This window comes from Diceros bicornis, chromosome 20 (genome assembly GCF_020826845.1).
Source record: "Diceros bicornis minor isolate mBicDic1 chromosome 20, mDicBic1.mat.cur, whole genome shotgun sequence".
NCBI classification, from domain to species: Eukaryota; Metazoa; Chordata; class Mammalia; order Perissodactyla; family Rhinocerotidae; genus Diceros; species Diceros bicornis.
The window spans coordinates 53,786,693-53,930,871 of record NC_080759.1 but is presented as its reverse complement, the minus strand read 5'-3'; the positions used below and the strand labels follow the sequence as shown (position 1 = coordinate 53,930,871).

Here is a 144,179-nt window from a genome sequence, read left to right as displayed (position 1 = left end):
CATCACATGGCCAACCCTAGATGCAAAGGATGCTGGGAGATCAAATATTTTTGAGGTGAATATATTGCCAACTCAAACAAAATTTGAGTTTTTTTAGTAAAGAAAGGAGAGTGGTTATACCCCAGCATGGTGGCCACGGGTCTATTGTCAGGTACCTAACAGATTTGGTTGCTCTTTTGAACGGGATCATTTTTTTCTATTGCAATTTCTAACTAGTTATTTCTAACCGAAGAAAAATTATTGGTCTTCATATGTTCAACTTACATTCAGCACTCTGCGAAACTAATTTGTTGATTCCAATTGTTCATCAGGTGAGTCCTTTGGTTTTTCAAATTGAACAATTATAATATCTAAATATAACAACAGTTTTGTTTCTTCCTTTCCAATTTTTATTTCTTTTCTTGAATTTTGGCTGAGACATATAATACAAGAGCAGTGACCTAACTCTAATTTTGTTGCCTAATTAAGTACAATGGTTCCTACAGTTTTCTGGTATATATTCTTTATTAGTTCAGGCAGCTCCCTTCTATTTAGTTTTCTGGGAGTTTCCATGGTGAATGAACATTTGTGGGAGGAGCAGCATATATTGTCAAAATCATGGAGTGTTTTTCATTTAATTTATCAAGGCAGTTAACCACACTGATAAATATTCTTTGCTGAACCAACTCTACTGGCTCAAGATGTATCCTATTAATAAACCATAGGCTTCATCTTGCTAACATTTTCTTTATGGTTTTTGCATGTACATTCATAAGTGTACTGAGCCTTTGGTTTTTTTTCTTATTCTTTCCTTGCATGGTTTTGATAATAGGGTTTACGCAAACTTCATAAAATGGGTTGGCTAGCTTTCCAGCTACTTCTCTACTCTAGAATGGTTTCACCGGATATAGGTTATCTGCTCCTTGAATATTTCACAGAACTCATCTGTTAAATTATCAGGACTTGGTGCCTCTTGCTTATTGATCTGTGTCTATCATTCCCATTTATTTTATGACTGTTTCTCTATTCAAGTTTTCTACTTGTTCTTGGTCAATCTTGATTTTCTTAGGAAGTTTTCAACATCAGCTACTTTCTTAATGTATTAGTATAAAGATATCCAATTCTTTTATAAATATTAAAGATCAAATATATCCATGGTTATAGATCCTTTTTAGTTTCCTTATGATATTTATCTATGCTTTCTTCCTTTTTTATTGATTATACCTGCCAAAAGCTTGTCAATTTTATTAATCATTTTGAAGAACATGTTTTTGTTTCTGTTGATTAACTGCACTGGACTTTCTGGCTTTCTAGTTCACTAATTTCTGCTCTTATTTTCTTCCTTCTACTTTCTTTGGATTTGTTCTGTTGTTGTTTTTTATAGGTTCTTAAGTTGAAGGCTTAGCTAATTTCTTTTCAATCTCTCTTGTTTTCTAATAAATGCACTTCTGGCTCTAAATTCCCCTGTGAGCACCACTTTGGCTTTATCTCATAGCTTCATACATAGAACTCTTACTGTCATTTGGTTTTAAGTACTGTAATCTCCATTTTGATTTTCTCATTAAAACATGAATTATTTAGAAGGTATTTTTTAATCTCCTGATGTATGTGGAGAATATTCTGCCTATTTTTTGTTGGTAGTTACTATTTTTATTACATTGCCCCCAAAGAATAAGGACTCAATGACTTCAACCTTGGGGAATTGCAAATTTTTTGTTGTTGCTTACGACATGGTTCATTTTATAAATTTTCCTATGTATTTAAAAAGAATGAGTATCCTTAGTTGTATATAGAGTTAATTAAATTCTTCAAATCCTTTATATTCTTATTAATTATTCTTCTACTTGATTCGTCCATTTTTGAGAGTTGTATTTGTTTTGTGTGGTTGCCATAACAAACTACCACAAACTTAGTGGCTTAAAATGACAAAAATTTATCTCACAGTTCTGGAGGGTGGAAGTCCAAAATCAAGGTGTCAGCAGGGCCACACTCTCTCCTGAGACCCTGGGAGAATCCATTCTGTCTATGCCTCTTCTAGCTGCTGGTGGCTGCCCACATTCCTTGGCTTGATCCCGCATCACTCCAATGTCTTCCATCCATCATCACATCACATTCTCCTCTGTGTGAATCTAATCTCCCTCTGCTTCTCTCTCATAAGGACACTTGTGACGGCATTTAGGGCCCACCTGGATAATCCAGGATGATCTCATTTCGTGATTCCTAACTAAATTACATCTGCAGAGACTCTTTTTCCAAATAAGGTAATACTTAGAGGTTCCAGGGATTAGGACATGAACATATCTTCAGGGCCACTACTCAGCCCACTACAAGAGGAGCACGTTAAAATTGCTTCAGTTCTAGGTCTGTCAATTTCTCCTTATAATTCAAAGAAGTTTTGCTGTAAATATTTTAAATATGTGTTATTAGGTACATACAATGTCAAAACTACTATATCTCCTAGGTGCAATTTCACTTTCATTAATGTGAAATATTGATATGAAACAGAGACTGCTTCTCTGTCTTAATACTTTTCCTCAAGAATTCTAATGTATCTGTATGAATATTGCTACATTATTTTTTAGAATTAATTTTAAACTTTCAGAGTCACTTTGTTTCAGCCTGATTTTACTTCATTTTCACATCATCACAACTGATAAACCTGGGCTTATCTCTTCCATTACAACATATTTTTTCTCTGCCTCCTGCTTTCTCTAGTTCCTTTTGACCTTATCTTCCCTAAATCTGACTTCTATTTACTCCTCTGCACAGCTGAAACCACAGCCTCGGGTGTTTCAAGCTCAATTACAATTTCCCGGGCAGGTTTAGATTATATGAAGAACGCTGTAACTCTCTCCAAAGTGCACACATCACGCTTCTTTCAAGCACCAGCTCTGAGAGCTATGTGAGTGACCAGCTACACTTCCATTTTGCCAGGACCACCATTATTTTCACAGCCCCAGCAACGAAGCCTCCTGCTCGATAAGACATTTCAAGTGAATTCACTATTTTAAAATGTATCTACTCACACTGTTCTTTTGTTAAAAAATAGTAATAATAAGTTTCAAAGTATCCTGTGGACACAGCCAAAGAACACAGGTTGGGAGTAAGCGGTGAATAGTGCTCAGATTTAAGGGCAGCAAATGAAAGCCAAACAAACCCTGTCATTTGAAATTGTTTTGTCATCCAATGACTTTTTTTTTTTTAACCAATCTGTGGCAGAGTTAATTCTGAAAAGGACACGACATAAGGGGACCAGTGTGCTTGGAGAGAGCGGGACCACGGAGGCAAAGTGAGTGCATTTCTTCGCCACCCAGAGCAAGGATTCTTGGCTCAATTCAACTGCAGCTGCTGAGCTAGTAAAATCCGAGAAAAGAAGGAACACAGTGAATAAAGAAGACAGAAATGAAAGAAGAGTGCGCAGCCAAGAGAATCTGCAGATAAGGCAGAGGCATTAGAGAGAAAAGGAATTTATAACCCAGAGAATACACTTAGCTGGGCTTTCTCACATTTCTACTCTCTGTGTTAAAATCATCTGGGTTCAAATAAAAGAACTCTCTGTCCCAGTCATTATTCATGTTTCTGTTAAGGGCACAAATTCCAGCATAGGCAATTTCAGGGGGAACTGAACTATTTATTTACCAGAGTCTTGCTTATGACGGTTGTATCCAAGGCAAGCAGAGAAAGATCCAGCACACACAGAAAGCAGGGCTGGCTTCCTCTCTTCTATGACTCCAGAGGGGGTTCTGCCTGACCCAAAATGAGCACTGGTTATAAAATCTCGGCAAGGCTAAGGGCAGAGGCAGCGTTGCTGGGCGAGGGAAGCCATAAACCAGACAGGAAGACATCCTTGCCCTGCACTTTCCCAGAACATACCCTCAGGTCTGGGCTTTAAATCACTCTGTGAACCAGTTTCCACATCTGTACACAGGTGACTGAGCATCCACGAATTCAGGACTGCTGGGAGGAAAAACTTGAAGGTGATTAGACAAACCAGCTGCTGGAAGTGTGGGGTAGGAACACAGTGTCCCTCACCCAAGGACTGGACACACCTGCACCTCTGCTGAGCTGGGATGAGTAAGGGCTGCAGGGAAGAGGACGAGTCTGGGACAGCAGAGGGAGGGCAAGGGTCTGGCCCCTGCCTGTCACCCCAGCTCCCTGAATGGCCTGGGCAGGACATTTCCCAGGACCAGTATCCACAACTGTGAGACCAAGGGCAAGCCCACATGTGTCTACGCACCGGGGAGCAGAGCAGGTGCTTCTTGCAATGGACCATCTGTCTGACCCCAGCAACTCTTGGCAAGGAACAGAAGAGGAAGTGGGTAAGGGCTGCTAGCTGCCTCTGTCTTGAACAGGAGCACTGAGCTAAGCCACACTGGGCACTGCTCCCTCCAGCGTGCTCCATGTAGTTCCTTCCAGCACATTCTCCAAACTTCTGTGGGAGATAAGGCTGTCCTGGTGTCTTCTATTCTTTCTACATGTCCACACCCTCCCCCACCACCCAGGAAATCAAGACCTAGGTATTGTCTCCTGCTGTCCCAAGTCTCCTTGCTGGTGTCCCTCAGGCTCCGCCTTGCCAGGGAAGCCATCCTCCCACCCTAGACTTTACTATCCACCTCTTTCCAGGGGGACCTATTGTCCTGGACCCCTGCAATGGACATTTGTCATTTGGACCAGCTCAGCATCATTCCCCTTTCTAAAAGAACCCAGGTCTCCTTCTGAGGAATCACCTCCCCCACCCTCCACCTCATCATGTGCAGTCATGGTGGGACGTGAGTAAACACAGGTGCTGGTGGGCCCCTGGTGCCCCCTCTCAAGAGAGCACTCCTCCAGAGCTCTGGGGAAGCCAAGGATGGCAAGGGGCCTAGTTCCCACCAACCACATGGGAGGTAAGGAACCCATCTTCATCCCTCTTGCCCCCCTGCCCCCCATCAGGATGCAGAGGCAGCCATGGCCCTGGACTCCACGAAGGAAAGAGCCTGGGTCCCTGAATCACCACATGGACCTTGCCCACCAGCCTGGGGCACCCTCACTGGACTTTGTTGTGAGCAAGAAAGCAACTTCCATTGGGTCCAGCCACTGAAATGTGGAGTTTTATTTGATACATGAGATAAAGCTGCCCTAAGAATCTAAGGGAAAGAACAAGGACATGAAATAGATCACACACAGGACAAGAGATAACACATGCTGGAGAGGACGTGGAGATAAGGGAACCATTGTGCACTGTTGGTGGGACTGTAAACTGGTACAGCCACTATGGAGGATCCTCAAAAAACTAAAAGTAGAACTACCATATGATCCAGCAATCCCACTTCTGAGAATACATCCAAAAGAAACCAAAACATTAATTCAAAAAGATATCTGCATCCCCTTGTTCATTGCAGCATTATTTACAATAGCTAAGACACGGAAGTAACCTAAGTGTCCATCGATGGATGAACGGATAAAGAAGTTGTGGTATATATATAAATGGGATATAATTCAGCCATAAAAAAAAAAAAATCAAGGAAATCCTACTTGTAACAACATGGATGGATCTTGAAGGCTTTATGCTAAGTGAAATAAGTCAGACAGAGAAAGACAAATACTGTATGATCTCATTTATGTGTGGGATCTAAAAAAAACCAAACTCACAGAAAAAGAGAGCAGATTTGTGGTTACCAGAGGTGGAAAGTGAGGGGATGGGGAATTGGAGGAAGGTGTTCAAAGGCATAAACTTCCAGTTATAAGATAAAGAAGGCCTAGGGATATAATGTACACCATGATGACTACAGCTAAGTGCTGTATGATGTACAGGAAAGTTGTTAGGAGAGTCAATCCTAAGAGTTCTTATCACAAGGGAAAAGTATGATTTCCTTTTTTTCTTTCTTTCCTTTTTATTGTATCTATATGAGAAGATGGATGGTAGCGGAACCTTTCACAATACATGTAAATCAAACCATCATGCTGTATGCCTTAACCTTAAACAGTAATGTATGTCAATGATTTCTCAAAAAAACTGGAAGGAAAAGAAAAAAAGGTCATACACAGAAGGGTGGATGGTTCCAAAAGAGAGGACTTGTCCAACTTCATGTTCGGTTTTTGCTCCGCGTGTTCCACAGTGATCACCTTCCAGGTCTGGCGGGATCTCCGTCCAGTCCCCCCGCCCCTAACCTGACACCCCACCCTGGTTTTATCTGGAGTTACAAACCCATGACTGTGCCCTGCAGTCCTGGGCTGTGGCATCCGGATTCATCCCCAACCCTTGGGCTCCTGGTGAGGAGGGCACCTTCCTGCTGGCTCTCATCCGGCCTCGCCCCCTGGCTTCAGACTTCATGACGCCTGCACTGACAGCTTCTCAAATGGGCCTGACAGGGGTGGAAGACCCTGGAGTAGTGCTGGGAGGCACTCCTATGGGAAGGAGAGGGAGGAAGGTGAGGAGCCCTGGCAGCTGTGTAGACTGCTCCAACGCAGGGAATCAAGGGCAGAAGCAGTCATCCAACTGCCCCCAGAGCAAGCAGGACGATTGTCTCCTTCCCTCCAGGTTTCATGACTCAGGCCCCCTTCTCTGTGAACATTTGCTCTGCCTGAAGTGTGTGCATTCACCAGCAGATGATGAGAGTTGGTGTTACCCTTCAGCTAAGCTGAGTCTCTATCCTAGTCCCTTCAGAGGACCACACAGCATAGCTGCCCCAGACCACCCGGCCCATGTGAATACTACTCCTTTCCCTCCTGCACCCTGTTTTCAGCTGGCCCTGGGTCCCTGTCTTCTCTCTGAGAGGTGTCTCCAGTCCCAAACCTGTGCAGACCAAAGATGATGGATGTGTGGTGCTTCCAGAACCTGAAGACCTTCCCTGCTCACGTGGCAGATCTGCCCAGTCCTGCCACACCTCCCGAGGCCCAAAGTTCTCAGTGCACCCGCCCTCCACGCTCACAGGACCTGAGATCCTAAACACGAGCAGAGGACACGTCATTTGAAAGGAAAAGGTCTGTTTGTCCAGTCGTCATTCAGTAAACATTTATTGAGCACCTGCTGTGAGCCAGGCAGAGCAGGGGCCCCAGCCTCAAGGATGGTGAAGGCACACATGGACTCTGCCCTTGGGGGCCGCTGTTGCTGGCGGAGACCGTTACTGCACAAGGCAGCATGAGTGTCAAGGGAGCCTCGCACAGAGTGGAAGAGGGCTGGGACGAGGTGAGTGGAGCAGGAGGGAACCCAAGTCTCCCACACACACAGCCAGTCCCCACCTTGAGTTCAAGGGGCCCTGGGCTGGCTGGCTGATGGTCAACCCTCTGTCCTGCTCTGCCTGGTGGATTCAGACAAACAATATACCTCCTTGATGTGACATGACTGTTTATTTGGCCAGGGTCAGTGGAGGAGACCTCTATGTCCAGCGCAAACTCAGCCACCATGCATCCCCAGGGTGGAGGCACCGCTGAGAATGGCCTTTCCATCGCCTCGTTTTTCAAGCTCCCTGTGGGTAAGCTATGCCTTCGTACATAGGATAGTGTCTTGCACAGACCAAAGCTTCCCAAACCATCTGTGGTCAAATACCAGGTTTTTATTTCTAACCTGCCACATAGGGATACTTGCTTAGAAAAGTGAAAGGAAAAGAAAGATGCACAAAATGTGCACCCCAATTTTTTATTATTAGTCTCAGAACAGACATAAAATTAGTCTATCAAATTGCCATAAAAGTTTCTGAACGCTCTCCGTTCTGTACTTATCTCACTGCAGAAATTAACAAACAGTTCTGCCTGGCAAACAACCCTCAGAATAAGAGTCAGACCACGACCAAGGGCCAGCCAAATCCATCGTCCCATCGTGTACGTATTGTCTGTGGTGTTTTCATGCTCCCAAAGCAGAGCTGAGTCCTTGAGACAAGCATCTCCTATCTGGCCCTTTACAGAAAAGTGTTTGCTGACACTGCCCCAGACTATTTCAGGGGACACTGTCCGTCCATCTCAGCACCTCTGGTCTCCAAGCTACGGCTGCTCATCTCCTTCTCCAACAGCAGTGAGAAAGTTACATCAATAATAACAATGAGATAATATTTACTGAGTATCTTAGTCTCCAAGGGCTGCTGTAACTAATTACCACAAACTGGGTGACTTAAAACAACAGGAATTTATTCTCTCACAGTTCTGGGAGCAAGAAGTTGGAAATCAAGGTGTCCGCAGGGCCGCGCTCCCTCCAAAGGCTCCAGGAGAGGACCCTTCCCCGCTTCTTCCAGCTTCTGGGTGCTCCAGGTGTCCCTTGGCTCCTGGCTGCATCACTCCCATCTCCGCCTCCATCTTCTCCCGGCCTTCCTCTCTCTGTGTCTATCTTTTCCTCTTCTGTCTCTTACAAGGGTAATTGTCATTGGATTTAGGGCCCATCCAGGTAATCCAGGATGACCTCATCTAGAGATCTTCAACTTGACTACATCCACAATGACCTTTTTCCAAATAAGGTCACATTCACAGGTTTGGGGGTTACAACATGGACATATCTTTTGGGGGCCACCATTCAGCCCACTACCCCAAGTGTTTACTCTGTGCCGGGCGCTGTTCTCATTCTTTAATCCCATCCTCACAACACCTCTATGAGGGAGGAACTGTTGTTGTCCCAGAGTTAACCAGGGAAAAATGAAGGCGCCTCCACAGGCTGGTCAGTAGAGACAGCGGTCAGGTGTAGCCCAAGGCACTACCAGCCCATATGGACTTTTCTGAAAGTTATTAAAAGGTACTCCTTCTTCAAGACTTCCTTCTATCAGAAAATCATCATAATAGACGGATCTTTGTTAGAACAAGACCGTTTACTGCCATCTGCTGGAAAACTGTAGGAAAATGTACAAATCTGCAACATCTGTGATATGAGTGGCACCCCCTGGGAATGGGCACCCTTGTGTAATGCACAACCTGCACAACTGTACAAAGCAGCTCAGTGTGATGATGAAACTGGATGAGCAGCAGAGGCCAGGCCAATCAGGAAAGCGGAGTCCACGGGTGTGAGGGGACTGAATGGCGCTGGTATCAGCCCCGGTGTTTTAACTGCTGGTGGAGAAAAGACATGGAGAGTGAAGCAGAGACACAGTCTTCTTTACAGACCGTGTGGTCCAAAAGGCTCTGCTCAGGGAGACTGTGTGGGGTGTTATACCTTCCCCTGAACCGTCCTCTAGCTGCGGCTGGAGCAGGGTGCGCCTGCAGAGCGCATGCAGGAGCCCCGTCCAAGTCTCAGAAGCAAGTGCAAATGAGCCATAAAGACAGCAGAAACTTCAAGGTTATCTGTCTGCTGACAAGCCCAGAATGTGAGCTGCCTGAGGGCAGGGGACATTATACCCTTGTCCCCACTGTGTCCTGAATATAACTACCAGCACCACCCATAGACACAGACAAGTGAGGCCGTGTCCCAAGCCCCAGGCCTCAGGGGCCCACGCTTTGGAGCACCTTCCTCACTATATTCTGTTCCCCTCCGGTGGCTGAGCCTGGCCGAGACTGACAGTGCCATCCGGCACCAGAGCCTAGACCCACGTGTGCCCTGGTGAGCATTTCTCCTCTCGCTCCCCATTTTTCTGACCATCTGCCTTCACGTGGGGTCGACAAGATGCCCCAAGGAGCTCTCAGACTCATGCCTATGGAGTTATCTTGGGCCCTCACTGGGCTCTGGTTCTAGCCTGGCCAGCAGATCACACCGACCTGGTGGTACCATACTGATTTCAAGGGTTTGTGTGACACCAGGCTGCCAGAATGGTGCTAACATGCTGATTTTGGAGATTCTCACTCACGTCAGACATAGGACAAGTTCAGGCTCTGAGCTCCCGAAGGGTCCCTCTGACCCTTGGCCTTGAGCCGAGTGTGTGGGTCTGTGGGCTGACTCCTGCCCATCTGTGTTGCAACCACAGTGCTTCCTCTGGTCCATAGCACCCAGCGCAGCCGGGGTTGTGGCCAGTCACCTTTACCCTGGCATGCAGGCGGGTCACCCCACCTCCTCTGCAGGCCCCCTGCCACATGTCAGGCGGTCCTAAGAGGTGGCTGCTGTCATCTCCTAGGGCTTTCCAGACCACTGTCCTATAGCAGCATGGGGCTTTTTAGATGTCCTCTTCCACCCCCAATCAACGTGGTGACATCACACTCTTCCAGATCAGTCTTTTTTTTTTTTTTTTTCGTTTTTTTCCCCCCCATTAAATAGATTTTTTTTTGGAGCAGTTTTAGGTTCACAAGAAAACACCCTGCCCTCACACATGCACAGCCTCCCCCACAATCAAGATCTCCTTTTAAAATTTTTGTCTTTTATTATATTTTTTCACAAAGGAAAAATTAAATCAACATCAAGATAACACAGCACAAACAGGTGCAGAAAATTATGAGAGCAACCAAGCACTTAGAATAACTCACAGATATGCACATGCACAGTGGCTGGGACACACAGCATGCTATTTTCAGAAACCATTAGGTTCTTGGACAATTCGGGATTTGTTGAGGTTACCAGTTATCTGAGAATACCTAGTGGATTGCCTCCAGGATAACTCAAGGTAGCGGTCTGCTGTCTGACATTGTTTCAGAAGTAACAGTAAATACAGTGGGAATCCTCCATAGCTGTACTTTCCTAGGTCAGTAGGGTGAGGGATGGATCCTGCATCTGTGGACCACTCTTCTCACCCCACCTCTGGGTTGTGGAGTGTCAAGGTGTGAGCAACACTTCGAGAGATCACATCCTGAGGATACGGTGATGGGTGCCTAAGACATGGTTGGAAGACGTGATATTCTACCCTTATGCTATAAAATGAGTGCATTTAACATGACCAGAAGCAAATTATCATTCACGTTTTACTGCATTCTCTGGGTAAGACCTGCATTTGTGGTCGTCATCAACAAAACACAGTCACCACCTTTGAGAGAGTCCCTGGAAGCCAGTGTTCCCAGAGGGCACCATCAATGATACAGCGTCACGAGGATGGTGTAGCCAGCTTTCGGTAAATGGACTGGGGAGCTGCAGATGCAAGATGAGCTGTATTGTTTCAACACAAACAGGTTCCAAAGAGTCATGTGTTGTGAGTGACAACCAGGTGGGAGATGCGGAGTTACCAAGGAATGGTGACTTTGGCAATGAAGACAACGAAGAGATTGCTCCTAGGCCTGAACACGAAGAGATGGTGCCTGGAGAGAAGGCATAACTTTCACAAGCATTGATTGGAGAATAAATAGGTACATAAGTATCTCTTCTTTACCCATTATTCTAAATTTTTTTGGTGAATCAATACACCTCAATGGGCCCATACATTTTATAATACATTTTTCAATCCAATTGTTAATATGGACAGGGGCCCCACAAAGGAATATTTGCCCTATTTTTTGTTGGTAGTTACTATTTTTATTACATTGCCCCCAAAGAATAAGGACTCAATGACTTCAACCTTGGGGAATTGCAAATTTTTCTTTGTTGCCTACGACATGGTTCATTTTTATAAATTTTCCTATGTATTTAAAAAGAATGAGTATCCTTAGTTGTCTATAGAGTTAATTAAATTCTAATTAATTAAAAATGTAGGGGAGGCCCTGGTAAGTACCACAGTAAATACTGCTTGAGGGGTACAAGGAAAAGAAATGAATGGACTCCAACATGAGAGCTAGAAGAAGCCAAGAGTATACATTGGAAGGAAAAAGGAGAATGAGATAATAGAAATGAGAGTCAAAAAAATAAAGAATTGATGGTATGCTTTGCATTTAAGAATAGTTATGTTGTCCCTACGTCTTATATTTTAGAAAGGAGAGAAGTAAATCAGCTGTATACCTTATCAGGAAAAAAAATACACGGATATTTAGAAAGTATCCACATGGCTGGGACATTTTCCTTTCCAATAATATACCACTAACCTAGCCAACATAACCAATAGAGACATTAATATAGATTTAAACAAGTGTATCTCCTAGGCAGATCCTTAAATTCCTTTAATTTTACATTAGGATATAAAGTTGCTCATTATAATGGGTTAGTAAATGCATAGTCCTTCAGAAGCCCCATTGACAAAACACCATATAGGCAGAGGGAAATATACTGTTATTTCTGCTCTGGCTGTATTTCCATTTCCTAATAACAATAATGAACTTGAAGCATCGTATTTGCATACAGATAGGTCTAGATTTCTGCTTTGCTGTGGCTGTACGGTTAAGCATGTCACTGACGTGCACTTCCCTGCCTCAAAACACAATTTAAAGACCACTTTATGGAGAGTCAAATTACAGCAATGTGCTTACGCATTGGGGCTGTGGCTTTTCCAAAAACTGTGGGCAACAGGGCAAAGTTCTATGGTACATAAAAGTCGATCACAAAGTTCTGAGCTGTCACAGCTCATTGATTGTGATTGTTCTTTAAATGTCTTAATGTCCTATCTATGGTATACTGCTACCCATTCCATTTCCCAAGCCTTGACTCTGTTCCTTCCTTCTGTCCCCACTCCTTGATCACATGTTTATGGATGACTACAGGGCCATGCACAGCGCTGAGCATCAGTGCAAATACAGAGATGCACAGGCCCTACCGTCCAACAGCACTGAGCCCACTTAGGCAACTTGAAGACAAACCAGTGCCATACAAGGTCAATATTGGTGCATTCCAATCGCCATGAAAACAAAGAGAAAGGATCATGTGACACCCATTTCAAAGGAGGCTTTGTGAACATGAGTTAACAAGCAGACAACAGGATGGGGTGCGAGAAATAGCATCCCCTCAGGTAGAAAAGCACAGAGGTGCATTTAAAAACAAAACAAACACACAAATGCACAACTTTCTCAGGAAATAGGGCAGGGTGGCAGGCGGTGAGGCCTAACTGTACAACGGGGAAGGGACAGGCAAGTTAAGGCAGATGATAAGCATCCTTTAACACTGAGCCGGGAGTTCATCCCACAGGCAAGTGAAGTGTGATGGGTTTGTTGCCTGGTTGGTTGTTGCTGTTGTTGTTGATTCTTTGCACAAGAGGAAGAGATGACAAGAAGTGTATTTTACAGAGCAGCACGTGGAGGATGATTGTGATGGGGGTAGAAAAGAGAGCGAACAGAGGCAAGGAGACCAGCTGAAAGGCTATCGCTGCACTTGGGCACAAACCCCAAGTTCGGCGCGGAGGCAAAGGCAGGGAGGATAGAGATCAGTGGCCGGCTTCAAGTGATGTTTAAGAAGAGGATTCACCAAGGGGCTTGGTGTCCAAATGGATGTGAGGAAGAAAAAGAGAGTGACAAATGGTCACAAGGTTTCTACCTGAGTACATAGACAAAAGCTCATGCCATTTTTAAAAATTCAGGAATGTCAAAGAGCAAGCAGATTTGGGGGGGTTGGAATAATTCCGACTTTGGACAGGACTTTTGGACACCCATGTGGAGACTTCCAAAGGTCAAACTGAGGCAAACTAGGCTGCAGGTGTAGAATTTGCATGGGTCCCAGGGAACGGGTGGGGGAACACAATACTGGGGCAGTGGTCTTGACAAAAGAAGCCAAAGCTGAGACCCCCAAAAGGAGAGACTGGTTAAAGGCCTTAAGGAATGCCTAGAGGTAAAGCCCACGAAAGCCAAGTGCTGTGGGCCAAGGGCTGAACCCAGGAGAAAACCTCAGGGTTATGGGTCTTGACAGAATTGGGCTTTCCCCGTAGGGGATAAAAACAAGGTCACAAGTGAAGAGAGGAGGTGCTGGGGCCAGTCATGTGGGGATGAAGGACCTGAGGTTGGCTTTATTGAATGGGGTGATGGGATGAGCTCAACTGAAGATGCATCAGCAAGATGGTCATGTAAAGAGCAAGTGGAAACACAAGTCTGGAATTCAGGAAAGAAGTCAGAGAAGCAGGGATGACCACAGTGGTTTGCACAGTAATTGAAGAAAAGGCACGCTGGACACAATGGGGGATCACCAAGAGAAGGCCAGCTTGGCCATCAGGAAAGCCATAGTGGCATTTACCTTGGTGAATTCTCAGTGGTCTGGGGCTGGTCTCTGACTGGGCAGGCCAGAAGCCTAATCTGTGCAGTGTGAGAGGGTATGGAGCTGGGATGCTGACTCATGCTAACAAAGCAACGATGTATAAAACTAGACCCAGACTTACCAATTCACGATGAGAAATACAATTGTCCGGTGGCATAAACCCCCCATTTAGCGTGGCCATTGCTTTCTCCATGAGTAAACTGGGGAGAAAAGTTTATGAGGAGGTTACCTGGTGAGCAGGGAGTCAGCTCCCACGAGCCACGTGGTCTCCTGTGTAGTAGGAACAGCTGACAGTCCAGTACCCACAGCCTCCAGATCACCCCCATCCTGCCCTCCCCCCAGGCATGCTGACGAGGCAGGGGGAACATTTGTCTTGCTAACTCCTTTCCCTTTGTTCCCCTCCTGATGAGGTCTCTGTTCTCGCTTCATCAAATCTCTCCATAAACCTTACCCTATCACTCTCAGCCTCAAGAATTTTCCATACTCCCTAACGCCAACAAAATGGAGCCAAACGCTTTCTTGAGGCTATCTGGGATCTGGCCACATCTTGCCTTTGCAGACTGGCGCCCTTCTGCATTATCGCACACATTTGATTCACACAGAAGGCAGTTGTTGCATCTTTGTCTCCTGCTCACTCCGTAATCCCCGAGTCCTCGTTTCTTGGCACTAGTCATGATGGTTCACATCAGTTGAGCACCTTCTCTGTTCCAGGCACCGGGCTAAGGTCTGGATACCTATTTGTCCATCTAAGCCTCACCTAGTGTATCTGGTCCTCAACCCTAGGAAGTTGGTTCCATCATCAGACCCATTTTACAGATGGAGAAACGGAGGCTTGCGGAATAAAGAAACTTGCCCAAGGCCAAATAGCTATGCAGCAGGGGTGCAAGCCTTTGAACCCAGCCCTGAGCCTGGAGTCCACACTCCCAAAGCTTCCACCAGATGAAACTGTCTTCCCAAGGCACCTACATGGTCTGCACTGCATGTTGTTTAACCAAAAAGTGAAGAGTTTACATTTGTACTGTGAAAAAACGTGGATTAGAATCATGAAAGCGAGACCTTAAAATAAAATACTTTATTATTTTAAAGAACAGACATTTTCCTTTACAGTCGAATGAGATCTTCAAGGCTGCTGTCCTAACTTTAAAACCCTCATTTAATTAATTCACTCTATGCCCATCTCCTTGGATGTGTAAGATTGTATTTCTTTTCAAACATTTTGTCATTCAGACTGCTCCTCCCTCAAGTCCCCAGATTAGTCTGAAGTGATGAGGTTTTACTATGAAGCAGTCTTCAGCTGTCGTGTACCATTGTGTAGGAGGTTAAGTGTCTCGACTCCAGAGTTTGTCTTCTTGAGTGTAGAAGTTAGCTCTACCACAAAATTGCTGGGTGATCTTAGGCAAGTTAATTTACCTCTCTGCCCCACATTTCTGCATCTATCAAATGGGGGTGATAGTCATGGCCCATCCATCCTTCGTTGGTGAGGTACACGGATGATACGGGTCTGGGATGGCACAGAGTTAACACTCAATAAATACCAGCTATTATTATTCTACATCACGTCCTAAAGAAATTGTTAGAATATTTTATTTATATTTAAAAATGAGATGTAAAGCTGTCTTTGCTCAATTCTATTCAAGAAACTTTTGGGAAAATTGTAAAAAAACAAAATAAAATAAAAACTCATGCTTGCTTTGGATAGATGGCCAATCTTTTTGTTTTCTCCTTTGTGGCTCTCTAGGAAGAATGGCTATTGTCCATCCGTGCCATAATCAGCAGCATTGACTCATTGCTAAAAGAGAAGAAAGGACAGAACGCTAAATTCTGAATCTTTCAGACAGTCCCACCATTTTCCAAACATTGCACCAACATCATGAAATACTTTAAAATCAATAAAAATGGATTTGGCAGCAGAAGGCAATTATTCATACATTATCTGAAAACAATAAAGTAAAATATACTTTCCATTCAACTTTCAGGATTATATGTATTACAGGTGAGCATTTATTTTGATCTAACTTTCCCCCTCTTTCTCTCCTTTTGCTCCAGTTCTTGGTTTCAGAGGGTCAGAGAGAGTTCAGTTGTATAGAGAAAGTACTAACTGCTGAATGGCTCTGTCAGGCTCCTGTATTTAAGGAGACAGAACTGCATATTACGACAAAATGATTGTTCAGCTACCTTTTCATTAACAATTTGTCTAAAAGGAGACAGACTTAACTGCTTCTGTTGAAGTTGAGAAGCAACAAATTGAATGTGTTCCATAAGGATTATGTCATACTTTAAACATATGGTGGGCTACAAACACCAAGATATCGCGTTTGGAAATAGTGGTGGGGCCCCTGTTGTTTGGTGGCTGTTTAATTGAACAGCCATAAATACGACTCTAAAAAAAAAGGAACTTATCATTATCTGTACAATCTCAAGTGAAATATTGGAATGATTTTCTTTTATATATATTTTTGGTTCCTGACACAGCAAACAAAAATTTCTTTTGGGGACCTATTCTGAGGGTTATTAAACATCAGCTACAAAATGCATCCCAGGTCAGGTCCTGTAGTGGGTTTCCATGTTAGAGCACAGAGAAGACTCCAGAGGTGAGGCAGGGAAAACTTCTGAATGAGCCTAGGTTCATGCAAAAGGGGCTTCACCAAGTGCACCCTGAGACTGAGGTCCTGGGGCCACAGGTGAACCGTGCTTGCTTCTACATCAGTCAACAGAAGAGAAAGTCCAGTCACCTCCCATCCTCACCCTATAATATTCTAAATGGATTCCTCTACCTTTTTAATACACCAAATGGTAACATTAACTTGCATTGTCATAACTTCAATGGCCAACAATCTACAACAGTAGAACTCCAGAACTCCAACCATGGCTTCCAAGAGTCCAGATTATTCTGTTGTGTCTCTGAGACATGTGTCCACCAGGAAATCCACTCTTGCTCAGTCACAGACATATTATTCATTAACGCTCAACGTATGCAAAGTTCGCATACTCAGTGCCAAAAGAGCTATTCTGTTCTCCTACTTAAAAGAAAGAGATTGCTAATTATTGTAGAGGGGAAAAAAATACTGAAAAATACCTAATTCTGCACAGAACAAAAGAAAGCCACGGAGGCCACACAGGGAAAGTGTCAGCTATGGGAGAAACAGAGCATTGCCAGAGAGAAAGAAGGGAAAGGTTGTTCTCTAATGAATGTTTAAAGATCGTATGCTGACACGACTGTTGTTAATATCATGAAGAAAGACACTGGAACAGTTGTTCTCAATCCCTTTTGATAATAAATATTTTATAACTACCCCTTCACTATCTTGAAATAGAATTCATATAAAATATATAACAACACAGAATGGCTACTATCAAAAAACAAAATAACAAGTGTTGGTGAGGATATGGAGAAATTGGAACCCTTGGCACTGTTTGTGGGAATGTAAAATGGTGCAGCCACTATGGAAAACAGTATGGAATTTCCTCAAAAAATTAAAAATATGATACAGCAATCTCACTTCTGGATATATATCCAAAGGAATTGAAAGCAAGGTCTCGAAGAGATATTTGTACACTCATGTTCACAGCAGCATTAATCACAATAGCCAACAAGTGGAATCAACCTAAGTGTCCATTGATGGATAAATGAATAAAGAAAATGCGGTATATACATGCAATGGAATATTATTTCACCTTAAGAAGGAAAGAAATTCTGTCACATGCTACAACATGGATGATCCTTGAGGACATTATGCTAAGTGAAATAAACCACTCAGAGAAAGACAAATTCTATATGATTCCATTTGTACGAGGTATCTAAAGTAGTCAAATTCGTAGAAACAGAAAGTAGAATGGTGGTTGCCAGGGACTGGGGAAGGGAAGAATGCGAAGGTGTTGTTTAATGGGGACAGAGTTTTAGATGTGCAAGATGAAAAAGTGCTGGAGATCTGTTTCACAATAATGTGAATATACTTAACACTACTGAACTGTACACTTAAAAATGGTTAAATAGTAAAAAAAGCATATATATACTATATATATATACATATGTATATATAAACTAACATAAGCATAATTTAAAAATAATCAACACAATGCCCTAACTGTAATAAAAGGGGGAAAATAAATTTGTAATAAAATGTACATATATTTCAACACAGAAATGCTCAGAGAACACAACACCAGAGGATGTAATGCAGTAGTCAGATACTTGCTGCTGTTCGTAGAATCTTTAAGAACATGAAAGCCATGGAGACAGATGGACAAAGGTGGGCTACACTGGTAAGTCAACCACCACAATTGACTTTCCAACTCCTGGTAAAGTTCCAAGCAAAATGATTTACGCAGTGGTTGCTTTCCTGGCAAATTTAGGGTACATCACACCTGTGCATATGGAAAACAGAGTCAGAGTATTTTCACCCATGTGAAAGTCCCATGGGACATCTGAAAGTCTGGCAGGACACAAGGCAATTCAATGGGCAGTACCGTCCTGCAGGATTGCAGGATGCATAGTGCTCCAGCCACGCTTACTAAATGCTAGCAGAGCTCCTCGATCATTGTCCCAACCAAAAATGCCTCCTCCAATTTCCATAATGTAGCACCCCTAGAGGAAGCAGTGAGCATTGCCCAACTAAACTATGAGACCCAGGGAGAAAAACGAAGGATAGGGCCTTTTATGTAGAGTTCTGACTCCTGCCAATCAAACATTTCAGGCCCCACGCCCCAGGCCCTTGCCCAGGGGAGATTTCCACATGTCTCAGAACACAAGCAAAGGTTCCTTTTGGCAAAGCCACCTTAGGACAAAATTTAGATTTTGTGTTTTAATTTCTTTGACACTCAATTTATGCCTTCCCCACACACATGGCCCTGTCATGGAGTTTTATTTTACTCAGGACTCCTGAAAATAAAAGACTTTAGCCTCATAGGATTGAAGCACTGTTGGTGAAACTGATGTGCTATTAGACGAGTAAGGGAACCATCTTTGGTCTTCCTGATGATCCCCAAATAATCCCATGCCCAGAGCTACCCATTCTGCCAACATTTGGCATTGATCCTGGATTGAATGCTAATGTCCAGGCATTTTCACTTTGTGATTGGCATCTCTCTTCCTGCTCTGCTGAATTGTGCAGCTGCCTGGAGGCTGAACAGAACTGCCATAGCTCCCATGGCACAACCAGCCTCTCCAGGTTCCTCTAGCCCACAGCATTTACTAGTGTTTAAAGGAAACAAAGGACCTAATGAGGAGTTACGTCAAGGAGAAAATAATACTCAACTCAAAACACCAGTCAGACACTAGTTAACATCTTAACCACATGCCCTACACATAAGGAGAGAGGCAAGGGGCTCCCTTCCAGGGCTAAGGCCACATAAGAAGGATCTTTAGAGGTTCTTACGTCAGCTAGTTCTCATGGCACTCATGCATTCAACATACATTTATTGAGCACCCACTGTGTGCTGCTACTAAGGCTAAACACTTACTACAAAGATGAAACCCAGTTCCTACGCCCAGGAAGTTCCAATTCAGGGTGCTGACTGCTGTAACAGAGTAAATGCAGCATCTTTGAGAAGACTGAGGGTAGGACAGGGATAGGAGTTGACAGCAGGCAGTGAAAACTTCCCCCAAAATAAAATGCCTGAGATCCTGAAATGATTGGGGCAAACAGGTTTCATATGCCTGAATGACCCAGAACATTAAAGACTGCAAGCAAGTTTTGTGTCTAGACAGAGCCGAGTCTAGGAAGCGTTATTTGATGTGCAATTTTCTACTTAGCAGAGCAGGTACACAGAATTCAACTTGGGGGTGATCTGTATTCTAGTCAGTTTCCACAATAGCATTCAAATGCAGGCAGGGACAGAGGAGTTTATCTTCCTGCAAATTCACTCCCTAGGGGTCCGCTGGCTCACAGCAGCTTTCAGTGCTAGCTAGGTGGGCGGCAGAACACACAACAGCAAGAAATTACAGCCACAAATCGCCCTGCGGGAGCCTCAGTGCTAGAGCCACTCGCTTCTGCCTGCTCCTGTGATTGCAGGCCCAAAACCACTGCTGGAAAAAGGATAATTAACCTAAAAAAAAATGCCTCTCCAGCTACCCAAGGAGCTGGTCTTGCTCTAGTCTAGAACAGAAAATCTTCTTTTCTAACATATTTCTTTGAGCTAAAACATTTCACCATTTCCTCACATTTTATCATTTCTGAAATTTGGATGGATTTTGCTGTCAAATTGCATATTTTAAATGACAGTTTTTCATTATCCTCCTCACACACACACAAAAATACGGTTATTAAATTGATAATGTGGTTTACAATCAGTAAGATCTCAGAATCTAGGAAATCCAGTAACTGTCATGATTTGAAATGTATTCTCTAGAACCAGAAACACGAAGCTAAGACAAGAGGCTAAGCATTGCTTCCTACACACATCCATGTCATCAAATGTCTTTTGTTCCCGTCCCAGAGACCCAGGGGATCAATGTTTGGAATCCCCAGGGAGATAGCCTTCCCATTACACCTACTTTACACCTAAGCCCCTCCAAGGTAGATCTCCTGGCCGAGCTCCCCGGATGGGAGCAGCCTCTCATTAGCCTTTGGGTACCCTCAGAAACCAAGCCGAGACAGAGGGGTGAGTCGAACCACCGGGCTCAGCTGGTTTCCAGTCTTCCATTGTAAGAAAAGTATGGCCCCGGCCACTGCTGACTTCTGCTTCTGATGGGGCCCGTGGGGGTAGTGAGGTAGATCTGCAAGGGCCAGTGGTTGTCCCAGAGTCCCTCCAGTGCTGAGAAGCTGAGCGGCAGCGTCTCATCCAGCATCCTCATTCAGCAGCCAAGCTTTGTGAATGCCCAGGGAAATTGGCATATTTCTTGGAAGCAGGTGACTGACAGTGTTAGTCTTGGAGGGGAGGTATCTGGAGAATGAGGATGAGGATGACCTGGTCCTGGGATGGAGCTAATTGGCGGGAATCGCTCGCTATGTGGGGGGGTTACCTTCCACCTTTCATCCTCGTGTTCACTCATCCTTCATGCCTTTAAATCTCAGGCCCCTCATCTTGGGCCCCAAATTGGCTTGCTAAGAAAGAATTGATAATGATGACCTATAGGCATTTGTTTTTAAAGTCTTCATCCTAGAACCAGGTAGAATTTTTTTTTCCTAACCAATCTAGGATTTTTGTAAGAAGCAGCTAAATGTGGAACGATGTTCAGAGAGCTTTATGAAGTGCTAGAAACATCATCACCTGTGGCCAATAAACTTGAAACGGCCAGTGGTGACTTGAGAGCCGAGCATCCATTTAAGGAACTGTTAATAGCCTGAGCAGGAACACGGGAGAGCCAAGAAATATCCACTCTCCACGGGAGTCTGTTTGAGGTAGACATCTGTTACAACACCTACAGAAGCAAATTCTCAAGGTGGGAAATGAGAAGGGGAGCAATGCAAAAAAACAGACATGGTCAGGAAGTACAGTTCTACTGAAAAAAAGCTAAAGGAAAATATAAGGCCAACATTTGAGAGTGTGAAAAATTCATTGCTTCTCTGTTATTTATTTGAAGTAAAAAATTGGGAGACAGAAAAATCTGATATTGTTTTACAATCTTTGTTTTTAAAATGCAGTTAGTGGCATAGTGTACCAAGACAATACAAAAATACAAAAATCGCTGCATGCGAGCGCATCTCTGGCACAGTACATTCATGGGAAAAGGTGGGATTCCGGAATAACAAAAAGGCGTGAGTTTGGGTAGAAGCCAACTGGATGCTAAGCACTCAAGTCCCGGACAACAGCAAAAGCACAAGACGAAGGATCCTGGGGACAAAAGCCACCCACCAACTAGGACCCCCCCAGTTGGTCTGTCCCATGAGTAAGAAACAAATGTCCATGTGTTGAGCCCTGAAATTTAGAGATTTGCTTGTTCAGCAACTAGTGTGACCCAGACAAACATGCAGCTCTACCCCTGTTGATGCAGGATCTTATTGAAGTTTCCCAAGTTTTCTGAGCCTCAGTGTCCACATCTGTAAAATGAAAATATTAGTAATAGCCCTTTACAGGTTTGTTGTGTTAAGTTGGGAAGGAGATGGGAATATGAACCTGGAACACTATAAGTCTTTGATAAATGTTTGGATTTGTTTCCTTTTTTCCAAGGAATAGAGACTAAGAATGACCAGGAACTGCAAAGAGGTAAATAAAATTTAACAGCATCACTAATAATAATAAATACCTTACTAGAAACAGATATAAGGGGGAAATAAAATTTTAGATATGGTTTTGTTCTATCTAACAGGAAGCATTGTGTTTCCATCTTAGAATTCCTTTTCTTTGAGCAGGTCTTAGTGTTGGGACAATTTGGAGCTGTAAAGTGCTAGATGAGAGGCAGAAAAACTAATCCTCCTCTGCCTTTGGTTCACATGCCAATCTTCCCCATCAAACTGGGGGTGAACTGAGAGGGCAGAAATGAACTTTCTGGAAGCAAGGAATGTGGGGAGAAGTGATGAGTGCCACTTCCAGACTGGGTTCATGAAACCTTGCATGCTTCCCCCCACATTCTTCTCCCCCTTCCTGCTGGCTGGAGTGCCAAGGATCAGAGTGACTTTAAAGCCACATGTTGAAAATTGCAGAACCACTGTCAGCCGAAGACCTTGAATGACCTCACGGAGCAGAGCCACTCACCAACCTAAGGCCAACCCTTAGAATGACTATAAATCGCTGATATATGAAGCTTCTCTATTTTGAGGTCTCTTTGTTACAGCAGCTAGTGTTACCCTAACTGTTAACCACAGACTTACCCATCCTTGTATCCCCAGTGCCTACAACAGAGAGTGGCTCTGTTATTAATTAAATAACCCAAATGCAACATCAACATCTGTGAGGCAGAGCTACCCGGAATCACTCCTAGTTCTAGGAAAAACAAGATAAAACTTATACTTCCCGTTATGAAGGAAAAGGTCATAAAGAAATAAAAACACTGAAGTCTGCAAACATCTTATCCAGCCGTCTGGAGAGTACATACGATCTAGAAAATATCAATGTATGAAATAGACATCCGCTATTTCTTCCCCCAGCATGATATCCCTTTATTCAAGGTCCAAAATCCCAAAAATCTTTAGAAACCTCCCCTCCACACTCGGCTCTGTGGTTGAGAGAAACTGACTCCACCCTCCCCACCCCACCCCCATTCAAGGTTTGTGCCTGACTAGCTGAAGTCAAATGGATTATTCCATCCCCTAGCCGTGGAGATTGATTTAGGCATGGTTTGGGGAGCTAGGCCAGACCCCAAAGTCTAGCCAGGGTATTAAGACTGACTAGAACTGAAAGCATGAATCAGTCCACTTCAGCATCCTACTGAGACAGCAAACAGGGCAAAAGATATTCCTGAGATAAGGTTACATGTACAAGAACAAAACACCCTGCGGCTTTCCGATGTGCTCGAAGAGTCAGGTCCAAAATTTCATAGTCAGTGCAGCCTTCATGGAGTGGGCAATCCACCAGGTCAGAGAAGCTAAGAGCCCGTAATTCATCATGAGGTTGAGGGGCTACAGCAACTGCCATATAAGGAGACTACAACTTCAGTTACACGCTCCATGTCCCGTGTCCTACAAGCCATTGAGCCTGCAGTAGGCCTGGCCGTGGCCCACCACATCCACCCCTCTGTGAGGATATAGATGCCCCACTATGTCTAGTCACTCCCAATGACATAACAAGTGTTTCTAAGACACAGCAGTAAAAAATGATAATAACCCCAAACTAAATTAGCACATTATATGAGCTATAGTGTAAACCTCTGCTTTGAGCAGGCAAGTTATACCCACCCACCAGTGAGTATTTCTACTCCTGAGCCCACTGGAGTGTGTGAACTTCACTTATAAGGTTACAGTCATGTGGCTTTCCCTGTAAGACACTTCTTCCAGTTTTCCTAGTCGGACTTTTCTCACCAGAACCCACTTTCAAAAGTGCATTCTTGGGACCATCAGTCACACATGGAGGCCACTGCACTTCTAAGAAGATGATGCCACAAGATCAGCAATCCATGCCAGGAGCAGTAGGCCTGAGTGCAGTTTGGCTAGGCCAGCCCCAACGTCATCTGTTTTCTCAGGAAATAGCTGGTGGACATCGCTAGAGTCATACCCATTACAGTAAGTATACCATGAGGACTCTACTTCATGATCCTTGCCCTCTCTCTGCCATCTAGGATGTAGTAGGTTGAATAGTGTCCCCCCAAAAATTTATGTCCACCTCAAAATTCAGAATGTGACCTTAATTGGAAACAGAGTCTTTGCAGATGTAGTTAGTTAAGGATCTCAAGATCAGATCACCCTGGATTTGGGGCAATCCCTAAATCCAATGACTGATGTCCTTACAAGAAGAGGACAGGACACAGAGAGACACACAGGAGAAGGCCACGTGAAGACGGAGGCAGACATTGGAGTGAAGCAGCCACAAGCCAAGGAACTCCTGGGGCCACCAGATGCTGGAAGAAGCAGGGATCCTCCCCTAGAGCCTTCAGAGGAAGTGAGGCCCTGTTTCAGACACCTTGATTTCAGACATCTAGCCTCCAGAACTTTGAGGGAATAAATTTCTGTTGCTTTAAGCCCCCCAGTTTGTAGTATGTTGTTATGGCAACTGTAGAAAACTAACACACAGTCCATATTCCCAGAGGACCTTCTCAGACTGTGTCTGCTCCCCAGCCAGCACTGCTTTGGCCAGTTCCATACATGGTCCCCCCAAACCCACTTCACTGGGTCAGGCCTCTGGGTTTCCTCCCTCTTTGTCTTTTGCCCAAAGAAAAGCAGCAGTACCAACCAGGTGACTTTATCCTGTGCCACCCAAAGAGCACATCCCACATTCTGTAACCACACCACCTAATCCCGATGGTCCGCATGGACCCCATCCCCCTCAAAGGTGCCAGGTAACTGGACAGCATGTGTCGAACCACCTGGAGGGAAAGCGAATGCAGTGAAGTCTGCCCGGAGTCCGCTCTTCTCCCAGGACCTGACAGCAAGGTCCCACCTGAAGCCTCATGGTGGTGGCTACTGGAACGCCAAAAAGTGGTGGTACAGCCCACGGTCGCTTCATGCCTACCTCTTCACTTTGGAGAACATCTTTGCCAACAGTTCTTACCAATCACTCAGCAGGCTTGACTTCCTCTGCCCAAATGGGCCATAACCAGGTTTATGTCAACCATCGCGGAGCCGAAGCTCTTGGATCTTGACTTGTGGCTTTCCCAGGAGGGAGCTGCATGTGGGGGAAAGGAAGGGATGGGCTGCAGCCCTTACCTCCCAAGGCAGGCTTGGGTGTGGTCCTTTTCACGCTGCCCACACTCCTGCCACATCTATCTGCTTCCCTCTTAGGCTGAGTCCTGAGATTTGCCGCCATCCAAGGAGGAACATGGCCACTGCCCACTGTCTCCTGGGTTAATACACATGCACCTTCAGCAGACAGGCCTATAGGCCCCAGTCAGCACCTGCAGACACCTATACTGGAGCCTGCAGTGTGAATCAGCCTGGCGCATGCCCAGCACCCCAGCAACCTCATATAGAGCAGGTAAGAGTGCAGAATAAGGACAGCATGCTGTGAGCACAGAGCTGTCCCCAATCCCCAATCCCCATCTCACAGCCCCGTGGGCTTTGTGCTCAGGCAGTGGCCACTGGTGCGGCCTTGTTTCTGACAGACCCAGCTGTAATCCTAGTGCAGGGGCTGAGCTTGTTGCTCCCCATGGGCACAGCAATTTCACCTTTCCCTACTCTGACTGCCTTAGATTTCTTTTCTAAGTCTACCATCCGCACCTGCTGCACCTGGAGAAGGCCCTTGCCAACTCCCAGGCTGTTGATGATTAGCCAGATGGACAAGCGGACTATGAACAGCACCCAAAGGCAACATCAATAAACCCTTGATGGAGGGAGGGGCCAGCACCTCAAGTCTAGGCTCCCCCATGGCACCCAAGAAGCAGTGGGGTTTCCCTGGTCCTCAGTCATCCACAGCAGCTGATGAAGGCTAAGCAGGGGGTTCCACGTAGAACAGCACCTTGTGGTCAGGCCTGGGAGAAGACCCACCTCTCAGGCTCTCAGCATTACAGGTGGGCTCACTCACAAGAAGTACCTGGATTGTGCCCATGACTGCAAAGTTAGGTGCCCACTGAGCTAGAGGTCAGGTAACCCTCAGGTTTCACCTCCAGAATGCCTTCTGAGATCAGCCACTCCTACCGCTAGTGATGGCCCAAGGGAAGACAGGCTGGGCGCCCAGGTGGCTCTTCCACCTTGGCAGACCACTGACCACCGCATGCGCTAATGCCTCAACAGAGGACCCCCACAGGGCCTGCAGCTCAGGGCCGCCAAATGCAATGGGCTCCAGTCAGGCCATCCTGGTTAACAGAGCTCTTAACTTTATTTCCCTCCTTCCTCTTTTGCCAATTAAACTTGAAGTCATTCTTTTCAACCTTGTTAACTATGCCAAAACCTAGTCCTGACCACACCATCTAGCCTGGGTTTGAACTCTGGCAAAAATAAGGACGGGGTCTCATGTAAGATGGCTTTCATTTTGGTTTATCACCAAGCCAGCCAGTGAGCAGTGTTAGGGCATGCATGAGATAAGGACCCAAAGGGAGTTGAGAGGCCCCCATGGCCTCCCAATTTATCACGGAGGTGTTGCCTAAATGCCACAGTCAACATCTCCTACCTGGAGTGAGCTTCTTCCAGGCCACAGAGCTCAGAGCCTTGGGCTCGCTTGTTTTAAACCATGAGGCCAGGAGAGGGGCCAAGTCAATACCCAAGGATTTACCTGCCACTGTAAAGGAGTGATTGTGACACCAACGTTTCCTCTTCCATGGTCTAGTTCTCCCACCACAGGCTTGAATGACCTCCCACCATACATAATAAAAGTAATAGCTAAGACTCATTAAATGCTAGGTGCACACATGTATTAATGTATTTAATCTTCACAACAATCATTATTGTCCCACTTTTCCATATGAGGAAACTGAGGCACAGAGAAGTTAAGTACCTTGCCTATTCCAGCTCTCCTTAGGCATGGGGAAGGGGGACAGGTGAGTCCTCCAGCCTCTTCCTCGTTGGTCTGGGGCACCATGCAAGTATCCTGTCTTAGAAATCTCCTGATCCAAGGACAGTGTTCCTTCCTAATTTTTCAGAAGTGTCCCTAAATTTCAAGAAGTTACGTCCAATGTTCTCTCCCTCCTTGGAGTACAAGCAGAGCTGTTTAGTTCCACAAACTGCTCTCTCCCCAAAAGGAAGACAAACTTTGCTTCTCCCTAGATTGCTTTGATGTCCCTTCCCAGAGGGACGTCAGAGAGGAGGACAATTTGGTCCTTCTGGTTTCCTCCACCATCATCATCTTCCCTGGCAAGGTCTCCACAGAGTACCCCCATCAGAGATGGGCAAGAGGTAGCTACACGGTCCAGCAAGCTGTCCAAATTCTCAAATGATTGCACGAGTAAGATGATGCACTGGGGTCCAGAGCGGGTGAAGCCTCCTCCCTGTACCTCTCACCAAATGGTGTCATAAACAAGGTTAGCTCTGTCTGGGCTTGTGCTGACTCACTCGAGCGATAAAATAGCGCCAGTAGTGATGGTGAAGGGGAAGGAGGGAGACAAGGATGCCTATGTTGAAACACGCCCAGGTGATTTTGACAGCAACCCACCCCTATGTAAGCTCCAGGGATAAAAAGTGAAATCTCACCTCGCTCATCTGTGCTTTATATTTTTAATTTCTTTCTGATGATAGGAAATAATACATGCTCATTATAAATTTTAAAAATTAAATAAAAAGTGAGTGAAGTAGAAAGTGAAAAGCCTCCAAAATCTGCCCCTCCCAAAAAACCCCTCAAGTAATAGGCAGATGTATATCCTATAGAGCTTTCTGTACTATATGAATATATGTGACCTTTCTAATCAACACTTAGCCAAGTTTTCATTGTGTCTTAATGTTCCAGCAGCAATATGGGCTTATAATACACTGAAAATGCAAATTAATTATTACTATACATTTAAGGGTGAGTCGATTTTTTATAATAATGTTCTGGCTTCTGATATTTTCCCCACAGTTTCATCTTTCTTACCTACCTCCATGTGAAGCAAAATTTTCCCTATTCCCTCAACTCCATGCATAAAGGTAATATGTTTGGATGAAGTAGTGAGATGATACACATTACGCTGGGCCAATCACGCCTGGAAGGACAGAAGTGTCTTCTGAACGCTGAGATGTTATTCACCTGGGTGCTTGCCTTAGCAAGATGACAGCCACAGTACCTTCTGGTTGACGACGGCTGATGATGCTCCTGGCTCCAGAGAAGAGGTCTAGCTGTCTGGGGGTGAGGGCAGGTCCTCAAATCCACAAGTTCTAGGCAGTCTCTTCTTCCCCTGTTAAAAGAGTGCCAAAGCCATGGGAGCATGCACTGCAATGCCCAGGGTCCAGCTTGGTCTTGAGAATCAAGAGCCTGCAGCGGATATTGGAAATCTGATCAGTTGGCTTAGGGAGACACCACAATGCCCCAGGCAAGTAGGGTGCTCACTCATTAAGCCTCACACCCTCCCCTTTGCTGAAACAGCTGCAATTCCCAGTTGGATGCCCAACTCTGGTCACCATTAACTGACCAAGTGAATATAAACTCTCTTCTAAAAAATACACCCTACACATTTTTTCATTTAAAATTTCATGCCACATTAAACTGAGCCTAGAGCCAGTCTCTGTTGGAGAGGTGAGAATATTGAATGCCTGGATTCCAGTACCAACTCCATCACTTATTAGGTGTAACTTTGGTCAAATTGCCTAACATCTGTTCTGAGGTTTCCTCACCCATAAAATGGGAATAAAAATATTTCTCTCAGAGTCTTTACTAGAATAAAAGCTGGCATAATAATTTTTTTAAAGCAGGCAGAAAAAAATAGAATAGAACCGCATGTCAAGTTGAGGAGGAACTCTGAAAATGGCAGCTGCTTCCAAGATGAAAGCATTTCCGGGGAAGACAAGCATAGGACTCAGGAGTAGGAATGTAGAGCGATGGGCCAAAGATTCTGCAGAAGAGGCAGCCACTCAAGAAGGGGATGCCTAGTGGTGTGCCTGAGGTGAGGGTGGCCTCCAGAGCAGGCCAGCCCCAGGTTCGAGTCCCAGCCCTACATTCAACCACTCACGAGCTATGCAGCCATCAGCAAGCAGCTGAGCCTCTCCAAGCCTTGGTAGCCTCATCTGTAAAAGGAAGATCAAAGTATGTACCCCTCAGGGTAGTTATGACAACTCCGTCAGGCCGTGCATTTCAATGGCTAATGACAGTTAGCAAAATATTGGTTATTGTTGAAGCTGGGTGATAAGTACACAGAGAATCATTCTACTGCTCTCCCTACTTCATGGACATTTGAAATTATCCATAATGATTTTTTAACCAAGTGCTTAAAACACTCATTGCACATAATAATACACATTATTATTAATAACGTGCTCAAGACACATTAGCACTTCTATAATAGTCAAAGAAAGAAGATGCTACATGACATTCTTGGCATTGGAAGATCATGGATCCCTTTGAGAATGGGATAAAAGATGTGGACCCACTTCCCATAAATACACACACTACCTATGCCCCACTGTACACAAAACCCAGACTCCCAGGGACCCCAGGGATGCCAGGTTAAGAACCGCTGCCCTTCAGTTACAGAGAAGGGGCAGAGCTGCAGTAATTCTCTGCCATCTCACACATAGTTTCCTAGCTTCACTTGGGTTACAGTGTACTGTGGGGCATCACTGAAGGGAGAGGGACTAAAATGATGGAACAGCTTGCACTAGAACTCCCAATCTAACACGTCTAACAAGCAAGACTCGTTTCATCTATATGGTTGGTATTTATTTTTCTACCTCAGGTCATTTATCTGAACATATTTTCCTTTTCATTTCCAGTCAGCATATGAAAGAAGTTTTAGTTTCATAATTTTAGATGTTTGAAAATTTGGTATAACTCTATTAGCCATCATATTCTTGTGCTGAATCTTCTCCACAGCAATAAATCTCAGAAAAAAATAAAAGTAAGATGATGCAGTATATCATTTCTGATTCCAATACTACTCCTGGCTTAACATATGACTTTTATGTCCTTCTTAACATCTTTATCTAGCTTTGTGCAAAGATGAAAAAATATTTAACGTGGTACAAAATATAACTGTGAAATAAAAACTCTAGGTAAAGCCATAAGTAGGAATAATCAGCTACAAAAATAACCCTCAAGTTGAATAAAATAGTTAAAGTTTTAGCTGAACTATCAATTTTGAATACAATTACAGCCCAGTAGTTAGCAGATCATTCAGAAACAGATATTTTAGTGTTCTACTTTTCAAATTACAATGTGGAACTTTCAGCAATAAAGGGCAGTTTAAAGAAGTGAACAGTCATAAAATGGGAAATGTAATACATCTAGCATGAGCAAGGAGGGAAGGGAAGTGTGTGGAGCATTAAATGGGACTGGTGTCACTGTGAGATTCCAGGACTAGCAATGCCTCTGATCTGAAAGTCCCGAGAGAGTGTGTAATAAGGGATGGCTGGATGCGTTAAGTTTAAAGAAAAAGAATAGAGTAAGCACTCTGAAAGGAATATTGAGGAGAAAAATATAGACAAGGTCTGCTAAAATTAAAATCAGTGTTGTTAAATGGGAATTGTCAATAGCAAATTGCTATTACAACTGCAACTTCAGTTACATTACCACATAAAAGTGATTAATACTCAAGAAAAGTTCATAAGGGATTATCTACTTAATTTTGGTAAACTTCCTGTCTAAATGGTACTCTCTCTGTTTCATGCCAAAAAAGACAAAGCTGGGCTCAAAACATCTCCCACCATGAACGGGAAAAAATATCTCAGTACATTGAGGAGCGCTAAGACCCTGTGGGAGATGCTATCCCTAACTTCCAAGCCTCTAAGCAAACCTACCACTTGCTCCAGAAGGAGAGACCATCTCTATATTCTACAAACATCCCTAAAAGATAGTCCAGAACAAAGGCTGTCAGTGCCTCGTTTGCAAGACATTCAGAAACACAAATGATACTTACAGTGACACAGACTTCTCTTCAATGGCAATAGGTGTCAGAAGACAATGGAATAATATCATTAAGTGATGAAAAAACTAGCCTAGAATTTTATCCCCCTAAGAGTAAGGGCAAAATAAAAATATAATCAGATACCTGTAACCAGTATGACAAATTACCTAAATTCTGGGACTTAATCATAAAGCAACTGAAACTTATTAACATCCACTTTCATCTCATTTTTCCTTTAAAACTGCTAGTGGATAAGTTCTTATTCTACTCCTAGATAAAAATTCAGCCCCGTAAATTTTCTGGTCACTGTTAGATTAAAATATTTAAAATGACCTAAATCACAAAAGATCAATTCTACATTTTAAGTATCCATTCCCGTGTAAGCATCAAATGCAAACCTTGATTCCAAGCTGAGCCTTCTCTACTTCCCCCAGGTTGGACTATTGCAGGTAAAAAAACTTGCAGTTGGGAGAGGAGCTGCCATAGCCTCTTCTCTCTTCCCCAGCTTGTGCTTCTGCTCCTCCTTGCTAAACACAGCTTCTGACCCCTCCAGGTCAAATAAGAAGGAAGAAGAGGCAAGGAGAACAGGGAACTCTTACTGACTAGTCTGGGATGTGAGCTAGCATCAGTGCTCTTGAGGTTCAGCAAGTGTTTACATCTGACTCTTTATCTCATGGTGTATTATGAATTCAATGCTTGCGTCACCCCAAAATTCATATGCTGAAATCCTAACCCCCAATGTGATAGTATTAGGAGGTGGGGCCTTTGGGAGCTGATTTGGTCATGAGGATAGAGCCCTTATGAATAGGATTGGTGCCATTATAAGAAGAGACACAGAGCTTTCTCTCCCTCTCCTTGTGAGGATACAATAAGAAGACATCTATCAGATTGCTGGAAGTAAGGCTCATAAACTCCAGGAAAAGGACAAGGGCATCCCAGGAAAAGTGGTGGCACAATAGCACGATCTGCAGACACTGACACTGGAGGGCTCCCAATGAGACGGCTACACCCCGCACATTCACCATACAGTCAACAAGCTCTATCAGTGCATACAGAGTCCTGATCACCTCTCTAGTGCTCCATCCTCAAAAATGAGCCACCAGCCAAGGATCTCTAGACGTATGAAGAAAGCCTTTTTTACTATTCAGCTATTGTTACAATCATCCTGCATGACAAATAACCACAAAATCTCAAGAATGACGGTTAGGCAAGAAAAAGAAACAAAAGGCAGCCAAACCAGAAAGGAAGAAGTAAAATCGCCTCTGTTTGCAGATGAGATGATCTTATATATAGATAATCCTAAAGACTCCACCAAAAAACTGTTAGAATTAATAAACAAATTCAGTAAGATTGCAGGATACAAAATCAACATAAAGAAATCAGTTGCATTTCTATACATTAACAACAGAATATCTGAAAAAGAATAAACAAAACAATCACATTTACAATAGCATCAAAAAAAAAAAAAAACTTAGGAATAAACTTAACCAAGGAGGTGAAGATCTGTTCACTGAAAACTATAAGACTTTGATGAAAGAAATTGAAGAAGACACAAATAAATGGAAAGATATCCCATGTTCATGGATTGGAAGAATTAATATTGCTAAAATATCCATACTATCCAAAGCGATCCACAGATTCAATGCAATCCCTATCAAAATTCCAATGACATTTTTCACAAAAATAGAAAAAAAAAACCTAAAATTTGTATGGAACCACAAAAGACTCTGAATAGCCAAAGCAATCTTGAGAAAGAACAAAGCCAGAAGTATCACATTTCCTGATTTCAAACTTTATTATAAAGCTATAATAATCAAAACAGTATGGTATTGACATAAAAATATACACAGAGACCAATGGAACAGAATCAAGATCCCAGAAATAAACCCAAAGGTACACAGTCAAGTAATATTTGACAAGGGAGCTAAGAACACTTGATGGGGAAAGGGTAGTCTCTTTAATAAATGGTGTTGGGAAAACTGGATAATCCGATGCAGAAGAATGAAATTGAAGCCCTACTCACACCACTCACAAAAATTAACTCAAAATGTATTAAAGATTTAAACATAAGAACTGAAACTATAAAACTCCTAGAAGAAAACATAGGGAAAAAAATTCTTTGACATTGGTCTTGGCAATGATTTTTGGATTTGACACCAATAGCACAAGCAACAAAAGCAAAATAAGTGGAACTACATCAAACTAAAAAACTCCTTCACAGCAAAAGAAAAAATCAGCAAAATGAAAAGATAACCTATGGAATGGGAGAAAATATTTACAAACTATCTATCTGATAAGAGGTTAATATCCAAAATATATAAGGAACTCAGATGAGTCATTATCAAAAAAATAACAAACAATCCAATTTAAAAATGGGCAGAGGATTTGAATAGATATTTTTCCAAAGAAGATATACAAATGGCCAACAGGTACATGAAAAGATGCTCAACATCACTAATCATCAGGAAGAGCAAATCAAAACCATGAGATATCACCTCACACCTGCTAGGATGCCTATCATCAAAAAGACAAGAGATAAATTTTGGCGAGGGTATGGAGGAAATGCAGCCCTTGTGCACTGCTAGTGGGAATGCAAATTGGTACAGCCATTATACAAAACAGTATGGAGGTTCCTCAAAAATTTTAAAATAGAACTAACAAATGATCCAGCAATCCCACTTCTGGGTATATATCCAAAGGACATGAAAATGAAATCAGTATCTTGAAGAGATATCTGCACCTCAATGTTCACTGCAGCATTATTCACAATAGCCAAGATATGGAAGTGTCCATCCACAGATGAATGGATAAAAAATATGTGAGAGATATATATATATGTGTGTGTGTATGTTTGTGTATATATATGCACAAACACATATGTATATATGTACATATATGGTTAGCATATATATGTATAAACATATATATATGTTTATAACATATTATATATATAATAGAGTATTATTCAGCCATTAGAAAAGGAAATCTTGCCATTTTCAACAACTTGGATGGATGGGTGGATGGGTGGGTAGATGGGTGGGTGGGTGGATGGATGGATGGATGGATGGACCTTGAGGGCATTATGCTAAGTGAAATAAGTCAGACAAAGAATGACAAATACTGTATGATCTCACTTATATGTGAAATCTAAAAAAGCTAAACTCATAGAAACAGAGAGCAGAATGGTAGTTGCCAGGGGCTGAGGATGGGGGAAACAGGGAGATGTTGGTCAAAGGATACAAACTTTCAGTTATAAGATGAGTAAGTTCTGGGGAGCTAATGTACAGAATGGTGACTATAGTCAATGATAGTTGATATTATATACTTGATAGTTGATAAGAGAACAAATCTTAAACATTCTCACAACAAAAGAAAATGGTAATTAAGTGAAGTTATGGAGGTATTAACTAACCCTACGGTGGTAATCATTTTGCAACATATAAGTGAATCAAATCATCACATTGTACACCTTAAACTTACACAATGTTATATGTCAATCATATCTCAATAAAACTGGGGGAGAAAACACAAAAGCTCAGTAGCTTACCAAAACAAACATCTGAGAGGTCTGACCTTGTGGAAAGTTGGAATAAAAGTTGGAAAAAACGAGCTGCTTGAGAGTGTGGAAAGATAATGCCAGAGAAATAAAGAAAGACAAAAAGGGGAGAAGAACAAAACAATTACCAATGGAAGGAACCAAAAAATGCACAGGAAAGGAAATAAAGTCACTAAAATATGATTTGGCTCATCTGTAAACAAGATTCAGAGAGCTAAACTAATGAAAACACTGAATATATAAACCTCTCTATCCCTGAATATGGGGAAGGGGGAATTACACACACACACACACACACACACTATATATGTTCAGTCAGCCTTTTAAGGGGGAGATGTGAGGAAGGGAAATATGTATGTATAAGGATTACATAATAGTGGAATACAGCTAAATCCTTTTTTCGTAATACAAATTCAACAGTAATAAAACTGTAATCTAAAACTGAAAGTCAAGAAATAGTAGTATAGGCATTATATTTAGAATTATGGAGGGAAATACATGAGAAAACAACAAAAACAGGTGGAAAGTGTTTGCTTATGAGAGTGAGGAAGGATGGGGAAGGGCTGCAATTTTCACTATAGATTGTGATGGTTGATTTTATATGTCAACTTGACTGGGCTAAGGATGCCCAGAGAGCAGGTAAAACATTACTTCTGATGTGTCTGTGAGGGTGTCTCCAGAAGAGAGTAGACTTGAATTGGTAGACTGAGTAAAGAAGATCGCCCTCACCAATGCAGGTGGGCATCATCCAATCAGTTGAGATCCTGAATAGAACAAAAAGGTGGAGGAAACCTGAATCACTCTGCTTGAGCTGGGACGTCCATCTTCTCCTGCCCTGGGACAATGGCACTCCTTGTTCTTGGGCTTTCAGTCTCAGGCTAGGACTTACACCGTCACATCCCCCGCCACAATCTCAGGCCTTCAGACTCAAACCTAACTACACCATTGGCTTTCCTGGTCTCCAGCTTGCAGAGGCAGACGGTGGACTTCTCAGCCTCCATAACCGTGTGAGCCAATTCCTATAATAAATAATTAATAAATAAATCCTCTTATATATCTCTCTATATATATCCTATTGGTTCTATTTCTCTGGAGAAGCCTGACTAATATAGCAAGCAAAACACATTCAAGTCTCTGCTGACCTCATGTTTTCTACATCCCATTGATCAAAACAAGTCATATGGCCAAGCCCAGCTTCAGAGTGGGAGGAGTTTAAAAAGCTACAGGGAGCAGGGCCACTCATTGGGCTGTTCATGTGATCAACCTGCCCCACTGCCCTGCTGTATGGGGTTGCTGCAAGAACTGAAGGAAGCAATACAATGACAAGATTGAAAAAGCAGATACTCAAGAAGAATTGAGGAATCTATAATGGATATCTAAGCTGAAATATTCAAAGGACACAGCTAGCCTGCTCTGGCCTTGTCTGTTTCCTTTGTTCAACTGAAAAGTGGCTTTGAACTACTGTAATATTCTGTAGTACTTTTTTTTTTTGAGGAAGATCAGCCCTGAGCTAACATCCATGCCAATCCTCCTCTTTTTGCTGAGGAAGACCGGCTCTGAGCTAACATCTATTGCCAATCCTCCTCTTTTCGCCCCCCCCAAAAGCCCCAGTAGATAGTTGTATGTCATAGCTGCACATCCTTCTAGTGGCTGTATGCGGGACGCAGCCTCAGCATGGCCGGTGAAGTGGTGCGTCGGTGTGCCCCCGGGATCCGAACCTGGGCCACCAGTAGTGGAGCGTGCGCACTTAACCTATGCACTTAACCGCTAAGCCTTGGGGCCGGCCCTGCAGTACTTTTTATCACAGAGAATTCTGCACACTCTTCTTGTAATTTTTGTAACTGTTCTGAGCTGGAATGCTTCAGATTTAAGTAAGCTTAGATTTTGACAAACACTGGGAGGACCATACAAGGATCTAAGCCAGGAGTTTTTACACTTTGCTCTATAGGACCCTAGAAGTAGAAGGGAAGGTGGGTAAGAAGGAGGGAATGCAGCAACTGAGACACCTCTGCTTCAACAAGCACAGGTTTATTTTACGTTTTATCTCCTGGACATTTACTCCCGTAAATGATCTGCTACGAGCCAAGTTCAAAACCCCCTCATCTAAGTAATACCTTTGGTGCCAGGCTGTCAGGAGATACAGGATCCACTTGGGGACTTACCAATGTTAATACACAGGAGCCGTGTGTTACAAGATACCAAGAGCCCCAAGGAGACAGGCTCACAGAATCTCGGAAGACAAGCAACTGCGAATTTGGAGCAAAGGTCCTAGTTGCAAGCTTGGTTCTCCCATTTCTCTCAATAACAGCTCTGCTGCTTTAATTATGGGTAGTGGGTGGTTAGAGCAAGGAAGAGAGCAGAGAGGTTAGAGAGGTGCCTGTAGAAAGATGGAGGGTGGCAACCTGTATAATACCTTATCCAAATTTGCTGCTTGCGTCTGGGATTCGAAGTTTCCTACCTACCCTTAAGATGCAGGCGTGCAACTGGAGGTCAATAAAGTATTCTATCCCGAGTTTCTACACATACGCCCTGCCACATTATTCTAGGCAGGAATAACTACATAATTTGCGGGACCCAGTGCAAAATGAAAATGCAAGTGTCCTTGTTCAAAAACTATGAAGAATTTTAAGACAGCCACAGCAGAGCATTAAACCAAGCACAGAGCCCTTCTAAGCGTGGGAGTCTGTTCAACTGCCCGGGTGGCATGCCCATGTGGTCAGCCCTGATTTCCAGACACAGGAGGACCACTGCTAGTGACGGGGGAGGAGGAGCCTGCTGAGAAAGCGCTTAGAGACTGTCAGCTCCCTCCCTTTCACATAAACATGGCCAATCCTGTAACTTTGGTTTTCTTATCAAATAATTGCACAAAACAGCAAGTGAATGTGAAAAATAAGCATTTCTAAAAGAAGTCACCTTTTCTCCTCCTGTATTCCACAAAAAATAATCAAATATCTGTTTCACATGCACTGTAGAGAACATGAAGGGCAAAGAGGAACAAACAGTGGCCCCAGCCTTTAGTGTTAACCCTTACTGTGGTGAAAGCCTTTGTCTCCCTCAAGGCCCGCCAGGCATCTGTGAGAAGCTGGGGGAGGTATTTTGGGAGGCAGGGAGTGTTTTCCCCAAAGAAGTTCCTAAAATTTTTCTATGTAGGCAGTTACCTGCTCAGACTAGAATGTATGCCAACAATTCAGAATTACTTTTTTGTAGATCCCAGTGTCCAGGCACATTTTTAACTACAATTGAACCATTTATATATGTACATAAATCTTTGCCCTTTGCTCACGACCAATAGCAAAGAAGAACTGTTACCGACTCTGAGTCCCAGGGGGGCAACTTCAGAGAGGTAACAGCTCCAGTTCTAAAGTCAGACTCCTCAAGCCCAGCTCCGCCATTTTCAATCCCCGTGACCTTACGTGAGTTAGCCAATGTCGGTAAGTCTCAGTTTCCTAATCTGTAAAAAGGGATGAGGATTAAACGAACTGATACATGTAAAACCCACCTACAGCCTGATGCATCGTAAACTCCTCCACAAATGTTGAGTCTCATCATTGAGCCACGGATGCCTCAGGAGCAGACTCAGAACACCAGCTCTCCAGGCCCCCAGGGATGCTCCGTTCTGACTCCAGGGATGCTACTGAGAGTCTTGGTTTGAAACTTGCCCCTAGTCTGTCAGCAGCTCCTATGCCTCAGCTGCCCACCCAGCCCTGATAGAGGGGCCCTGAGCTGGGCCCAGCCTGGGACTGTGACAGTGTCTTCTGCTCAGGCTCCCTACTCTGGCATCTGCCCTCTCCAGTCCACTACCAGACCAAACTTCCCAAAACACAGTGACCACAGTTCTCTGCTCAAAACCCTGTTCCTTCTCACCTTGGCCTGATAGTGAGGGGCTTCCATATAGTGTGACTCCCCCTACTGAATGGATCTTGTTCTTTCCTCCGCTCCACATCATCGGCCTCTCCTTGGCAGGCTAGTCTTACTCCCTGTTGTGAATATGCCAAGCCCACTTCTGCCTCCAGCACTGCCCCATCCTGAAAAGTCTTTCCCAGTCCTCTGCCTGCCCAACATCACCTGGGTTTGCCAGAACCTGTAGGTGGGATATCTGGAATTTGTAACTTCTAGAAAGCATTAGAAAGAATACAATTTAATCTAGAACCCTCTCCTTTCCTTTAATTCATGTGGAGAATATTAAGTTGGATACCTACCACACTCGTCATACCAAAATAAATTACAATTGGGTCAAAGATTTAAATTTTTAAAAATCCATAAATATTGTTGAGGAAAACATGGGTGAATTCCCTTATGTTCTCAAAGTAGAAAAGGCCTTTTTATGCATACCAAAAATTCAAAAGCTATAAATAAATGTTTTAAATCTGAGTAAAAAACATTAAAATTTCCTGCATGGCAAAAAAAAATACCAGTACCAGTATATGTTCACAGCACTATGACAAAAGGCTCCTGTAAATCAGTAAGAAAAAGTGCAGCAACATAATGGAAAATGGGCAAAGGATATGAACAAACAGCTCACAAGAAATAAAAAGGCTTTTAAAACTATAAAAAATGCTCAATCTCATCATTTAAAAATACAAATTAAAAACTAGAGTAAAAAATAAAAATAAAAAATAGAATATTATTTTCCATTATCAGCTGAGCAAAGATAAAATTTTTGTATACTCCATTGTGTTGGCAAGAGTGTAAGGGAAGAGGCATTCTTATAAATACTCTCTTACACTCAGCTGGAGATGAAAATTTGTACAACCTCCCTGAGCAGCAATTAGGCAGTAGCAATTAAAATTTAAGGTTCACATTACCCATCAACCCAGCACTTCTCTACCCATTGCTTGCACTGGTTTGTCTGTTGTCAACCCTTCATCACCACCACCTTCTTCTAAAGTCTCCACATCACCAAAGAAGTGATGGTGATGCACAGGTGAGATTGGGCAGGCAGAGGACTGGGAAAGACTTTCCAGGTTGGGGCAATGCTGGAGGCAGAAGTGGGCTTGGTATATTCACAGCAGAGAGTAGGACTAGCCTGCCAAGGAGAGGCTGATGATGGGGAGTAGAGGAAGAAATAAGATCAGTTCAGTAGGAGGAGTCATGCTATATGGAAGCCCCTCAACATTCCCGGGGTGGTTCTGAGTTAGTCCTCAAAGGAGAAGCCCCTGCAGATGGGAAACAGGAGAGGAGCCACCATGATTTTCCACACACAGGTGGAGGCAGACACATTAGAAGATGAGAGACTGCTTCTCCTGGCAAGCTCTTGAGAGCCACCCACATTGCACTGCACACTGACGTCCTTGGTGAGAGCTTTGAGAGCTTCCTGGGAACTACAGCAGTTTCCCAGTAAGCTTGTAAGAACCACCCACTCAGTGCTTCTGGCTGAGACTGCCACTTGCATTTTCCCTAACCTTCGCTGCACCAGATCTGCCAAGGATGTGTAAGCCCTCACTCCCTTTAGTAAAGCCTTTAACAGCAGAACTACATACACTGGCTTCTGTTTTCCTGACTGACCCCTGTCTGACTCATTTATCTTTGGAGAATTTATCCTACAGGTATACTCACACATGTATGAAATCATGTATTTACAAAAAAAATTCATTGTTTCTAAGAGCAAAAGATTATAAACACCTAAAAGTATATCAATGGTGGACGATTAAGAATATCATGATACATCTGTATGATAGAGTGCCATTTACCATTAAAAAAGCATAGTCCTTCATGTATCCATGTGGACTAATCTTCAAGGTGAAAAAAAATTCAAATTAGCTTATAGTGTATGCTACCATTTGTATAATAAATACAAAGAATATCGCCAGGCACACACAGAGGAAACCAGTGACCATGGGTACGTTTGAGGAAAAATTAGGGAATCAGGAGTGGGAGTTAGAGCTATGTTACCCCCTCTACCCTTTTTACTCTTGAATATTCTATCATATGCATATATTTCAAAAAAGAAACTACTAATTAGTTAATAAGATTTCATAATCATTATGAAACACCTGTGAGGCATTGACAAACAAGACACCATCTTTCTTCTCTTTTCCTTTCTTACTGTCTGTTTTATATTTCTTCCTGAAATTTAAAACAAATTGGAAATAGAGAACTTGACCTTCTGGTTAGAGTACTTTGGAATAATGTCTATTCACCTTTTTGAAGATTAATTTCCTACATCCATTTACACTATTTAATGCTCTCTCCTTAAACCCCGAAGATGAGGTAGAAACTGGACTGAGATTAAATGCCTCCTTGTCTTATTCAAATATAGGATTACTTACATTTCAAATCCATGCACTTGATCTCACTGAGCTGAAGTGCCTACTGTCTTGGTTGATAAATTCTAGAGGTTGATTTGACTGTTCTCATATCTTCTCTCTAGTTAAAAAAGAATAAACAAAAAGGGGGTAGCCCGACTGCTTGAGAATAAAATCCACATTCCTTAAGTTTTTCCATCATTCTCATGCATGTCTAGAAACTGGAAGTCTGAATGGATGCCCTCCATTGAACGGTGACTATTTGAATTCCAGTAACACTACTGAAACTGGGGTTCAACATCATAAGCCCCAGAAATTCCAGCTTCAAGTCACTATTCACAACTCTAGACCTGTGATAAATATCTAATGTGATTCCTCAGACAAATATAACTGATATTTTAGCTCCTCCATGAAACCTTTTCTAACTAACCCAGCAGAAAGTCCTTTCTTCCTTCTTTAGACCCCTGTAATATTTTATATAACTTACGTAATTATTTTAGTGTCATATCAGTTTAAAAATTGGCCATTCACCAATACAGTCAAATATATTTGGGCGCCTGGGGTTTTTTTAATAATATTACTGCTATCATTAATTTCTAGACCGTGATAATGAGAAATTTCCTGGCTCTGTCTGACATTTCCACACTAAGACCAAGGGTTATGTTTTATTCTGCTTCATACATAATATCTCCTGTCTTCTCAGTTCCATGCGTCAGTAATCCCACCTCACTCTTTCTACTTAAGCAGTTTTGAGCTAGATTTCTCTCTCTCCAAAGGCAAGGGTCCCAAAAGCTCTAATAGTATATATAGTATATACAGTGTATGCAGCCACACACACCTCTCCTTTGAGCCATTCTGCTAACTCAGATCCTAAGCAAATATTACCTCCCAACACTGATTAATCCTCTAGGACTCACTTCAGTGTTCCTTCCCTCACACTCACTCTGCCTGCAGGCCCTCAAGTTCTGCCTCAGGTGCCCTCCCTGCTTATCCAAGAGAAACTGCCAGAGACAGAATCACTTCCAAGACGCTTAAGGAAAAAGATATATTATAAGGTGTTATGGGTTGAATTACGTCCCCCTGAAAGATGTGTTCAAATCCTAACCCCAGCACCTGTAAATGTGACCTTCAGAAATAGGGTCTTTGCAGATATGATCAAGTTAAGATGATGTCATTCAGGTGAGCCCTAATCCAATATGACTGGTGCCCTTATAAAAAGAGGAGAAGACAGACTGGCCCAGTGGTATAGTGGTTAGGTTCACGCACTCCGCTTCAGTGGCCCAGGATCATGGGTTCAGATCCTGGGTGTGGACCTACGCACTACTCATCAGGCCATGCTGTGGCAGGTCCCACCTACAAAATAGAGGAAGATTGGCAACAGATGTCAGCTCAGGGCCAATCTTCCTCACCAAAAATAAAAAAAGAGGAGAAGAGACGTAGAGACAGATACACACACAGATAAGACAATGTGAGGAGACATGGGGAGAATGCCATGTAACACTGGAGGCAGAAACTGAAGTTATGCATCTCCAAATCAAGGAGTTCCAAGAATTGCCAACCATGACCAGAAGCAAGGAGAGAGGCATGGAACAGATTCCCTCCCTCAGAGCCCTCAGAGGGAACCAATCCTGCCAACACCTTGATCCTGGACTTCCAGCTTCCAGAACTTTGAGAGAATAAATTTCTGTTGTTTCAAGCCACCTAGTTTGTGGTGCTTTGTTATGGCAGCCCCAGGAAACTAATACACAAGGATGCTGGATGGTCTTGTGACACTCAAGGACAGGACCAAAGGAAGCAGGCCCTTGAATGCTGCCAGGCCGCTTTCTTTGTCTCTGTCCATCCCCCTCTACACCTGCTTTATTCTTCCCTCTCTCACCGCAGACTTTCCAGAGGGGCAAGACCACTCTGTCAACAACTCCGAGCTTTGTCTCTTACAAGTTCTGCCACTAGAGAGAGACTGGCTCAACTCTCTAGGCCCTCGGTCAAAAATCCTAGGGAAGGGCCCCGTTGGGGTCAAGAGCCCCTTGGGCAATCAGTTGTGGGCAGGAGAGGAAGGCCCACACTGCACAAAATGACTGTGTAAGCAAATGTGGCACAAGACAGCATCCAGAAGAGAGGGACAAAACTTTGATTTAGACTAAAATTCCACCTGCTCCCTCATATACAATCCTCCCAAGAATTCTCTCTTCAAGATTCCAATCTTTCTCTCTCTCTCTTTCTCTCACACACACACATACACATACCCTTGAGGTTCTCTGCTTTCTGAAGTATTATTAGAAGACAAACCTCCAACCATACAACAGACAGTGATGCATTCCAGTCTATAGGGTGTTTTAAGCTAGTCTTAACTCCCTATTATAACAATGTACCAGACTACATTCTTAGAGTTTTATCAATGACTTACTGGAATTGTATGTGGTAAAAGTTCCCTGTAAATCTCATTATTCAAAGAGGTATACAACAGGTATTCCTCAGGTCACTATATCTTGATTTTACAAACGTGTATAATCTGTAGGTTGCCATTCCTTGTTCCTCGTTTGTGGTTCAGGTTTAAGCTAAACATGATCAGAAGATTCACCAATGGCTCTGCCTTCTTGCTGTCAACTGTTCATGCCAATATGTTGCAGCACAAAGTGAATGGAATTGACATTGTGGGTTTGAGGCCCAGGCTGGTTCTGATCAATGAATACATATAACCCTTGCCTTACTAGAGGCAGCTGAGTGGAGAAGAGTTAATGGTTTTAAGAGAATCCATTACCACTACTGACAAATTAACTCAGAACATGTTCTTCCAACAGTGATTCAATAGCATCACCTTTGACAGGACAGCTCAGTGATTGATGGGCAACCTCCGACATCAGCTCTATTTCTTTAACTAATGAAGGACAGACTACAATATATTGAATTAATCATAATTACACAATCAAATTCTATGGGAATTTTGGAAATTTTTCCTACTCTCCTTATTGATTAGATCAGTCGAAATAGACTAGTTAATACCACAATAATCAACAGTCCCAAAAATCTCAATGGGATGTAAACATTATTTCTTACCCATCCTCGTGACTATTGCAGATTGGCTAGGACTCTGCTCCGTGTCATCTGCATCCAGGGACACAGGTTGACAGACACTCTACCATCTGGAACATCACAGACGCTGTGGCAGAGGGAAGAGGAGATGGCAAATTGTGCATTAGCTCTTAAGGGATTCTGCCTAGATGAAACACCTGTCACTTTGTCACTTCTTCTCACATTCCACTAGCCAAGTGAGCCACATGACCATGCCTATCTTCAAGGGGTCATAGAAGTACAATCCTAATAGCTGAGGAGTCCCAATGATAAGTGCAATCTACCTCTCTAGTCACCAAATAGCTCAGTTTTCTTCCCTTCAACAAAATTCACTTATTCCCTCCCCAAGCGAGACAACTCAAAAGTCCCATCCAGTCACGGACCAAGTATCTCTGGGTGATGCACCGTAGTCTCTTCATCAGGAGGTGAATTAGTCTGCTTGGGCTGCCATAACAAAATACCACACACTGGGTGGCTTGAAAAACAGAAGTTTATTTCACACAGTTCTGCAAGCTGGAAGTCCAAGATCAAGGTGTTGGCAGGATTGGTTTCTCCTGAGGCCTATTCTATTGGATTAAGGCCCCACACTTATGACCTCACTTAATCTTTTTTTTTTTTTAATAATTTTATTTATTTATTTTTCCCCCAAAGCCCCAGTAGATAGTTGTATGTCACAGTTGCACATCCTTCCAGTTGCTGTATGTGGGACGTGGCCCCAGCATGGCCGGAGAAGTGGTGCGTCAGTGCACGCCCGGGATCCGAACCCGGGCCACCAGCAGCGGAGCGCGCGCACTTAACTGCTAAGCCACGGGGCCGGCCCCGACCTCACTTAATCTTAGTCACGTCTTTAAAGTTCCTATCTCCAAGTATCATCTCATTGGGAGTTAAGGCTTCAACATTTGATTTGTGGGGACACAATTTAGTCCATAGCAGGAGGTAATACACAGTGACTAAAGTGGGCTTGGATGTGGCTTTTCTTGTTCTGGAGACTTATGAAATAAAACGACAAGTTATCTACCCCACAGAAAACCAATTTACAAAGATGAAACAGGGAACAGACAATTCCAACAAACATTCCTGTTTGGAAAGAGGGAATATAGGAGATATCCAGCAAACACTGGTTTTAGCAAATCTGAAATCCCCTTGACAAATACTATGAGGTCTACCCTGGGTATGGTGGATATTAGTCCCTAAACATACTCTTTATGAGACGCCTCATTATCCATAATCTCCCATGGCCCTGGCTTCCTTCTGCATTATGCTCGTTGACACTTCTCAAGCAGGCATCAGGGAATATGCTCTGCTTGAGGGCTGCACAGCTTTCTCAGCCCACTCTCTGACCTAAATGCTTGGGGCCCAAAGGTCATTTTAAGTCTTCAATGGTTTCAGACTCTTTTAGTTCAACCGGGTGATTCTTTTAGAAGTATACCTTTTGCAACAACTTAATCAGCCTTTTATCTATTTGATTCCAGAAAACTCCATCTGCCAACAGTCACACCCACAGTTACCTTCAAGACATATCTTATTTGGATCTTTGCTCTGATACACCTTAGTCCTTGCAAAGCTTTTAATAATGGTGTGATAGTCAAGGAAATATAATCAATTGAATGGTTTTTAACAGTAGGCAAAGAGGTCATGCCCTTTGTTGCAAGACTCAGATTTAACATTTTTTTATTACCAAAAGGCTCTCTCAATTTTATCTTCTGCTGTTTGGAACTAAAAGTCAGTCAGCCTTTCCAACATTGCAAAGCCTCAAATTTCCCGTTAAATCCTGATTAGAATCCAGCTCATTCTTCTCTGACCTTGTCTCTTATAATACCTTGTCAAATGCAGACAACAGAAACCAACACACATTACTAATATTCTGTTTTCCTGCCTCTGTCTTTAGAGCTACAAATTCATTAGGCATATAATCTGCCTTCCAAGTTACTGTGGGCAACAGTTCAACCAAATTTTTTGCCATGGCATAACGTGGATTGTCATCTTTTTAGACTTTATAACAGCTTCTTCACTTCCTACATCCTGTTGTTCAAGCCAATGACAAATTATAATTTTCTTACTGTTAGTACCCCACTCCTGGTAGCAATGTCTGTGTCAGTCAGAATAAGCTAAATTATGCTACTGTAAGAAACAACCCCACAATTTCCATGGGTAGAAAAAATAAATAATTATTTCTGTCTCATGTTATATGTCCATTATGCATCAGCTGGTGGGGGGCAAGGAACAGGCTCTGCTCCCTGTCATCTTCACTAAGGGATACAGTCTGACAAAGACTTCACCATCTGGAATTATTATGACAGGAAGAAATGAGGGAAGTAATTGGTGCACTAGATCTTCAAGACTTCTGCCCACATCTTATTGACCAAGTCAAGTCACATGGCCATGCCTAACTTCAAGAGATTGAGGAAGTCCAATCATACCTTGTGCCTGGAAAGCAGAGTACCAAAATCATAGTAAATTGTCCTTATGATTACCACACTCATTTTTCTCAGATAGAGATATCTAAGAATAAGCTCCACCAAACTTTCCAACAGACTACACCCCAAAAAGAAGACACCAGTCTTCATCTGTGTTTCTATATGTATGAGAACTCCTTAGGCCATTTCCCAGACTGACCTTCAAACTAGAAGCTCCACTGGATTTTACGAGATGCTGTATGGAAAAAAAAAAAATTGTGAGTTCCAATAAAGTTGAAAAAAGATGGATAAAAAGTTAAACAGGTTTCTTCGCTGCAGAACTTCTCACAAGCATCTCAAGGAACTAGTGTACCTTAAAATATATTTGGGGGGAAAATGGCTTTTGTTTCTAAAAATCTGATTTAGTTAGTGAATTTCTTCTGTATTGTGTCTAAATTTTTGTTTCTCAGGTGCATTAACTCTAGGCTTGGCTATTTTAGAGGATATGAATTAGGGAGTCCAAAGAATTCCCTGTAACTAGAGAAGGGTATCTCTGTGTTACGGATCCAACTCTAGTGTGCCAGTTTCATATTCTACACTTCTGCCACTCAGAGAGGCATCTGCCAGCTAGTAAGAAAAGACTTGATGTTTCCTATAGATAATTCTCCTATCACAGATTCTCCCCGCTGTCTACTTCTGACCATTAATCAAGCAACAGTATGGAGTTGGTCCTCTTCTCTTCTACACAATACTCAGGTTGCCCTTTTAGGAATTGCTTTCCCATTAAGACTATCTTGTCATTCATATTAATGCGATTTTACTCATTTAATGATAGAAGAAAGCTACACCTAGATTCCATAACCTCCATGGGCCTGACCCAAACTGACCTGTGCAACCTCATTGATTCCAACCTATTCCACATATATTCCCAGCTATTACTCGAGACTTCTTTGCTTTTGGCCACAGTGTAATTTCCATGCCCTGGTTTTCTCTTTGAAGTACAAGGAGGCTATGTACCTGTTTATATCTAGTTACTATTGTGTTTATGACTTTAGAAATGCAAGACTGATTTATCTCCCTATACTAAATTGCATTACCAACAATTTAATGTTTGACACGCTCTCAAAAATGAATTTCCTCGTTTTCTGTTCTCTTGCCTTATTTACTTCAAGAACATTGGGAGCCTATTCAAGAAGGCTAATGCTCCGTGGTTATGTCTTCTCTGGGAGTTGCAAACAAGACTCCATCAGCCTGCCAAGCATATGCACGGGTATTCCAATGTGAAAGAGAAGCTTCACTGATCAGTGAACAGAACAAACCACAGCTGCTAGTTTAGTCTTGGCTCAAAACAGAAGTTGTGACTTATGCCATCTCCAAAGGGCTGGTTAAAGTTCTGATTCATGCACGAACTACCCAGTCCATATGGGGTGGGCAACTCAGCTTGAGCTGGAACTTTCTATTAGAATTTTATAGAGCTCAGGAAAATTCTGATACCAATTCATTGCCATTTTCTGATGATTAGTTGAATAGCATCATTTAAAGCCACACACTTTTAATCTCTGAAGATACAATCTGACTTGCTCATAGGTAAAATTTGTGAAGAACTGCTAAAAGTTATCCTCCCAAGCAAACTGCCATCTCCATCTCTTTAAATGAAGGCATTAGTCTCTGAAAGTCCCCCTTCCTTGAATTAATATGCTCTCAGGAATAATTCATTAAGCGTATGCTTCTCAAACTTCTCCAGTAAGGTACCCCTTACAGAGGACAATTAACGTGTCCAGAAGACAATGCAGGAGGTATTGCTGAAGAGTTGTGAAATTCCTTTGAAGAAGCTCCTGTTTTGTCTTTTAAGTGGAGATAAATTTTTCATTCTACTCCATAGATATTTATGATTATTTTAATATAATAGTAAATACTGATTGAAGTACATGTATCATTCAGGGTCTGGTTAGGAAACAGAAACCATGTCCACTATATTAACCGAGAACTTAACCTAAAAAATTGATAACCAAGCATTGGTGACCTAAAGAATGCAAATAGGGGACAGGGAGGTTCACAGAGATCGTAATGCAGAAAGCAACTAACACCCTAGGACTGGGGAACAAAGGGAAGAGGGTGGGATCCTCAAACCCTAGAAGCAGAGAGGAGGAGCTCCATAGGGGACTGAGGTCTCTGAGGAGGGGACATGAGTGGCCGGTGCAGATGTTTCTAAGGAGACCAATGAGACCGGTTCTGGGCATGTGGGAAAAACTGCCAACTGAAAACCCACTGCTGCTGGAACGTCTGATCCAGTAAGGTAAGAAACTGTCACTGGGTGGTCAGTAACAGGAAACAAACAAGAAGCAGGTCCCTCCTTCCTCCTCCAGCCTTGCAGCCATCCTCAGGCTTGGCAGAGCCCAAAAGGAAACAGCTGGCAAAGCAGAAATATGTTTTCAGAGTCTCAGCCCAACACCACCACACTGAACATGGGAGGGGGGCTGAGAGACAATAGCTTAGTCAGTACAGCACTTCATTTTTTTCCAATAATAGTTCTAGCTGAATTGATGCTCCAAGAGGACATATCATATTGATTCATCCAATCGCTTTATACACCTCCACAAAATATTTTAGAGCCTTGACAACACACTGGCTATTACCGGTGTGAATTAACTTATCAGGCATTTAGCAAGGTCCAAAGACACCAGAGTTCCCATTCCAGTCCAGCCACTTTTTGTATGACCTGGGGCACATCACTTTCTCAGTTACCTCTCATCTAACATGGGGAGTTGGATTAAATTTTCTTAAAGTCCATTCCAATTTTATAACTACCAGAGATTATTATGGGAGAGCTCACCTTTTATAAGCATGATTTTTGTGAAGAGAGAAGTCCAAAACAATGAGATTTCTAAGACTTTGTTGGACTTCCAGAAGTAACTCAAGGGTACTGGGAGGAGTAGAGCCCTGAAGAAAGAGAATGAGGGAGAAGGAAACAAAACAGGAATGGAGGGGTGCTGAAGAGGAATCTGCAAGCGATGTTAAGACGAGAGCAGGCATGCGGAGTAGGCCAGAGCACCTGGCATTGCTGTGATTCTGATTACTTGAATTTTGTTCGATGGCTCGTCTTTTGCTTTCTGGTGGTTGTGAAATGTAAGCTTTGTGTGCTCTATAATCCTAGCGTGGAAACAAGATAGAATGGGCACAAGTCCATTCAGGGGAAATCCAGTCTTTCTTCTATAGTAAGGAATTAGAGTCCAAGGCTGAACACTTAATCCTCTCTTCCTTTCAGGACTGTAAAAACGGACGGTGGGAGACCTGTACATACTGCTATCTGCCACAAAGCATTTCTTGACATCAAACTCCCTTCATATAGATGAAATACTTTGTGCTTCTTGGCAGAATGGTGTTATTTCAATGCAACATACACGTAACTCACTGCCTTGCAGAGGAAATGATTGCTTCTCACTGGAACACAGAAAAGAGAGGTGAGTACAAAGGATAGACAATGTTTGTGGCTAGACTTTGTGTGTGTAGTGTTGATGTCAAGATGCTTACAATTCCCCCTATAAGTTTCCCATGAATCTGGTTACAAATCACTCGGTAATTAAATACCCTCTTCAAGAAATCATGGCTGATTTAATGAGGACCAAAACCCATCATAACAGATTGTTAATCTGAGCTGGTGAGGTTTTTTTCCTTGGTTTCATTTTCAAAGATTTTTATTATGGTAAGATATTTGGTAATATTCTTTATTAGGCTGATAAGTTTTGAATTGCTTTTCATTTTATTATCACATTAGTTCCTTCTTAATGGTTTTACTAGAACTCAGAAGTCTCCCAAGTTTTAATAACCTCTCTTTTTTCAGTACTTATAGTTATGGAATTAATTGTATAAAATTATGATCCTTCACTGAATGTGTCACCGGGCCAAAAGAAGAAAATTCAACAGGAAGAATTAGACCTTGAAGAGTGATTGACGATTCATCTCACTACAGATTTTTCACTTTGAGACTTTCATTTGCTTTGCAGTAGCACAATTTCCTTTCCTTTCACCTCTAAGAATATCCTCCAGACTGAGGAATACTTTGGAATTCTCTGACGTGGAAGTTATTAAAATTAAACCTTTTAGAGATTAGTTGACTTTTTTAAAGTATATGAAATGACATGTTTTTATTCACCTAAGAATACTATCTTTATAGCTGGTTTTGTTTAAAGGAGAGACAACAATAAGGTGAGTATAGGAAATTATCAAATGAGCAATTAGCAAGTTTTCTTTGGATCTTATTTTCATGTTCATCTTTCTTGATCCATGGTGGTAGCAATTTTCTGAAAAATAAATGTCTATTGAGCCAGCCCCGGGGGCCTAGTGGTTAAGTTCAGCACGCTCCACCTCGGTGGCTCGAGTTCGGTTCCCAGGCACAGACCTACACCACTCGTCTGTCAGTGGCCATGCTGTTGTGGTGGCTCACACACAAAAAGAGGAAGACTGGCAACAGATGTTAGCTCAGGGCAAATCTTCCTCAGCAAAAAAAAAAAAAACTCTATTAATCAAAGTCCTGAGTTCAAATCACTTTTGTTAAATCTAAATTAATTAATATAAATTAATATTAAAAGAACAAAATATGAGATATAACAGGCTCAGAAAGAACAGAAATTTTAAATAATCTTTACTTTAGATTTAGCAAACAATGAGACTATCAAGTGGAAATCAGTGGCCACGTTTTCAAAAAGTAATAAATATGGGGCCGGCCCGGTGGTGCAAGCAGTTAAGTGTGCGCACTCCGCTGTGGCGGCCCAGGGTTCGCCAGTTGGGATCCCGGGTGCACACTGATGCACCGCTTGTCAAGCCATCCTGTGGCGGCGTCCCACATAAAGTGGAGGAAGATGGGCATGGATGTTAGCCCAGGGCCAGTCTTCCTCAGCAAAAAGAGGAGAATTGGCAGATGTTAGCTCTGGGCTGGTCTTCCTCACAAAAAGAAAAAAAAGTAATAAATAATGAAATGCCCAATGACAAGATTAAGAGTGGGCAAATTAAAATCACAGTTAAAAAATTCATTATCAAATGAACAATTATTTTGAGTGATCAGAAACTTCCACTTTTACCAGTGTACAACTGATTATGTACATTACAACTGAAGTCTCTCCAGCAGCAGCAAATTAGAACATTATCCTCATGTCAAAATTTCTCTCCTAAATCCAATACATAATAGATGTGCAATAAATGTCTACTAAATAAATGGATTTGTTCAATTAATGGTTTTAATCAGTTAACAGAGAACTGAGTTCATCAAACATAACTCTCTGGTCTGACTAAGCTATAAATTTGCAACTAGTCAATTATTGATGGATCTGATTTTTTAACAATTTATTTGGAGAGATGGATATTTAAATAAGCAAACTATTAAGGTGATAACTAAACTATGACACAAACCGTTAATACATTGGTCCTTGATGTATGTAAAACTAAATACAGATTTGTTTCTTCAAAAGCATCAGGTCACCAGGTGGCTTCACTGGTGAATTCTACCAAATGTTAAAGAAGAATTAACATCAACCCTTCACAAACTCTACCAAAAAATAGAAGAGGCAGTAACGTTTTCCCAACTCATTCTATGAGTCCAGTATTGTCCTGATATCATAACCAGACAGAGATATCACAAGAAAAGAAAATTACAGACCAATATCCCTTACGACTATAGGCACTAAAATCTTCAACAAAATACTAGCAAATCGAATCCAGTAACATATGAAAAAAAGTATTCATCATAACCAAGTGGGATTTATCGCAGGAATGCAAGGTTGATTTAATATATTAAAATCAATCAATGTAATGCACCATACTAATAGAATTAAAAACAAAGACCACATGATCATCTCAATGGATATAGAAAAAGCATTGGACAAAATCTACCACATTTTCATCATAACAACACTCAATAAACTAGGAATAGAAGGAAACTTTCTCATTCTGATAAAGAAAGGATATCTATAAAAAATCCCACAGATAACGTTATACTTAATGCTAAAAGACTGAAAGCTTTCCCCCTAAAATCAGGAACAAGACAAGGACGTCCACTCTTACTTCTATTCAACGTTGTACTGGAGGTTTTAGCCAGGGCAATTAGACAAAAAAAAGAAATAAAACTATCCAGATTAGATGATATGATTTTGTGCAAAGGAAATCCTGAGATCCACAAATACACTATTAGAGCTAATAGACGAGCTCAGAAGGTTGCAAGATACAAGATCAGATATACAAGAAGCAATTGCATTTCTATACACTAGCAATGAACAATCTGAAACGAAATTAAGGAAACACTTCCATTTACAATAGCATAGAAAAGAATAAAATACTTAAAAATACATTTAACAAAAGAAGCACAAGTTTTTGTTTGTTTGTTTGTTTTGCAAGGAAGATCAGCCCTGAGCTAACATCCATGCCAATCCTCCTCTTGTTTTGCTGAGGAAGACTGGCCCTGGGCTAACACCCGTGCCCATCTTCCTCCACTTTATATAGGATGTTGCCACAGCATGGCCTGACGAGCAGCACATCGTTGCGCGCTCGGGATCCGAACCCGGGTCGCCAGCAGCGGAGTGAACGCACATAACCGCTATGCCAGAGGGCTGGTCCAAGAAGCACAAGATTTGAATGCAGAAAACCACAAAATATTGTTGAAAGAAATTAAAGATCTAAATCAATGGAATGACATCCCATTTGCATGGAGGAGAACTTAATATTGTTAAGATGGCAATATTCCACAAACTGGTCTTCAGATTCAAGGCAATATATGTCAAAATCCCAGCTGACTTTTTTTTACAAAAATTGACACACTGATCCTAAAATTCAAATAGAAATTCAAGGGACCCTGATTAGCCAAGACAGTCTTGAAAAAGAAGAAAGTTGAAGGATTCTCACTTCTTGATTTCAGAACTTCCTATAAAAAGCTACAGCAATAAATACTGTGTGGTACTGGCATAAGAACAGACTTACAGATCAATAAAATAGAATTGAGAGTCCTGAAATGAAACCATACATTTACGGTCAATTGAGTTTTGACAAGGATGCATGACAATTCAAAGGGGAAAGGATAGTCCACAGATGCTGCTGAGACAACTGGATATCCATATACGAAAGAATGAAGTTGCAACTCTACCTCACATCATATACAAAAATTAACTCCAAATGGATCAAAGACCCAAATGTCAGAGCTAAAACTATTAAACTCTTAGAAGAAAACATAGGAGTAAATATTCTTGACCATGAATTAGGCATGGTTTCTTAGATATGACACCAAAAGTACAAGCAAGGAAAGATAACTTGGACTTCATCAAAACTAAAAACTTTTGTGCTTCAAAGGACACTGTCAAGGGGCCAGCCTCGTGGTGTAGCGGTTAAGTGCACGCGCTCCACTGCTGGCGGCCCGGGTTCAGAACGCACCGCTTGTCAGGCCATGCTGTGGCAGCGTCCCATATAAAGTGGAGGAAGATGGGCACAGATGTTAGCCCAGGGCCCGTCTTCCTCAGCAAAAACAAGGAGGATTGGCATGGATGTTAGCTCAGGGCTGATCTTCCTCACAAAAAAAAAAAAAGGACACTCAAGAAAGTGAAAAGACAACTCTCAGAATGGGAGAAAATATTCACAAATCATATACCTGATAAAAGGCTATTATCCAGAATATTTAAAGAATTCTTACAACTCAACAATAAAAAGATAAATAACCCAATTTATTAAATGGGCAAAGGATTTGAATAGATATTTCTCCAAAGACTGTATATAAGTGGCCAATAAGCACATGAAAAGATATTCAACATCATTCAGTATTAGAGAAATGCAAATCAAAGTCACAATGTGATACCGCTTCGTACCCAGTAGGATGGCTGTAATCAAAAAGATGGAAAATAACAAGTGTTGGTGAGGATGTAGAGAAATTGGAACACTGATACATCAGTTGTAAGAATGTAAAATGGTACAGCCACTTTGGAATACAGTTTGACAGCTCTTCAAAAAGTTAAGCATAGAATTACCATGTGACCCAGTAAGAGAATTGAAAACATATGTTCTCACAAAAACTTGTACACGAATGTCCATAGCAGCATTATTAATAATAGTCAAAAAGAGGAAACAACCCAAATGTCCATCAACTGACTAATGGATAACAAAATTTGGCATATCCATACAGTGGAATATTATTCCGCCATAAAAAGGAATGAAATTCTGATATATGCTACAACATGGATGAAGCTTGAAGACATTATGCTGAGTGAAAGAAGCCAGGCAGAAAAGGCCACATATTGTCTGATTCCATTTAGATGAAATTTCCAGAGTAGACAAATCCATAGAGACACAGAATAGATTAGTGGTTTCCAATGGCTGGGGAAGCAGAGGGTGGAGGTTACTGCTAGTGGGTACAGGGTTTATTTCTGGGGTGTAGCAAATGTTCTGACATTAGATACTGGTAATTAAACAACTTTGTGAATACACTAAAAACTACTGAATTGTACACTTAAATTTTTTTAAAAAAAGAATCAACGCTCTAACAATAAAGTACAAGTTCCTTTAAAAAAGCATCAGATAAAATACTAAGATATATGAAAATCTGATTATGTCCAAAATTATATTAAAATTTATAGCAATTAAGATGAAAACACTAAAAATCATATTTTGCTCTGTCACATCTATCTTCCTTAAATAGAGAAATAACTTTTCTCGTTACTTTTCTATATCATATAGTGTTGTAAAAATATGTCACATCAGGGGCTGGTGCAGTGGCATAGCAGTTAAGTTCGCGCACTCCACTTTGGCGGCCCAGGGTTTGCAGGTTCAGATCCTGGGTGCAGACCAAAACACCGCTTGTCAAGCCATACTGTGGTGGCCTCCCATATAAAGTAGAGGAAGATGGGCACAGATGTTAGCCCAGGGCCAATCTTCCTCAGCAAAAAGAGGAGGATTGGCAACGGATGTTAGCTCAGGGCCAATCTTCCTCACAAAAAAAAAATATATATATATATATATGTCACATCAAAGTTACATTTCTATAGGGTAATAGCTAAGAAAATAAGCAAACTTTACTGCCTTCCTTTTTATTGGGATAATTATAATAAAATACTCTGCAATGATTATTTTTCAGTAGGAGGTAAATCACGTGCACTCATTGATTATGCTCCACTCTCTCCCTTTCCTCAACATCTTTTACCATTTTACAAAATATTTGATGAGTGAAGTTTAAATAATGTACCAGCCACAGATAAGACTTGTATTTCCAACTATTGAGGTCTATTCTTCGGTTTCTGCACCTTGCATCTACTATTCGTTGATTCATCAAAAATTTCACCATCATCCTTTTCCAAACACTGTGCGTATGTGTGTGGTTAATATTGGAAAAATAATGGCAATCAGGCCAAGGAAATCACTAATTTTCATTAAAACAAGGATCAACCTTAAAAGATAGTTATAAAAATACGACTTAATTATCTCATAACCTCAGATAACATAAATTGACCTACAAATCTAAAGATCGATCTGTGATTCTTTATAAAATGGCAATAAAAAAGACTAGAGAGGCTCCTGAAGGTTTAAAACACTGGAGGATAAAATTTCCATTATGTTTAACATCATTCTAGCATAGACACTGTGGATATATAACAGATTTTAGAGGGCACTGATCATATTGGATTTGAATTATAATTATCAAATCTATTAACTGCTATTGTAATAGATTTCTTAATTAAAATATATTACAACTATAATGGTTATAACACCTTTCTTATAAGAAGGCTGCTTTTCAGAATTCTTTCACTAATCTATTAAAAATGAGGGAGAAATCAGATACTAATACCTTTATTTCATATTTTTAATAAGAGAAAATGAGAAATGAAATGCCTTGCGCAATGTCACCTAACATTACAAACATTTTTAAGACACCAAATGAGAGGGAAAACAAGTATAGCAAACCAATTAGGCCATTTGGCCCCTATTATTTAGGAACTAAAAATTCCTACGTTAAATCAAAGATTTTCCAAACAGGTTGAATGTAAACATAACAGTATTGAAAGTGATACAAGTAGCTTTGAATTGGAATCACATTTATACATGACTAATTCATAGAGGATTAAAAAAAACAACTGGGTCGGCCAGCCTGGTGGCATAGTGGTTGGGTTCATGCACTCCACTTCGGCAGCCCCGGAATCGCAAGTTCAGATCCTGGGCACGGACAGACACACTGCTTGTCAAGCCACGCTGTGGCGGCGTCTCATATAAATTTAGAGGAAGATGGGCATGGATGTTAGCCCAGGGCCAATCTTCCTTACCAAAAAAAAAAAAAAACTGGGAAATGCTCTCTTTGAAACTGTACCAATTAAAAAAAACAGTAGTTCCTACAAAATTTAAGAAGAAAAGTTGTTCATAAAGATTTTAAATTGTCAACAGGAGAAGATTTATTGAAGATAATGGAAGTAAAGAAAAAATATTTAGAGCTAGCACATGCCTGTCTTCTCACCCTCCCATCATCTAGTGCAGAGTCAAAGAGAACTTTTTTCTACAAATGGAAAATTTTGCATGAATATAGGCTTAGAACTCAACGATGTTACGACTTCCGCACTTTTTAAATTTCTTTTGGTATTGATAAAGGATGATACTATATATTTGTTCTAGTGGTTATCTTTATATATATATATATACACCTTTCATAGTGCCTTTACTCTCCTTTTTTCTTACTTAACATTTTACTGTCTTTTTTTTTTTTTTTTTTTTGCAGGGAACGATTCACCCTTAGCTAACATTGGAAGTTGCCAATCTTCCTCTTTTTTTTTTCCTTCTCCCCAAAGCCCCAGTGCACGGTTGTATATTCTAGTTGTAAGTCCTTCTAGTTCTTCTATGTGAGCCGCAGCCACAGCATGGCAACTGACAAATGGTTGATGTGATTCCACAACTGGGAAATGAACCCAGGCTGCTGAACCAGTGAGAGTGCCGAACTTTAACCACTAGACCATCAGGGCTGGCTCAATATTTTACTATCTTGTTTTCCCTTTTTCAATGGTGTCCTTTGGCTCTTACTTATTAACTATACAACAATCAATGATCTACACCATTTTCTCCCTTTCTCTCTCTTCTTTCCTATTTGTTAGCAATATTGTTTTTCAACTTTGTCAGAACATATGACTTTTACATATTTTTTCTGCCCACATTCCCACTCTTGAAATATATCAAATTGCCACCATCATTCCTTTTGCCAAATTTCCCCAGTTTTTTGTTGGTCTGATAAAGCTTCTCTTTAGTAGGACTTCAGGAAAGTTTCCTGAGTAGAATATTCCCTCAGTTCTTGCACATTTAGAACTATTTTTGTACAGCCTTGATTCTTACAGAACAGCTCCACTGGATGCAAAATTCTTGGTTTGTACTTTCTTTCCTTGCGTTTCTTAAAAATGTTGCTTCACTGTTAACTTCGCTTCCTATGTCACTCTTGAGAAGTCCGATGCCAGCCTAATTTTCTTAATAAGCAATCTTGTCTTTTTGCCTGGTGACCTTGAGGAATTTTTTTCTTTGTCTTTAAAACCTAATAGTTTTACTAAAATATTATAGCCCAGAGTTGATTATTCCAGGCCATTGTCCCAGGCATACTCTGACCATTTCAGTATTTAGGTTTAGGTTTACTCTTATTTCCAGAAATTTTTCTTAGAATGTAGTTTTAAGTACAGTTCTTTTCCATTGTCTTGTTTTTCTTCGTCTTGGAATATATTTTCATTTATTCTTCTTTCTTGAAATATAGTTTTAATATTACTTCTGGTACGCTGGTATTAATGGGTCTTCTCCTCCTCCCCTTCTCCCTCCCCCTCCTTCCTCTTCTTCTTCGCTGTCATCTTCTTCTTTTCCTCATCCTCTGCTTCAAGGACGCATACGTTGGATCTGTTTATCCTCCCTTCCAATTGAACCACTTTCTATCTGAATTCTTTTACTTCCGTCTTTATCTCATTTTCACATTCTTTGCTGTTTTCCTGCCTTTATTCAATTCTCTTATTAAATTTTCCAGGTACAAACGGCTTTACCGAATTCTAGTGAAATTGGTGAATTCTAGTAACCATTTAAAGAAGGAATAATACCACTTGTGTGTTAAATTCTATACAAATTCTACAAGAAAAGACAAGATAAGTGAACACTTCCAAACTCATTTTATGAGGCCAGCATTACCCTGATAGCAAAACCAGACAAAGACATTACAAGAAAAGAAACCAAAGATCAATATGCCTTATGAATATAGGACACAAAGATCATCATCAAAATATTAGCAAATTGAATAAAACAATTTATAAGAAGGATAATACATCGTGACCAAGTGTCATTTATCTTGGGAATACAGGCTACTTCAATATTCAAAAATCAATTAATAGAATTCATTATATCAATAGACTAAAAAAGAAAACAACATATGATCATTTTAACAGATGTAGAAAAAGCATTTGACAAAACTCGACATCAATTCATTATTTTAAAAATCTCAGGGGCCGGCCCCGTGGCTTAGTGGTTAAGTGGCGCCCTCTGCTGCTGGCAGCCCAGGGTTCAGATCCTGGGCGCGCACCAACGCACCGCTTGTCCGGCCATGCTGAGGCCGCGTCCCACATACAGCAACTAGAAGGATGTGCAGCTATGACATACAACTATCTACTGGGGCTTTGGGGGGAAAAATAAAATAAAATAAATAAAATTTAAAAATCTCAGCAAACTATAAATATAAGAGAACTTCCTCAAGCTGATAAAGATCATGCTCAAAAAAGCTGTAGCTAACAATGCTTAATGGTGGAAGATTGAATGCTTTCTCCCTAATACATAAAAAAGGCAAGGATGCCTTCTTTCACCACTTCTATCTAACATCATAGTAGAGGTCTTAGCCTTTGCAGTAAGGCAAAAAAATGAATAAAAGGCATACAAATTAGAAAAGAAACAAAACTATCCTTATTTGCAAACAACAAGATTGTGTACATTAAAAATCCCAAAGAATCTACAAAGGAGCTACCAGAACTACATAGTAAGTGAGTGTAGCAAGGTCATGGTCAATATATAAAAATCAATTGTAGGGGCCGGCCCGATGGTGTAGTGGTTAAGTTCATGTGCTTCACTTCGGCGGTCCAGGGTTAACGGATTCGGATACAGGGCGTGGACAAGCCATGCTGTGGCGGCGTCCCATATATACAGTAGAGGAAGATTGGCACAGATGTTAGCTCAGCAACAACCTTCCACAAGAAAAAAGAGGAAGATTGGCAACAGATGTTAGCTCTGGGCCATCATTCTCACCAAAAAAAAAAAAAGAAAAGAAAAATCTCTGTGACCTTGGCAAAGATTTCTTAGATATGACACGAAAGTACAACTCATTAAAGAAAAGATTGATTAAATTAGACTTCATCAAAATTTAAAACTTCTGCTTTGCAAAAGACATTGTCAAGTGAATGAGAAAGAAAAGCCACAGACTGGGAGAAACTATTGGCAAAACACATGTAGGATAAAGTATTTATATCCCAAATACATAAAGAACTATCAAAACTTAATAGTAAGTAAACAAACAACCCAATTTTTAAAACGGGCAAACGATTTGAACAGAAATTTCACCAAAGGAGACATATGGGTAGTAAATGTGATTATTAAATGATGCTCCACATGATATACTTTATTAGGAAAATGAAAAATGATACACGAATAAGAAACCAGCACAAACCCATTAGAATAGAGGAGGGAACCAAGAGCTGATGAGGATGCAGAGCAACTGGAAGTCTCATCACTGCTGGGGGAATGCCAGTGGTGCAGACAGTCTGGTATTTCTTATAAATATTAGAAAATATTAAAAATTTTTTAGAAATAGATAATAGAATATTAATAATATATAATATATTATATATATAATATAAATAATATTAAATATTATTTAATATTTAATAATAGAAATATTAAAAATTTCTTAACATCCAAGCCAGCAATCCCACTCCTAGGTATTTACCCAACTTCAACAAAAATTTATGCTCACAAAAGCCTGTAGGCAAGTGTTTATAGTGACTTTATTCATAATCACGAAAAACTGAAAAAATCCAAATGTTTTTCTAGTGATGAATGATAAAGTCAGGTATACCCATACAGTAGAGCCCTGCTCAGTAATGAAAAATGATAACAGACAACAACACAGATGAATCTCAAATGCACTACGCTAAGTGAAAGAAGTCAGACTCAAAGGGTTACATTCTGCATGATTCCATCTATATGATATTGTGGAAAAGGCAAAACCATAGGGACATGAAACAAATCAGTGGTTGCCAGGGAATAGGAGTTGGGAGAGGGGCTGACCACAAGGAGGCACAGGGGAATTTTGTGGGTATTGGGATTATTCTAGATCTTGATTGTGTGGAAGTTAAGTGACTGTGTGCATTTGTCAAAACTCACAGCCCTGTAAACTAAAAAGGAAGAATTTTTCTGTATTTAAATGACACCTCAATGTTTTTAGGTATATAGCTTTCATACTTTACCATTAACACTTTAAAACATTAGGTTAAAACATTTTTACGTGGTACTTACATATGTTATCATTATCTGCCTACACGTGAAAGATAGTTCTGTTTGATTAGGTCAGAATATGGGTTTTTCTGAACCAAGTGTTGAAAACTGAAAGAAAAATATATCAAATCCACTTTAAAACTTTGGAACTTTCTCCTGCTGTGGGGAAAAAGATTGTAAATAGCAAATCACTGTCCTTACTCATTTTCCTCTACATACGAACTGAGCAATAAAATGCTCTTTCTTGTTTTAATTTCAGCAATAGTTTATTTGCTTCTGGGAAAGAATTCATCATAATCAATCTGAATTACTTTCATATTTCCTAGTAGTTTGCAGGATTTGACCAACAGTCATGTGGATCATTTGAAATATTTGTTCATATCAATCTAAACATAATCCATTGTGATCTGTAACAGAGTAATTCTTTATGCTTGAGAAAAAAATGAGAACCTTCTGTTGTAATGGAAACTCTCTTTTTATAGGATCAAAATTCATGTCTTAAAAGGCATCGAGCAAAAACTTGAACAAATAATCACCAAACAACTGAAGACACAAAATGCCGACAAGCGAACCAAGCTGCGAAGCAGAATAAAATGCAAATCCATCACATACTTATCTCATTTCAGAGAACTGCTGAGCACTCAAGCTTTTTTTTCTTCCCTTTGCCTAACTACTAAGTGGGTGGAAATGTTTTCCTTTCATTTACTGGAAACAGAAGTGATGCTGCATCAGCAGAGATGCTACGAAATAAAAGATAAACAAGATGACGCCTAGTTAAATGTGAACAAAACAAAAAGACAAGCGGCTTCATTAGGGCATGAATTTTGCAATCAAAAATTGTACTCGGAAAAATTAAAAGTTGGAAGGAAAAGGCCTAGAACCCAGGACCCACAGGGCCCAGGGCAGAGAAACGTGAACTCGAAGAGGGCACCACTGAGAGAGTATAAACTAACCAACAGTCTCCTAAGAGCACGGGCCAACAGAGCAAACCAGATACAGTTTATAGGATGGGGAGCTCTCAGGGCTCTGTCTCATTCAAAGTTTGTGGCTGTTTCTTTCAAACAACGTAGATGAGGACACTGATAGACAGCATGGTTATTAACGTTGTGTGTGGCATAAAGCGCATAGGGACAACCAAATGATTGGATGACTAAATTAGGATCCAAAAATCCCTTAAAAACCCATAGCAATGGGGCAAATCTAACATAATAAAATTTAAAAAGGAATATACTTAAGTTCTTCACTTGCTTCAAAAACATAAAACCCACTTGGGTCTTAAAAAAAACTATTAAACGGAAAATTATTTGTAAATGGTAAATAAAAGCAGAAACGTGGTAAATATGAAAATCATTCTATTCTGGGAACCCACCATCCCCAAAATACTTAGATTTTCATTCACATATTATAAACGAAACATTGTTAGTAGAGAGAAATTTTCTCTCAATTAGTGTTTATGCTAAGAGAAAAGTTTTTCATTAGAAATTCCAAATTTAGACTCATTTACTCAGGAAGAAACTAGCACTGCTAGAATTTCATAGTCATAAAAAGCAAAAGAAGTTTTAAAAAGTAGAACAGATAGAGAAATGTATTCCAACTCGGACTTTTTCAGTCTACAGAGGGACAACGGCGTCAGTTAACTACACTAAACGAATCCATGTTAGAATAAAATATTGTCCAGAAAACTGAGAAGTTGTGTAAATGAGACAGCTAAATTATTACTGGGGATGTTGGAGAAATCGTGTGGAACAGGAGAAGCGCCAGAGATCTATAGTGGTATGCAAATATTAGTGTAAGTCTTGAGAAGGGGAGGAAGGTCAATTCTGGAAAATCAGACTAACAAGAGTTTGACGTTAACCTCAGGCAAGACTCTGGTCTTGAAGGTTTGTGCACGCCTGCAAAAATGAAGCCAAGACTCCAACGTGGATGAACCCAGAGGGCTCTATGCTAAGTGAAACAAGCCAGCCACAGAAGGACAAACACTGCATGACAAATATTCACTTAAATGAGGAATCTAAAATAGTCAAACTCATAGAAGCAGAGACTAGAATGGGGGTTGCCAAGAGCTGGGGAGAGGGGGAAATGAGGAGTTTCCATTCAATGGGTATAAAGTTTCAGTTATTCAAGATGAATAAGTTCTAGAGATCTGCTGAACAAGAGAGTGCCAATGGTTAACAGTTCAGTACCGTACACTTCAAATTCTGTTAAGAGGGTAGGTCTTAAGGTGAGTGTTCTTACCACCAAAACAAGAACAACAAAAAGAGCAAGAGGAAACTTTTGATGGTGATGGATATCTTTACTACCTTGATTGTGGTGATGGTTTCACGGGTGTATGCATACGTTCAAACTCATCAAATTGTATACATTAAATATGTTCAGGGTCTTTTTATATCAATTATACCTCAATAAAACTGTTTTTGTTTTTTTTGTTTGTTTTTTTGTTTTCACACCTAGATATCCTGCTCCTGTTCTCCAGGATGTTTTTTTTTAATTTTTTGTTTATTGCAGTAACATTGGTTTATAACATTGTATAAATTTCAGGTGTACATCATTATACTTCTATTTCTGCATAGATTACATCATGTTCACCACCCAAATACTAATTACAACCCATCACCACACACATGTGCCGAATTATCCCTTTCGCCCTCCTCCCTCCCCCCTTCCCCTCTGGTAACCACCAATCCAATCTCTGTCTCTATGTGTCTGTTTATTGTTGTTGTTATCTACTACTTAATGAAGGAAATCATACGGTATTTGACCTTCTCCCTCTGACTTATTTCACTTTGCATAATACCCTCAATATCCATCCATGTTGTCACAAATGGCTGGATTTCATCGTTTCTTATGGCTGAGCAGTATTCCATTGTGTATATATACCGCATCTTCTTTATCCATTCGTCCCTTGATGGGCACTTAGGTTGCTTCCAAGTCTTGGCTATTGTGAATAACGCTGCAATGAACACAGGGGTGCATGTATCTTTATGCATTGGTGTTTTCAAGTTCTTTGGATAAATACCCAGCAGGGGAATAGCTGGATCATATGGTACTTCTATCCTTGATTTTTTGAGGAATCTCCATACTGTTTTCCATAGTGGCTGCACCAGTTTGCACTCCCACCAGCAGTGTATGAGAGTTCCCTTCTCTCCACATGCTCTCCAACACATGTTGTTTCCTGTCTTGTTAATTATAGCCATTCTGACGGGAGTGAGGTGATATCTCATTGTAGTTTTGATTTGCATTTCCCTGATAGTTAATGATTTTGAACATTTTTTCATGTGTCTGTTGGCCATCTGTATATCTTCTTTGGAGAAATGTCTGTTCAGGTCTTTTGCCCATTTTTTAATTGGGTTGGTAGTTTTTTTGTGGTTGAGATGCATCAGTTCTTTGTATATTTTGGAGATTAAGCCCTTATCAGATGTATGGTCTGCAAATATCTTCTCCCAATTGTTAGGTTGTCTTTTCGTTTTGTTGATGGTTTCCTTTGCTGTGCAGAAGCTTTTTAGTTTGATGTAGTCCCATTTGTTTATTTTTCTATTGTTTCTCTTGCCCGGTCAGACATGGTGCTTGAAAATATGTTGCTAAGACCGGTGTCGAAGAGTGTACTGCCTATGTTTTCTTCAAGAAGTTTCATAGTTTCAGGTCTTACATTCAACTCTTTAATCCATTTGGAGTTAATTTTTGTGTATGGTGTAAGGTAAGGGTCTACTTTCATTTTTTTTTGCATATGGTTGTCCAGTATTCCCAACACCATTTGTTGAAGAGACTTTCTTTTCCCCATTGTATGTTCTTGGCTCCTTTGTCAAAGATTAGCTGTCCATAGATGTGTGGGTTTATTTCTGGGCTTTCGATTCTATTCCATTGATCTGTGTGTCTGTTTTTGTGCCAGTACCATGCTGTTTTGGTTACTATAGCTTTGTAGTATATTTTGAAATCAGGGAGTGTGATACCTCCAGCTTTGTTCTTTTTCCTCAGGATTCCTTTACTTATTCGGGGTCTTTTGTTGTTCCAAATAAATTTTAGGATTCTTTGTTCTATTTCTGTGACAAATGTTGTTGGAACTTTGATAGGGATTGCATTGAATCTATAGATGGCTTTAGGAAGTATGGACATCTTAACTATATTAATTCTTCCAATCCAAGAGCACGGAATATCTTTCCATTTCTTTGTGTCTTCTTCAATTTCTTTCAGCAATGTTTTATAGTTTTCCGTGTACAGCTCTTTCACCTCTTTGGTTAAGTTTATTCCTAGGTATTTTATTCTTTTTGTTGTAATTGCAAATGGGATGGTATTCTTAATTTCTCTTTCTGCTACTTCGTTGTTAATGTATAGAAATGCAACTGATTTTTGTATGTTGATTTTGTATCCTGCAACTTTACCATATTCGTTTATTACTTCTAAAAGTTTTCTGGTGGATTCTTTAGGGTTTTCTATATATAAAATCATGTCATCTGCAAATAGTGACAGTTTCACTTCTTCCTTTCCAATTTGGATCCCTTTTATTTCTTTCTCTTGCCTGATTGCTCTGGCTAGGACTTCCAGTACTATGTTAAATAGGAGTGGTGACAGTGGGCATCCTTGTCTGGTTCCTGTTCTTAGAGGGATAGGTTTCAGTTTTTCACCATTGAGGATGATATTAGCGGTGGGTTTCTCATATATGGTCTTTATTATGTTGAGGTACTTTCCTCCTATCCCCATTTTATTCAGAGTTTTTATCATAAATGGATGCTGTACCTTGTCAAATGCTTTCTCTGCATCTATTGAGATGATCATGTGATTTTTATTCTTCATTTTATTAATGTGGTGTATTACGTTGATTGATTTGCGAATGTTAAACCATCCCTGCATACCTGGAATAAATCCCACTTGATCATGGTGTATAATCTTTTTAACGTATTGTTGTATGCGATTTGCTAGTATTTTGTTGAGGATTTTTGCAAAACTGTTTTTTTAAAAAAAGAAAAATGTGAGAAAGCAAGTAATAAAAAATAATGAGTCAAAAAAAAAAGAAATAGAGACTACAGGAGACAGTATGGATTCTAGGAATGAATCACGGCAGGGTGACTGGTTTTCTTTTTTAACTAGAGTGCCAACATGACAGGGCTCAGAATAAAGGGAAAATATGGTGTAGCTGGACTTCAGTGAGACATGTGACCAGCTCTCCCCTGACATCTTCCCTTTGCTCATTTATTCAGCAAATATTTATAGACTGCCTGAGACCTGCAGGCACCGTCCTCCAAGCTGGGAACACAGGGATGAAGCCCACAGGGAGGAGACATTCTGGCTACACGTTCATGTACATGTCCTTATAGTCAAGATAGAGAAACGTGAACTCTAAGAGAGCACCACTGAGAGAGCATAAACTAACGAACAACAGTCTCCTAAGAGCGCTGGCCAACAGAGCAAACTAGATATGGTTTATAGGGTGGGAGGTCTCAGGGCTCTGCCTCATTTGAAGTTTCTTTCAAACCATATAAATGAGAAACCTGATAGCCTTGTTATTAAAGTTGTGTGGCATAAGTACATAGGGAGAAACAAATGATTTGCTGATTAAATTAGGATCCAAAAATCCCTTAAAAACCCATAGCAATGGGGCAAATCTAACATGATAAAATTTAAAAAGGAATATATTTAAGTTCTTCACTTGCTTCAAAAACACAAAACCCACTTGGGTCAAAAAAAAAATTACTCCACTGATGTGATTTATATAAGAATATAATATGGGATAGATGACTTATCAAAAGCATAAGTAAAAATTCCGTGTGAGTTGAGAGTGTTGTGTCAGTTTTATTTGAACACAAGTTCAGGAGTGAGGAATGGGGTAGTCTGTTCTCTGTGCTGGTCGGGCCACACCTTGGGGCTGTGTCTGGCTCCAGGAGCCACACACACACTTCAGAAAGACAATTTAAAACCCAGCATGGGTTAAGAGGAGAGTTACCAGCCTAGGGGGGGTTGGTTTATATGAACCGTGAGAATGGAAGATTCAATGGGGACAAAAGAGAGTCTTTCAAATCTTTGAAGTTCTAGCCAATGGAGGAAGCATTAGATTTGTTCAGGATGGTCCCCAGGGGGTAAAATTAGGCCAGTGGGTGGGAAGTGCCAGGGAGCCAGGTTTCAGCCATGATATACAGAAAGCATTTCTAACAGGGGTGGCCCAAGGTAAACCAGGCTGCCCTAAGACCTGGGAGTGAATTGCCACTCCCCGGAAGGAAGTATTCACACAGGGGCTCCATAACCACAAAGGAAATGTTTCAGACGAGAGTTGATGGTGATTTAGAATCAATAACCTAAAGGTTCCATTCTGGGCTGTTCATGTATGTCCTTTGCTAGTCTACCCAATACATCCTTTTTCAGACAACACAAAAAGCAAAAGAGAAAGTGTCTTGGTTTTTAACTTGATGTCAAAATTTGGTGTTGGGCATAACCAGTCCTAAAAATCTGAGGCAAACCCTTAAAGAAGGCAAGACAACAATGAGGGAGACAGGGGCGAGGGGGTTGGCCATGACCCTCAGCGGCCAGGGAAGGAGAAGGGCGGAGGCGATGGAATGACCCAGAGCTGTTCTCTCACCATTCCCTCCATGAATCTATGTCCTTCAGTGCCCTTCTAACTTTGGGGTTCTTTAAGCTTCTGACCTGAATCTCACAAGGCATGTGTTTCTCTCTTTCATTTTATGATAAAGACATACACCAGGGAAAAAAGGGAGAAAGACTTGAAGGTTAAAATAAATCACAAACTAACAATATTTAACCCTTACAAGTCATTGAAATTCAGTTCTTCATCTTCATAAAAGCTCTGAATGCTGACGGATTTGCCCTGAACGCCCCAGCTCTCTGGTTTTCCAGAGTCTTCTTTACCAACGTACATGGTCACAACAGCTCAGCACGTTTCAGTCCCGCAGCATCATTATCGCTGAGTAGTTCTCTCTCCTGTATGTGCTTTAAAAAGCAGCATCTCCTATGTGAATTGAAGCTAATCTTCTATCTGTGTATGTGAACTTCAAAAAATTAACTTTTCTTTGCAAAGTCATATATATGGTAAAAAATGCAAAAACTATTTTTAAATATATAATGAAAGATGTCTTCCTCTCACCTCAGGTCCCAAACCCCACCCACCCTCCACAGAGGCACAAGCTATTACCAGTTTCTCGTACATTCATAGATTATTTCTGGCAGGATATGTGTGTGTATGTGTGCGTGCGCGAGAGAGAGAGAGAGCGCACACATGTGTGAGCAGGTGAATGCCCCTTTTTTACATAAATAGAAGCAGATATCACACTATTCTGCCCCTTACTTTTCACACCTGACTAGTTTGCGCTGCTGTAACAGCAATCAGCTCCCACACTATTGCTTAAAGGAATGATGTCAGAATAACCTGGACGTTTTATTGGTTCATATGTGATTTTTCCTGCAAGGGGAACTAGCTTTGAAGTATGAGAGTAGAATTGGAACCTTCACCTGAAAGGGAAGTGGCTCTCAACGTGGAGCCCTGTCAGTGTAAGAAAATGTAAAAACAGTGCCTGTACCTCCCCAGACAGAGGCACCCCAGCCTTGCACAGTCCTAGGCTTGCAGCAGAGCGTAAGCCCTTCAGTGCACATCTGCACTGTGTCGTTCCCCCAAACCAGCAGCCCACACTATTTTTCAAAATTATTATCCCCTCAGGCAGTCTCCAGCGTCAATGAGCTGCCTGCCTGGACTGTCCAAGTTATCTCCCCAGGTATCAATGATTGTTTCTGTTAATGCTCTGGTTTCAAGGTTGCATCTGTTCTGAGTGGTCTCCCATTAACCCTACTTTTCCCATAAATCCATTTATGTTTAATGTGCCTGTTGCAGAACGCGTGTTAGAGCAGAAGAGCCTCTACCTGGAAATCACACGTGCATTGGTCCGTGTCACTCTGCCACCATCTTCCTCACAGCTACTCTATACAGATGTACCAAAGTGTACTTGACTAGTCTCAAGTGATGCACATTTAGGCTGGGTCTGGTTATTTACTTATAAATATTATGCTGTAATTAATTTCGTTAAGATGTTCTTATGGACTCAATTGTTTCCTCCCAAAATTCCTGTGTTGAAGCCCTAACCCCCATAACCTCAGAATGTGACTGTATCTGGAGATGGGGCCTTGAAAGAGGTGATTAAGTTAAAATGAGGCTGTTAGGGTAGGGCCCTAATCCGAAAGAACTGGTGTCCTTATAAGAAGAGGAAGAGACACAGGGATGCTCGCACACAGAAGGAAGATCATGTGAAGACACAGTGTGAAGGCGGCCACCCTCAAGCCAAGGAGGCCTCAGGAGAAACCAGACCTGCTGGCACCTTGATCTTGGACTTCCAGCTTCCAGAACTGTGAGGGAATAAATGTCTGTTGTTTAAGCTGCCCAGTCTGTGGTATTCTGTTACGGCAGCCAGAGCTGACTAATACAGACGTATACTTTCACAAGTTGTTTATTTTACAACAGAGGTGATATGTTTTCACTAACCTGCCTATAGGTGGGGTGGACCTATAAGGCAGGTGGTAATAAGGCAGTTCTACTGAGAAGATATTATTTCATCTACCATTTCTAAGTGGGTAGAACAATTCTGGAAAGTCTGCTGCTTTACCCTTCTCTCAGGCTTATTCTTCTAACTCAAGGACCACACTGTACCTACAGAACAAGTTATTCTGATCAAGAGGCATGAGACTCAACCTTCCAAGTTATTCAAATGTTGCTAATATCTAAGCTACTGGGTAGACGGGATTGAGTTGGAGCAGTAGAGCCTCCCCCACGCCCCGGCCAGGTAGCGAAATAGGGGAAATCGCACAGGTTTTAGTATCAGGCAGGCCTGTATTTGAATACCACCTCCACTACTTGCTAATTAGTGTACGGGCCTTAGCAAACGAATTACTCTCCAAATGCCTCCGTTTATCCCACTGAGAAATATCATATCTACACTGCAGAGTTAATAGGAGAATTAAAAATAATGTATGTAAGTGACCTATGACTTGGTAGACGGTCAATACATGAGAGTTATCCTTATTATCATAGTTTCTGGACTATGAAATGCCATTCGTAATTAACATTTTCAGGTCAAGAGAAACTTACGGTGACCACAGTTTGCTTTCTGAGCTGTCACAGATATGCCAGTTGGGTAGTTTGGATGGAGGTCAGGACCAGGTGGAAGCAAGGAATCCAACATTTCTCTATCACCAACTCATCCCTTTCAGTCTCACTAGAATTCAAACCCATATTAAAGCGCTCCTTAACAAAATGCAAACACACTTGAAAATGGCAGTACGGAATGCGACAGGTAAATCAAAGATTAGTGGACATGTGGGAAAAGGCCATGTGATCAAATGATGAAGGGTAAGTGCCTGGGAAAGGTAGGCTTAGGGGGAGCAAAAAGGGAAGATCATGGAAAGGGTAGAAGGCTCATCTGCCTTATACTGGTGCTGCCTGCCAGCTGTGCATAACCGGCATTCAGCCCATTGCCTGATGACACACTCTTCTCTAGCTGTCGTGTTCCCCACAAACAACCCTGCAAAGCTACACTTACAGCAAACCCCCTAAGACCTCACCACTCGAATGTCTCCACCAAGTTTGGGACATACGTGGAATTTTGTGAGATTATTCTCACATTTGGATTCATTCTCATAAAAAATAACTTGCTGCCCAATTTTTCATCCTACAATATTACAGAGGGGAAAACTCACTGGAGTCCTCCCTCCCATCCTTGAATTAAACCTAGTGATCAAAGAGCTATTGTTCTATCATCCTTCTCGGATAATGTTCACACCATAATATTAAATTAGAAAAAATACATCTAATTTCCCTCACCAATAAAAGTTATATGATTTTTTGGTTCATGTTCAATTTGCATCAGTCCATTAGGTCACAAGTGTGCCAAATCCCATATAACCATAATGTGTTGTGATTACAGAACACTTTCATCAAAAGGAAGAAGGTGTTTTGCCTAAGAGAATCCTGTCCAAAGTTTTCTATCCAAGAGCAGAAACTTGGTTGTGTTATTTCGATGGAGATTTCCTTAACTTTGTATAAATACCCATTTTTGTTTTTAAATATATGGCCTACACCATCTTTAGGGATAGTAAGTTCCTTGTGTTTCAAATCTGTCATGACAAGTACTATTTTCCTTCATCATAAAATAACCTATTCCATAAATGGAGTTCTTCAAGGAAAAGGACACTCAACCGAATCAGAGGAGGAGGCGGGCTGAGATGTTCTAGGTACAGCGATAGCTCTGCTAGTCCCACTGTGGCTCTGCTACTGCGGCCCTGGTTCTTTGGTTCTGCTGGCCTGTGGGATGGGGCGGGCCCATGACAGGGTCTTACCCCTCAGGACTGTGGACTGAGCCCTTGACCCAGAGAGAAACCTGACTGCTATTCTCTTGTCTCTCACGGCCCTCTAAGTTCCTCTGGCCTCAACTTCATGACCTTAACTTTCCAATCTTTCTGTTCCCCAATTAAAATGCTCAACATGGAGTCTGCGCAGCTCATCTCATCTCTATGTGCCAGCCACTTCACTGGCCAGCTTACGGCCTGCTTTTGGCTCAGATGCCCAACTCCGGTCTGATCAATCGGAGAAAGATCAGCGAGTTTTGGGTCTTCATAAGGCTGGTCCCTTGACAAGGTTATGGGTGGGGTGGTGTCACTTAGAAGAGGATGAGGCCCCATTAGTGAATATTTCTCCCAGGGGCTTCAAGAACAGTCTCCTGGTTCTAATCAGTACTTGGGGGACACAACTGTGCCCTCTCTAGCTAAGCCCTCTGATGTGTTATAGATTCTAACTTTCTTCTGGCAGCGTCCACACTTACCCGCTGGAGCTCTGAGACAGCTTATCTTCATTCATCAGTTTCCCCAATACTCTGACTACTTTGTTTTGCAAATACCAGAGTAGAAATTGGCTGCAGCCTCCTCATGTTTGGGGGTGCTGAGTTTTGCTGGGGTTGTGTGAAACGCCTTTACCGCTGAAGACTGCTTTGATGCCTCACAGACCCACAGAGGTCTGCTTGCAACAATGCCGGCGGCCCTGCAGATTGGAAAACTCATCGTCATTTTAGGTCATTTGAGGACTCTGCGCCTGCTGTAGATGGATCCCTTCTACAACATCTCCACCAAGTGGCTGTCCAGCCTCTGCTCCAGTATCTCCGGTGACAAGGAACTTACTCCGTCCAGAGGTGAGGCATTCTAACTTTAAATGACTTCAGTAAGACTGTACTTCAGACTGAGCTTAAGCTTCACATCCCGTTAGCACCCACACAATGACCTGAGTTTACCCCCAGAGCCAGTCAGAACAGGTCTCATTGCAGGGAAGCCACTGAGTGTAGTAAGACCCCGTGCTCCCGCCTTGGGTTGTGACTGGGCAAGTTAACGGCAACTCCCCTTGGTTAAAAAAGAAAAAAATAAATGAAGACAGAGCCTCCTCCCTGAAGATGAGAGCGGGGTATTTCCAGGGCACCGAAACCCCTGGCACACGGACGTGTTCGTTATCACCTTCCTCTCTTCTTCTGCTTAGCAACTCCTCAAATATTGGGAAATATCTGTCCTGTTTCCTCTAAATCTTCTCTCATCCAGAGGAAACACCCACAACCTCTTCAACTGCAGCTCTTAGGATATGTTTTCAAGACTCTTTACCATCTAGAATTCTTTTCTGCTTGTCAACCCAGCTCCTTCTGTTCCTTTTTCTAGTTCTAGTTTTTTACATCATCCATGTTAGTTTAGGGACAAACTGTGCCAAAAGCATCCTGCGTGTGAGCCAGGAGGGGGAGGCTCAGAGGAGACCTCTCCCAGGGAGGCCTCCCCATGGGAGGATGGTGGCAACCATGCCCCCAACCGTTATCCGGAGGGCAGCCCAGTGGAACTTCCAGAGGCTGCTCAGCCAACCAGTCCTGACCATCATGCCAGGATGGTTTCCTGCCCTTCCTGGCTGAGGGGAGAATGCTCTTGAAGCTGGGCTCCCTTCAACTTCTATTCCTTGTGAGGGCTAAGGAAATGAAGACCAGAGCTCGGACAAGTCTGGACAGCACAGGGTGTGGCCCTTCTAAGTCACCAGCTTGTCTCAGTCAGCTCGGGCTGCTATAATAGAACACCACAGACTGGTGGGCTTACACAACAAGCATTTACTTCTCACCATTCTGGAGGCTGAGAAGTCTGAGATGAAGGCGCTGGCAGATTCAGTGTCTGGTAAGAACCCACTTCTTGGTTCACAGATGGCCATCTTCTCGCTGTGTCCTCACATGGCAGAAGGGGTGAGGGAGCTCTCTGGGGTCTCTTTTATCAGGGCACTAATCCCATTCATGGAGTCTTCACCCTCATGATCTAATCACCTCCCAAGACCCCATCTCCTAATGCCATCACACTGAGGGTTAGGATTTCAGCACACAAATTTTGTAGGACACAAACACGTCCATAACACATCTCCTCTCCTCAGGAACCCTACCTCCCAAGAAGGGCAGTTTGAAGTGATTTCCTCCCTTCCTCTTCCTAATTCCTGTCTACTCCTGAGGAATCATCTCTCCCCGTCCCTGTAAATCTCCCTGGGTGCAGGAACAGGGCTGAGGCTCTGCTGTCACTCACCCTTGCCCACACCCCCAGAACAGGATGCTCTCGTGGGATGACTCATGTCAGCTGTCAAGGGTGGGTCCAAGTTCACAGCCCTGCTGACTCGGTACAATGCCCCAAACATCACTCTGGGAGTGGGGCACCCTGCCCCTGGAGCTCTCCATCCCTCTCGCACACTCCAGACACACCTTCCAACCTTGCCAGCAGGTGCTATCTCCACCGTGAGAGGGGGTTCACGGTGCCTGCCATTCCACACTGCCGGGCTCCTCTCACCCCAACTCAGCCTTACACCCTCCTGTCTGTCAGGCCGCTGCAGGGTGCAAATAACACAACACCCATGCAAAAACAGCTTAAAAACAACATGGGGGGGCCGGCCGGGTGGCGCAAGCGGTTAAGTGCACGCGCTCCGCTGCGGCGGCCTGGGCTTTACCAGTTTGGATCCCAGGCGCGCACCGATGCACGGCTTGTCAAGCCATGCTGTGGCGGCATGGATGGGCATGGATGTTAGCCCAGCGCCAATCTTCCTCAGGAAAACAGAGGAGGATTGGCATCAGATGTTATCTCAGGGCTGATCTTCCTCACAAAAAAAAAAAAAAACATGGGTTTATCACTTCACTTAACAAGGTGTCTTGAAGTTGGCTCTGGGTCAGTTTGGCAACTCAGTGGTGTCATCAAAGACCCAGAGTCTTTCCGTCTTCCTGCTCCACCAGCCTCAGCATCTTGGCTTTCACCTTCACTCCTCCCCTGGTGGTTACAAAATGGCTGCTAAAACTTCTGGTATGACTGCTTTCTACAGCCTGTCCAAAGACAGGAAGGATGCTCACTCTGCAAGGATCTCCTTCTATTAGCAACAAAACCTTTCCCAAAACCCCCAGCAGACGCCCCCTCAAACCTCATTAGTGGGAACTGGATCACATGCCCAGGGCCCACTGTCCACCCTAACACCCAGGGGATGGGATCAGACAACCGGCAGGGCCCACTGTCCCTGAACACATTGATGCCTGACACTCAAAGAACTGGGGTTCTGTTACCTAGGGGAGACGGCTATTGGATAGGAGCGAGCCATGTCTGCACACCTCCCTTGGCTGGCAGACTGGCATACCCCACTCCGGGACAGGTGGCCTGGGTCAGAGGCCTGCCGCCTTTGCTGCCCTGGCCAGGTGAGGAATGCTCCACTGTGGTCCAGATGACTCCAACACCTTAAAGGGCTGGTCACACTATGACCCCAATAGGCGACAAGACACACCACACAACCAAGGGATGTGCTTCTTGTTTGTCTGTCTGTGGACACTTAAGGAGGCTCCTGTAGTGGGCTCTGCAATGACTTAGGGGTCTTTCCCCGAATGCACTCAGCCAGGGCTAATCTAGGAAATCATGTTACAGCACAAGCTTAGAAGACTCCTGGAGTTGAGAACATCTCCGTCTTCACAGCAGGTCTTTTATACCTCTGGCCACCAGGGAAAGTACTCTGGCAGAGGGGCAGTATCCAGCTGTGTGGTTTAAATGTCAGGAATCTTGCATTTTTTCTGTTCTGTTTGGCTATAACTCGTCATGGTGTACACTGTCCCCCAGCAAGGTGAACAGAGTATCTGGAACAGAGTCTCATTTCTTAAATCTTTTCAACTTGGTTTCAAGTGCACTTGGTGGAGCTAAGAATTTCAAGGAGTCTGAATGCCAGAATTGGCCGAGGGTCTGATGAGGCCCACCTGGCACACCTGGGGAAGGCAAGGGTTGCAATCCAGGGGCCATGCTCGTGGAGAAAGATGCATTCAGATGGGAATGTGCTCAAGTCAGTGACCCGAGTGTCGATGGAACCTCCCGATCTGTTCACAAAGGATCCCGTTAGGCTTCATCACTCCTAAGCTGAATTTCTATTCTTGTTTTTTTTTTAACTTTAAATTTTATCAAGTTAGTACTTATACCTTATTTCAATCTGTACAGACATGTTTCAATCATACTTTTGACATTAAACATAGTAGCTCTCATCCCTTGCCTCGTGCCATGTACAAATTCGATCAATGTTCTTAACCTAGTAACTCAGAAAAATTCAAACCAGCCAGAGAGGCCATAATAACCTCTATAGGAAAATTCTTATTATACAGTTTACTTAAAAGCTCAATTTTAAAAATCAATTAAAGATCTTGCAGACTCCATGAATCACAACCCTTCTATGAAATGGCTCATTTCACTCTGAGGGTGCAGGACCAAACATCATCTAATTCTCGGGAAGCTAAAGGGGAAACCCCAAAAATACTAAGTTATATATGATTCTGCAGATAGCCTGATACCTCTACAAATCCACCAGGAAAATGTCTAGAAGATTACTGAATTACCTCCAAGTTCCCACAAAACCCTGCCTCTTGCCTCTGCCCACCACTCCTTTCTGTAAGGAGCTAGATGGGTCCCTCTCCAAGGGTGCACACCCACAATACAGGGCTGGCTAGAGTGGAAGGTGACAGCAAGGGGAAGGCACCAGAACTACACACCATGCGAGAGTCCGTTCTTCAGAAGGAAATCAGGGGCTATTGGGAAAGGGAAAGATGGTGGCAGCCAAAAACCTGACAAACATCCACAACACCTCATTCCTCACCCCAAACATACACAGGTTCTCTCTATACTATCACACTGCTTACTTCTTTCAGAGAACTTCACACACACTAACATTCACCCACTTATTTGTTTCTCTCTCTCCTAGAACAAAAATTCCACAAGATTAGGGGCCTTGCATGTCTATCCACCACCGAATCGGAAACACTCAATGTGTAGACAGTAGACACTCAATAAGAATTTGCTGAATGAATGAGTCCCCAGTTGCTTCTCACTTAAATGAAAATTATCAAATTGATCATATTTTTATCAGTTTAGTTAAAGATGCAAACCATCTCCCTTTACCAAATCTCCATGAAGACAGTTTGGTATTTAAGTCAGAGGTGTATGACTGGGAGTTCAATTCTTTCCTGTGATACACAGGGATTAATCAAGCCACCATTCAATATTAATTTTTCAGATATATGAAGCTTGTCTACTCACATTCAAAGGTCTTCCTTGTCTTTATCTAAATCAGTCAAGTCTCTTCTCATAAATGAGAAATATTAAATAAACAGCTGCTTTCATAAAGTAAAGAAGTGACTAGCAGAAATAATCTTCAACTTCTGTGAATAGTTTTTCTTTAGTGTCTAAAATCAGAAATACCACTTACAGACCAAAGACTATGGCCGTGAGTTTTACAAATCAGTCCCCAGTCCCCTGTCCAGTGTATCATTATCCCAATGACAGGGATTCAGGAAACCAAGGCTCCGAGACGGGAAGCCACTTGTCCAAGGCCTCCTGCTGAGGATCCGGCAGAGACCTGAACCCAGGTCTGGCTGACTCCAAAGCTTGTGCTTGTTTATTCTATTAAATCATTACCAACTACTCCACTACTTCATGTATCTTCTCTGAATATCATATTTCATCAAATCTGAGATCCTACGGCTAGAATTAACAAGACAAGAAACAACAAGCGTTGGAGAGAAGGGAACGCTCATACACTGCTGGTAGGAGTGCAACTGGTCTAGCCACTATGGAAAACAGTATGCAGATTCCTCAAAAAACTCAGAACTACCATATGATCCAGCTATTCCACTGCTGGGTATTTATACAAAGAACATGAAAACACAAATGCGTAAAGATACATGCACCCCTATGTTCACTGTAGCATTATTCACAATAGACAAGATTTGGAAGCAACCTAAGTGCCCATAAAGGGACGAATGGATAAAGAAGATGTGGTATATATACACAATGGAATACTACTCAGCCATAAGAAACGATGAAATCCGGCCATTTGTGACAACACGGATGGACACTGAGGGTATTATGCTAAGCGACATAAGTCAGAGGGAGAAAGTCAAACACCGTATGATCTCACTCATAAGTAGAAGATAAAAACAACAACGAACAAACACATAGAGATAGAGATTGGTACCAGAGGAGAAGTGGGGAGGGAGAGGAGCGAAAGCCATGATTAGGCACATGGGTGTGGTGATGGATGGTAATTAGTCTTTGGGTGGTGAGCACGATGTAATCTACACAGAAATTGAAATATAATGACGTACATCTGAAATTTATATAATGTTACAAACCAATGTTACTGCAATAAAAAATAAATAAATAAATTGAATTAAACAATAAAAAAAAGAAAAGAAAAAAAATCTGAGATTCTATCAACGGCGGTTGCTGTACAGCTACATCATGACGGACAATGCTCCTGACTCCAGTTATAAAACACCATCCACTGGAAGGTGTACCACAATTTCAGAAATGCTGAAATGTGTATGTACACACACACACTTACACACATACCGTATACATCTTAGATTCAATAAGATACAGCAATCCAGGGGCCTTGGAACAAATTACTCCTAATATACGTTGTAAAATATGAATGCCTCTCTAAATCCTTTAAAAAATTAATTTTGCCATGAAGTACAGAAGAGAAAGAGATAAATCTTAAGTATGAATAAAGTTATAGGAAACTGCAGACATTTACTAATACATACCCTCTTTAAAAAGTGTTTCTTCTCATCTGTGGCATTCAATCATACTCTTTATAATGTGAAGAGCAGTTGACATCTTTCCCACCCACCAATATGACCGTGACTTATTCATATTTTCATACATCCAAGTACATGGAAAGGTAGGAAGCACATTTTTCACAATATACCATGGAAGGGGACTTTAAATCTACCTACTATTCTTAACTTTTGTTGTTTTCTCCAAAAGTTACCGAAAGTAATAACAATTTCTCATTCCATATCAAAGAAAAATATACTCTCTGGTGAAGACACGGCTATAAGTCTCTATAAAATCAAAGACCACCAATGCTTCAGCAAACACTCTCAATAAAGTTCATATATAAAAAAAAATAATAATAACAACGAAGTTTATATTTGAATGACCGACTGGAAATGCATCGATCTTCAGGGCCTCTTTTCCCTCCCTCTGAGAGTGCTCATGTCGTAGGCCCACACGGTGTCTATCCCCTCTCCGGTGACCTGGTCCGGAGTCCAGTGTGGGAAAGGGAACCGGCAAGCAATGACTCTAGCGTCATCCTCCAGTTCAAGCTCAAGTTTCTTCTCCAGCTGTGGCATCTGTGGAAGACGACAGTCATTATTTCAGTGAGCAGTGAGTCAGAGGAAAGGATTTCCTAATGTCCTTTTGTATTTCAGTTCCTGAAAATACCTCTGCAAAAATTAGTAAATGTAAAAAAGATGACTTCGGGGCATAAATACCTTATCAAACAATCTATTAAAATACAGAAGTCACGGGCCGGCCCCGTGGCTTGGTGGTTAAGTGCACGCGCTCCGATGCTGGTGGCCCAGGTTCGGATCCCGGGCGCGCACCGAGGCACCGCTTCTCCGTCCATCCTGAGGCCGAGTCCCACATACAGCAACTAGAAGGATGTGCAGCTATGACATACAACTATCTACTGGGGCTTTGGGGGGAAAAATAAATAAATAAAATCTTTAAAAAAAAAAAAATACAGAAGTCACATTATCAACAGTTTTAAGAACACCTTTTAGTCTCAATTATAAAATATGCCATTTTTAGCAGATGTGTATCACAGATTTCTGATTTTCTGACTAAAATCATGATGCGGCAGTAATTAAAATGAGAAGAGAAGCAGCTTTAAATTATTTACCTACCTAAACATATCAGTCTACCCTGTCTCAACTATTTAACACATATTTTTCCACATTTTTAACATCTCTGGAATCAGGATACCTCTTACAAGTGACACTGTCCTAGAATAACTGGCAATATTTTTTTCCTTCTCAATAGCAATGGTGCATCTTAAAATCAACAGCATCTAGATTCAATGAAATACAGTATAATTAGACCACAAAAAAATATACTTATTCTACCAACTTGAAACACAATGAAATGTTTCCTAATTCTTAAAAAGTTTATCTATAATATACTGATAATTTCTTGATATTCAACATAACTTATAAAAAGTAAAATCCTTTTATTTATCACTTTTGGATCCTTTTATTACTAATCTACCTGTGAAGAAAGAGTTTTATTGTTTGCTACAAGTATTGACATTGTAATTACATCAGCAAATTAACAACAGCTTAAAAATTTACCTTCGGGTCCTCAAAATATATTACCACCTTCACGTCCTAAAAATATTTTTTCTACTTTTAATTTGCTACTTGGAAATAATTTCAAATTTACAGAAAGGTTGCAAGAGGAGAACAAAGAAACCCTGTATTCCTTTACCCCACTTCACCAATTTTTAACAGTTGTCATTATTTGTTTTATCGGATTTGCCCTCTTCCCTTCTCTATGAACATTTTTTCTAAACCATTTGAGCACAGGTTGCATACAACACGCCCCTTTATTCCTTGATAATTCCATGTTTTCTAAGAAATAGTCCCAGCTCAGTTATCAAAGTTCATAAAATTTAACATTGTATTCCAATAATAATAATTCCAATAGCGTTCCAATTTTGTCAAATGTCCCAATAATGACCTTTTTATAACACTTTCCCCCAGTCCAGGATCCCATATTGCATTTAGCTGTAATGTTTCCTTGGTCTCCTTTAACCTGGAACAGCTCCTCGATCTTCCTTTGCTTCTCAAGACAGTGACATTCTTTAAGAACACAGGCCAGTTACTTCACCAGCGGCCCTCACCTCGGGGTCCTCGGATGTTCGCTCGCAATGACTCAGCTGTGTGCATCTTTCGCAGTGCCCCACAAGTGGGGCTATGAACTTCTCGGGGCTCCACAGTTAGACGCCCGTGGGGTCCTCCCGCTTTAAAGTCACGTTCACCACTGGGTTAAGGTGGTATCTGTTCTCTCCACAGTGTGGTTACTATTTTTCCTTTGCAGTGAACAAGTAATTTGTGGGGAGATACCTTGAGATGATGTAAATATCCTATCACTCATCAAACTGTCCCCCTACTAGATGGAGCATTCTTGATGACTCTGGCCTGAGTGAATTTTTACTATAATGGTTGCAAAGTGGTAATTTGCTAATTCCACCATTCCTCTTAGATTGAGAGCCAGCTTTCCACTGCCAGAAGAGCTCCCCTTCTCTCTCTCTCTCTCTCTCTCCATCACATAACTGTGAACTCCTAGATTCTTATTCCAGTCAGTGGGTGACAATCCACTACGTCCTCCTTTATTCTAATGAGTTCACCCACTGGGAGCCTCCTCAGACTGGCTGCTCTCTCCTTTGGATGTGCCCCCATCAAATGTTTCAAGTTTTTCCCTATACTCGGGCTCAACAAAATGCTCCAGGCTTTTGTATCTTCCCTTCCTCAGCCCTGGGATCAGCTATTTCTCAAACATTCCTGGTTTCTCTGAGTGGAAAACGATACTTAGAAACCAGGATCTGAGCAAAAACTACTTCCTTTAAAGGTAACCAATTAAATCAAGACGAACAAATCAATAGTGTTTCTAGGAAGATTCTTTCCTGACCCGTATCTTGAAAAAGCGTCTTGGAAAAACTCCTCTACATGACCGACGGCTTGAGTGAGCCAAAATTCTGATTCTTCATTAGAATCAATACCAAGACAACAAAGAATAAATTCCATTAAGGATGAAATATTTCTTTTCTTTTAACAGCCAGTAAAAGATTATTTAAAAAAAAAAAAAAAAAAGTTTTGTTCCTTGAGGGAAAAAGTAAATAAGCAAAGAATGAGACAATGGGTGTTTTTCCAAAATATCAGAGGTTTCTTATGGTAATTTTGTTCATAAAAAGGATAATTGTAAACTTATTCATATTATCGTTATTCTTTTCACCTTTACGGTTTCTTTTATTTCCAAATGACTGTCATATGCTAAGTCAAGATAAACTTACAAAAGAAAGGAGCTATTTCAATCATAAGAAATTAACTGACTAAATTACACATAAATATTCAATGAACCTGGGTCTTGATATCATACACAAAGAGAAGCAGTGATGTGTCACGTCCATCTAATGGAATTCAAAATTATTCATACAATTATGGGTTTCAAACTGACACAAACTCATCATATTCTAATTATATCTTCAAAACTTTAAACATAAGTTGAAACCAGCTCAAAAACCTATGACAAATGAGCCACGCCCATCAGCGGCTTTGAGGCCTGGATCACTCCCTCCTCCCTGAAACACTGGCTTCACTTGGCTCCTAGGGTAAGCCACCCCCCAACGCCTCCTCTCCAGTCCTTTGCTGGGTGCCCCTCATCAGTTAGGGGCCAGGGCTCAGGCCTTGCACAGCTCTACCCACTTCCTGGGTGATCTCTGCCACTCGTCAGCTTCAACTCCTGCTGCACCAGCGCCCAACAAACTTCATCTCCAGCCTGCCCTCCCTCCTGAGCCCCAGACTCCCTCCATCCATGACTGCCAACTTGACAGCTCCACACACATCTCAGACTTCACATGCCACATGGAATTCCTGAGCTCCCCCAGCTCAGTAACGGCAACTCTCAACTTCCCGTTGCTGAGGCCAAAAACCTTGGGGGCCCTTGGCCCTCCTCTTTCTCTCATGCCCATGTTGGATCTGCGGCTAATCCTATTGGTTCTATCTTCACGATGCATCCAAAATTGGACCACTTCCCACCAGCTTCTCCACCCCGTTGCAAACTTGTCACACCTGTGGGCTAGATGCCTGCAAGTGCTCATAATCTGCCTCCGGGCTTCTACTCCTGTCTACCCTTGTCAACCCAGCTGGTTCCTCGACTCCTCTGTTCAAACCCGCAATGGCTCCGGCCTTACAAAGGCAGAGTGTCCTTCCCATCCCAGTCCCTATTTATCCTCTGACCTCACCTCTACCCTGCTCCCCTCACTCCCCCCACACCTGCCACCCCCACCTCCTTGCTGCTCCTGGAACCCAACAGGCACACACTCCTCAACACCTTTGCAATGGCTGTTCCTCAGCCCGGAATGTTCTTGTTCTTCCCAACAGTGCCGCACAGCTCCCTCCCTCGCTGCCACACGTGTTCTTCTCAGGGACACTGTCTCTGCCCCATCCCTCTCTTGCTTTAATTTGCCCCATGGCACTTATCCCCTGGTATTGTATGATATATTTAATATAAGTATCTCATGTAACATCTGCTCTCCCCACTGGTGTGTAAGTACCTTAGGACTGGGACATTTTTCTTTTTTATCCACTGAAGTACCCCAAGTGATCAGAACAGGGTCTGGCACTTAGTGGGCCCTCAATAAATACTAGTCAAATGAATGAATGAAGGATAAATGATTCAGTCATGAATCATTTTTTTGTGTGTCTGTGTGAGGAAGATCAGCCCTGAGCTAACATCCATGCCAATCCTCCTCTTTTTGCTGAGGAAGACTGGCCCTCAGCTAACATCCGTGCCCATCTTCCTCCACTTTATATGGGACGCCGCCACAGCATGGCCTGACAAGCAGTGCATCAGTGCGCGCCCGGGATCCAAACCCTGGGTCGCCAGCAGCAGAGCATGCACACTTAACCGCTACACCACGAGGCGGCCCCATAAATCATTTTTCTTTAGCAGAACATAATGACAATAATTTTGTTCATTAATTCATAATAGAATTCGTAACTAAAATTAAATTAGTCATTCTTTGAAGTTAAGAAATTCAATAGCCGCTGGGAAAAGTGTACTTAATGGGTATGTTTATACCATATCCGAATATTCATTGAACAAATATTCCCTGAGTGACTGCTCTGCGCTGGGTGCTGCCGTGCTGGTCTGGCAGCAAAGACGACAGGCCAGCCTTCATTCTTGAGTTTACAGGGCAGTGCACACGGCCAGCACTGCCAAAGCCATCACCCAGAAAAACGTGCGATAGCTCATCTAGGGAGAGGGGAGCGGAAAAGAGAGGGGCTGGAGCTTGTCTCACTGGGCGGTCAGGGACGGCTTCTCGGAGGAAAGGACACCTGACCCGAGCGGTCAGCAGGTGCTCACTTACCAGGCCCAGAGCTGGCGGGACTGACGTCGGACAGAAGGACGCAGCCCACACACAGTGACGTCCAGAGAAGGACAGAGGGCTGGCACAGAGAGCTGGGGGAAGCAGGGCCACTCCACTCCAGGCCTCTGGCCATGCGGAGCGTTTGGGCCTTATCCTCGCTGCTTTTAAGCAGGAAGAAGCCACAGAAGGGTTTTAAACAAGGACACAATTGATCTGTTCCACATTTGGAAAAGATGTTCCTAGTGCACAAGCTGGTGTTAAATGTGGTATTTGCAATCCTCGTACTGGATTCACCAGGTCCACACGGGATTCCTCATTCCCCTCATGTTAGAGCCGAACAGCGCTGAAACGCTAGGACACCTCTAATTTCCAGCTACAACTGCAAAGGGCTGTTAGGAACAACCAGTCGGGTATCAGAAGCAGGGTGAGAGTTCTAACACCTCTGAAGTTCCCTGAGGGTCCCCCGGGCTCTCTCCTGACCACGTGTGCTTCAGCTGCCACAGGAAACGTTTCCTGCCACAACGGCTCTGCTGAGCCACCTCAGGGAAGGGAAATGCATTTTAAGAGAAGACCGCATGACCTGGCCAACAGGTAAAAGGATGTCCAGGGCTCACAGGACTCCCCATGGGCAGACTTGACCTTCTGGCTTGAAGGCCACACTCTCCCTCCCATCACTGCCTCCACACAGGCGAAGACTGACGTGGGTGGAAAGTGGGGCGTCCACAAGTGAAACTGGCCCTTCCATACCAACAGAAGCCACCTGGGCCCTCTGCACCCTCATCAATCCACCTGCATGGAGAACTGCAAGTTGGCTGAATCCCTCTTATTTCAGGGAATGTGGATGCTGAGTGTATTCCAGCTGCTCCCCTTTTTCTCGGGAACAGAGAAATGCTACGAGTTTCTTATTTGAGATTTCTCTTTTAAAAGAAGATTTCTCTGTATACAGAAGAATGGACAATAATTGCAAAAACATTCATCAAAATAATAGGACTCTTATTTCTCAAATGAACAGCTCCAAAAACTGACGGTACTTCAAACATGATGAAGAAGCACAGGAGTTGGATCCCACCGGTTACCTGGCGACAGTGATGACCACAGGCCACTGCTGCCCCCTAATGGGACAGAGCTGCAGCAGCTGCATAAGCCCATGTCTCAGGCCATCACCATGGGGCCTCCCAAGACAGCCTGGAAGTCCCAAAAAATATCAACTTTCTATTTTTATTAAGCATGGATTTCAAATTAAAGCTATTTGCCCCAAAATGCTATTACAAGGAATACCCAAACATCATAATAAGTAGTAAATACCATCAAATTCCACAGCAATTCTATGATCCCAAATAGTTTTTTCAAATGACCAGGGATCATGCCTTTCTCCCTCTTTTCATTTCTATAACAAAAGCATAGACACCCAGGTTTCATCTTAATTTTAGGTTTACTGAGAACTATGAACATATAGAATCTTGTCACTTTCAAGAATATCTAATAAAAGTATTTCTAGGGGCTGGCCCAGTGGCATTAGTGGTTAAGTTCACATACTCCACTTCGGTGGCCTGGGGTTCATGGGTTCAGATCCCCGGCGCAGACGTACATATCGCTCACCAAGCCGTGCTGTGGTGGCGACCCACATACAAAATAAATGAAGATTGGCACAGATGTTAGCTCAGCAACAATCTTCCTCAAGCAAAAAGAGGAGGATTGGCACAGATGTTAGCTCGGGGCCAGTCTTCTTCAATAACAACAAAAAAAGCATTTCTAAATCAACTTAAAAAAAAAAAATGAAAGAAAATGGTATTGCACTGAAGGTCCTAATAGTAAGAATAAATTTCTCAAGCAGTGAAACATCTCATACAAAAATAAAGGTATGAATAAGAAAACAAAACAACAAAAAGTAAGTTTGCTGTTTTTTTTTTAATTAAAACCCATCTCAGTTATATATAGTGGCATTTCAGCAAACATCCAATTTTGCCAAGATTATTATGGCTACAATTACAGACTTTAAAAAGTGAAAAGGGATTTCTTTTTATGGTCTGTAAACCAACAATTACAATAAAAGCATCCCATTCTGGTCATCTTTCCAAAGGCTAAATGCAGGACCATTATCAGTACGACGCTGCAGTATTTCACTTTTGAAAGTACAGAACCAAAGTTCCATACAAATCAGTCAACCGAGGTCAATTGAAACTAGTCAATGCTCATCCACCTGAAAATTATCTTATTGCAAAATCGGAAAAATGATCAATTCAAAGGGAACATCCCATTAACTTTCCCAAGTGATTTCAGCTGGATGTGCGTGGGCAACCATGAAAATCCCCAATCACATTAGACACTGGGAACTCATAAGGCAGTTTTCAGACTACAATTTTTAGGGCTTGGGTAGATAATTGAGGTTTTTATCTGAAGCAAAAGTTTAAAAATATGACTGAGTCTTTTATGATTAAACTCTTTAAGGCCCTGAAGTATTTTGTTAAACCAATGAACTGAAATCCAATGTTCCCTCAGAATCTCTGGGAGGCTGTCATTTTGCACATGGGTGAGCAGGCCAACAGCGAGCGGCCTGCTAGAGCTGAAGGGCCTCCCACTTAACCCCAGACCAAACAGGGGAGGTATACTCACCATTTGAGGCACGCCGAAAATAACAACGTTGGAGTACTGCGAAAAAGTCACCTAGAGGAGGGGGAAACAATTCACAGATGGATCGTAAAGAGTCAATCATCAAGCTTAACTTTTGTTTCAAAATGAGTAGCAATTTTCCATTTCGCCAAATAGTCGGTTTTCACAAAGAGGGGCCCTCTTTAAGATTTCACAAGGAATGGAATACCGCGTTCATGCTTTCGTTCGTGTTAGTTCAATCCATTCATTTTCCACATGCTTCCCCATGTCACGTCATCCCATCCTCATGGTGACTCCACGCAGGGCCTGCCCCAGGGGTCATCTGTCAGAAGGGCCAGTAACTCATCCAATGACCAGCTGGTGGTAAGGCCATCCGTGCCACCGGTCCACACACTTTCTACTTGACTCCATATACACCAAACTACCTTAGCAAGAACTCGAGGGATTTCAGAACCACCTGTTTGTTTTCTTTTATGTTGAACCATCCTTAAAATTCTAGTCCTACTCCTCTTCTCTAAAATACTAAGTAAAAAGTGCAATGGTCTTTAGTTGAAAAACTGGGGGGAAAAGTGCTTTGCCAGTCAAAATTCTTATTGCCCAATAAAAGTCTTAATTTACTCTACAGAGAGAGCGTTTATGTATATGTGGAATCAAAAACAATGCAAGCAAAACTCAAGTGAATTTTCATAAGCTACTGATGACAGCATTACAATGGGGAATTCTTATTTAAGTAAAAGCATATTATGGAGCATTCCTAAAGCAAAATTACAAGGCATTTTTTAGAGTACAAATAAACTTGGAAGGGGCTGGCCCCGTGGCTTAGCGGTTAAGTGCGCGCGCTCCGCTACTGGCGGCCCAGGTTCGGATCCCGGGCACACACCGACGCACCGCTTCTCCGGCCATGCTGAGGCCGTGTCCCACATACAGCAACTAGAAGGATGTGTAACCATGACATACAAGTATCTACTGGGGCTTTGGGAAAAAAAAGGAGGAGGATTGACAATAGACGTTAGCTCAGAGCCAGTCTTCCTTGGCAAAAAGAGGAGGATTAGCATGGATGTTAGCTCAGGGCTGATCTTCCTCACAAAAATAAATAAATAAATAAATAAACTTGGAAGGATTTTGTACCTTATGAAGACCAAAGGGAACCCTGACAGCATGGTTGGTGCAGTCTGTTCTCTTGCACACATCTCTGCCTCTCTCTAAACACACGCATGTGTGCACGCATGCACACGTGCACAGGGAAAAGTCTACTGTTCACCAAGAATGACATTAACGGGTTAATGCCTATATTACAATTTATAAGATTCCAAATGAGATGACTTCATAATAAATAAAATAACCATTTCAAAATAAATATCATATCATAATAAAATTATTTTCTATTTCATCACTTCATAAAAAATAAAAATGAGAACTTTTTTAATTTAGTAAATAAATTCTTGGAATTCACATGACCTATCATGTCGTAAACCTTAAGTTTCTACTCTCACGTAGGGAGACAATCTGTTAAATTCATCAGTATAAAAGGTGTTCACATTTCATTATGTTGAAATATACGCTTCTATTTTAAGTACTTTTCTTTTATTACACTTTTAAGTTTTCAGTCATACTACTTATGAATCATAAAGTTTTCGGTTGGAGTTTTCTAGGACCACTCGCTGCCTTACATACCTTCCACAAATCTGAAATATAAAACTTGGCAGAGTCCTGCACCCCTTCTCGCCAAGCGCAGTATCTGGAGTACCAGACTAGCCACGGGTTTAACTCATAACCCACAGCCGGGAATCCTTCCTTTGCAGCTGCTATCACCTGTGGAAAGAGGCTGTATTTACTCAAAGTAAGAAGAAAAACATCAACTTAGATTGTCAAATGATATGAATACTTCCTATTTATGGGCCATAATCCTAAAATATCCAATCAAAAAACACCTCCTTTGTTCAAGACACCATTTAAAGATGGATCTCTAAAGTTGTATAGCTTTATGGACAAGATAACGCCAGCCCATTTAAACTCAGTATTCTCATTTTTATCAAAGATTTCACCCCAAGTATCAGAACAGTCAGGTTTGCTTTGGACATCCACGTAATTAATCCTGGATTGGCCAAGCCCTGGGTAGGGCTGACAAAAACTTGATGAAAATGTGCCATCTCACTCCATCAGTGATAGCACAGCAGTGGGGGAAATGAACGTGCCTGGGAGGATGTTCTGTGAACTAGTTGTAATGTACAACAAAAATAACCTGTCAGTGAAGACCCCGCAATTAATTACATATTTCCTTAATATTTAAAGAGTGTTCACTCAAAATTGAAAACAAGTAAAAGCAAAATGGAACGAGTCCGTATAAGTCAACTGTAGAACGCCACTGGCCTCTGTCAGGTGAGAGGGACACGGGCTGGTCCTGGGGTCTCTCTGCTCCTTCCATCTTGCCACCACTCTCCAAGGGAGCGTCTCTGAAGGAGCTGTCCCACCCACAGAAATTTCCCAAGTAACTACAGTGTCGCCCCTTTAGGAAGGAAACCATTTTCTGAGAAACCATAAAGCATTCAAATCTGGATTTAGAAACTTCCTGCTGATTAATATATAAATCTCCTGATTTCTCAAAAACAAAGCAAGTCACTGTTTAACCTCCTCCTGACGATTCTGGTCACCATTGTGAAACTGCAGGGGCTGCAAGGGCTGGTAAAGGTGTCGTGGCCCTGCCGGCCTCCACACTAAAAGTTTCCAGAACACTGGCCTTTACTACTGCTATCCTCACTTTTCGCCTCATCATGGGGATGGAGGCCTAAGCATGGTGCCACCTTGCCCAGGGAGAAACATGCTCTGGGACACTCGTTCGCCAGTCAGGGGCCCTGAGTCCTTACTCACAGGCTCCTAGCTGGGGTCAAAGCGAGCTGAGGTCACTAAAAGTCTGACCTTCGGATAAGTGGAGCTTAATGCACTGGCTCTTCCCTATTTTAACTCTACATTACCCCACAGGAATTATTATACATGTATAAATATGGACAGATGTAGAAGCAAATATTTATGGTGCAAAAATATAAAATAGTTAAACTCCACGATTTAACAGGTTTCTTCTGGGTATGCCACCCCTTTTGGCCCAAGTTTTTTTAATGGACAATTTCATAACTATCAATTAATTGTTCCTTTTTATCTGGCATATCTACAGAGCACTTTCTCCTTTAGGAAAAAATTAAATCTGAAAAAAATAAATTACAAATTCATGCTGGAGGGTTTGACAGTTCAGCCAGACAAACACAAAATTAAACAACTACTTTATTAAACTGTCAGATTTAGCAAGTCTTTGCATAAGCCTCATTAGAAATGTGAAACTGAAACTTTAACAATTCTAGTTCCAAACCTTAAAAACATCTTAACATAACTCACGATACGTCCGTCGCCACTGCCAATGTCCACCAGGGATCCTCTTCTGCATCGCAACATTTTCACAACATTTTCAATCTGCTTTGTAGTTGCAGGAACAAAAGGTAAACAAATTCTTCGGAGGGCTGGTGTTATAAATGGTGTGGCCACAGCATATACAGCCACCAGGGTCCCACCAACAATCCCGGTAAACAAGAATCCCCAATTGCTTTTCTTCAAACTGTTGGCTTCAAGACTTCGAGGCAGAACACATTCCAACTGACTTGCTTCTGTAAGTGTTTCTGGGGGTGAACCTGGATCGAGAGCAAGCAGAGAAGACGTGTGTGGCACCAAATCTGAAACCCAAGGTAGTATTTTTTTCTACAATCCCTATTGACAAACAAACTCACGCTTTTTAAAGAAGTATAATTCAGCTGAATACCATCTAAATTACAAATATAGGATTCCATAATGAGCTCCAAATTCCATCAACTAAATGAAAGTGTTTTGGAGAAAATCATTCAATACTAACAGAAGACTAAAATCTTTTCTTTCCAACATACTGATTTTTTTTGTCTCTAAGAGTCATCCTCAGAAAACAATGCATTCAAACCTATTTGGTATCTTATGAATTCAATACCCATTAATACAAATGCTAGCCAAGAACTCCATATTTTTATGGCTCAGAACAAAGCCTCATAAACAAATAAGCAAGAAAACTTATTCTAATTATTACCCTATTTCAAATAGGATGAAAGTATCCCACACCAAAATTGGTCAGGCATCTATAATCCAGTTGCACAAACACAATTTTGAAGTAATAGAGGAAACCAAATTCAGATTTTACTAAAAATCTTAAATGATCATAGTACTAAGTAAAGTTTTAAAGCAGATCCAAAAACAAAGATAAAATAAAATAATCATTCCAGTGCTATCAAGAGTATGGAATAAGGCACACTCCGTTGATTACAGAGAAATGAACGGTACATTAAATATCTTCCCCTTAAGTTTTATCCTTTACAAGGTAGTCTTAGTAGGGTCTCAGGTTTTTTAGGTTGAAAGTGATTTGAAATTAATTTTGAAATGGATTAATGACTAGTACAGCACAGCAGGCAAGAACAGGACCCCTCAGGAGCCTGCCGACATCAGGACCCCCACTCTTCGCCTTGCGAACGGTGTGCCCCTTCACCTCTCTGAACCTCGGTCTCCTTGTCTATAAAGTGGGGATCACGGGTTGCTGTGAGAATGAAACCAGTGGATACAGGTAAAGCACTGAGAACAATGACCGGTAATTGAACCCCACAGGGAACAGAACCGTCCTGCCCTGAAGCAGCTCACGGTCTGTCTAGCTGAGAAGCTAAGACCAAAAACACAGGAATCTGAGGAAAAAGGAGAGAGTACGAGGAGGGAGGACAACAGACTCTTGTTGCTCGAAAACATTATGTTCATAATTGCAGTATTAGTGAGTGGTTCAAAAGGCCCATTGAGAGAGTTTCCTATTGCTGCTGTAAGAAATTACCACAAACTTGGTCGGTTAAAACAACCCACACTTATCGTAGAGAGGTCAGATGTCTGAAATGGCAGTGCTGCGTTCCTTCTGGAAGCTCTAGGGTAGGATGGGTTTGCTCGCCTTTTCCCGCTTCTAGAGGCTGCCTGCATTCCTTGGCTGGCAGCCCCACGTCACTCCAATCTCTGCTTCCATCATGACACCTCTGGTGACACCCCCACCTCCCTCTTTCCTTTATAGGAAAGGATTCTTTCCTTGTGATTACATTGGGCCCACCCAGATAATCCATGATAACCTCCCCATCTCAAAATCCTTAACTTAATCCCATCTGTGAAGTCTCTCATGTAACACAGTCACAGGTTCTGGGGATGATTAGGATGTGGACATATTTGGGGAGGGGGAGTCATTATGCCACCACACCCATGAAATGTGGTAATCTGTTACACCCTCGTCGAGGTACAAATGTGAACACAGGCCACACCAAAAGCTGGCCCACCACAGTGAGTCACTGCTCCAGGGCAGCCGACCCCCCATCAGAACCTCCCGCTTAGTATGGCTTTGTTCTTCTCAACGCCTGAGGCCCCTGAAGTGAGGTTTAAAACTGGTTTCATAGTGGAAAACCAACTCAGAAACAACAAAAGTCTCCTGCTGGTGTTGGGGATGGAGGTAACATAAAAGAAAAGTTTAGGAAGGTGCTAGTGTTTGAGAGAAAGCAAGAGTTTTAAAGACTTTTTTTTTTTTGTGAGGAAGATCAGCCTTGAGCTAACATCCATGCTAATCCTCCTCTTTTTGCTGAGGAAGACCGGCTCTGAGCTAACATCTATTGCCAATCCTCCTCTTTTTTTCCCCAAAGCCCCAGTAGATAGTTGTACTTCATAGTTGCACAGCCTTCTAGTTGCTGTATGTGAGACGCGGCCTCAGCATGGCCGGAGAAGCGGTGCGTTGGTGCGCGCCCGGGATCCGCACCTGGGCCGCCAATAGCGGAGCGCACGCACCTAACCGCTAAGCCACGGGGCCGGCCCCTAAGACATTTTCAATTACACTTTCCAGCATTGTATGGAGGAACTTACATGCTACAGTAGTAATCATACATTTGATTACTTTTTTTTTAAAAGTCAAGGCACACATGTCATGCCTGTGTAAAATCATCCTGTAAGCATTTCAACTGTAGAGTCGAGTCGCCAGGGGACTTGAATCACACAATCCTGGAGTCTCAGAACCTTATTAGTTGTGTAAAAATACATAAGTGTTGCTAAGACTCGGTTTTCTCACCTGTAAGATTTAGAAATAATACTATCCTCATGGGGTTATTGGGACAGCTAAATAAACAACGCAGATACAGCCCTTAGCACAGGCCTGAGGGAGTAAGAGATGATTATTAGCCTTTATTATTCTCAACACTATCATGAGGGAGTGGCTCAATAATTTTTAATACCTTTATTGAGATGTAATTTATACACCGTACAATTTTCCTATTTAATGTGTACAATTCAAAGGTTTTTAGTATATTCACAGATATGTGCAACCATCACCACAGTCAAATTGAGGACTTTTTCATTACCTCAAGAAGGAAGCCCTTATCCTTTAGCCATCACCCCCACCACCCTCCCCCTCACCCCCTAGGCCCAAGCAACCACTAATCTACTCTCTGTCTCTATAGAGTTCCCTAGTCTGGATTTTGATGAATGGTATCATATAGTATGTGGTTTTTTGTGACTGGCTTCCTTTTCTTAGAATAAAGTTTTCAAGATTCATCCATATTGTACCAGGTATCAGTAATTACTCCTTTTTATGGCCGAATAATACTCCATTGTATGAACAGACCACATTTTGTTTATCCATTTGTCTGCTGATGGACAGTCTCTCTAGTCAGCATAAGCCAGTAGACAGTTGACTAGACAAACATGAGTCAGACAATCCAAATTCTGTTTCACTTGTATAGACACGTACTCTTCAATTTACCCTGCAAAAGATATAATAAAGAGCTCCTAGTGATCCAGGCCCCCATCTAGCCTGTGTGAGTGATGGGGTCCATTTGAGACAGTTACAAGGCAGGTTGTGAGAAATGCTCTAACATGAACAAAACGCTGTAGGAATACAAGGGGAGGTAGAGGAAAGACTGATCCCAACAACGGAACCAGGAAGGTTGGCAGAGACAGAATTTGAGCTGGGCATGAGGGTGTTGGAAAAAGCGCATTCTCAAAAGAAGGACGCCTTGGAACCAAGGCATGGAGGGTGGGGAAAGCATTTGCGGAGCACAGAGTGAGAGATACAACAGGAAGGCAGGGGACATGCGGATGCCAGGCAAATTGTGTACTTTATTCTTGTGCATTGGGATGAAACTTTTTGAGCAGTCACTACAATACTTGTGTTTTCTAAGAAAGGCAACACCAGCAGCAGTGTGTCCCTTGATGAAATCACTGAATTTTCTCTCAAGTTTTTATACCTGCAAGTCTTTCAACTTCACAAAAACTTGTATAAGCTTTTGAAGACGTTACTACGTAAATCCAATTTTTTACTATATTGTTACCTCCATTCAATAAAAAATGTACTGATTTTTATCATTGAAAACCAGTCTCTAAAGATTCAAAACTAAAATCAAGACTATTTCTACAAGTTTCGAACCCTTTTGACGGAACACAGATTCATAAGACTATTTACTATGGTACAAATAAATGACATAAGACCTCTGTCAGATCTGCTCTGACAGTGGCCACTGGCTTTTTTTCTTGAGTGCTCGGAGGGACTCATGCCTTGAAAATAAAAAAAGACCCAAAGAGGTGAACTTCTGTTGTGTCGGTAGTGAGTTTTGATAATGGTTGAAAATCTCAATTTTCAGCGACAGATTTGGGTCAGCTAAAGCTAGAAGCAATTACAGATGTACAAAAAGGTACAAAGGGTTCTCATCCAAGTTCATGCCAAAGGAAAAAGATCAGGAGGAAAGAATAGGCCTCTTTGGAATTGTGACCTGCCACACGTGCTTAAAGTGGGGTTTATATTTGAATGTCACAATGTTAAAGGCTGTTCATTGTTCATTTGCATATGCATGCCAGTTCAGTAACTACAGCGTCTATTTTATGTCCCTTTAACATATTTTTTTTGTCCCTTAAGAAGCATTTCCCGTACTGGTCTAATGTCATTGGTGTCTTTTCGATATACAGCACCTATTAATATTAGGAAAAACTTTTTTTGCGTGTTTGGACAGGAAAAAAATAAACTGAGCAAAGAACATCATTAGACATTTCCCTTACTTCACAACAATCTAATGAGCCAAATGGATTGCAGAATTCACCATTTTGAAGGAGGAAACACTCAAATTCACCATAGAGTGAAGTGAGACCTGACTCCAAGATCTAAAATGTCCTTAGAGCATCACTCCAGGTTTAGAGGGTAAAAGGGCCAAGCATTAGGAAAGGTTAACGGATCACCAACCATCCAGTGACAAAGCCAGTTCTCGCCTTAAGGCCAGGGTCAAATGTTATTACCCATGCACTGATTTCATAGGTATGACACAACAGGGCAAGTTCCTATTCTATGGCAGTTGGGGTGCAGGAAGGCTGGAAACCTATAAACACAAGCTTGTAAAATATTAGGTCGTGATCAGTGCTCTAAAGAAAGGATTTAGAGGACGGGGTACTACTTAGCTAGGGTTGCCAGGAAAGATCTTTCCGAGGGAGCACAACGCAGGGCTTCCGAGTGGAGCCCTTAGGCAAGGCTGTGCAATTTTGCTTCTTACCGGCTAGGTGTGAGTGGAGCCCTTAGACAAGGCTGTGCAATTTTGCTTCTTACCGGCTAGCTGTATAATCTTGGGCAAGTTACTGGACCACTTGTGCTAAACGGGGATTTCTCTAACAAACATTTAGAGCTTGCTAAGGGCCGGGCACTGTTCTCCCTGAATCCGTACAGCAGCTGTGTAAGGTGGACACCATTGTTATCATTACCATTTTTGCAGACAAGGAACCTGCGGCAGAAAGAGATTATGTCACCTCCCCAAAGACCCAGCTAGTTAAGTGGCAGCAGGGATTCCAACCCAGACAGTGACTGCAGTACCCCTGTGTCTTAAGATCGCGCTAAGGATTGAGTTATTCACCCCAAAGCGCTCAGAACAGTCCCGGCAGCTGGATCCCGAAGCGCCAGCGAAGCGCCGCGGAGGGGGCACCGGGCAGCCCCGAAGGGCGGAGGGCGCGGCGGCAGGAGCACGGCGCCCCGAACACCAGACTCCGGGCCAGGGCAGCGGCCAGCGGCTCGCACGCCCGCCCGCACCCGACACGGACGGCCGGACGACGAAGCCCCCACCGAGCGCGACCCCCACGCCGCGCCCGCCCCCAAGCCCACGTTCCGCGCTATGCCCGCCGGCCTCACCTCCGCCTCCCTCCATCGCGAGAGTTCCGGCAGTTGGGGGAACCCGGAAGTGGATTCTACCATCTTTTCGGAGCCGGGGAGAGAAGGAGCGAGTAAATAATGCTCTCAGTAAATGAGTTCCTCCTTGGGACCCGCTATCCAGAAACTCTCCATTGTATAGCTTTAAGAAATGACTAAATTCGAGCTACTCTCGGCTTGTGGATTCTAAAGTTCCCGTCCGTGTCTTCGCACTCCCCCCCCACAGCTTCCTGGATGATACAAGTTTCCGAAGGCCGCTGATTCCAGAAGGTACTGTCTGGCGTTAAACTAGTCTCACGCGAAAAATAAGTCTCACGCGGCCTGTACTGCGCGTGCGCGAACTGTGCCGCGCTCCCGCGAGAGGAGGGTGCGTTCTCCGTTCGGAGTGGTCCTAGCCGGTTGCGGAAAGGTAGCCGCTGCTGCTGCGCCATGGCGTCCGTGGGGACCCTCGCCTTCGATGAATATGGGCGCCCCTTCCTCATCATCAAGGATCAGGACCGCAAGTCTCGTCTTATGGGACTTGAGGCCCTCAAGGTAACGGGACCGGGACACACTGGCGCTGGGAGAGGGGAGGCGGCCGAACCCGGGCTCTGCGCCTGCGCGGGCCTGGGAGCGGGTCTGCCATGTGCTCCCGGGAAGGCCGGGGGAGCCCCGCTCCTTGAGCTCGGGGAGGCCGGCGGATAAGCCTTTAGCCCCGAGTTGGCGGTAGGGTGGAGCCGCAGGCACCGTTCAGAGCCGGTGGGGCGGCTTCAGTTCCTCGGTTCCCCGGCCCAGCAGTGTTGTCGTCAGCAGGGTGCAGAGAAGGTAGTCTCAGGTCGCCTGGCCGGTGCAGGCTCTGCCTCCTGACCTTCCCTGAGTGTCCCTGCAACAGCCCTAAGAGAAACGGAGCCTCATCATCTTTGTCACCTCCCAAAGGCGTAGTCATTTACCAAGTACGTCTGGTTTGAGCACCTTTATGTGTGGCGTATTCCTGGATGCCTGTCGTAAAAATAAAAAATAGACATCCTTAAGGAAGAAAGGACTAGCGCAAGAAGGAAAAATGGACACCAGTAAGCGTCATACCGGGCAGCGTGTGATTAGAATCGCGGTTATGGGAGAGGATGCAGATAAAGTTGGAGGGTGTCCTCCAGACTGGGTAGAGGCCGGCTTCTGATCAAGGGTGGAGTGATGTGTTGAATGGGAGAGAGCCAGGGTTCTGGGGGAGGAAACAGTAAAAGCGAAGACCCGGGCAGGAAAACGGGGCGGCGCGTTGTAGGGCGAAAGAGCGGTCTGGTTTAGGTGGAGCGTAGTCTACTTTAAGTTACAGTAGTTCCCCAGAGTGGAAGCTCTTGAATGCCCCACAGTCAAGATGTTGTTCCATGGGAAGGAGGGGAGCCGTTGAGAGAGTTTTGAGCATAATCGTAATTTGAGTGAAGCTGTACGTTAGGAAGTAGCATGTGGGGTGGGCTGGAGGAAAAAAGGAAGACCAGAGGCGTTAAATGCAGCATAGCAGGAGTCCAGGTGAGGAAGGGTCATCTGAACAGACGCTGACGGGAAACACGGAGGAAGGGACGCTTTGAGAGGGCACTGACTTCTTTAGGGTTTGTTATAAAGTGGAAGAATCCGTGATGTTGGTGTGGATAGGCCTTGTCACTGGGTCTGAGGTGTCTCTGTTCGTTTAGGGTCTTAGTGCTTTACTTAAATTAAGAAACAGTACAGTTCTCCCACAGGCTGGTTGTTTGAGAACAAGTTACACAACCTCTCTGAACCTCCTTTCTCAGTGAGAGTGTGCACCTCTGTCAAGCTGAGGATGAGAATTAAATGAGGCTAGTTTAAGGAGTGACCACACAGTGCTTGAATGATGGTGGGCGCTCAGGCCGCTGGTATTATTACATGTTCAGGTCTATTTTTCACTTAAAGCGAACAGCACAGAAAGTAACATCCAATATAATAGTACCCTGGAAGCTGCAGGTTATTTTGCATTAGCCACTGTGTTAACCGCTTTCCGTACGTTATTTCATGGTATCCCCACACTGTGAGTTAGGTATTGTTGCGCTGTATTGGAAACGGCCTCAGAGCAGTTAAGCAATTGCTTCAAGTCGCAGGGCCATGATTGAAGCCCCCCTCTGTCTGACTCCAAAGCCAGTGGTCTAGAGCAGGGCCTCAACCTTGGCACTACTAACATTTGGGGCCAGATCCTTCTTTGTTGTGGGGCTCTGTCCTGTGTAGGATGTTTAGCAGCATCCCTGGCCTCTGCCCACTCTGTGCCAGTAGTACCTCCCTCGCCAGTCATGACAACCAAAAATGTCTCCCAGGGGCCAAAATTGCCCCTGGTTAAGAACCACTTCCCTCTGATTATTACCTCTTAAAAATTCCATTATACAGACATATCAATCCAAGTATATTTTGAGGATTACCAGTATTTTCACAGAGCCAATGAACTCTGTCTTTTGTCACCTGCCAGGTGAGTAACCAGGGACAGCTTCACAGAACATGTGCATTTGAACTGCTTTGAAAGTTGGTCAGGATTTTGGTGGGGACAGGGCCTTCTGTGCATCACTACCTCAGGGATCAGAGGACATGTTCCGGAAACAAGAATAGACCATCCTCGCTGGAAGGGAGCTAGGTCTCAGATTGCAGAGGGCATTGAAGACAGAGCTGAAGCTTTTGGACTTGAGTGTTGAGGCGCTGGGGAGTTGTTTAAGGTTTGGGACTAGTAAGCAACACCCTTGAGAAAAATGGGTGGCTTAGCTGGATGTAGGATGAATTTGAAGGATGGGAGGTGAGATAAGAGACCCTTGAATTCTGTAGGATGCTGTGGATCTGGGTTTAGGTTGGTGATGGCAAGAATAGAAAGAAAGGAAACGACATTTGGAGGAAAAACGGGTATAATTATGTGTGGGAACAGAAAAGGATGCTTTCAAGCTTCCAATACTTTCCGTGTTGATAACCTTGGCAGCTGACAGGCAAGGGTGACTCTAAGGTATATGGGTTCTGCGTTGGCTTGACCGTTTGAGAGAAGAGTGCGTCTCTGCAGTAAACCGTAGTGTGACAGTTCCAGGTGCTGCGTGTGTACAGCTGGACTCCTCACGTGATGTTAGCCTTGCAAAGTCCTACAAGGCCTGTCAGGTCAGACTGCCCCTGCTCTTGGCTGTAAGGTGGGCGGTAGGAGAACCTGCCTCATAGATGTATTGATTCTAGAGAACAGGAACTATGTCATGAGTGTTTTTTATAATCATCAGCTGTATGCATTTAACTATTAAAATTATATGTACTTGAATATTTGTTTTTTCTGTCTGCTTGATTTAGTCTCATATAATGGCAGCAAAGGCTGTAGCCAATACAATGAGAACATCACTTGGACCAAATGGTAAGAGTCTCTCATTCTGTGTTGTTTTAACAAAAGTTTTAAATCATAAAATAGTCAGTATGTAACAGTGCAGGGGACATGCTAATCCCCTAATAAACCAAACTTTTTCCGTGTATTCCAGACTTTAAACATGGTTATAATCATAATGTTTGTCCAGTTTTAGGTCAGATGTTTTTTCCACTTAACATCATTTTATAAGCATGTTCCAAATCATAACTGTTGTCTTTTGTGATTAATATTACATTTGTCATTTCTCTGGTTTTAGGCGTTTTAGATTGTTCCCAGTGTTTTGCTTTATATTAGCCAATCTAAAAATGTCTTCATGCAAATATTCCTTTATGTATGTTGAATTTTTATGATAAATTCCTAGATAGGAACTGCATCAATAAATCTAACTTTATAATTTTATAGTTTTTGGTATAGGTTGCCTTTTTTTTTTTTTTTTTTTTGCTTAAAGTCATTCTAAACATTACTGTCTTTTTAGGGCTTGATAAAATGATGGTGGATAAGGATGGTGATGTGACTGTAACGAATGATGGTGCCACCATTTTAAGCATGATGGATGTCGATCATCAGATTGCCAAGCTGATGGTTGAACTGTCCAAATCACAGGATGACGAAATTGGAGATGGAACCACAGGAGTGGTTGGTAAGAAAAGGCAAAATATCTTTTCTCATTTAAGAGATGTTATTTAGAATCACAGGGCTAACGTGTCTGCCGAGAATGTTTTCTCTGAATCAGATGAAGAGGAGACAGTCGGAGAAATCCAGGTTGAAGGACACGCTAAAAAACAAGCGGCCCAGTGCGCGCGCTCCGCTGCGGCGGCCCGGGGTTCGCTGGTTCAGATCCCGGGCGCGCACCGACGCACTGCTTGGCAAGCCATGCTGTGGCGGCGTCCCATATAAAGTGGAGGAAGATGAGCACAGATGTTAGCCCAGGGCCGTCTTCCTCAGCAAAAAAAGAGGAGGATTGGCGGATGTTAGCATAGGGCTGATCTCCTCACAAAAAAAAAAAAAAAAAAAAAAACAAGCGGCCCAGACTCTTCAAAACTATCAGTGTCATGAAAGAACAGAAGGGCAGTGGGGTAGAGTTAGGCAACTATTCTAGATTAAAGGAGCTAAAGAGAGATGACAAGGAGCTGTAATGTGTAAAACTTGATTGGGTGTTTTAAGCTGTAAAGGATGGTTGGGACAGTGGGGGAATTTGATTTGTGGATCATGTATTACAGAATAGTATACTGTCAATGTTAAAGTTCCTTAACGTTGTGTGACGGTCATAGTGCAGTGATGTAGGAGAATGCCTTTGTACTTGGGAGCTGCACGCTAAGATATTTAGGGGTGACATGATTTCTGCAACTGATTCTCAGTTGAATGGAAAAGGTGCATACATACGTGGAGAAAACAAATGTGGCAAAATGTTCTTAATAAGTAAACAAGTGTTCATTTTACTGTTCTTGCATTTTTTCTGAATGTTTAAAATGTTTAAAAAGTTGAGGAAGATTGAAGAGATGTTACCTTTAGTGTTACTTTCTGCAGATGAAATTTGAATTCATGTATTCAACAAATATTTATTGGGTGCCAGGTACTGTTGTAGATGTGCTTGGACTGCAGCAGTATGAAAACAAATAGGACTCATCATCTTTGTGGCACTAAAATGAGTGTGGAGGGGGAGGTTGTTGGAGGGGTATAAATAATAATTTTTTTTAATATAATTTTATTCATTTATTTTTCCCCCAAAGCCCCAGCAGATAGTTGTATGTCATAGCTGCGCATCCTTCTAGTTGCTGTATGGGGCACGTGGCCTCAGCATGGCCGGAGAAGTGGTGCGTTGGTGCGCGCCCGGGATCCAGGCCGCCAGCAACGGAGTGCACACACTTAACCACTAAGCCACGGGGCCAGCCCTAAATAATAAATTTTTAGATTCTCTTATCACCAGCATGCGTTGCACTGCATAGGCGTCTTTGGTTCAGGAAACAGAACAGATTTTTCCCTCTTGTAAAAATGTTCTTTTTACCATATATTCTTTAGTTATAGTCTTCATATCACTGAGAGTTGATCCTCCATCTATAGGAAGAGACCTGTTTGACCTTTGCTAGAGCCAAAACAAGAAGCTCCCTTTTTTGTTGTTGTTGTTGAGGAAGATCAGCCCTGTGCGAACATCTGCCAATCCTCCCCTTTTTTTTTTTTTTTTTTGCTGAGGAAGACTGGCCCTGGGCTAACATCCATGCCCCTTTTCCTCCACTTTATATGGGACGCCGCCACAGCATGGCTTGACAAGGGACAAGCATTGAGTGCCAGGAATCCAAACCGGTGAAACCTGGACCGCCGCAGTGGAGCACGTGCACTTAACCGCTTGCGCCACCAGGCCGGCCCAAGAAGCTCCCTTTTTGAAAATAGGTTCGATGGGCTCATCCTCTCAGATACTTCCAGCTTAATTCTGGAACCTTCATAGTTCCAGGGTAGCATCTAATTTGTACTGATTATACAAGTTTAAGCATTTGCATGAACCGGTTGTGGACTGTCTTTTCCGCAGTCCTGGCTGGTGCCCTGTTGGAAGAAGCCGAGCAGTTGCTGGACCGTGGCATTCACCCGATCAGGATCGCCGACGGCTATGAGCAGGCCGCCCGCATTGCCATCGAGCACCTGGACAAGATCAGCGACAGAGTCCTTGTTGACGTGAAGGACACCGAGCCCCTGATCCAGACTGCCAAAACCACGCTCGGCTCCAAAGTGTAGGTTTACAGGACAGTTACAATTCGTACTTGTGGAGGAGGCAAAGCTTGTTTGCTTGTTCCTAAAGGCAACACGAAATGATCACGGGTGGCCTCATATTGACTTGATGGGTTTCTGTCTGGTTTTATTTTGGTTTTGCTTTGTTTGTAAAGTAGTTTTAGACACTTGCCATCTCTTGTTTCAATTGGAAGGTGAATTTCCAGGCTTGGGTATTAAACCCTCTCAACAATATTTGTAAAATATATAGTCCTTTAATTTAGCAGGATGGGCTGCATTAGAAATCAACCAGACAAGGCCCTGCTTGGGGAATATGTTGATTTTCATAACACTTTATAACCATTTCTTTGCTAGGAAACGATTTGGGGGGAGCTTCCACTTTTCATTCATTCAACAAGCAAATTTCTGGTCCTGAATATTAATTTAGTAAAGAGGGACAGTCGTAAAATTGACTTACATTGGGTGTTTTCAGCGTTTACGTAATACTTCATATTTGCCAGGCCTGCTGCCACATCTTTGGGGCACAAGAGGCTATTCTTGCCTCCCAGAAACTCAAAGCAACCTCAGCCAAGTGGCCTTCTTATCTTGAACAATAATAGAAACTTATGGATGCTTTTTAAAAAGACTTATGGCCATAATGTAGCATAAAAATTCAGTGTAAGGTGCTTTATTACACTTTTTTTAAATCAGTATTAGTGCGAGAAATGTTTTAATTTGTGTGACAGTTTTAACGAAAGGAAGGTGTGGTCTCGACTCACAGAGGTCAGGAGAGTGCAACAAAAATGTCTGTCTCTGGTGCCTTCTCTCCTGAGGGGAAAGACGTCCACCCAGCACTGTGCTAGAGCAGGGACACCATCAGCAATGCCAGCTATCCTCATGTCTTAGCTGAGCCTGGCTCCTGGACAAGGCTGCCTACCCTGGAGTGGTCTCTATGACAAGTAGAGCACTACTTTCCTCATAGAAGGAAGGCATTACCCTTCCTTGAAATGCACAAATCTTATTTTATTATTGCTTTATAAGTTGATTCTGCTCTATTTGCAAGTCTTTATAAAACTCAAGTTATGTACAGGTCTTTATTATAGAAAATACTCAAATCGGTTGACAATAGCCAAATATGTTCAACATAAAGCAGAACATTGTAAATCGCCTATTTAGGACACAAACAACATTTTTAGTTCCATGGTTATCTTTTCTAGATGACTTAAGATGTCAGACATTATATTTCAAGTATGAGATTTCCTCAGTGGCTTTTCCAGAATCAGAAGTAAATTTTCTGAGCAGTCTATTCAAATGTTTCAAAACTTTCCGAAAAAGATAACATCCCCCATCTGTAATTGACGTAGTGGAAATTCCTGTGAGGGTAGGGTGCCCTGTCGAGTCCTTTCTCTTCTCAGTGAGTGCTGTGCCTCATTTAGATAAGATTGGCTTCTCCTGGATGGTTTCATATCTTTCCCATTCTGTTTAGGACTTGTAAAATATTAAAAGTATTCTTAGTAGCAGAATCTTAAAAATCTTGGTTCTTGCCATACATCGTTGGTCTCTTGTGTATATTAATAATGGAAGAAAGTAGTACATTTCAGTTAGAGTTAGTGGAAAGAAAGGTGTAATTTTTTTCCCATTGCAGTTTATGGTTCCCTTTGGGCCCATTGTTCCCAGGTTAAGAATCCCTGCCCCAGACCAGTGAAAGTACAGGTTGTGATGGTGTTCCCTCCTAGGGACTCAAGACGTCATTAGTTTTATAAATACCTTGTGGTTACAGAATGTTATCTTGTGTTGGAGTTCCCACAGCACATTGTGTGTTCTGCTTTGGTTGCAGTAATTGTTAAATGGATGTGAAAGGTTCATTTCATGTGTTTTCCTCAGGGTTAACAGCTGTCACCGGCAGATGGCGGAGATAGCTGTGAATGCTGTCCTCACCGTGGCAGACATGCAGCGCAGAGACGTCGATTTTGAGCTCATCAAAGTGGAGGGCAAAGTGGGCGGCAGGTTGGAGGACACTAAACTGATTAAGGGCGTGATTGTGGACAAGGATTTCAGTCATCCACAGATGCCAAAAGTAAGTCACTGCCTTTCACAGCCTCAGACTGATCTAACCCCTCAATCCACCAATTGAAATGTTCCTCTTTCTCCCCATAGCAAGTAGAAGATGCTAAGATTGCAATTCTCACATGTCCATTTGAACCACCGAAACCAAAGACGAAGCATAAGCTGGATGTGACTTCTGTAGAGGATTTTAAAGCCCTTCAGAAATACGAAAAGGAGAAGTTTGAAGAGATGATTCAGCAAGTAAGTCATACCGCAGCTTGTAGTGGAATTTAAACTCTGAAAGGACACAGTTAGCTGAAAATAATAAACACGTGTGGCACTCACCTGCCTATCTGGATACCTTGTTATGTGGCTGTAAATAACATATTAACAGTGTAGGTCTTTTTTCTTTACTTTTAGATTTTATTTATTTATTTTTTTCCCCCCCCAAAGCCCCAGTAGATAGTTGTATGTCATAGCTTCACATCCTTCTAATTGATGTATGTGGGACGCGGCCTCAGCACGGCCGGAGAAGCGGTGTGTCGGTGCGTGCCCGGGATCCAAACCCGGGACGCCAGCAGCAGAGCGCACGCACTTAACGGCTAAGCCACGGGGCCGGTGCTCTTCACTTTTAAATTAAAAAATAATACACGTTCACGGTGAGAAAGAATCAAATGACAGAGGCATATGAAGGAAAGAAGTCTGGATTTTGTCTTAAAATGGGAATGTGTCTGAGTGCCTGAAAGAACTGACTCAGTTGCCTTGAGCTGTGCTTTCAGTTTTACATATGTGCTCTCCTGGACACATCTAAGCTGGTGGGTCTGGACGATTTTAATATGGCTTACCGCATATTTGAGACCTCTAAATATAACTTTTAGGCAAAAGAGTTACTGAGTAACTGGAAGTGAACCAGAATGCAGTCACGATAATCCCAGTTCTTTGCTTAAACAAGTCAGAGTGTTATTTTATAAACACCTTAGCTCTTCTCCTCTGGCTATTAACGTTTTATGTGTGTATGCTCTCTGTGCAGTTCTTTGGGACTCTGTCCTTGGGATTTTAAAGCACGAGTACCTGAGGATACAAGAACACGGATGTTTCGATGTCTGTATTTAGGGGAGTAGTTGAATTCATTGATTGCTTCGTGATGCAGTTCCTTGTGCCTACTGTCTATCAGGCTCTGTTGGAGTCCCTGGGGATACAGCAGTGAGCGAAGCAGAGCTCTTGCTGGTGAGGTGCAGACTAGGGAAAGTAGGCAGGGGCTCTGTTACAGACACTGGTCAGAGAAGGCCTCTCTGAGGAGACAACGTGTGGCCAGAGACCTAAGTGAGGTGAGAAGGCAGCATTTCTGGGTGAGGAGCATTCCAGGCCGAGGCGAGGTAGGAGTGGGCAACATGTACAAAGGCCCTGAGCAGGAACGTGGTTGGTGTGTGCAGGGAACAGCAAGGCTGAGGGGTTGGAGCACACTGGCAGGAGTTTGTAAATAAAAGCCTCTTATCTGGGCTGCAGGGGGGCCATGGAAATGCTGGCTGAGGTGCACTGGAGGAGAGATGACAGCAACTAAGAGGCCAGGGGTGTTGGATGGATCGTGTTGGTAGATGTGCGGGTTGCAGGAATGGTAACAGGAATGGTCATGGGGCTAGATGCCCACACTTCGAAGAACGAGAAGGAGTGACCCAGGAAGGAATGTTGTGGGTGGCTTTGAGGAGCTAGAAGGACCCCTTTCCTATTTTGAGCACGTGGGAGAAAAAATAGCCATCTGAGGAGGAGTGCTGGGACAGGTTGGTTTTCAGGAGACAGCCAGAGTTTGTTCACAGCCAGAATGTAATGGAAACATGGCAAGAAAGAGTCTGCTGTTAATGGACTGAGTTCCAGAGGGTCGGGGCAGGAAGAGAGGTAGAGAGCCAGGGTGGGGGATGATCTGGGAGGCTTGCATGGAGACAGAAGTAAGTAGCGGTTGAGGGGCATGGCACAGTTATCACAGGTGATTGCCGAGGGAGGGATGGACCGTCAGTTCTGATCATCGCCGCCTTTGGGGACAAGTCGTAGCCATTTGCAATGGTTGGGACGGTGCTTCTCACTAGGAGCAGGATCACTTCTTTTGGCCTCTGAATTACTCTGTATTTTGATCCACAGAGGATAGTCCACTCAAGTAAGAAAAGTTGCAGGGAAATGTGTATCTTAAGATTCAATTTTTGTTACGCACACACACATCCCCACACACACACAGATGAAAGTGCTTCTTGAGTATTTGTGACTGGACAGAGCTGTTAACCTGTTTCCCGGGAGCGGGGTGCCTAGCCATGGTGAGACGTGTTTTGTTTCGTTTCTCTGTAACAGTGGGGTTTGGTGTGAATTAGTAATTTTTAAAGCATGGTTTAAAAAACGAGGTGATTCCCATTGATACATGTTCATTGTTTAGAACTTGGGACTGACAGGGTAGACACTTGTACGTTTTCTTCCTTCTCCTCACTGTGCTTCGTTTATTTTCATGCCAACTATGCATCTCACCTTTTTCGATCTTTTTTCAAACATTGGAGCACAAAGAATACTTACTTGTTATTAACACGATTGTGGCATTTCTTTTCCCAGATTAAAGAAACTGGCGCTAACCTAGCTATTTGCCAGTGGGGCTTTGATGATGAAGCAAATCACTTACTTCTTCAGAATAACTTGCCTGCAGTCCGGTGGGTAGGAGGACCTGAAATCGAGGTAGGAAGCTCTGTGTGAAGAGACTGCTGAACATGGGGATTGAGCTTACAAGGCATTTCTCTTTGGGGGCTGCTTTGGTAGTACTTCCCTTAAATAACCACATCGTGCCACGGCTCCCTGGATTAGAGGAGGATGAGCCGGGAGAGAGGAAAGTGCTAGAATCTCTTTTTGTTGTTTTTGATAATAGTGCTGTGTATTTCTGGTGTTGCACAGCACGTGGTTTCCGTATGTCATCTCATTTAGCACTCTCATTGGCTCTCTGAGGCAGGAACTTCTATGTCAGCTGAATACCAATAGCCCTCCCAGACGTGGTCTGTACCCCAGGCACACATGGCCTCGTTGGTCCTCACTGCAGCCCTGTGTACAGAGAGAGGGAGGGCTGTGCAGAGCTCCGATTCAGGGCCACAGTCGAGGTCAAGAGCTCTAGGGACGTGCGCAGGGTGATGGAGCCAGGCGGCACTGGAGCCAGACCAAGACACCCAGCTCTTCAGAACATTGTTCATTTAACAAGGCTTTCTAGGTTGAACTTGAAATTTTTTGGCCAGGATGGGGCAGCAGTTCTCATGAACAAGGTGGTCATAGATCAAGTTTAGCTCATTTGTGGTCTAGTTTTGAAAGTTCACTGTACACCACCATTGTCTTCCTTCTTCCCTGACCCACCCCACTTAGTTGATTGCCATTGCGACGGGAGGGCGGATCGTCCCGCGGTTCTCGGAGCTCACAGCTGAGAAACTGGGCTTTGCTGGTCTTGTAAAAGAGATCTCGTTTGGGACAACCAAGGACAAAATGCTGGTCATCGAGCAGTGTAAGAACTCCAGAGCTGTAACCATCTTCATCAGAGGAGGAAATAAGATGGTGAGAGCTCGGTTACTTGTGCTACGTCTTTTCTCATTCTGGCACGTGGTTTGGCTTTGTCCATGATATACTTAACTGAGACAGTTACCGTGTGAAAAACAGTGTCATTTTTCTTAAACAGTGATGTAATTGTTGTAAAATTAGTGGAGACCATGTTCCATTGTCAGTTCTACAAGGTATACTCGCCTCTCCTTGATCCCTTGGGTAGAAGTGGGGAACCCGAGTAAACAGCCACTGACAATCTCTCCGTGCTCCAAGGGTGGGTTTTTAGTGCGTCGTCATACACGAGGCGCACTGTGAGGTTTGCTCTCTCAGTTTTGTTTTGTTTGACCCTTTGCTTGGTCGTGTGTCTTGGGATGAGTCCTTGACTGCCTCTGCCTGTTTCATTTTTTGTAAACTACGATCTAGGGAGAAAAGGTAGGATAAAGATAGAAACCATCTGATGACAAATGTTCTGGCATGCCCTCTCCATGTATTTTTGGCCAAGGTGGCTTGAATGGGGGTCAGGGTATTTCCAGTGCCCAGCAAGCACTTAGAGTAAACCAGAGGTGCCAGATATTTGGCTGTAAAATGGACAGATCATGATCACATCAATTTAGGCAAAACTGTTTTCCCTAGATCATCGAGGAAGCAAAACGATCCCTCCACGATGCCCTGTGTGTCATCCGGAACCTCATCCGTGACAATCGAGTGGTATACGGAGGTGGTGCTGCTGAAATAGCTTGTGCTCTGGCGGTCAGCCAAGAGGCAGACAAGGTAAAATACACGGGGGCCATGTTAGAGGCTGAGACGTTCTGAACTGTGTGCGTGTGAGGCAGCGGTGCTCTGAGCAGAACTGGATGGTGCCCGAAGTGAAGAGCATCGAGAGCTGTATGTGACAGGCGTTTGATCTCAGTTAACTCTCATGCCCACGTATTCGATTGTGGGTTACCATAAACCAGCATTTCTCAGCCTTTTTCAACCATCTAGCCTTGATGATGATAACTCGCTGCAGTCTTTTAACATTATTTGAAATTCAAAACCAAGTAAATATCATAACTAAGGCAATAAGGGCTGATTTGTTCTCAGACTTCTCACATGTATACCTTTTCCATCCTTATTCTGTAATGGCATGTCAATATTCTGATAGATAATCAAGGCAGCCTGTTAGAATTCTTCATGAGTTAGCTTTTCCATGTGTGTGATTTAATTGTGTTTCCAAATTGCTTCTGGGTTTTTCTTTTGCCAAGCACGCTTAACCATAACCCTGTACCCTCCAGTGCCCAACCTTGGAGCAATACGCCATGAGGGCCTTTGCCGATGCGTTGGAAGTCATCCCCATGGCCCTTTCTGAAAACAGTGGCATGAATCCCATCCAGACTATGACCGAAGTTCGAGCCAGACAAGTGAAGGAGATGAACCCTGCTCTTGGAATTGACTGTTTGCACAAGGGTACAAATGGTGAGGAGCTCTGTGACTGTGTGTGGAGTTGTGGTTTGATTTAAATTGAGTCATTTTATACTGTATGGCTGTACAGTATATCATGTTTACTATGAGGTTATCATATTTTTTTAAATATTTTAACTCACTTTAGGTATTCAAGTCCTAAATTTTAGAATGTTCAATTTGATTACCTTAGGAGTTGGTTAGACTGCTAGTCCTAACAACAAAGAAGTAGTATTAATAGCACTAAACCACAGTGTGGTATTTTTACCAAAGATGACTTCCATTTTAAATCTCTAGTTTTAGATAATAATTCCTGTCTCACTTTTTTTTTTACACAAATGTCTGTCAGAGTGGGTTCTGGATGTCATAAAACAGCTCTGAAACTGACTTTTAGTTCACAGCTTATTCTGTGATTATACCCCATAAATTATGGGGTGCTTTATAAGTGTGATGTACTGTGACTTCTGTAGCCACTTGTGTAGTTCATCTGCTGAGAAGGTGTTACGTATATCTTAGCTTGTTGAAACGGTGGTCCCAGTGACGTTTGCCTCAGTTGGGCCGTGTCTGGGGTTCTCCCATCAGTCCGGATCCCGGAACCTTGGACAGTTCGTGTTTTTATTTGGAGGTGTAGGTGCATTCTGCTTTTCGTGTTCACAGCCCAAGGATTTTTAACTGGAATGCGTGGTTGTGAAAAATTTACTATTTTTAGATCTTTCTTGGAATTATTTTACGTTTCAGGTACAGTCAGATTTCACTTATTTCAGGTTTACTGAGTTACGGTTTTGGGTACTTTGTGGAATGAGATGTCACTGAAAGGTTTCGCCGTGCACCTGGTCGCTTAGCAGCTTAGCTTGTATTTGAAGAGAGGTCTCCTTGTCACCCCACAGCCCTCTGGTAACCAGGTTCAAATTCCAGAATGTCCTTGGAAGTAATGAAATTATATTTTTCTGAAAATGTAACTGGGACTGTTAGCTTCAAAACTTGTATTTCTTTTTTTTTTTTTTTTTTTTTTTTTTTTTTTTTTTTTGTGAGGAGGACCAGCCCTGAGCTAACATCCAATGCCAATCCTCCTCTTTTTTTTTTTTTTTTTTTTTTTTTTTTTTTTTTTTTTTTTTTGCTGAGGAAGACTGGCCCTGGGCTAACATCCATGCCCATCTTCCTCTATTTTATATGGGACGCCGCCACAGCATGGCTTAACAAGCGGTGCGTCTGTACGCACCCGGGATCCGAACCGGCGAACCCCAGGCCGCCGCAGCGGAACGTGCGCACTTAACCGCTTGCGCCACCGAGCCAGCCCCCAAAACTTGTATTTCTTAAGTTCTGTGATTCCATACATTGAAGCAAGTTATTAATGTTGAATGTGTAAGCCATTTTAGGATAATCAATTTATTTGTATTTTTCAGATATGAAGCAGCAACATGTCATAGAAACCTTGATTGGCAAAAAGCAACAGATATCTCTCGCAACACAAATGGTTAGAATGATTTTGAAGATTGATGACATCCGAAAGCCTGGAGAATCTGAAGAATAAAGAAAAAATTTAGAATAAAATATAGTAGTAAGATCCACTACTGGGATTAAATAAATGGTGTCTTGTGATGCATCTACAGTTATTTATTCTTATGTCCTTTTTCAGACACTGTAGATGCTGTGATAAAAATAGCTGCTTGGTAACCATAGTGTCACTTGTTCAGAGACGTGGAATTGTAGGGATACTGTCTCATAAGCTTTTGTATTCGTTATATTAAAGGGACCTCTTGAAACAACCTTTATCTTCTGCTCTTCAAGTTTAAGAAACGTTCATTGTAGTAGTAATCAAATGCTGCAGTTTGTTTTTCCTTTTTTAATAAGCTGTAGGGACTATTCTAACAGCTTGAATGTTGAGTTCTCAAGATTTATTTTAACAGTGTGAGGAATATGGGCTTGATCCTATTACATGTATTTAAGTGATGCACCTATCTAATGGTGGATCCTTTAATTGTGGAGACCCCATCATAGGATTATTTCTGCTGCAAAATTATGGGATGTCTTAAGTGTTGGTAGGTTATACCAACATAGCCTGGAATATTATTACAGTGCTTATGAGACTAGCCTTTGTCTTCACGTAGTCTCCTCTGCTTTATTCTGGTCCCGGCCCCACCCTGAACATAAGCCAGCTTGTGTGCAGAGAAGGCCAGAGTGGGCAGACTGCCACACCACCTGCAGACACAGGCATTTCAGAACCCAGTTGGGGTTTTCTTACCAGAGGGACAAAACAAGCAGAGGTTAGAGTGGATTGTAGAAAGTTCAAGAGAGAATAGATCGAGTGAGAGGAAATGCCTTGGGATACCATTTTTGGGTAGACTGGTATTGAATTAATTTGACCTGCTGAAATAATACCAGCTGTCAGTGTAGCCCTTACCCTGGGCCAGGCCTTGTTCTGAGAACTACCTGGGTTGTCTCAGTTCCCACCACCCTGTGAAGGAGATAGATTTCTTACCATTCACTTCTTACAGGCGAGTTTTGATTATTTGCCAGCATTTCCTGGCCAGTAAGTAGTGAAGCCGGGTCAAACCCTGACAGTCGACTCCACAGTCCCTCTCATCCCCATGCTTTTTGCCCCCATTTGCTTGTGTGTGGTTCTCTAGATGTCCTAAAGGAATGTCTCTTAGGCCATCATGATGATCTAGTTACTTATGTGCCACCAGGCGGAGGATTTCTGACAGGACCAATCAGAGGCTGTAGAATCAGGAAGTGGTGGTTCTTCTGTCTGAATTGACTTAAGAGATAAGTTTCAGGGTTGCCTTTTCCTGTGAACATGGACAATGACCAGTCTTAACTGTTGGGTCGTTGTGGTTCCTCTCTACATTAATGTGTTGTTTCCCTCAACAAATATCCTGTGGATTTGGGAACAAGTGCTAATATCATTCTTCCTAATTTTATATGTTTGTGGAACTACACAGTTGAGTGTTGAAAGCTTAAAACCTACTGAACATACAGGCTAGTGCACATCTCATCATCAAATGGCTTGTGATATAGCACCATCATAACCTACACTACTGCATTCTGGGTATAGCATGAGAAGGCATCTGTGCCAAGTGTAGAGTCCAGTCAGACATAGACCCACTTAGGTAAATATTTTGACACAGTACCATGGGTGGGCTCGTTTACAAAGGCCACTTCCAGCCTGCAAAGAGCATGCAGCAGCCTGCTTTGCACCAGAGTCTCCCCTAAAGGGGTTCTTGGTTGTATGAGAAGACCCTGGAACCACTCCTCCTCTCTGAAAGTGAACCTCACCAATGTCCCTGGCGTTTTCTGTGGTTGAGAGAAACTATTTATCTTGAAGTTCCAAATCACTTGTCAAGTTTTACACGCCTTGTACTTGAGGGACCCGCCCCCTCATCCTGTGTGTAGCAAGAGCAACTTGAGGCGCTTGACCCTAAGGCCAGGTTCCCACACGGGACCCCACGTTGTCCTGTTGGCTCCTGATTCCTCCATTTGCTGGATTTAGTTGGTGTTTGTTAAATGGCCTGGTCTTTAATTCTAAGCAACCACTTAAAAGTACAAATACCTCTGGAAGGGCAGAGAGGCTGGTCTGATGTGACTGAACTGCCTAATCCTTGTGCCTTTCTCCTCTGCTCTTGGTGAAACAGCTCCACTAGAGGATCGAGAGTGTGGGGTCAGGGAGGGGGGGGGGGTGGCTCTTAAACAATAAATTATTTGTAAGCATGTGGAAGTGTTTCTCCATTTTAGGTGCTTCTTGCAGGGAGCTTACAAGCTGGGGGTCATCTGAGGCATCAGAAGAGAGGGAACCAAAGACAAAGGGCTACTTAGAAAACGTTGAAGGTCAGGGAAAGGGGAGACCACGACAGCAGTGGTGAAGGTGTCATATACATTTGTGTCGTAAGTGCTGTTGTTAATGGTTTAGATAGATAGTAGCAGTGGTTTCCAAAGTGGGGTCTGCAGACTCTCTGGGGTCCTTTCAGGGGGCCGTGAGGTCAGTGGTAGTTTCACACTAAGCTTCTTTGCCTTTTTCACTGTGTTGACAGTTGCCCTGATGGTGCAAAAGGAGCGATGGGTAAAACTGTCATTTTAACATGAATCAGGACAGGGGCACCAAACTGTACCATAATCGTGTTCTTCACCACCACACACTAAAAAAAATGACCATTTTCACTGAAGGATGGCCTTGATGGAGTAATACAAATTACTAGATCATCAGATCTCGGCTCTGGAGTACACAGCTTTGTAATATTCTGTGACAAAATAAGTGTGTAATAAGTATGGCGGTTGTCTCAGCTGAACTAGGCCCTCTTATGGAGCACCATTTTTATTCTAAAGAAAGGACAGGCTGGTTACTCAGACTTGGAGATGACAGATATTTCCTCAAAAATGAGTAGTGAGCCTGTCACTTAAGTAGAACAACTGTCTCAGGTCAGGCTTCTGTAACAAAAATACCATAGACTGGCTCAGGCAACTGACATTTCTCACAGTTCTGGAAGCTGGAGGCCCAAGAAAGCCTGAGATTCCAGACTGGACCAAACCACCAAACTCTCTTTCCCACAGCTCTGCTTCTCTTCCGGTATTTCCTATCCTGGATAATCTCTAAGCTGACCTCAGATCATGCACTGTGTCCTCACAGTTCTCTTCTAAATGCTCTGGAATCTCCTTTCCTCTTCATGCGCCGGCCTGGAGTCAGTCCCACGTCACTGCCTCCTGCCCCCTAGCAAGACAGGCCATCTGTCACTCCTGCTGCTCTCACAGAAAGAACTAGAAACATCAGCCACGTGGGACTCTGCAGGCCCAGCAATGGAAGAAAAGACGGGCTGGGTGTGGCCCCTGAGGCTGCGGGGATTCCTCTGGCTCCCATCTTCCAGAACAGAAGTGCCATGAGTTTCCCTCCCAGAGCCCCAGGTCTACAAGAAATGGCCCCACGTTGGCCGTGGCACACGGGGATGAAGACAGCCCCACCCTCCACCCAGCGCCCAAGCAGACCCCACCCCCCGGCCCCACCTGATGGAGGGAGCTGTCTGCTGGGGCCCGGCCTGAGTGGGAGGGAAACAACCGGCCTTCCCGGTGTCCGCAGACACTGAGAGGGGCCAGCAGGAGGGACAGCTGTCTGGTCCAGTCGTGAGGAGTCCACCAAGTAAAGAAACGCGCTGGGCTGGAACTGAGAGTGAGCCACTGTGGGGCTGTCACATGGGGGGACAACAGGATCAACAGAAAGTCAACGGGACGCAGCGAGAGGATGGAGGCGCCATCACTAGGGCAGAGGAGCACTGCCCCACACGGTTCCTACCGGCCACACGAGGCTACCGAGTGCTAGACACCTGGCTAGGGCTACTGAGAGCTGAGTTTATTTGATTGAATTTTAATGAATTTAATGCAAAAACTGAAACTCTGGGCCGGGCCTGTGGCTTAGCGGTTAAGTGCGCACCCTCCACTGCTGGCGGCCCGGGGTTCGATCCGGGGCGCGCACTGACGTCACCGCTTCTCCAGCCACGCTGAGGCCGCATCCCACATACAGCAACTAGAAGGATGTGCAGCTATGACATACAACTATCTACTGCGGCTTTGGGGAAAAAATAAATAAATAAATAAAATTAAAAAATAGAAAACCTGAAACTCTACCCTTCACACCACCACCCTTCTGACTCAACACAGATTTCTGACTCAGCCCCAGACCCTGGGACCCGAAAATGCCAGTGTTTGGGAGACAGCTGGATGGTGACTCGGATTCATCGTTTTTTATCAGCTGTTAGGAAAAGCCACAAATATTCAAAAATTCAAAAAGTAAGTTTATTAGCTTGATATAATTAGGTCAATGCAACCCTATTCTAATCTCAATATTTTTCATAGCGAATTACATGAACGTGACAAATTCATCTGTATGAAGACGGGAAGATCCACGTCTGATTGACGAGGGACGTTAATCCCCCTGAGGTTACAGGTCATGTTTTCACGGCTCTGCCACATTAGTCATTCTAAGGGACATGCTCAACTCAAGGAGGGGAAGGCCACCCTGAGCTGTCAGCTGCTCCTTGAAGAGCTGTGAGTTTTTACTAATCGTTAGGCTATTACTCTATCATTCAATTCTTCAGGAACTGACCTGTTGTTAAATTTTTTATTTGACATGTTAAAAATTAAATTATTTCATAATTAAAATTTCCTACTGAATTTGTGGTTCAGATGAAATAAAGAATTTACAGATTGCTTGATTTATTTTATACAGAGTGAAAATTAAATCAAATGATCTAAGTATTTGAAAGCAAATTTCCGGATGAAAGCTATTTCGAGAAGGTTTGCATGTGGTCACCACTAGACATACTTGTTCAGCCACTCAAGTAAATTCCTCCTCGCCTCGTCAATATAGGGCTTGTCTTCAGGAGAACAATCTTCCCTCTTCCGATGCACGAACCCGTGAGTTTGCCCAGAAAACGTTTTGATTTGGTATTCCACCTTGCAGTGTTCTTTCAACTTCTGGGTCAGCAGAGAGACCTGGTAGGCAAAAGGTTTCATGACAACATGATTTTAACCCTCTAGTAATATTTCCTATTCTCCAAATCTCCTGTGAAAACGCATAAAAGAGATTTAACATCAATGCTTTAAATCAAGTTCCACAGCTATAGTGAATTTTTTACTTTTAATTTTTTTTTTTTTTTTTTTTGTGAGGGAGATCGGCCCTGAGCTAACATCCATGCCAATCCTCCTCTTTTTTTGCTGAGGAAGACTGGCCCTGGGCTAACATCCGTGCCCATCCTCCTCTACTTTATATGGGACGCCGCCACAGCGTGGCTTGACAAGCGGTGCATCAGTGCGTGCCGGGGATCCGAACCAGGGCCACCAGCAGCAGAGCGAGTGCGCTCAACTCTTACGCCATGGGGCTGGCCCCTTACTTTTAATTTTTATAACTGACACAGATCTTACCTTCGGCAAAGGAGAGAATTCAGAGCAATACAAAAATGATACATCAATTATTTGAAATTGTATTCATATATTTTAGATATTATTCAATATATAATACTCAATATATCAACATATAATTCAATATATTCAAATATAAGTTATTTGAAGTTTATATTAATATAATATATTGGTTATGAATAACGACAATAGGGCCGGCCCTGTGGCTTAGCGGTTAAGTGCGCGCGCTCCGCTGCTGGCGGCCCGGGTTTGGATCCCGGGCGCGTACCGACGCACTGCTTCTCCCGCCATGCTGAGGCCGCGTCCCACATACAGCAACTAGAAGGATGTGCAGCTATGAAATACAACTATCTACTGGGGCTTTGGGGGAAAAAAATAAATAAATGAATAACGACAGTAATTTGTCGTATAATAAATGACTGCTTTGGAACCACAGTTTTCCTCTGCTTTTTTCTTATCAACGTGCTGGATTTAACACACCCATGTCTTAAGGACACAGACTTTGTGATAACTCGTGGGTTACGAGTTGCAGGGACGGGGGTCTGGCCTACTTCTAGGCCCAGTGACCACGCAAAGAGCACTCTGAGGGGTTACGATCCCACTCTAAATTCCCAATAAAACCCTCCTTTAAAACTTTAATGTTGTCGGGGCCAGGCCGGTGGCTCAAGAGGTTAAGTGCGCGCTCCGCTGTGGTGGCCCGGGGTTCGCCGGTTCGGATCCCGGGTACGCACTGACGCACCGCTTGGCAAGCCATGCGATGGCGGCATCCCATATAAAGTAGAGGAAGATGGGCACAGATGTTAGCCCAGGGCCAGTCTTCCTCGGAGAAAAAAAAAAAAAAGGGGGAGGATTGGCAGATGTTAGCACAGGGCTGATCTTCCTCACAAAAAAAAAAAAAACTTTAATGTTGAAAAATATTTGGAGCAACAAATGAACTCTTTAGGACGTTTTCCCCAAAATGTCAAATCATGTAATTAAATATAGAGATGAGAAGAAGAAAGATGCCGACTTACTTGCTCAAGAGGAATCACAGTATCGTTTTCAGCAAAAAGGAACAACGTGGGATTCTTTAAGTTGTACACGTCTTCGGAGTCCTTGATGATGCCTGGAGAACGGGGACAGAACACGAGGGTATGATTTCCACACACGAGACACGGAAAACGACATGAGTTAGGTTTGAATTTTCAAAGTAAAATATGTGCTTTGGGGGTTTTGTTTATTTTCTCTTTAGCAAGTCCACAGAAGTGGCCTGGCCTATAAAATCAGTCTCAAAGAGAAACTTATCCAGTCAGGGCTTCCCTCTCCCCACTTCATTCACTAGGAATCAGGCCATTAAATTATGGAATTAGACCCTGATGGTTGCTGGGCATGTAAATACACAGGAGCAGCCTGAAAAATGCTCCCTCTTGGTGCTGTGCCTCCATTTACCAAGAGGTGGTAACTTTCAAATCTGGACCATCAGACCACTATTGTTCTAGAAGTTTCTCACGGTCTACACAAGCCCCACGGGTTCTGACTTCAGTGTGCTCAGTGGCCTCATTCATTAGGTGGAGTGGCCATTTGACAGGGTATTTGTGCTCAGATGAGACCAGGCGTGAGACTCCCTAGGCATGGCACCTGGTCCCAGCAGGCCATCTGTAAAAATCAGCTTTCACCCTTCGTTTCAGAATTTTAGAGACCGTTTAGTCAAAAGCATGTTCCATTGGGGATTCAGACAACTGGGGGTGTTGACCGCTCCTGAGGAAAATAAGCAAGTTTTGCAATATGATGCCATTTTTAAAGTAGTGTTAAAGACAAGATGATTCTGACACTTGGTAGGGAAGGTTTTATCCAAGAGGGACCACTGCAGGGGGTTTTGCAGTAGGGCAGAGATCCGGCTCAACCCGAATACAAGGACAAGCGGGGATTTATGGCCAAGGAGCAGCGTGGGGTCAGTGGATGGAAAATTACTAAGAGGAAGCATCGGGGTAAGGAGGGTTCTGGCCAGACGCCTTGACAGGGTTCTTGCTGAAGGCAGGCCAGGTGACAAGGCATCCAGGGTGGGGGATGAGGCATTTCATCTGATATCACAGGTGAGGGATTCCCCCTACACTGACCCAGTGAGCAGGACAGAGCCCAAGGTTGGGGCTACTCAGAAAGGGGACTCACAGAGGGGCCTGACTCAGTTTGGCCAAGGAGAGAGACCAGTCAGTAAGTAGGAGAAAATAATGGGTAGCTTCTTTTTTCCATTTACTGTTGGCAGCACAGCAAAGCCAGGGAACCCAGAGAGCCTCCCCTCGCCTGTAACTCCTCCCAGGGAAGCAGGGAGACACGGGAAAGATGGCCACACTCCCTGATCTGCTCTGTTAAGACCAAGTCATGTGGCAGGACAGCTGTCTGATGCCCCAGGGCCTCTGAGTCCAGCCAAGCTTTGCAGCCCATGCACTGCACAACAGCGGCCAGAAGGGGGCGCCGGCGAGGCATCCACGCAGGAGCGCCTGTGGCTATTATTTCACACACAGCCCTGCACGGGCCAGGGAAGTCAAGTTACTGAGTTTATTTCCTTTTGTGGAAGCAAATATTTAATGGGCTTTTTTAAATGCTAAAAGTAAGTGAAAATACCACAGTGAGGAACCATTAAATATAGTAGTATGAAAGGCCAAATTTCCTGTCTTATTCTTTTTTTAACATTTTTATGGTCTGAATGCTTCTATATTGTGAACTTAGTATGCCGTTTCTATACACAGACAATGTTCTTATTTCATTGCTCGGATACCTTTGGTTTGTTTTGGCTGAAATGTTTAGGTTGCTATTTACACGCTAGAGTGGGTTTTCCTTTTCTTTCTTTCCTTCTTTATAGTGTGTGTGTGCGCGCATGCAGTTGAGAGTAATTCGTATCTTGGAAAAATATTTTCATAGATGTTCCTCGTAAAAACATTGTTTGGTATTAACCATTAACACAAAAACAAATAGGGGGCCGGCCCGTGGCGTAGCGGTTAAGTGAGCGTGCTCCACTGCTGGTGGCCCGGGTTCGGATCCCAGGCGCGCACCGACGCACCGCTTGTCAGGCCACACTGTGGCGGCGTCCTACATAAAGTGGAGGAAGATGGGCACCGATGTTAGCTCAGGGCCAGTCTTCCTCAGCAAAAAGAGGAGGATTGGCATGGATGCTAGCTCAAGGCTGATCTTCCTGACAAAAAAAAAAAACAGAAACAAATGTTATCCCCTTCATCCTAGGTGAAGAAGTCGAGCCCTGGGGTTAGGTGACTTTCCCAAAGGCACGCTGTTGGGACCCAGGACTCCTTGCTCCCAGGGACATCCTCTGGTTCCTGCATTACAAACTTCTACCTCTACCTGCAAATTTTTAAAGCCAATTCCCATAAGATGGGCCCTCTCTGCACAGTGGGGCTCATGGTTATCACCACTCCACCAGGCCTTCTGTTTTCATCGTGTAAAAATGCACAAGGCCTATTTACCATAGACAGACACTCCTGCCCTGATTTCTGTGTATTTCAGCATCACATGATGGACACCAACTCCACCCCAGCAGAATCCCACGATGCCAATTTTCCGGGCATGATACTGTTGTTTCAGAAACTTCAAGACAGCATCAACCTCTCTAGAACAGAAAGAAAAGATATTCAAGACTCAAGAGGTATTTTGTGAGCCCCTGGGAAGGGCGCTGGGCAGCAAGTGCCATGCTGCTGGGAACCGGGCTTTCTCAGCAGCAGTTTCCTGAGGCTCTAAGATTCCTACTCTCAGAGCTTCATCCTGATCCTCCTGCCCCAGTGGAGTGAGGAGTGGAGTGACGCATCTCCCACAGGGCTCCTCACCAAGCCCAGCCTCCTCCAACCACCTGACAGGGCCGCAGGCAGGCTCCTTGCAAACCCCAATCAGACGGGCTCACTTCCCAGCTGAAAGCTGAGTGACAGCCTTCCACAACATCGGGATACAGGCCAAAGGCCGCGCACGGCTCCTAAGACCTGACCCCAAGATCTGCCCCCACCCAGCACAAACCAGTCTCCTCTCTCCTCTCGGCAGGCACTAGCTGCAACTGGGCAGCTCCCCAAACTCTGTCTGACTTGGCACATTCATTCCCTCTGCCTAACAACTCAACTCTGAATCGCTCGTCTCCTCGCGCCCAAAGAGCAGAGCAATATTTGGAAAGCCACCGGGACTATTTAAGCCACGAAGGGACCAAGAACACTGACCCTCGTCTTGCAAATGGTTCGTTTACAAATTGGTTGTTTGGAACTCAGAAGCATTTTCGACTGGAAGCAATATACCAAAATGGAGGCAGGGCTGTAGGGCCAGCTCAGACAGTTCTGTTTGATCTGATAAGGAAGAAATGCTGTCTGTTTGCAATTTAAAAGTAACAAAAAAGGAGAAAGCAATTCTATTGCACTTCCTTTTTTTCTTTTGATCATAACTTATCTTTGAACACATTTAAACACAGGTACCATATATTCTGTGTGCAAGTAGTTATTTCTCTAATGTTAGAGGAGCAATAATTAAGTGATTCTGCAAAATAAAATGGAATAAGCAATAGTTTTTGTCATTTTGGTTTTTAAATTTTTCTTGAATGCTTTGATCTTAAGAATAATTGAATGGGAGGGAACAAGGAAGAGGGCATTTCTATAAAAATTCTGTAACTGACCCCAGGGAACATATCTGTGCCTTTGTTGCCTAATCTGTGCCCCCACTTTCTGGGAGCACCAGGATTGACATTTAAATGAACCTCCCCTCCCCACGCTGGGTCCATATACTCTGGGGGTTCTGCCCTGAGTTCCAGGAATGGTGTATGTGGCTCAGGCCTGGCCAATCTGAGCACAGCAATTTCCTAGCCATATTGATCGGTGTAAGGATGGACTTGTGACCCAGTCATAACCGTTAGGGCAAAAAGAATTTTGCTGGGTTACTGGGAAAGGGGCCAAGAGGGAGGCTGGAGCTGCTGCAGCCATCTTGCTACCCAGAGGCAAAAGCTATCTGAAATTGGAACCAGCATACAGGAAACGGAGCTGAGAGATGTTGGGAGGACAAGTCCTGGGGATATCTTCTGAGCTATGGACCAACCCCTGCCTGAAGCCAGAAACTACCTCTTTTCAGTTCCATAAACCAATAAATCCCATGACTGCTTAAGCAGTAAGCATTCAAGATGGGTTTTCTATCACCTGCAAACAAGACACTTGACCAGATACGAGGACTTCACCCTACTTTCAAAGTTAGTGTTTCCATTTTATGTCTCATTTTGATTGAAAACGTGCGGCTCTCCTTTGCCCCCGTGGAGGAGCACCCCGGGCTGCTCTGCTGCCTGCCAGAAACCATCAGTCTGATTTGTGTGCACAGATGGAAGGCAGACCCTCAGAGCTTTCCTTAGAAAGTAGTGAAACGTCCTTCCTCCCCCACCCCCCAGCTGAATTTCGTATTCTTAGCATCACGGTCTCTCTGGTTCTCTTCTGTTTCTACTTCTAATTTACTCTAAATGTCTTGCTCCATTTTGTTTTCTTAGGGTTGTAGGTTGAGTCCCGGGGAGGAAGCCTTGGAAATGGTAAGTGTGCGGAAGGTTTACTCCCCAGTAATCCGGAGTCAGCACTGTGGCAGGGAACAGAGCGGGGCAGGACTGGCAGAGGGAGAAGCTGGGCTGCGGTGTCGTCCCCACGAAGGTTCAGCCAGCTCTACAGGGGCACTCTGGAGCTGGGGCGGCCCTTCAGGGTCCCCCGACTTGGGGTGAGGGTGCCAGGCCTTCATACTCCTGCAGCGAGACTCCCAGGACAGGGCAGACTTAGGACAGGTGGCTGACATCCTAGAGGCAATCCCAGAGAGAGCCATGGCCCTGGTCTCCCCCTGCAAGACGCTGAGGATAACACTCGCAAGTACAGTCCCGGGTACCCGGCCAAGCTGGGAGCTCCCAGGGCAGCGTGCAGCCTCCCCTGGTCTGCACGGAGACCCTGGGGAGACCCTGGCCCCTGCAGGCCTGGACACCTGGCCTGAGCCACAGAGCACTGCTGCTCCGCACAGGCCCCCCGGAAAGAGGGTATGGCCCCAATGAGCGTTGGGAGCGAGGCAGGGCTGAGGAGCCAGGAAGCGGACTCAGCAGGCCCCTTCCAGCTGTGAGCGGAGGTCTGCCCAGGGTCCACCAGCCCAGAAGACAGAGGGGCCAGCAGCCCTGAGTCAGCTCCAAGGGCAGGGAAGCCCGGGGCACTCTGGCAGGAGAAGAAAGAAGTGGGGAGTTCCAGGGACCAAGTGGCCACAGGCAGGGGCCACATCATGATCAGCTGCCGTGACCCGGGCTTGGGGGAGACTCACGTGCAGGGAGGGAGAAGTCAGGTCATGGGAGAGGAGAGCGCTGAGAAGGACAAATGGCCAAGGTGAGTCGGGCCGGTGTTGGGGACCCCCTTTGCCCTAGGCTCAGGTCTGCAGCAGGGGCCTGACGTTAGAGAGCACTCCTGCCTCTTTCCCCCTCCACACTTAGTCCTCAGACAGAAGAAGAGGGGATCCAAGTGGCAGCTGAGAGCTCTAGTCCTTGCTTCTGGACTGGGCAGAGCTAATTTAATCAAAGGCTGCAGGCTTGAGGATTCCCCCACTTTTCTCAAAGTCTCCCTGGGCTGGGTGGGTGGAGGAGGGTCAAGGTCTAGGCTTGGGGGAGGGGGTGGCCCTTGGGGCCTCAGATCTAAAGCCACAGTTTCCAATCAGCTGAGCAGTAATGGGGGTGGCATTTGCTCGAGTTTCTTTTCTCTGCCCTTTGTCTCAACTGGTTCTGCAGCCAGGAGGGGAAAGAAGGAGTGTTGACCCTATGGACCCCGAAAGCCCCATTGTCAAGGGAAATCGTACCACCCAGTGCTTTGGCGAAGTTCTCTCGGCACCGGAGCCAAGAGGAGTTGCTCAGAGAGGGAAGCAACTGCGCTGGCCAGGGCAACAAGCAGCATGCTTGTTGGTTTCTAAGCTCCCAGTCCATAAACTTGCTAAATGAAAACGTATCCCTTGTGCTTTAGGAAGGACTCCCTTAGCCGTGGCCTCTAAGTCCTACACGGAGGGAGGGTGGTGGTGTGTGAACAGTGAGGCTGAACCCACCCCACCCACCCCCGACCTCGCCACTTACTTATCGATCTTTCTGGCATTTCTTGTTTTCACCCACTCCGGGAAGATGGACCAGTCCCCAGAGGGGTCCCACGCCTCTTGCCCTACAAAGAAGTCTGGAACGATGGTTCTGTAAAACAGGGATATTAATTGATCTTCGTTTCGGAGCTGCTGGGACTCAGTATCTGCTTACCTTCTTTAAGAAACCTGCTATGTCAGCGGTTCTGGCTCACAGGGAAAGAAAAGGAGTAGTCAAGAGGGCCAACTTTGATGGCAACAGAGGCCAGCTGGCGCCAGGCCAGACCATCTGGGATTTCACAACCGTAGGTGAACCAGCTTTGGCAGTCTTACAGCTCGGCTCATCTGAAATAATGAGCCAATCCGGCCGGCCCGCGCCCCGCGAGATATCACAGCACAGGGCGAGGGGACCTGTAGCAAGGGCCTGGGGTGGGTGCTGCAAGGGCCCCTCCTGTGCCCAAGGAGTGGCACCTCGCAGCCAGCCTCTCCCGTTAGCCTCAGGCCAGAAGGGCACACCTGGTTAGCATGTCCAGTCACTATGACCAAGCAGTTTTCCCAGCCACCGCCCATGATGCCAACAGGGCACAATTTCCTGCCCAGAGGGTATAGTCTACAGCAGCTTCTAAAAGGGGCCGCAGAGGGAAAACAAGCAGGCCAGAATGCAGGGCCATCTCGCATGTAAGTCAACCCCTCTGGCCAGGGACCTATTTCCTTAAAAAAAGGGTCATCGCCATGGAGGGAGGAACAGCTCCTCCCCCGGGGGTGGAAGGAACACTGAAATTGGGTTAGAAGAATCTACGTTCAAGTGTTCTGCCCTGTAACCTCAACAGTCATTTAACCACTTTTAGCCTCATTTTTTTTTTAAAGATTTTATTTATTTATTTTTCCCCCCAAAGCCCCAGTAGATAGTTGTATGTCATAGCTGCACATCCCTCTAGTTGCTGTATGTGGGACGCGGCCTCAGCATGGCCGGAGAAGCGGTGCGTCGGTGCACGCCCGGGATCTGAACCCGGGCCGCCAGCAGCAAAGCACGCACACTTAACCGCTAAGCCACGGGGCCGGCCCCACTTTTAGCCTCATTTTCTTGACCTGACAACTAGAGACTGAACCCTGCACCGCCCACCCTCAGAGGATTATATTGAGGGCAAAATGAGTGGGAAAGGGCTTTGTAAAGCCAGGCGTCTTTACTCATTCTTCATGCTCCGCCTCCATCTCAAGGAGCCACCATAAGACATCAGAAGTCGTGACCCCATTCAGTCTGCTGGTTGCAGCTGGGTGATCTGCGGCAACTGCTACCTCTCTTTATGCCCAGGTTTCCTAATCCGAAAAATGGGAACAACGACGGCCCCACCCTGGGGAGTTGTTGGGAGGACAAGGGCAATTATCCCTGTAACCCCCTGAGCCCCTGAGCACGGGGTCTGGTCAAGGTATTAGGCAATTGGTGTGGGCTACTGTTTTTATTCCTGGGCTTTCCCCTAGAAAGTGGAGTTGCCTCATTTTCCAGAGGAAATGTAGGGGCATGAAAAAGTGAAAGATCAAGTGGAAGTCCTCTTCTCCATCAACACTACATCTGCATCTCGAGCGAGTGGGCGAGCTTCCTTTAAATCAATTTCTCTAAGTAGGAAAGCGAGGTAGGTACGCCCTCTGATGTCCAGCCTCCCTTTTGGAGAAAACAAAGGAAATCCGGAGGGCGCCACACTCAGGGTTTGCTGGGTTTCACGCTTTCTGAAGCTGGAGACGAAGGAACGGTTCCTCCTCTCCTCCAGGCTTCACTGAAGCTGTTTCCAACACCAGGGGCAGCGAGAAGCAAACAGGTAGGTGACAGTATTCACCGAAGGGGCCGTGGCCACGTGATCTGACTAAGGCGTAACCTTTGGGAGATGAGTGAGGCCTCACATGCTAGTTCCAGAACAATCTAGTTCAGACAAGGCCATGACAGTTTGTGTTTAGACCGGGATAATCATGGGCGCCCTGCCTGTGAAACCTGACCCAAGGCTGAGATGCTTCAAGGGCCAAGTAATGGGTGCATTTCAGAGCTGGCGAGGTCTGCCTCAGGGGTCCTGCACCTGTGTCCCGCAGGGACCCACATCAAGAATGTCCAACAAGCGTCCCACTAGTCTACAGGGCCAGGCACTCCCGGGAGGAGCTGAAGCCCGGGCAGGGGTTGCAAGCAGCTGGCTTCCACTGGACACCAGGTGGGTGGTTAAGGGGCAGATGACATTCCCCACTGACCTACCCCCCAGTGAGAGAAGGAAGTAGCTAATGTAACTTAGAATAGTCAGGGTTTTTTGGTTTTGTTTTCCCTGAAAGGAACAAAACAGATCACAGAAATTTACAGAATTTAAGCAAAGGAACTGAATTTTATACATACGTGTATCCATTTCCTGCAATCATGTCAGCTATATATCTGGTATTGGGCAATTGCCAGCCGAATATATCCTGAATGATAATCACAGCTTTGTCCGTGTCAACGGGGGATCTGGTGACATAAGCCTTGATGTGCTCCACTTGAACTTCATGCCCCATCCCTCCATACTCGAGCTTATGGCCAATGTCACAGGGACAAGGATGAGCTTCGTTAGCCATTAGAGATATTTAAGTCGGGCTACAGAGAGAGAAACGTGCATTATATTCTGAATGGTGCAAATCCAAAAATCATAAACAGTAAGTAAACTAAGATGAGGAGTACAGAAAACAATTTAATTTTAACTATACTCATAGTGTATTCACGCAAGAAATCAATGATCGTTTCTCGTTCTGGCAACCGCAGACTAGGGCTAATAGGAACCCATTCCCATTACACACACCAGAAATACTAGAGTGAATGTAACCAACAAATAAAGATAAAAATGGTGGAGCTCATAGGAAAAAAGGGAACAAGCCCCAGCCGGGACTGGAGACGAAACTGGAGAGCCAGGGTCAGGATGGCAGGAGCAGATGCTGCGGGAGCCCAGGGATGCTGGGGACAGGCCAGACCCAGGAACAAGTCCTAATGCAATTCTGTGTCCAGTGAGGCCTGGGGACCCCAAGAGACAGGATTTGAAACTGAGACCTCCCCACGCAATGTCAGAGCCATCAAAGGTTCATATTTAGTGGGGAAAATAAACACAAAAAACAACAACAAAAGAAAAACTCTGACAACCAGGACTAGGAAGATGCTAAGGAAGCCCAGGAAGGGAGAAAAGCAACCAACCCCCCAAATTTACACTGCCCTTTCCAAGTAGGAATACCCAGGCTGAGAAATTAACATAATGCTGACCCTGGGCAGTGAAGTCCCCGGGCCCCTGGCAGAAGCAAACGCAATTCACTTTACAGTAAGACTTTCACATCCAGGCCAAAAAACACTGCCCATCAGAGAGAGGCTCACTCAAAGAGCTACACACAAGGAAGTGCTCCAAATCCACAATAATCAGGAGAAAGTTATGGAAAGAGTCGAGAGTCAGGTAGAAATGAGGAAGGGACCCGAGCAAGTCTGACCAAATAAATAGAAAGCACGAAATGAGAAGAAAAAGAAAATTAAAAACCTATCACCTACAAAGCAAGAAATAATGTGTCTGAAATAAATCCAAATACATATAAATAGATTAAACTCACTATTTGAGACAGATTCTCCAATTGAATTTTTAAAAAGACGACGTTCTAGGGGCCGGCCCAGTGGCGCAAGCGGTTAAGTGCGTGCGCTCTGCTGCGGCGGCCCGGGGTTCGCCGGTTCGGATCCCGGGCGCACACTGATGCACCGCTTGTCAGGCCATGCTGTGGTGGCGTCCCATATAAAGTGGAGGAAGATGGGCACGGATGTTAGCCCAGGGCCAGTCTTCCTCAGCAAAAAAAAAAAAAAAAAAAGGAGGATTGGTAGATGTTAGCTCAGGGCTGATCTTCCTCTCACACACACACAAAAAAAGACAACATTCCATCAGAGAAGAGAACCTGGGAATGCTGAACACGAAGATACAGATCTCTTCATTAGCAATCAGAGAATATACAGTCTTTTCAAGCAGATGTGAACAGTTACCAAAACTGCCCACGTATTAACCCAGAACTCAAGTCAACAAAGATTTTATATAAAACATGAGATATTAGTACAATGAAGAAACTATCATAAAAACTCAAATGGTTTAGAACTGAATCACAGCGATAACACTATGTAGCAAAAGTTGAAACAATACACTGGTACTCAGAGAAATATTTATAGCCTAGATTGTGTCAGAGAAGAAAAAACTTTTCCTCTACCTTCTTAGGTTCAGTGCTGGGGGCCTGTGAATTTAACTGACAAAAGACAGATTAACAGGAGAAAAGGCATATGATTTTTATTAATATTTTTAATTTTAAGTACACAAGGCCTTCACAGAAAAGAAGTCAGAACCCAAGAAATGGTTAGACTCAGGGCTTATATACCATTTTAACAAAGGGTGATAAATTGTGGAGAAGTGGTTAGGAAATATATGGGGAGAAGTGATGGAAGATGAGGGTTATTTTAGTAAGGTTTGTTTATGCAGACTCATCTCGGTGACAGCTCTCCAACTCTGGTGATAAGAATCGTCCCTTCCTCCTGGGTGTGAAGGGGAGGATTGATGCCCTGCTTTTGGACAGAAAGGGGGAGGGCAAAGTGCTCTTCTGGTGTCTTGTTTCCCAATTGCCTTCAGCTCAAAATGATGAACATGACAAAGTGCCATATTTTGGGGCAACACATTCTGATCCTCTTCAACAGCATATATTAGACAAGAGGAAAGAAGGAAAATAAGCTAAGCATCTAATTAGAGAAGCGAGGGGAAAAACATAGAATAAACCCTAAAGGAGAAAATAATGAGATTAAAAATGATAGAAAAAGATTAAAATTTGATTTTTTTGAAGAGTTGTAAGCAAGGCATATCTCCAGCAATATGGATCACTAAGAAGGAAAGAATGATAAACATACACACAACAACAACAAAACACTACGTGGAATGAAAGAGGTGACATAAGTAAAGATTTTGTCTTAAAAATCATAAAAATTAGTATGAAAAACTTTATGCTAATAAATTTGGAAACAGAAAAAAACTGACAAATATGCAGAATGCCTAACTTTAAAAATCTATGTAAAAGAAGAAAAACGGTGGTGAGACAGCGCCAGACTAAAAGAAATTAAAGAGAAATCATATGGGGGACAAGCGAGAAAATGAATATGGATGACAGCTGATATAATAAATTATTATTAATTTTCTAAGGTGTGATAATAGTGGTTATGTAGGAGAAAGCTCTCATTTTTAGATATGTGCTCCGGCGCTGGGAATGAAGCATCAGTATCCGCAATTTACTCTCAAATGGTTCATAAAACACAAACGCACTTGGGGCCGGCCCGGTGGCGCAGCGGTTAAGTTCGAGCAGTCTGCTTTGGTGGCCCAGGGTTCACTGGTTCAGATCCTGGGCACGGACTCACTCACTGCTCATCAAGCCATGCTGAGGTGGCGTCCCACACGGAAGAACTAGAAGGACCTACAACTAGGATATACAACTATGTACTGGGGCTTTGGGGAGAAAAAAAAAAGAAAAAAAGAGGAAGATTGACAACAGATGTTAGCTCAGGGCCAATCTTCCTCAAAAAAATAAAAACACACGCACAGACACACACATACAGACACATAACGCAATTACGGCAAATTTCGAACAACACTGAATCTAGATGATCAGTATCCAAGTTTCACTTTCTCTCAATTTTTAAGGAACAGCCAGGAGACCTGGATGGTTGGAACAGACCCTGGAGACCAGGAACAGAAAGATCAAGGGAGAGGGAGAGTGGGGGATGGTATAAGAGAGGTTTTGGTTCTTTGTTTTTTCCTCACTATGAGATGGAAGCCGTTGGAGGGGTCTGGGAAGAGGGGTGGCCTTATTTGACCTGACTTAAAAGTATCATCAAAGGTGCTGTTTTAAGAAGAGATCGTCAGGTGACAAAGGAAGAGAAGAAAGTCCAGTGAGGTGGCTACTGCAATGATCCAGGCAAGAGATGACGGAGCTTCCACAGGATGGTAATGGTGAAGAGTGAGGATGGTCAGGGTCTGGAGAGATGTTGCGGGTACCGCACACTGGTTTTGCTGGTAGATGGCACGTGTGGGGCATCAGACAAAAAGAGGAGTCAGTGATGACTAGGGTTTTTGCCTCAGCAACTGGAAAAGGACAGAGTGTCTTTAAGCGAGAAGAAGGGACTGCGGGGAGAGCAGGCGTTAGACCAGGACTTCAGTTCGGGGCATATACATTTGAGCTGTCCATTAGACACGCTGAGTGGACAGCTGGGAACAAGACAGAAGCTCAGGGCAGGCGTCCACGCTGAAGCCATGAATCGGAGAGTGATGAGCATACACATTCGAAGCTCATGATCTGCAGATTCCATATTGAGGAATTTGCCTACTCGCTAAGTTGACTCGTAACTCCACCACCAACACTCGCGGTGCCTTTGCCATCATCCACAGACCTGCGCGGAGCAGCGAAAACACCTGAGTCACTGACACGCACGGTCCAGCCAAGGCCGACCACGGTGACGCCCTGCCTTCCTGCTTCGGCTCTCCCATGGTCAACAAGTGTCCTTCTCGCAGTCGATTTAGTGCCACAACTTTCGCATTTTTGTGCTTTTCGTTAGTGATTTCATCGTTTAAGAATGGCCCCCACGCACAGTGCTGAAGCGCTGTCTGGCGCTCCTGGGTGCGAGGAGGCTGTGATGTGACTTAGGGAGAGAATCCGAGCATTGGACAAAGCTCAGTTCAGGCATGAGATTCAGTGCTGGCGGCCGTGAGTTCAACGTCAATGAATCACCAATATACATAAAATCAAGTGTCTTTAAGGAGAAACACACATCAAACACGGTTACGTACTGATCAGTTGGCAGCAATGTGACCAGAGGCTCGCAAGAACCTGCCTGTGCTTCCCCTCAGAGCAATGGTTCAGTATTTGCTGGTTCAGTGTTCACGTGACTTTACAGAACATAACTGTGAATAACGAGAATCAACTGTGCAGAGTATTGAAAATCTTGAGAATGAATGACATCATTCAGGGAATGGCAATAGATACAGAAGAGAAGACTCTAGAAGATTGAGCCGTGGGGTCCTTCAACATTAAAGACTTTGGAGAGATAAGAAGGAACCAGCGAACAAGTCTGAGAAGGAACAGCCAGTGAGAAGGGAGGAAAACCCCAGGCGTGGTGTCCTGGAGCCCAGCGAAGAAAGAGTTTCGAGAAGAGGACAGCATTCTGCAAGAGGCCTGAGGGATGCAAACTGAGGGGGACCACAGGGCTCAGCAAAGGAGAAGTCATGGTGAGCTCGGCGAGAACGGGCATGGAGGAGCAGGGTGGGGGACTGCAGTGGGCTTAAGGGAATGGGAGGAGAGGATGGGAGACAGAGAACACAGAAACTCTTCCAAGACTTCTGCCAGCAAGAGGTGCAAAAAGAGTGAGCAAAAGATGGAGGGAAGATGTGGAAACAAGTCTTTTTTTTTTTTTTTTTGAGGAAGATCAGCCCTGTGCTAACATCTGTCAATCCTCCTTTTTTTTGCTGAGGAAGACTGGCCCTGAGCTAACATCCGTGCCCATCTTCCTCCACTTTATATGGGATGCCACCACAGCATGGCTTGCCAAGCGGTGTGTCGGTGTGCGCCTGGGATCCGAACGGGCGAACCCCGGGCCGCCGCAGCGGAGTGCGCGCACTTAACCGCTTGCGCCCCTGGGCCGGCCCCAAGTCTTTTTTTTTTTTTTAATGATAGCAATTTCAGCATATCTGTATATGGATGAGAATGATACCATAGAGAGGAAAGCCACACCAAATCAAACCGATGGTGCTGGGGGGGACAGGGGAAGTGTCTCTGGCTAGGTGAGGGGATGGGATCAGCACCGTGAGGAGAGTGCCTTCTGTGGAAGCAGGGACAGGTCCTCCACGGCCCCAGGAGGGAAGGCAGAGGGTGTGGACACAGACACAGGGTGGGGTGATGTCAGGGCAGGAGGTGGTGGATGCTCCCTATCTGCATCTGTTTGCTCGGAGAACTAAGCAGCAGAGTCAACAGCTCAGAGTGAGAGCAGGGAGGAGGTCTGAGGAGAGAGGAGAAGCAGAAAAATGAAGGACCAGGGAAAGGTGAGTGGTCATCGAGCCCCCGCTGCAGGGTGCAGGTTTGGAGCAGGAGGAGAGATGCAGTCAGAACAGCCTGTGCTCTGGGAAGCCATTCCAGGGGCAGGAGGGCACAGGGGCTCCGTGATGGGAGGGCAGACTGGCCAGAAAAGGGATAAAAGATGTGGCGCAGAGAGACCCAGGTGAGAAAACAAATCACGGTGGATCCCTACCGACCACACACAGCAACTCCAACAGATGGTCAGAAACCTAAACAGGAAAGGCAAAAGCAAACTGTTAGAAGAAATAGGGGAGAATGCCTTTCTCTTGACCTTGGAGTAAGGCAAAATTTCCCATGCGAGACCCAAAAAAATAAACCATAAAGGAAGGGACGAATAAATTTCATTTCATTAAATATGAAATGGCAGCCTGCTCAGGCTGCCATAACAAACTACCATAAACTGGGTGGGTAAAAAACAGAAATGTAGGGGCCAGCCTGGGGGCCTAGTGGTTAAGTTCCTGCACTCTGCTTCAGAAGCCAGGCGTTTGCAGGTTCAATTCAGATCCTGGGCAGAGACCTACATACCACTCATCAAGCCATGCTGCAGCAGCGGCCCGTATACAAAATAGAGGAAGACTGGCACGGATGTTCGCTTAGGACCAATCTTCCTCACTAAAAATTAGAAAAAAAAACAAAACCAGAAATGTATTTCTCACAGTTCTGGAGGCTGGAAATCCAAGATCAGGGAGCCAGCATGGGCAGGTTCTGATGAGGACCCTCTTCCTCAACAGACATTAGACAGTGGTTCCTGCAGACAGCTGCCTTCTCACTGGGTCCTCACATGGCAGAGAGAGGGAGAGAGAGAGAGAAAAAGAGAGAGAGAGAGAAGAGAACAAGCTCTCTGGCCTCTCATAAGAGCACTAATCCCATTATGGAGGCACCACCCTCATGGCCTAATCTAAACCCAATTACTCCCCAAAGTCCCCACCTCCTAATACCATCACATTGGGGATTAGAGTTTCAACATATGAATTTGTGGGGGACACAATTCAGTCCATAGCAGTAGCCAATTGTGAAAAACACTTATAAGACAACCAGGGAAAATTTAACTGACTGGATATTCACTGTTGTTGAGAATTACTGTTAATGGGCGGGTGGAAATAATGGTATTGCAGTTATGTTTGATTTTTCTTAATGAGTCCTTATCTTTTAGAGCTACATGCTGATGTATATATAGATAAAATGACCAAATGTCTGGGATCTTCTTCAAAATAGCCCCATGGGGGGTGGGGGTGGGGGCAAGCGTCCATGTGTTACAGTATCAAACCGGGTGCTGAGCCCAGGAGCCTCCTTTGTATTAGTCTCTCTACTTTTATATATGCTTGAGATTTTCCACAACAAAAAGCTTTTAAATTTTTATTAAAATTTTAAACACTATAAGATAAAAGGCTCCATAAACACAGTGAGAAAACAAGATACAGACTAGAAGAAGATACTATTCTCAAAGCAGAGGACTTCGTATCTAAATAAAATATACAAAGAATTCTTATAAATCAACAAGAAAAAGACAATCCCAACAGAAAGATGCTCCAAAGATATGAACGGGCAATTTACAAGAGGGTACACCTGGGCCGGCTCCGTGGCTTAGCGGTTAAGTGCGTGCGCTCTGATGCTGGCGGCCCGGGTTCGGATCCCGGGCGCGCCCCAAGGCACCACTTCTCCGTCCAACCCGAGGCCGAGTCCCACATACAGCAACTAGAAGGATGTGAACCTATGACATACAGCTGTCTGCTGGGGCTTTGGGGGGAAAAAAATGAATAAATAAAATCTTTAAAAAAAAAAAAAAAAGGGTACACCTGAAGGGCCCATAAGCATATGAAAAGATACTCAACCTCACTGGTATTTAAGGAAATTATACTAAGAACAACAAGGCATCATTTTACATCTTGCAGATTGGCAACAAGTCTACGAACATCAAGAGATCGTGCCCATGTATGGAAATGGGAGGGAGGGTAAACTAATACAAACTCTGGAAAGCAGTCTAGAAAGTCAATGACAAAGACACCTTGCAATCCAGAAATCCCAAGACTGGGTGTATTCCCTAGAGAAGTTCACACTCTGTGAGTGTGTGTGTGTGCGCGCGCGCGTGCGTGCACACATACGGTGGGTATGGAAGATGGCTCTTGGTGGTACAGATGTAGTGGCAACAAGTGGAAGCAATCTAACTGACCACCAGAAGGAGAATGGGATACATTGTGACTTATTCATTGTTGTAGTTTGAATTGTGTCCCCCAAAAAGATAAGTTTAAATCCTAACCCCCAGAACCTGTGAATGTGCCCTTATTTGGAATAGGGTCTTCTTATAGGTAATTAAGTTAAGATGAGTCATCCTGGATGAGGGGGGGGGATGCACACTTAACCCCTTAGCCACCAGGCTGGCCCCGAGACTGCTGACTTTAATTGTATTTGTTACATTTTATTTCCTTAAAAAGTTTTGATTTAAAACAACACTAAGATATCACCTCACGCCCGTTAGAATGGCTATAATCACCAAGACAAAAAACAACAAATGTTAGAGATGATGTGGAGAAACAGGAACCCTCATACACAGCTGGTGGGAATGCAAACTGGTGCAGCCTCTATGGAAAACAGTATGGAGATTCCTCAAAGAATTAAAAATAGAGATGCCCTATAACCCAGCCATCCCACTACTGGGAATCTATCCAACGCACCTGAAATCAACAATCCAAAGAGGCTTATGCACCCCTATGTTCATTGCAGCATTATTCACCATAGTCAAGAAGTGGAAGCAACCTAAGTGTCCCTCAACTGACGATTGGATTAAAAAAATGTGTATATATACAATGGAATACTACTCAGCCATAAAAAAAGACAAAATCGTCCCATTTGCAACAACATGGATGGGCCTGGAGGGTATTATGTTAAGTGAAGTAAGCCAGAAGGAGAAAGACAAACACTATATGATCTCACTCATATGTGGAATATAAACCAACACATGGACAGAGAAAACTGTATTGTGGTTACCAGGGGCAGTGGGGGTGGGGGGTGGACACAAGGAGTGAAGGGAGTCATATATACGGTGATGGACAAACAAAAATGTAGAACCCAAAATTTCACAATGTTAAAAACTATTAAAACATCAATAAAAAAAAATTTTAAAAAGTTTTGATTTGAAGTACAGGGGACGAAATGTTAATATCTTTTAAATCAGGGTCATTAGAATATGGGTGACTGTTATAATATTTCCTGTACTTTCCAGAATGTTCTAAATATTTGTCACTAGAAATAAAATAACTGAATTTTAAGGAAAGAGAAAGTAAGAGCGAGTCATTTCATCAAAGAAAATTCGACTCTATTTTTCATCAGCTACATTATAGAACTATTACTAGTAAGAGAAGTCAGAACAATCCAGTATCAACGGATTGTAAATTTGATGTCCCACTGCACACTATTTGTTGAGAACTGATTCCTTAGGCTGATTTCTTACCTGGGCTGTCCTACGAGGATGCAGAGACCAGGGGAAACCCTGGCCATTTCAAAGCAGCCTCGAATATGAATCTTTTACTTTATCTTCAGTTGATAACCACCTACAGCCAGGAGAGCCGCTCTCTGGACTGATCTCGCAAGTTTATTCTCCCACAGAAAGGGGTACTGGCCAGGAGCGGCCGGGGTGTGCCGCATGTAGAAGGCTGGACTCCTGCCAGACCCTTCACGTGGCACAGCAGCTAAGCCCAGCCTGAACAGCCTGGGTCAAGGCCACAGTGGGCAAGGCAGACAGTTTCTACAGACTGCACCCACCATGGGCCCTGGCAAGAGCCCAGGGAACATACATGCCCTTGACGCTCTTCTGACTGTACTCTATGCCAATTTTCTGTATGTACCTTTCAGGATTTTGGCTCTTTCCCCCCCAAATGACACATTTGTCAAAACATAATTTTCAGGAAAAATGTCAAACCATGACTCTCATACAGATATAACAATGAACTCATGAGCCAGCCCTGGTGGCCTAGTGGTTAAGTTCAGCACGCTCCGCTTCGGTGGCCCAGGTTCGGTTCCCAGGCGTGGACCTACACCACTCGTCACAGGCCATGCTGTGGCGGCCACCCACGTACAGAATAGAAGAAGACTGGCAATAGATGTTAGCTCAAGGTGAATCTCCCTCAGCAAAAAAAAAGGAAAATTAGCAACAGATGTTAGCTCAGGGCAAATCTTCCTCAGCAAAAAAATAAACAAATAAATAAAAAAGAACTCATGTTAAGAATTTTATTTTACTCATATGATAGGAGAGAATGAGGCAAATGTTACAGCTGGTTCAAAGGGAAAAAAAAGAAGAGCACAAATTTATACGGAGTAAAGGAATGCTGAGATTGCAAATGGAGACAAAACTGATTTTTCCACAGGCAGGGAGGAAGCCAATTAATTTTCCACCAGACAGGACAGAATTTACAAACCTATCAGTTACCCACGACTTACAAAGAGTTGCAAAATGGCTCAAATACAATGAATAGGGCTAGAATTAGGCAGCCCAGAGGGGAGTGCTAATAGAGGATGGATACATTTCCACTGAAACAGTTTTTTCTATGTGACGTTATAGGGTCATTCATTGTAAGTGATAATGTTTCAGTTTCTTCCTATAAGGGGACGGGACCGTGGGTCTGACAGGTATGATAGGGTCCTCATAAAATGTGTGTCAGGAAGGGCTTTTCTGTATTATGGCAAGTAGACTTGGCAACACATCCTGGCCACCTGAGATCAGATCTGTGGTCTCCACTGGGGAAGCTTCTGGAAGTCAGGGTCCTCTTCATGGCACCAGGGATGGCCAAGACATGCTCCTGCGAGGAGACCCTGGCAGGCACATTCTTTGGCAATGCCACACTAAATGCAGCACCAAAGCAAAGGATTCCCCCATAACATTCATGCAAGATGCCACATGTGTGAACGATCGCGAGGCCCACTCCCCTACAGACTGACTTTTATGGTCCCTTGACAAAGATTCTCTCCTTCACCAAACTCTAGTCAGGCTCCTCTGAACTCTCTTCTCAACTAGGCCCTGACTTTTGGGCTTCCAAGTTCGTCTCTGCATCGTTCAGTTTTAGTGAGAATCCTGCTATGTCAGTTTAGCAGAACTCCCCACCCTCCATCTCTGATTCAGTTCCTCATCCTCCACCATCCCTCAGGGGATGTCTCATCACCCTGGCTTGTCTTCCGCAAGAATCCTGTCGGTTTAGCCCGAATCCCCTTATCCCTGACGTTTCGTTAGTAATTTTCCACCCAGTGATCCCTGCTTTGCTCCTTGGGTATAAATTCCCACTTTTCCTTGCTGTATTCAGAGCTGAGCCCAATCTCTCTCCCCTGCTGTAACACCCCCCTGCAGTGGTCCCCACACCTATCCCGAGGGTCCTGAATAAGGTCTGCCTTCCCTTTAACGAGCGTCACGAATGAATAATTTTTTCTTTCACACCCTCAGCCCTGCTTCACACAGCAAGCGCCTCCACAGAGTTACAGGTCAAGACCCATGGGGATCACTGACGCGTGTTCAATCCGCAAATTCCAAGGAGCTGCCCATCCTCCCTCTGCTCCTAAGGTGTAACTTCCTGCGGCATTTCTTTCCTCCTTATACATTTGTGCTTCTTGACTTCTTTTCTGAACCAGTTATAATACCTGCTTGGCTGCCTCTTAAATGAATAAAACAGAATCTTTAACGTGCTCATTTTTATATCTGTATAAGAGTCATGATTTTTCCTTTTGCAGAAAATTATCTTTTAATAGTGTAATAGAACAACATTCCCTTTTCTCCACTGGCAGTCAGAAAGGCGAGAAATGGGTGGTAAAGTACGGTCGGGTGAGCGTGGTTTTCCTGCCTGCACACCCCCAAGGATTTAAATAACTCAGAAGTCAGACTTCGCAATGCAATAAAGTCCTCCCCCAGAAATAGAGGAAACAGATTTCGACGCACAGAGGAGATTGGCGTAGATGAGATTGTAACAAGCAAACAAATCAAGGAATAAATTGCCGGAAGCTTCAGAGATCTAGAAATGGAAGCCATCTGCAAGTGCAACAAAGGCAACCCTGAGATTATACAGGAAGGCCGTGGCTGCCGGGGAAGATCCAGAGTTTTCCTTTATTGGGTAACCACTGAACTTGCATGGCAATAGATTTTCAATCTTGCAGCTGGAAGGGCAGGGCCCCCACTTATCCATACTAGATTCTGTGCATCTCAGCAACTCCAAATATTGAGGTTTTAGCAATCATGCTGTCTTTTCCATAGGGTCCATGGTCCAGGCAGCATTAATTAGGAAGTAGATGTGATGAGCGCACACTGGCCTGGGGACATGCCTCGCTGCTGCTTTCGGCCTTTCCTCGGGCTGTTCCAAGGCCTGGATGGCACTTCCCCAGAAACCCACAGGCAGAGCTCACTTCTGACCACCTTATTTTAAATAGGCTTTGAAAACAACAGGTGGCATTTTCCATCAGCAAGGAAACCTCAATCTAGTACCCAGTGCTAGCAGGGCCTGGGATGCGGGACACCTTTGCCTCCCGACCCACATGGCTGTGGGTGTGAACTGTGCAGTCTTGCTTGAGTACACGTACCGGGCCTCCAGGAGGTCACACTCGTAGCCCCAGAATGTCCTCTCTTAATATCCATCCTTAAAAAATACTGCCAAATGTGGAGAATGATCTTCATGCCAACATGTTCATTTTTTCCCCATAGTTTTATATTAGCAGTAAAAACGATACAATCAAAATGTTCAACTGTAGGAAAATAGTTACAAAGAGTTCATATACAGTATGACTTCAACTATGTTTTAAAAACGCATAGCTAAACAATACCAGAAAACATACCAAAGTGCGGTGGCGGGGGTTGCTTTTCTGCAACAACAGTGTACTGCTTTGATGAAAGTCAGGATTTGAAAATGGACTTTGATAGGCTCATTACCTGTGCACATGGCAAAGACCTCCTTTGCCTCGTGCAAACACACGTGCGAGCTAGAGCCGAGCAGAGCTACCTGCGCCTTTCCGTGCCCCGTGAAGCGCACGTACCTCGTCCCGCCGCCCGGAGCCTGCTGTCTGCCCGCGCGCGCGGAGGAGGGTGACCGGAGAGCGCGGCGCCGCAGCCCGGCCGGGCCCAGGGGAGACGGTCACGGGCAAGCCGAGTGGGAGGCGCCGCCTTCCCGGACAGACGGAAGTGGACGCGGTGACGGAGGGCGGCGGGAGCCCCGCGGGCCAGTGGCTGTGCCGGATTCCCAGCCTCCCGGGAAGGCAGAAGCCCGAGGGAGGGGCGCAGGAGAGTGGAGAGGGGGCAGGAGAGGGCGGGGCAGGGGAACTTGGAGGGAGGCGGGAGGGAGGTGAGTAGGGAGAGAGGGAGAGAGGGAGGGAGGGAAAGAGAGAGGCCTGGAGAAGGGAGACTGCCGGCCTGAGAAATTTACCTAGGTGCCTGGCTCCTAAGACCTGTAACTTCGTTGTAAATCAAAATTAGGCTGTTTTTAAAAATAAATTATTACCTATTTATACTGCCCTCCTCCTACGCCCACTCTATATTTTATCTGGTCATCTGACTAAGGTGGTGATAACCAATTCAACTGGCTACAGAAGAAGGTTAAGAAAGACCCCAGGAAGAAACATAATTAGGAAAGTAAGTGACAGCTGGGAAAGGAATAGCAGCTTCCTGACGCAACAAGAATTTAACCAAAAAACTTAGCACTGGAGAGATAGAACCTTATTAATTTAGATGCTTCTAATTGGAAAATGTGTGAATTCAGAGTGAGGATGACCTTTTCCTTAAGAGACCTTTTCTGCAGAGAGGTGGCAAATCAATGATATAAAAAGATGATGAGGGTAAGATTTGTGAGACTTGAACAATCCAACTGTTAAACTGTAATTTTCAGAAAACAGTAAAATCATGATGCTCACACACATATGAAAATAACGTGTTAAAGATTTTATTCTACTCATTAATTAATGAGGAAACCAGGCAGATGTTAAAACTGGTTCAAAAGAAAAGTCAAAAAAAGCATGCATTTTCACTCATATGTGGAAGATTAACACATGGACAAAGAGAACAGATTAGTGGTTACCAGAGGGGAAGGGGGTTGGGGGGGCGGGTGAAAGGGGTAAAGGGGCACATATATATGGTGACTGACAAATAATAATGTACAACTGAAATTTCACAATATTATAAACTTATGACCTCAATAAAATAATATAAAAAGCATGCATTTATATGGAGTAAAGTGCAGATGGAGGTAAAACTGGCTTTTTTCCCACAAGATGGGCAAGGTGGTCAATTAAACCTCATAAGGACAGAATTTGCCTAACATTTGTCTACAACTTACCAAATCGTAAAATAGCTCCAAGAAATTGAAAGACAAGAATAGGATAGCATAGAGGGTGTCCTCTAGATAAGCACAGTTTTCCAACAAAACACAAAATTGTTTCTATAAGACTGTTTTTAAGCATCTTCCAGCATCTTGGAAGTACTGTTTACATGGAAAGACTAGATATGACTAATTACACATCATTTTTCTCTATTTGCTGGTTAGCTCCTCAAGTATCATTACTAACTTTTTATTTAATAACGTTTATTAATATGAGGGATTTCACATTCACAAGACTCTATGACTTGCTGCAACTTGCTAGCCCAGTGTTAAATTTATGCATATACTTAGTAATAATAAAAAAAAGTAGTTGCCCCCTGATCAGTCTCAACTGGCAAGGTTGTGCTCTAGATTCCAAGTCTATGAGACAGCCCTATGTTATGAAATACACCTCTGCCACAGCATTCAAAAACAATTTATGTCTACCATTTTTCCACCTATTTTCCTAAAACTATCACGCAGATCTACGGTCTACTCATTGTCTTAACTTGCACCTTCCACATGAGCCAGGCTGGAATCTTCCTTGCTGCCCTTTCTTTCCTTTGGTTTTCCCACTTTGGGGACAGCTGCCCTCTCTCTTTCCATTTATGCAAAACCTCTCCAGCTTTTAGAATTCTTCTCCATGAAGCTTGCTTGAGTGCTACAACTCTTTTGATATTCCCTCATCTGAATTCCTAAAAAAATGATTCCTTTGGCATTTTGTACTACAAACTGGGTCATGTGTCATCTTCTAGATGATGAAAGCCTTGTTTTCACAAATGTAGTAACCTGAGGTTTCTCCAGACAGAGGCTGTGAGTATTCTTCCCTTGAAACACCGGAGCTCAGTGAGTGGATGCCTCCTATTCCCGTCTCTTTGTGTTAAACCAAAGACATGTCCCTTCTCTTTGAACTCAGTTCCCTTAACTATAAAACAAGGGATTAGATTAAATTTGGTTCTCAAACTTTAGCGTGCATCAGAATCCCCTGGAGGGTTTGTTAAGCCACAGAGTGCTGGGACCCAACCACAGAGCCTCTGATTCAGGAGGTCAGCTGGACCTTAAGAATTTGCATGTCTGACGAGATTCTGGGTGGTGACACTGATGCTCTTGGTCCAAGGACCACACTTTGAGAACCACTAGACCAGAATCACAGTGACTAGCAAACCCGCTCGGCTGATCATCAAAACCGCCTAGGGAACTTGTAAAATTCAGATGTCCTGGACTCAGACCTACTGAACCAGAATCTTCAGGGATGGCACTGGGGAATCTTATTTCAAAAAAGCTCCCTAGATGATTCCAGTGATGGACCAAGTTTAGGACCCAATTGAGCCAGAAAATCTGTGAGGCCATGTCAGTGTTAACCTTCCATGATTTTATGTCACAGGTTCAGCAAGAAAGGCCCGGCTGCAGGAGGGCAGGTGTAACTATCCTGATAGTTATCAGGATAAACTATCCCTTATAGCTCAAACTGGAAACATACAAGAGAAGGGAATTCTGGGAAATATGACTCAGCCTAGCCAAGTGGCACATTACAAAGCCATCATACCATAGCGGATCCTCTTCCAGTCCTCCCCACTGCAAGGGTGTTATCCTGCTAGAGATACACTGAGTTACCATCAACAGAACCGTTCACATCCCAGTCTGAAACATCTGCAATCAGGCTGTTTTACTCCCTTGGGATTTCTCCAAAATAAAAGATAGGTATTTTTTTAAATATCTGAATAATTCAAAGAAGTCACCAAAGTGTTATCACCTAGAACAAATTGAGGGCCAGCCGGAAACACAACTTCTTGTTTCTATCTTAAAATGCACAAACTGCTGGCAACACCCCACATGGCAGTTTTTCAACTTCACCCATTTTAGTTCCAAACTCCTCTGGAAAATTCATCACACAAGTTAATATTTAACCCAAGCTCTAAAAAAATAATAATAAAAGTTACACTTGTATAGAAACTCTTAGCGTAAGTGAACACTGGGATTTCATGGAGTTCCTTAATAAATTAAAGAGCTATGACTCAGCGTTCATGGGTGGTTATCCATCCAAAGCTGTTTAATTTTTATGACGAGATAAGGAACTACATTTCAGGGACTGAGGAGCCCCAGCTGAATTAACAAATGGGCAAAGGGCAAAGCTAAACAAGACTGCTGAGTCTGCAGAAACCCTGTGGTTAACACTGACCTTGAAGGCAAGGTCAGGGTGAGGATTCCGTGGAACTGTTCCTCTAAAGGGATTTTGGAACAAAATCAGAAAAAGTGCTGGTGTGTTTCAGAACATCTGAAAATAATACCTGAGGGGGACCATATTCCAGCTCATCTGTTACCATTTTACAGTGCCCTGTTGCTGACTCAGCCCCCACCCCTTGAATGCAGCTCTGGGTAGCCAGCTGGGAAAGCAGAGTCTTGTGTGCAGGGCAGGCATTGCTGGTGAAGACAGGTCAGAAAGCTGGATAGAAAAGAAAGTGACTGGTTTCTAGAAGATTCTTGAGCCAGTAAGCCGTCTTGTCACCCCCAGACAGAAGGTCTAAATTAGTTGTTTTTTTACCTTTTGTTATAAAAATTTACAAATATATAGAAAAGTAGAAAAAAGAGTACAATAAACTCCCATATACCCCAAACCCCTAGATATATTGTTAATATTCTGCTATATTTGCTTCATCAACTTCTTTTTTTGCTGAAGTATGTAAATTATAGACAACATGACATTGGCCCCTAAAAAATTTGTGGTAGTCAGAGCCAGCCCCAGTGGCCTAGCGGTTGAGTTCAAGCACGCAGCCTGGGTTCAGTTCCCAGGCACAGACCTATAGCACTTGTCTGTCAGTGGCCATGCTGTGGTGGTAGCTCACATACAAAAAAAAGAGAAGAGGAAGATTGGCAGCAGATGTTAGCTCAGGGCAAATCTTCATCAGCAAAAAAACAAAACAAAACAAAACAAAAAACTTGTGATAGCCTCCAAGATGACCTATAACGCTCCCTGCCTCTTGTATAGTCTCCTCCCACATTGTACCAGGGTTGGTCTGTGTGACCAATAGAAAACAAAATAGTGATGGTATGTCTCTGCTGTATTAGGTTATAAAAGACACTGTGGTTTCCATCTTGCATTCTTTCTCTCTCTCTGTCTCTCTCTCTGATCACTTTCTCTGGCGGAAGTCAGCTGCCATGTCATGAGTGGCACCATGGAGAGGCCCATATGGCAAGGAAAGCCTCTGACCTACAGCCCTCTGCCGGAGCCATCGTGGATGCAGATCCTCCAGCCCCAGTCGAGTTTCACATGACTGCACCCCCAGTCAACACCTTGATGGTAACGTCCTGAGAGACCCTCCTCCAGAACCACCTGGCTAAGCCACCCCCAGATTTCTGACCCTTAGACACTGTGCAAGATAATAATCTCTATTGTTTTAAGCTGCGAAGTTTTGCACTGCTAAGTAGTGGGCTGCTAAGTATTGTTACCCAGCAATAGATAGTTCACACACATTTTGATGCTTGCACATGGGGTGCTGCTGTAACAAAACCTTAAATGTGGGAGTGGCTGTGGAACTGGGCAGTGGGTTTTGTTGAGTGTTAGTGAAAGCCTGAAGTGTCTTGAAGAAGCTGTTAGTAAAAGAGTCAAGGTCTTTAAAGGTTCAGAGAAGAGCTTGCAGGAAAGTGAGGTAAATGTTGTTAGAAACTGAAGGAAGGGGATCCTTGTAATGCTGTTGCCTGCAGTCATGTGACCAGAAGAAAATGTACCTGATGAACTGGTGATCTAGTTGAGGAGATTTTGAGCCAAAGTGTTGACAGTGCTGCCTGGTTTCTTCTAGTTGCTTACAGGAAGACGCCAGAGGAGAGATAAATGAAAGGAAGGGCTGTTAAGCAGAAAAGAGCTGGGATTGGATGGTTTTGAAAATTCTCAGCCTTTCCAGATGGCAAATTATGCTAGAATTAAGGAATGCTTCCAAGCAAAGATCAAATGCAAGGCCCTGCCAGAAAAACTGTGGTGCAGAGATAAATCCTAGAGCATGCCTGTAAAATCATTTTTAAAGGATTTCAGAAAGATATAAGGCAGTACCCCAGGGGACTATTCAGTCAGACAAAAGGCCCTCTAAAGAGATTAAGGGTGTGCCTCACTGCCATGTCTGAATATTTGTGTTCCCCCCAAATTCATATGCTGAAACCCTCATCCCCAATGTGATCGTGTTAGCAGGTGGGGACTTCAGGAGGTGATTAAGTCGCGAGGACGGAGCCTCTCTGAATAGGATTAGAGTTCTTATAAAAGAGACCCTGCAGGGGCTGGCCCGGTGGCGCAAGCGGTTAAGTATGCGCATTCCGCTGCGGCAGCCCAGCAGCCGGGGGTTCGCAGCATCGGACCCCGGGCGCGCACTGACACACCGCTTGTCGAGCCATGCTGTGGCGGCGTCCCGTATAAAGTAGAGGAAGAAGGGCATGGATCTTCCTCAGCAAAAGAAGATCTTTCTCAGCAAAAGAAGAGGAGGATTGGCAGATGATAGCTCAGGGCCGATCTCCCTCACAAAAAAAAAAAAAAAAGAGAGACCCTGCAGAGCCCCCTGGCCCCTTCCCCCACGTGAGAATACAAAAAGGAGTCTTCAACCTGGAAGAGGGTCCTCACCCTACCATGCTGGCACCCTGATCTCAGACTTCTAGCCTCCAGAACTGTGGGAAATAAATTTCTGTTGTTCATAAACTACCCAGTCTGAGGTATTATGTTATAGCAGTCCAAACGGACTAAGCCACTCACGGACCCTCTCCATCAAAGGATGGTGCTCCTAGAAAGCTTAGCTGTATTGCCCCTCAGCTGTCTGCAGAAGCCTAAGGTGGAGAGGGGCTTATCTCATAAGGTTGTGTGAGTGTTGCTTTTGTCTGATAGAGTGGATCCCAACAAGATTTACAGAAAATTCGTAAAGTTTTTAAGAGAATTATATAAACAGAATTATCACCAGCTTGGACTAAAAGGGACAGAGACAAGATAAAAGAAAAAGAGGGCTTGGAACCCTCAAATTCTACTGGCAAGAAGCAGGCTGAGAATATCACTCAGCTGCAAACACATGATACCCTTCACGAAAAAGGAAGGATGACTCACAGGGAAGGATCAAGAGCCTAGAGGGCTGAGTCCAGAGCCTTGGAGTATAGTTCCCAAGCCTTGAGACATATCAAAATATTTACAACATCTGCCTGGATAGATTCTGGAATCTACAAGACCAGCAACTTCTTCGTGGCTCTGATTTTCTCCCTTTTCAAGCAGGAGTGTCTGGAGTGGTTATTCTATGTCTGTCTCATTATATGTTCAGTTTGGGAGGGTGCTATGGGCTGAATGTTTGTGTCTCCTCAAAATTCACATGTTGAAGCCCTAACCCCCCATGTGATGCAGCCCAAGCTGACTAATACAGAGGGAGGGGGGCAGATAACCTGTCAAGAAGAACTGTACTGGAGGAACTGTATTTAAGGAAATATAATCACACTTGGACCTGATTTAGATTGTGAGATTCTGGACACTGAGCAGATGCTATAATAGGATGAAACTTCTGGGGATTCTGGAAGGGGTTGACTATATTTTGCACGTGGGAAGGATATGAATCCTTGGTGGCCTGGGGTAGCCTGCAGGTTGGCCCACATTGATCCCCACCTCCTGGTATTCATACTCTGTGGCGTCCTCTCCCCACAATTGCACTGCA

The 144,179-nt window shown here is 43.5% G+C and overlaps 3 protein-coding genes across 7 annotated transcripts; 1 reads left to right on the top strand and 2 right to left on the bottom strand.

Moving 5' to 3' along the window:
• Positions 1–77,307: 77,307 nt before the first annotated feature.
• On the bottom strand, positions 77,308–95,253 carry ATPSCKMT (ATP synthase c subunit lysine N-methyltransferase). 3 transcript variants are annotated; one of them, XM_058564356.1, is made up of 5 exons: positions 94,987–95,245; positions 89,142–89,431; positions 87,429–87,566; positions 85,758–85,808; positions 77,308–78,345 (listed from the first exon to the last, which is right to left on the bottom strand). In XM_058564356.1, exons 1-5 carry the CDS (start codon positions 95,000–95,002, stop codon positions 78,175–78,177), a joined length of 666 nt encoding a protein of 221 aa, XP_058420339.1. In that variant the 5' UTR covers positions 95,003–95,245; the 3' UTR covers positions 77,308–78,174. The 3 variants fall into 3 exon arrangements, with proteins under 3 accessions (XP_058420339.1, XP_058420340.1, XP_058420341.1); XM_058564358.1 differs by lacking the exon at positions 77,308–78,345 and adding an exon at positions 78,352–78,438 and having other exon boundaries at positions 94,987–95,253; XM_058564357.1 differs by lacking the exon at positions 85,758–85,808 and having other exon boundaries at positions 94,987–95,249.
• Positions 95,254–95,383: 130 nt separating this feature from the next.
• On the top strand, positions 95,384–109,863 carry CCT5 (chaperonin containing TCP1 subunit 5). Its single transcript, XM_058564352.1, has 11 exons — positions 95,384–95,538; positions 98,293–98,353; positions 98,838–99,002; positions 100,887–101,085; positions 102,947–103,139; positions 103,220–103,369; positions 105,698–105,817; positions 106,487–106,672; positions 107,291–107,428; positions 107,932–108,112; positions 109,501–109,863. Exons 1-11 carry the CDS (start codon positions 95,434–95,436, stop codon positions 109,626–109,628), a joined length of 1,626 nt encoding a protein of 541 aa, XP_058420335.1. The 5' UTR covers positions 95,384–95,433; the 3' UTR covers positions 109,629–109,863.
• Positions 109,864–113,853: 3,990 nt separating this feature from the next.
• On the bottom strand, positions 113,854–137,306 carry CMBL (carboxymethylenebutenolidase homolog). Of its 3 annotated transcripts, none has more exons than XM_058564354.1 (6): positions 137,201–137,306; positions 124,446–124,679; positions 122,079–122,186; positions 118,456–118,598; positions 116,014–116,105; positions 113,854–114,574 (listed from the first exon to the last, which is right to left on the bottom strand). In XM_058564354.1, the coding sequence occupies exons 2-6, from the start codon at positions 124,658–124,660 to the stop codon at positions 114,395–114,397; spliced, it is 738 nt and encodes a 245-aa protein (XP_058420337.1). In that variant the 5' UTR covers positions 124,661–124,679; positions 137,201–137,306; the 3' UTR covers positions 113,854–114,394. The 3 variants fall into 3 exon arrangements, with proteins under 3 accessions (XP_058420337.1, XP_058420336.1, XP_058420338.1); XM_058564353.1 differs by lacking the exon at positions 137,201–137,306 and adding an exon at positions 137,003–137,194; XM_058564355.1 differs by lacking the exon at positions 137,201–137,306 and adding an exon at positions 137,097–137,194.
• Positions 137,307–144,179: the final 6,873 nt, after the last annotated feature.

What these genes read in the sequence shown, in the direction of transcription:
- ATPSCKMT (XM_058564356.1), bottom strand. An exon ending in ATATTTCAGATTTGTGGAAG is followed by an intron (nt 85,809 to 87,428) that starts GTATGTAAGGCA and finishes CCCCTCCTCTAG; the next exon opens with GTGACTTTTTCGCAGTACTC. An exon ending in TTTTCGGCGTGCCTCAAATG is followed by an intron (nt 78,346 to 85,757) that starts GTGAGTATACCT and finishes CGTCTTCCACAG; the next exon opens with ATGCCACAGCTGGAGAAGAA.
- CCT5 (XM_058564352.1), top strand. Translation starts at nt 95,434, where the DNA reads ATGGCGTCCGTGGGGACCCTCGCCTTCGATGAATATGGGCGCCCCTTC. An exon ending in GTCATCCACAGATGCCAAAA is followed by an intron (nt 103,140 to 103,219) that starts GTAAGTCACTGC and finishes TTCTCCCCATAG; the next exon opens with CAAGTAGAAGATGCTAAGAT. An exon ending in TCAGCCAAGAGGCAGACAAG is followed by an intron (nt 107,429 to 107,931) that starts GTAAAATACACG and finishes TGTACCCTCCAG; the next exon opens with TGCCCAACCTTGGAGCAATA.
- CMBL (XM_058564354.1), bottom strand. Translation starts at nt 124,660, where the DNA reads ATGGCTAACGAAGCTCATCCTTGTCCCTGTGACATTGGCCATAAGCTC. An exon ending in AATGCCAGAAAGATCGATAA is followed by an intron (nt 118,599 to 122,078) that starts GTAAGTGGCGAG and finishes TTTCTGTTCTAG; the next exon opens with AGAGGTTGATGCTGTCTTGA. An exon ending in GGCAGGAGTGTCTGTCTATG is followed by an intron (nt 116,106 to 118,455) that starts GTAAATAGGCCT and finishes CCCGTTCTCCAG; the next exon opens with GCATCATCAAGGACTCCGAA.